Genomic DNA, 144179 nt, shown 5'->3' with positions numbered 1-144179 from the left:
CAAAGACTTAAGTACCCTTTATTGCTATTCTTCTCATAAAGTGATGGTTTGAGAAAATGACAAAAATGCCTTTCATTCAAAAAAGAAAAAACAAATAGTTCAAAAAAAGGACAAACATGTCCTCCATCCAGAAAGTCGAGGATGATGTTGACTCTTCAAAGTCTTCTTCTTTTTCTGTTCAAAAAAAGGACAAACATGTTTTCTTCTTCTTTCTCCGTAAAACACTGTAAAACCCTTTCTCTCTCTAGAGAAGAAATCAAGGGAAACAAAGAGTTCTTCCTGGAGAAGGCCATGAACATCAACCCTCTCACTCTCTCTCCCTTCTCTCTCTACTTCTGTGCACATCCAACAGACGATCCTACATTGCTGCATCGTCATCTTCTTCTTCTTCCTTCTTCGTAAAACACTGTAAAACCCTCTCTCTCTGTAGAGAAGAAATCAAGAGAGGTAAAGGGTTCCTCCTGGAGAAGGCCATGAACACCAACTCTCTCTCCCTTCTCTCTCTACTTGTGTGCCTGATTTAGAGTTTTTGCCCTTACAGGAGGGGGTCCGGGGGCTCCCCCCCCCCCCCCCCGGCGCGGATCCCGCTATAGCGATTTGCGAATCGCTATAGCGATTTGCGGAAGACACTACAAATCGCTATAGTGTTTCACGATTTACGGAAGACACTACAAATGCTACAAATCGTTGTAGGAAAGCCCGATAACACTACAAATCGTTATTGGAAGGCCCAAAAAAATTTTGGTCCGGAGGGCGCTGCCCCCCGAGCCCCCCGCCAGGGGCAGCCCCCCGTGGACCCCCGCCCGCTGACCGCGCAGCGGGATCCGCGCCGGGGGGGAGCCCCCGGACCCCCCTCCTGTAAGGGCAAAAACTCTAAATCAGGCACACAAGTAGAGAGAGAAGGGAGAGAGAGTGAGAGGGTTGGTGTTCATGGCCTTCTCCAGGAGGAACCCTTTACCTCTCTTGATTTCTTCTCTACAGAGAGAGAGGGTTTTACAGTGTTTTACGAAGAAGGAAGAAGAAGAAGATGACGATGCAGCAATGTAGGATCGTCTATTGGATGTGCACAGAAGTAGAGAGAGAAGGGAGAGAGAGTGAGAGGGTTGATGTTCATGGCCTTCTTCAGGAAGAACTCTTTGTTTCCCTTGATTTCTTCTCTAGAGAGAGAAAGGGTTTTACATTGTTTTACGGAGAAAGAAGAAGAAAACATGTTTGTCCTTTTTTTGAACAGAAAAAGAAGAAGACTTTGAAGAGTCAACATCATCTTCGACTTTCTGGATGGAGGACATATTTGTCCTTTTTTTGAACTATTTGTTTTTTCTTTTTTGAATGAAAGGCATTTTTGTCATTTTCTCAAACCATCACTCTTTATGAGAAAAATAGCAATAAAGGTACTTAAGTTTTTGCAACAACACCAGAGTCCGATGCAAAGTTATGTCAACATACACGGGAATACGAGTCTCATGTGCTTGTATACGTGATGCTCATTCAAAGCCCCGAACACAAACGTGGGATTCAGTGAATCATCGGGAGAACATATAACCTGCTTTGTCTTTTGAGTAGAACCCGTCATGCTGACAACAACTGAATCTTACCCTCCCCCATCATCAATCTTTCGTGGCGTCAAGGGCCCTCCACATGGCCTAGGCGGTACGTGTTCGGCAATGCATGTGACACTGAAATACAGTCAAACATTTAATACGTATTACAGCGAAAACTCGCGTAGCGCCAAAAGCTGCAACAGTAAAAATAGAATTTCTCGTGGTCTTAGAGCCAGCCAATTCTCCGATGGAGATGCAGCCGTGAAGGAAAAAAGATACACCGAAATTACTCAGCGCCTACTTTTCCCATCGGTCAACAAGTTTTTTGAGCTATTCCAAATTGATTACGACGACTGCCTCGGAGAAAGATAACCAATGACTTAAGAAATAGTATCATTCAGCGAAAACCACAAAGTTTTTAATGTAATACCTCTTCACAAAGAGGAACAAGAAAAAATAAGTCGCTTTACAACGCCTGCCATTTACACAACGAAATAGAACTGAACCAACAAAAGTTACAACTTTCGATGAACTAATAATATGAACTTTTTTCCCATTTATGAAGAAGACGACGACGATGGATGGCGGCTCAGGGTTACTTTATTCCTTTTTAATAATAAACTCTGATGCTAAAAAGTGTGTGTGTGTGTGGGTGGGTGGGGGGGGGATAGAAGGAGGTGGGTCCACGAGCTAAGCGCAGCAGCGGACCCACTCGTGCTCGTCGGCGACTGGCGCGGCCACGAGGTACGGGGTGGAATGGAAGGAACGCGCGAGGCAGCGCGCCACCCTCTCTTCCTCCTCTTTCTCCCCGTCGGCTCCACGGAAGCGCTCTTCGACCCGCTCCCTGAGCGCCTCGAACATGACGGCGGGCTCGTGCTGCATCTCCCGGAGCACGTCGGCGCACGACTGCCCCGGGACTGCGCCTGTGATGGCGAAGCAGTGCGGGCCGTCAGTCTGCACCACGCGCACCACGTTCGGGTTGCCGAACAGGTTGTGCAAGCCCCCCAGCGCCTCCTGGTAGGCACCTCCCAGGAACATCCCTAGATAGTAATCCTCCCCTCTCCTGCACTCATGCAGCGGCAGGCTCCTCCCCCCGCCGATGAACTTCTCCACCTTCCCGTCGCTGTCGCATGTGAGGTCCGAGAGCACGCCGCGCACCGCCGGCCGCTCGTCCAACCGGTGGATCGGCACGATCGGGAACAGCTGTTCGATGGCCCAGAGGTCCGGCAGCGACTTGAAGACCGAGAGGTTCACGTGGTAGGAGCGGACCTTTTGCGCATCGCCGCCATTCCCATTGTGCGCAACCACCTTCGCGAAGAGCTCGCAGAGCCCGTCGACGGCCGCGAGGTGCTCGAGCCCGAGCGATCCCTCCATGAACTCATCCACGCACCTCTGCTTCAGCTGCTCCGTGTAGGCCAAGCAGGTATCGAAATCACCGCGGACGGTCGCGGCGGTCAGGTTCCGGTAGTCGGACCGGGCATCGTCGGAGAGGCCTTCCATGAGAAATCTGATGTCGTGCTGCCCCGGGGTCTCCCCATCCGGAATCGGCAGGGAGGCCACAGCCTCGAACACGAGAACAGAGTGGTGCGAGACGAGGGCGCGCCCGCTCTCGCTGCAGAGCACCGGGTGCTTGACGAACTTCCGATCGCAGGCGTACTGGACGGCACGAACCACTGTGGCAGCGTACTCCTCGAGGTTGTATCCGACGGACATGTCAGACGTCTTCGACAGCGAGCCGTCGTAGTCGATCCCGAGCCCGCCACCGATGTCCAGCACCTTCATCCCTGCGCCGAGGCGGACGAGCTCGCAGTAGATCTGCGCGGCCTCGCCCACGCCGTCGCTCAGAAGGTCGACCGACGGGATCTGAGACCCGATGTGAAAATGGAGCAGCTGGAGGCAATCGAGCATCTCGGCCCGCTCGAGCCTCCGCATCACCGAGAGGATCTGCAGCGTCGTCAGGCCGAACTTCCCCTTCTCGCCGGAGGTCGACCCGAAGTGGCCGGAATGCTTGGTCCGGAGCTTCGCCCGCAGACCGATCACCGGCCGGACGCCGAGCTTCCGGCTCACATCGATCACCATATCGAGCTCCTCCTCCTGCTCGAGAACAATGACGGTGTTGAGCGCGAGCCTCCGAGCCATCAGGGCAAGCGATATGTACTCCCGATCCTTGTACCCGTTGCAGACGAGGAACGATTCGGGGTTCCCCTTGCAGAGCGCGCTCATCGCGAGGAGGAGTTCCGGCTTCGACCCGGCCTCAAGGCCAAACCGAAACGGCCGGCCGAACTCGACGATGTCCTCGATGATGTAGTGGTCCTGGTTGCACTTTACGGGGTAGACGCCCTGGTAGTGCGACTCGTACCCCTGCGAGCGGATCGCCGATTCGAATGCCGAATGCAGCGACTCGAGCCGGTCACGGAGCACGTCTGGGAAGCGGACGATGAGCGGGGGCTGCAGCCCAAGCCCGCCGAGCGACTTGCGCTCGGTGACCTTCCTGACGACCTTCATGAGATCGATCTCGGCGTAAGGCATCGTCGCAACTCCATGCGGCCGGACTGAGAGGTTCCCGGAGGCATTGACGGAGAAGTAAGGGGCTCCCCAACCGTTGATCTTGTACAGGGAGGCCGACTGGTCAGGAGACCACGCTGCTGAGCTGTGATCGTCGCCGTCGACAACGACGCTGGAGAGGACGAATCTCTCCAGCAAAGCAGCCGGAAAAGAGACCTGCCTGGAGAAACGGCAGCCAGGAGAGGGCGGGGGCGTTGCAGCGTCTGCGCACGTCAGTACAGGCATCTCTTCCCAACTCCCAACTACTTGCTTCTCTTTTCTGTGTGGGCTAAGGCCGTGAAAACGGGGGTTTTAGAAAAACGCCGAGGCCGGAGCCCCGGCTACCCCCCCAAAAGAAGCAGACGGAAACGAGAAACGAGGAATAAAACCCTAGACTGCCTCTGCGACGCCCGCTAATCCCCACGCTGCTCGTCAGAAGAAGATGAACGCCGGATCAACCAAACCACGAGGAAGAAGAAGATCGGGAAGGCGAAGGCCGGAGATTCAAGCAAGAGAGAGCGAAAGAAAGATCCGCAAGAGAGAAATGAGAAAAACGGAGAAGGAAAGGGAACGGAAACCTAACGACGCTGGCGAAAAGATCGATGCCTAGCGAGAAGGAAGCACTCGATGCGAGAATGAGGGAATCGAATTGTTTGGAATGAAACCCCCCCGGAGGCCCATATATATAGTGGCAGCCACCCCATGGGCCCACCCCTTGATTTTTTGCTTTTCACCCAACCCAATAACTATTAAGAAAATAAATATCCCTAACTTTTTCCCAAGAAAATGGTAAAGTTTTTCACCCTTTCTTCTTTTCCCTTTTTTTTCAGTTTCTTTCATTTCCCTTTTCTCCTTAAAAGGCGAATGAGTTTAGAAAACAAGTTCTAGCCGTCCCTTTCTAGCACGTTTAAAGTTATGGAAGACAATGACCCTTTCATATTTTAGTTAGTTGACAAGAACATCTTCAAATTCAATCTAGTGGCACAGCTGTAGGGAGCTTGTTTTTTACATGCTAAAATTTTCTATTGCTGATCCGTAGGGAGGTTAACAACTTAACCCGGCGTCAGTTAGATGTGGTGCCGCTTCCTCTGACCTCACCTTCATGCCAGATTTGACGCCCTCGACGCGTCTCCGCGACGCCCGTCCGGCGACACGTCAGCTTTGCTATGACCGTCGCGGTTAGCAAAGCCGCCTCAAACCGCGACTCACCCGTTCGTTGCCTTGCGCCCTACGCATTGGTAGCAAAATCCTCACTGTTTTTTTCAAAAACAAAATGCTTTACAAAAAAAAAAAATCCTTCAAAAAGCTTAAATATGGATCCAGTTTTATTGGAACTTGAGTTTCGATCGTTTTTAACTTGTTTTATAATGTAAAAACGGTATTATTGAAATTTATAAATTCATTTTTGTGTTTTCTTTTTATCCATTTTTTTTAAACGCATGCATTGAATATTTTAACGAATTTTTCACGTTTCACCCATTGCCTTATCCTACGAAACGGCCCCAAAACACAACGTAATAAGGTTGGTGGTACAACACAAATATGGGAAACGAGCGTTACCATTGCTACGGATAGGGTGTCAACGGGTCTGGTTTATCCGGACCCGACCTGGACCAAACCCTATAAGGTCCCAATAGTGATAAATGATAACACCCGAGTCTAGACCCGAAGATCCAATTAATACATGGATATGGGTATAGTTTGTGAAATTTTATATCAGACCTGGGCCCAACCCGAGTTCTGATTAAGACCCATAATTTTTCAATGTAAAAATTATAAAAAAAAAAATATTATTTTTATCAGGTTTGGTTCATATGGATTTTATGGGGTTTGGGTATGATTTTTTTATAGCAAACCCAATTATTAGACTTGGGTCCAGAACCGATATCATACCCGAAAATCAGGCCCAAGTCTGGTTCTAACTTGGTTGGAACCAAACCCGACCCATTGACACCCTAGGTACGGACAAGATAAAGATCCAGTTTTTTTGAGCAGCCGAAGCGCTTAAACCTTGACTAAGTTCGGCGCTTGACTACACCAACCGCAAGAAACCCTCACCTATCACCCACGAAAATTAATGATATATATATATATATATATAAATAAAAGGATTGGCATTCCACGTTGCTTATTTCTGTATGGATAACAAATCATTTTGACCTAATCTTTCTCTCTCTCAACACACACACAATGGTCATTGCTCTTTACCTAATAGAAGGTATTATACTGACGGATTTGAGAGAGACAAATTGGCTGTCAAAATAAATCTGAACTATGAATGAAAAATATATATGCATATAGATTAATGTTTGGTACTCTTGAAGGCACAAAACTATCGAACTAGAATAGAAACCACAGGTTCAAGTTTTATCAACTCAATCTCATTGTATAGATGTGTTCAAACTTGGTATGTTGGATATATGTTATTTCAATCACATGATTCAAAATTTTAGTGCATCATGAATTATTGATTTTTAAATATCATAAAAATCTTCTTTACATGTCACAATCACATGATTCAAAATTTATCTTGTACTAAATAAACCTTTTAGATCACATTCATAAGGTGCGATCATATAAATAAAAAATAAATGAATAATATGAAAGGAACGTGATTTATTTTATGACGCCCGTCCACATGACCGTGCCTTATAAAAATCAATTGGTAAAAACTACAAATAATTGGAATGATAAACATATTGAAGCCAGACTCGATTCAAGATGGGTTGGATTTAGGTATAAGTTTTAGACTAGATTAAAAAACATGTATATTGAAAACCCTATTGGATACATACTCAAACCTGATAACCTATATGAGTCCACAATTTCCAATTATTTTTGGAGCCAGATGCAAACTTGAATTAAAATGAGTCAGGTTTTGGTTTAACTTTTAAACTCGATTTAGAATTGAGACTAATATGACCTGACTCAAATCGGACCCAGTTATACCCTTAAATTGCTAAATAACCAAAGGCCTTGACAGTTATGCATTGAAATGACTAACCCCATGCATATACTTGATTCTTTTTCTTGCCAATGAGAGAGAGAGAGAGAGTTATTACAAGATAGGAGGGAGAGGCATTTTGGAATGAGTGAGAAAGAAAGGCAGTTTCTTCATAATATGGTAATTAAAGGAGAGAGAAAGAAGTGGAGAGGGAGTGAGAGCGGTTATAAATGATAATTAATTTTTTTTAAATTACAATGTACCGTATAAGTAAGACTTGTTTTTTTTATAAAAACTTTATGCAAGTGCCCTTACAATTTTTTAATTACATTCCTTATTCACATGAATGTTGATTAAAAAAATGTTAGTAACTACGATAAGATTTAGGGTATATATATTGGAAAAATATTTTTTTGGTGCCGTTGAAGACACAAAATTATATGAAACTATTGAGCTGAAAATCATAGGTTTTAGATTTATTTTGCAGATTAAATCCTACTACAAGTTTTGTTTAGTGAGATATGAGTTTTGAACCATATGATTGTTGATTGTGATACATAAACAAGTTTTTTTAATGGCCTTAAAAATTAATGGTACACAATGCACTAAAATTTCATGACTCAAAAAAAATATATTTCTAGATCAAAATAACACGATTCAAGGCTTGATCCTTAGCAAACAAACCATGTTGAACACATCTATGTACTCAGATTGAGTAGATAAAGTTGAAACCTATGATTTTCAGCTCAATAGTTTTCTATAATTTTGTGTATTCAATAGTACCAAATATTAATTATCCATAACATATTAATCATATTGAAGTTACAAAATTATATGGAACTATTGAACTGAAAATCAAAGGTTCCAGCTTTATGGACCTAATGTGACCACATAGATGTGTTCAGGATGGCGTATTTGTTAAGGATCAAGTCTTGGATTGTGTTATTTTAATTTAAAAATATAATTTTGTGAGTCATAAAATTTTAGTGCATTGTAGAGTATTAATTTTTAAGGCCATTTAAAAAACCCACTTATGTGTCACAGTCATATGACTCAAAACTCATTTCTTACTAAATAAAACTTGTAGATCACATCTATATAATTTAATATACAAAATAAACCTAAAACCTTTGATTTTCACTTCAATGGTTTCATATGATTTTGTGCCTTCAATAGCACCAAATATTAATCATATATATATATATATATATATATATATATATATATATATATATATATATATATATATATATATATATATATTTATTTATATAGGAAAATTGGTTCCTCTGCACATTCATACGTAGTGACAATGCTAATTTCTTATGCTTCAAGTCATGTTTCACAAATTTGGCCCCACGGATATATTCAACATGTTTCATTTGCTAGGTTGGATTGTGGTTTTAATAAAAAAAATATGATTTTATGAGCCTTTAGATGTATGAAAATTTTGAATCATTAATTTTTAAGCCTTATAAAAACATGCTCACATGTCATAATCAAATGACCCAGTAGCCTCTTTTTTACTTAATAAACTATATAGAGGGTTGGATTCCAAAAAATAAATTAAAATTTGAAAATTTAGGCTGAACCATTGTATTGTTAGGAGCATATATATATATATATATATATATATATTAACTAGAACATGAGAACAAATGTGTGAACCATAATTTTCATGAAGTTTTTGTTTTTTGCTCTTGAAACTAACCGTACAGATGTGATCTGCATGATTGGTTTTATAAGAACCCACTCTTGAATTGTCTGATTTTCATGCATAAATGAGATTTTTTTAAGGCTTTAAAATCAATGGCTCATAATCTTCATAAATATTCAAGCATTCAAAAATCATATTTTTTCATAAAAAAAACACTATCCAATGGTTGATTCTTAGCAGATTCACCATGCCAAGCACATCCACATTTGGATTTGCACAAGAAAATGTTGAAAATAACCATATTTCTAGTTCACATATTTGAGTTCTTATATTCTAGTGACTATATATGTGTGTGTGTTGGTGGGGGTGGGGGGGATGAAAACTTACCTGCTAAGAAACATTTTATTAGATTTTTTATTTTTTTTTAATTAGTTCTTGGAGAATTTGGTTTGGATACATGGATAAGTTTTATAAGGTTTCAAAAAACAACATCCTATAATTTTTATAAACTTTTGAGGCTCCAAATATCATTTTTTCATCTAAAATACATGATCCAAGTGTCAATTTTTAATAAATCAACCGTGATAAACACATTTGTAAGGTTAGAATTTAAAATATATATATATATATATATATATATATATGAAAAATATGATAAAATGTTTCTTAGTGGGTAGGTTTGATAGGTTTTCTAGTGGGTAGGTTTTTCATCTCTCTCTCTCTCTCTCTCTCCATACACACACATATATATATATATATATATATATATGTGTGTGTGTGTGTGTGTGCGCGCTAGGTAGGTGTCTAATGCTCTTTTGTGCATACCGAGCTATGGAAAGATTGTTTCTTTTTTTTCTAAAATCATGCTTGATTTTGTGAGAATCAACTTTTGAATCTTCCTATTCCAACACCAAGTTAGGTTTTTATAAGATTCAAAAATCAATGGTCTATAATTTTAAAAATATTCAATGCATAAAAAAATCATAAAAACATGATCCAAATATGATTTTGTAGCAAATGGATCATGCAAAACATATCCGTAGGGTCAGATTTTTGAAAAACAACTTGAAAACCCTATCCAAGCACAGTAGAATGGCAGTGGATCGGGGTGGGGTGGGGTGGGGTGGGGCAGTGGCGGGGGACATGGTATCTACCCCCACCCCGTATCAAAATCTTGACCTCTATCCCTGCACGGGTTTGGATTTTAACCTCCATCTCTGTTTCATATCCTCCATCCCCAGTCCAAACAGGGTGAGGCAGTGTGGGCCATTTCCCGTTGGTCCATTGCCATCCCTAAAGAAGGATTGGGAATGGGGGCGGGGCAGGGCAAGGCGGGAGATAGCGTAAGTCTGTCCCTGCACGGGTTTTGATTCTAACCTCCATCCCCGCTTTTATCCCCGTTTCATGTCCTTTATTCTCGATCCAAATGGGGCAAGGCAGGGCGGGGCCTGTTTCTCGGTCCACTGTCATCCCTAAAGCTCGGTAGACAATAGGCACAAAAAGAGTAAAAAACCTATATATATATATATATATATATATATATATATATATATATATATATATATATATATATATATAGAGAGAGAGAGAGAGAGAGAGAGAGAGAGAGAGAGAGAGACCAATCGATGAGTTGCTTGATAAGCTCGGCTGACCTCAACATTTTATTTTATGAGATGCTCTGATGGTATTTTGTCAGAGCACTTTTGGAAGCCGTAGATCTCAAGATGAATGGCATTCAAAACCTGCACTGATGAGAAAGCCCATCAATGTCGTTCGTGGGCTTTGGAAATTGGAATGGTTTTAAACGAATGACGCTTGCTCACTGTTTTGATGGTGTCGTTCATTTTTAAGATGAACGACATCCAAGGCCGCACTGACGGTAACACGTGATTAAGAAGAAACAACCATTATGGTTTGAACGTCTTGTCACTAGGCAAACGGTGTCGTCTGAATCGTGTGGTTGACGATTACTCTCTTGGATGCTGCCAATGTTGAAAAGTATCAGCTCTGCCGGTTTCCACACAACTTTCCTTTGTATACATCAAGGAAACCACACATGGGAGACCCAAATTAAAATATTGGCTGCTCAATATAGACTTAACACCTCTTGAGTAGAGGGGTGTCGACGAGTCAGGCTTGGTTCGGATCCAAGGTAAACCACAACTGGCCTGGATTTTTGGGTATGGTATCGGGTACAAACTTAAGTCTAATTGGATTCATCATAAGAAAAACCATACCCAGATCAGATAATAACTATATGAATCAGAATCGGACCATACTCAGTAAAATAATATTTTTTATCATTTTTACATTGAAAATTTGCTGGTCTTAAGCCGAACTCAGGTCAAGCCCAAGTCTAACATAAAATTTCACAAACTATACCCAGCTTCGTGTATTAATCGGACTTTCAGGTCTAGAATCAGGTCTTATTATTTATCACCATATATACCCGGACCCTATAGGGGTTCAACATACTAGTAAACCCGACCCATTGACACCCCTACTGATGAGCATTATATATATTATAAACCCCAAAAAATCACACAACACAAAGTCCTGATCACACTGGCTCAGCCATACCTACGGTTGTCTTCATGCCTTTATTACAGTACATGATTGGATACAGAAGAATTTTTGTCTATACTGGCACCAATATTAGATTAAGGAGGATTGATAGAAAAAGAAAAGATACGAGCTATGTGTAAGCAGGAAACAAAATAAATTCTATTTTAGTTCTATCATCAGCTATGGGTTCAAATCTAAGAGAAATTCTAGACAATGTTTGCTACCCTGAAATTTTCTTGTTTTTCCCAAACTAGAAGGAGGCGCCCAGAGCCTATGCTGGGCATTATTATATTTATTTCTCCAATGTGGAAGAGAAAGAAGGGTTTAAATTTGGTAAAAGCATAGCCATGTGGGGAAGAGAAAATTTTCAATTCTTTTTAAAATATGGCTATTTTGAGAAAATATCCATAAATAAACATACACATAATAAAAAAAAAACTGCAAAAGACTGATTCTAACATGTCAAGATCGGGCTAGAATCATGTGATTTTCAAAATTGGTGATTTCAAAATTGTTTTTATTGCCTTTAAAAAAACACGTTATCTTCAAAAATATCGGCGATATTTTTTGATATTAGCACGAGTCTGGAGAAGAAAAAACTACATGATAAAGGTGGAACTTAATGTTTATGATAGTTGATGCCATGTTCGAGTGTGTTTATATAGGATCCAGATGGTATTAACAATCTCTAGACAGTTTTTTTTCTTTCTGCGATATATGGTTCCTCACACATAGACAACCAACTTCACGGCTCGTTCAGAGTAGGGGTGTCAACGGGTCTGGTTTACCCAAACCGACCCTAACTAAACCTTATAGCATCCAGATATGGTGATAAATAAGAAGACCCGATTCTGGACCTGAAGATCTGATTAATACATGGATCCCGGTACAGTTTGTGAAATTTTATACCAGACCCCGACCTGACCCTAGTTCCAATTAAGACCCAGAATTTTTCAATGTAAAAATGATAAAAAAAATGGTTTTAAGGGGTATGGTCCAGGTCTGGTTCATGTATTTCTCATCTAGTCAAGGTATGGTTTTTCTTATAGTGGACCCGATTAGACCTGGGTCCAGACTCAATACCATACCCAACAATTTGGTCCACGTCTGCTTTCACCTCGGTCCAAACCCGACCCGTTGACGCCCCTAACGCTGAGGGTATTTGATCTTTTTTATATTTACACAGAGAAACCATCTCCAGGATCAGAGACCTAACCGTGCTAGTTCTGTCAGCCTAACTTGGTCGCTCTAGTGTCATGGTGGCATAAAACTCTGTAGGTTTACCCCTTGCCCTAGGGTATTTGATTCAAACTTGGTTTTTCTTTCTCTTTGTATGACAAGGAACCCACCAAGATTGAGCCCTTAAAGGTGCAAAAATCAGTCTTGCATAAAAAAGAAATACATATATAGCTAAATACATCTGTCATTGTGAATCCCTTGATAATAGGGACGAGAGATAACTAAATACAACTGTGTGTGACACAGGGTCTCTGGACACTATGATTATGTATAATTAAGATAGAAACAAGCCCACAAGTGTTCCGCTCGTCTGGTAGGGGCGACTTGTAAATGTCACCAAGTTGACAGGACGTCATAAGTTCGAAACCCACGGGTGGCATCCCTTGCCGTCGAAGCTGGGTGTACTCTCTGGTGGGCAGGGGGACCTTAAGGGTTTTACCATCCGAGGCCAGCCAAGGTGCGGTCGGTGATGGGGGGGGGGGTTCCCTTGGATTATCAAAAAAAAACTATGATAGAAACAAGTATGTCGCCCACTAAGCTCAGTCCTGACCTTCATCAAATAAGGTATGAGTCCAGCCAGGCCTCTGGTGAGGGTCCCTCGGGAATGTCTGTACCTAGACCTACCAAGACCCAACTCGAGTTGGACCTATGTTCCCCAGCTTGACTCATAACTAAAAATAGTTTTGATTTTTTTTTGTATGTAGAAAATCGTAGAAGTTTGCATGTGGGAAGGAAAAAGCAGTCCATCTTGTTACAAACTTTTGAAAACCAAAGTCCAAATACCACAAAAAGCAAAAGTAAACAATGAGTAGCCGAATTCCTTGACTCCCTATAGTGGAAAAATATGGATGCTAGGGTTTCTTGGGGGGGCCGCATTCTCTTCAAAGTCACGTTTGGATCATGGGTCTCATTTATTTGGGTCTTGGACTTTCATGCCCCACGTTTCACTGTTCTATATGTTTCTAGAAATTAGCTAGTGCTTGATGGAAAATTCTGTTTGTTGTCCACAAAGACCACTTGGGGTCCCCCCACAAAGCTGGTGCTTGTTTAGGCCTTTTAAATGTTGACTAAAATTCTATAACCGTTCCGAGTTTCAAATTTCTAAAAGTTATACAAATTATTTTTAAAAACTTCTAAGATATATCATTTCTTTTGGAAGTTAAAAACAAGAAAAAACGGGTTTCTGTGGCATCTAAGCCACAACCTTCCAAAAGAAATCCACCTTTTTCTTGGTAGATTACTTAGACACCGCCCCCCCCCTCCCCCCACCACCACACACACACCAACGCCACACAACATTGGTCACAAACCAACAATACGACTAGGGCTATAGGGCCAAATATGTGGGCCCCAAAGGGTTGGTCCTGCTGCCCCAGTTCAACCCTTGAAGTGGGACCCATCTCACATATCACGTGACCTCAGCTTGAGGAATCTAGCCTCTAGCTTTAAGCAGACAAATCATTTTTTTTTGCCACGTCAACACCAGACCCATCAACTAGGTGAGAGTAGGGCTTTTGTCCCCTCCCTCTCTCTTCCCCCCCCCCCCCCGCCCCTTTAACATGAAGACCAAACTTAGTGAATTTCCTTGGGCATCAAGAAGACTGCCATACCTTGGCTGTGTTGATTCTCAAAGTGTCTTTGATTGGCTCGGATCTCGTATCTAAGGATCTTTAGTTTGATTTTCCTTCATCGAGCCAAAAGAAAAAAAGTGTTTGGATTTGTATAATTGCTTAAGGGTGTGTTTGAATCGCAATACAAATCTGCACAGAGAACAAAGCTGTCCTGGCAAGCGGTGTGCACCACGTTTGAAACGCAGGAACAAAGCAGTCCTTGCGGGACCAGTTTGTCCTGCAATGTTATTTTCAATGGGCTGAACCACCACATTCTAGACAGAACGCCGCCGCCCAGATGTCAGGGCAGCGACACACCCTAAGCATTAAATTTGGTGTGGATCTCATGGTAGATCTGACCTCGAGCCATGGAATCCTCGTATCTAGGGGACAATACACATTGTATATTCAGCACTCGTATTTCAGTATTAGTTATTAAGTGCATATACGTGGGGAAACTGAAATATGTTTACCAACCAAAGATGTTTGCTGATATGAATTGAGATTTTCATAGTTTTTTTTGTAAATCTAACTCTGCAGATGCATTTAATATGGTCCATTTGCTAGAAATCTATTGTTGGATCATTGTAATCTGATCGAGAAATGTGATTTTTTATGCTTGAATATTTCTGAAAATTCTAAACCATTGATTTTCAACCCATAAAATATTCTTCTTATACATCATAATTTGATGATCCATGAGTCTATTTCTATAAAACCAAGCGTCTAGATCACATCAGGTGAAATTTTTGAAAAAAAGAAAAAAAATATGAAAATCTTGGTTCATGCCAGTAAATATATTTGGTTGGTAAACATATTTCAGTTACCCCATATATGTGTGTCCTAAGTTTGCGCCGGCCATTTTGTTTACCAAGTTTTAACATTTATCATATAATAATTTTGAAATTTAATTCTTTCAGCTGTCATGCTATTCGATCTTCATTATTTTGTAGAACTTTTATAAGTAGGTAAGGAAGGTAGTTATGGAGCCAAATGTCATGCTAATCATTGATGTATGTAGGTAAGGGAAGCACTTATGGACTCACGCTACACGAATCATTGATGTATAGAATAACATGAATCATGCTTTGCAGATATTGGTCCGGCTATAAGTGTTGTCCAGTTGAATTGTTTATTGTTTTAAATATTGTTGCTCATTGTCTAGTTTAGTATGCAATTATTTTTCTAATTCTTCAACGTTGAAGATAAACATCATTAGCTTACTCACAGAAGCTTGGGAAATTGATTATGTTTCTGGAATCTGGTACGCGTCTCTAACTATTGTTGCCTAATAGGATCGCACTCATTTCCTTGAAGATTATATTTCAATAAATAAGATTTCATTCTAAATTTACATGGCTTCATGTGTTTCTAGACCCGGACTCTCTCTCTCTCTCTCTCTCTCTCTCTCTCAAAGAAGGACATGGACGTTCACACACACACACACACACACACACACACACACACATATATATATATATATATATATATATATATATATATATATATATATATATATATATATATATATATATATATAAAACTTGGTGCGACGTTTTTTTGCAAATTTGAAGCAGCAGATGTGTTCAGCATGGTCTGTTTCCTAAGAATTGTGGGACATTGGTTTTTAAAGCTCTAAGAATCCTTCTCACTTGTTTTAATCTGATGATCCAAGAGCTGGTTCCTACAAAAGCTATCTATATAGTCATTTTTTAAAAACTAAAAAAAATGATGAAAATGCCTGTTTGTACTTTGGCATGACTCAATATAAACATACCTCTACATTCTAGTTTTTCATGTTTGCTCTTGTGAAAGCAAAAACTTAAATGACAAATGATAATGTTCGTCTACAATTTGGATTCAAGGGGCCAACAAAATGTTAGCAAGAAGGGTGATTTTGGGGACCAGTTGAACTTAGGGTGAGTTTGAATGCGTTAGACATCTGAAGAGACCCACGGATTTATTTATTTTTGGAGGAAAACGTGAACTTTCAAAAGAAATTCCACGTTTAAAGGCGCTCACCAACTCTGGGTTTTGAATCTTGAACCAACTCTAACACATCCATACATGCTGACCACCAAAACAAACATGATTTTATTTTTAAAATTGGGTAAAGATCTGACGAAGCGGGTAGCCTTAACCGTGTGTGGTAACAGGAAGCCCGAAGGCTGTTTCCGTACCTGTCAGGGGAGATGCCAACCTTCTCTCATATAAAGGAACACAAAATATGTGAAAATTAATGTTGTTAAAGATGGGATCAAGGGGTGAGTCCCATGCCTTGATCTGATCCTCAATCAAATGGTAGATCTCCAATCCAAAGAATAGAAATTCTCACAAGAAGCCAAAACCCCTCGAAATCCAAAGATTTAAAGTCCAATAGAGGGTGGGGTGGGGTATGGTCGGATTAGGGATCCTTGGATCTCTGTCAAGTTCCACATCTTAGGGCGTGTTTGAATCACGGGACACAATCCAAGCAGGGACAGACCGGTCCCACAGGTTCTGTCTCGTGTTTGATATACACAGCCAATTTGTTCATGAAGGTCCAATCTTCCTACATGGCACTGTCACAAATCTCAGTATTGGCAATTTCATGGAAAGGAAAAACCTTGGGATAAAATTTCAGGAAAATACCAGCGTATATAGAATTTAAAATGTATAGAAAATTTTAATCAAATATAAATAAAATACAAATATTAAAAGAACTGTTAATCAATAACAGCTTAATACCATAATCAAAGTATAATGTCTTAAAAATAAGGTGCTATATTAAAAATATCATGATTTTCTCCAAGATTTTACAGGATTTTGAAAATAAACATGATAAATATTCATGCCAGATGCCAGTCAATGGATAAAGCCGAAAAACATTCTTTAATTATAGAAAGAGGGGTTTGATTTGTTTCATTAATTTTGCTGGTGGTCAAACTTTTCAGAACAAAAATACAGTTCAAAAAAAAGGTATATACACTCTTGCTTTAAGATTACTTCTCATGCGGAGACAGCCATTTTCACACGAAAGAAAAAGGTTTTGGACTTCAAAGATTGAAAAAAACATGCTGCAAGTAAATAAAATTCAAAATAGGTTCTTTTGTATCATGTCTCCTTCCAATTTTTTCCCTTAAAAATTGTTTAATTCTTCCGAACTGATACCCATTTTGTAATTTAAAGAGATCCACATCCCTCTGAGAAAAGCATCATAATTCTTTCAAATTACAACCTCGGATAACATGGAAATAAGTCAATAACAAAGAATTAGCCCATGGAAATCCATTGCGTTTGCAGCATTTAGCAGTAAAACTATTACACTAACAGGTGAAAGCAGAACATGTTAAAACGTGTGAGGATGTTCACACGCGTGCACACACACATGCCAGTTTGAACAGCCATTGTAGGGATGCATATGGGTTAAGTTTCAAGCTGCGTTCAAACTAAGTCTAGGTAGAGCCCAGGTTGGACCAAAACAATTGCGGTCAGGTACAGCCCTATAATGGCCAGCAACTCAGAATCAGGAAAAGATTGGTCTGAACAAAAACCAAGGCTGTGTTTGATGCACCAGACAAACGCTGCACGAGCAGGACGTGTGGTGTTTATCTGGTACTGACCAGTCGCACCCACCAGGACGTCCTGTGCTGGCACTTTGTAAGGCATCACAAAGGATGTGCTGCATCATGTTTCCCGATGCTGCGAGCCCTGCTTAGCAAATGCAGCACAGCACCGTGGCAGGGATGTGTCCCACGAGTCAAAACACGCCCTAACCTGACATATTTTGCATTTACTTTACCAATTTTCAGTAGAATCAGTACAGCAAGGTTAGGGCCTGTTTGACTCCATATGTACCGGATGTGAAACTCTATATGATATCACAGTCAGATATGGATTTATAATTGGACCCAGATTTCAAAATTCAATAACAATGCAGATGACCTCTTTGAGAATCATTCTGCAAATTATACATTTTTTTCTCTTATCATATGCAAACTAAAACCATGTGGCACAAAAACAATCGCATGCCTATGTTTTGCTTTCTCAACACTTTAACCTCGTTACCAGAATAAAGTCCAGAAGAATACAGCAGCTTGGCAAAACAAGCTTTATTTCCATCAAAACATTTACTACTCTGACAGACAACATAGAAACTACAGCTAAACATATACGTTCTGGTTTAACATGAAAATTAAAAAGTAAACATGAGGATAACAGAGCTACTGATCTCAGAAAAATTTATGGGTCAGGGAGAACAAACAAACCACAATATGAGCATGAATGTGCTTAATCTGCTCTGGATTGCCCAGCTCGGGATGATAAAATAATGCCCACAATGAGACCATACAGGGCCAGAGCTTCAGCAAAGATAAGGATGAGGATCATCCCAACGAATAGCTTTGGTTGCTGTGCATTAGCTCTGTAAGACATACACGACTGTTTAGTACATGCCTACTAGGATGTTTCACAAGTTCACAAGAGCTAAATACTAGCATTTAATGGAGGCAGTAGTGACTGAATACGAAATAGATTGTAATATACATTACTCATAGCTTGTGAAGCCTAAAAAGTGGAAATGGAATGAAAAAAGTGACGGAAAAAATGCACAGAAGGAAACTTCCTCACGCATCTCCAAAGAAAGAGACTCCCGAGACAAATACATGCGTACAAAAAATCTTCAGCAAACAAAAAGTATACGCAATTAATATTACAACAATATGAGCATCTATAACCAGAAGCAGTTACCTTGACAATGTCTATGAGGTGTACAGAATTCATACCAAGTGTTTAAAACAGCTCATTCCCAGCCCCTTTGAAGAACACTGAAGGCACCATTGCAAGCACCTTCAAGCTGAGAGAATGATTCACTTGAAAATCATTGTCCAATGTCCATGAGAACGGGTGACTCACGAGGTCAGATTTTTTACTCCCTTTCTAAAGGAGATGGGCCAATTCTTTCTCAAATGAGAACTTTCTCATGGCACAATTCTCTCACACAATGCCTTGAGAAAATGGCCCCTCCTAAAGATCATTCTCTCAAAAGCTTGTGAAAATGGTTCTCATAGGGGTGGAAGCAAACATGCACAGCATTTATATCAGAATCATAACAAATGTGGCAGACACAGTCAACCTCATAGAAACAGAGGCAGCGAATAAATCTACAAGAAGATTAATCACTGTATCTTTAACGGGCCAAGTAATTCAAGATGAGTAGCATGTCCATCTCATGGCAGGTGTGTGTGTGTGTGTGCATATATATATATATATATATATATATATATATATATATATATATATATATATATATATATATATAGAGAGAGAGAGAGAGAGAGAGAGAGAGAGAGAGAGAGCAACAACAGCATGCACCCAGAGCACATACTCCCTGTTTTAAGACATATTTTTTACTTAGATCCAAGTTACGTTGTTAAATACTCATTAGTCATTAGCTTTGAAGTAAAACTCATGAAAATCCACAGCAATACTTCTTAAATTTTCTTAATCCTAAAGGGAGACTACTTAACAAAACTTTGAGAATCCTTAGTTTTTTAGATTGATTTAGATCTAATGGCTAAGATAAGGGTGAAGATGTAGCAATAAGGTGTAGTTTACAAAGCCAACAAGCTTCCTCATTTCTTGGCACAGTATTCTCCCTTCTCCAAAGATAGCAAGTAGGGAAGTAGGTGAAGGAAATAGAGGAAGGAAAAGATATGCCAGATGTGGAAACCAAAGTGGGGCGTGTGTCAGAATAGTTTAGTATAAGATGATGGATTGGAAAGAGATAAACTCTGTCAGGACGATTGTGGGAAGAATCAGCAAACAAGAGAGAAAGTTTGGACCTTTTTGAAAGGTTTAATTCTCTCAAAAATAACTATGCCTATTTGTCATCGAGTTTTGAATCTGCCCAAGTCCCTACTCAGAACATTGTAGACTCTATTCACACCATGAATCCAAACCTTATGATAATCAACATTATTCTTGGATTCAATCATTACTCCTGTGTTATTCTTGGGTTTCAAAATGAACCAACCATATGTTTAGGTCTAAAACTCCAAATCAGATTCATAGAAGACAAACCTAGATTTGATATTTAATCCAGGCATGGCCTACACATTGACTATATCTTACACGATGAAAAACAACAAACCATAAATTTTGGCTCAAGTGCATATATGCATGCATGATAGATCCGTCACATGGATACACTCAAAAAGGACAGACGCACTATTTTTTGTGAAGATTTTCACTAAAAATAATATATAAGGGCATGATACAGGGCATAAAGTGAGGTATCTCTGTGACAGTTCAGTAACTGCACATGCACAACTCCCAAAACATTACATGGCAACATATGCTATAACCTAGGTTGTCAAAAGCAGCTCCTAGGCGAAGCCCCACCTCCTGGGCGACTAGGCTTGGGCGGTGGGGCTCTAATTTAGCGCCTAGGCACCATGTAGCTCGCCTAGATGGCGCCTAGGCTGGGACAGATTAGGCGTAAACCTAAACCGGTCCTGTTTTTTTTGGTTGAGCCATATGGGTCATATAAAAGGGAAAAGGGGGGCCTTAATTGCTTCCTTTCCCCCCTCTCTCCTCTCTCTTCTCGGTTTTTGCAAGAAAATTAAGAAGAGGACGACCCAACCAAGGTACGCCCTCTCTCTCTCATTGTCACTCTTCTTTTTTGCCTTTATTTTCCTTTTCCTTTCCTCTTCATTTTTTTTCTTCTTCCTATTTCTCTTTCTCTTCTTTTTTTTTCTTCTTCCTGTTAATTATGTTGTATTTCAGTTTTATATATATATATATATATATATATATATATATATATATATATATATATATGATTAGTTATCATAGGTACTAAGCGGAGCCTAGGTGGTGAGCCCCTAAAAAGGCCTAGGGGACTAGGCGGTACCCTAAATAAATAAAAAAATAAAAAATAAATACAAAATATGTAAACAAACTACTAAAATTAATAAGAAACATGTATATAACATAAAATCAAACAGCACTAAGCAATAGACAAATAATATGTCATCTGTAAAGCAATTATATTACATAACCTGCTTAAACAAATTAAGAATAAATTAACAATTGAAAAAACAAACCATACAACTAAGTTACTAACAATGTGAATGAACAATATGCAAAAAATAAAATCATGTATACAAAAAAATTAACATGTCAACAACAATATACATAATACAAACAATAGACAAATAAGAAGAAGAAATGAACAATTAAATAAACAAACACACATAACAAGGTCCAGAACATACACTAAAGTACCCAAGACTAGTAGTGCAACTACAAGGTCGACTGATGGTAGTTGAAGAAGATTATAGCTGCTTTACATGAGCATGTGCATGCACACACACACACACAAAACAAAATGAACATGTATGCCCATAAAATAAATTTGAAGAGAACAGGTTGAATTAAAACAAGATACAACCGGTGCACCAAAAGTATAGGACAAGCAAATGGTACTAGCTAATATTGATTGGCATGACTATAAATAAATTCACTTGTACAAAAGACAAATCACTTTTTTGAATCATATTTATCCAGTGTTATGTATACTTTCTTAACATAATTTGTTTGTATTTTGCAGACACATTATTGAACCACTCAGTTTCTGAAATGTTGCATATCACATGCCGATACCAACAAGAGTCACAGCAGTGGCAAGTGCCTCAAAAACTCAATCAAGAAGCCATATAAAGCAAAGGGATATCCCACCAAGCAAAGAACAAATGTTTTGAAAGTTATAAAATGGACCCAAGTTTTGTCTCAATCAGAAATTACATCTGTAGTATAAGTAAAAAAAGTGTTTAGCCAATCTCAGTTTAACATGAACAGCAAAGAAGCAACAGTTTTTTAAATCCCAAAACAGTTTTTCTCTTTTCACTCATTTACTGAAATCCAGATCTTCAAACCCACTCAATGAGGTACAAAAATGACAAACGAGAACGAGAGAGAGAGAGAGAGGTACCTGTATTGTAGCTTAGTTGCTGCTGATTCTTTTTCTGCCCTAGCGAGAGAGAGAGAGAGAGGAGACACAAGAGGGGTGAAAAGGGGGAAAAGGGACCTTTTGCCCCTTTTATATGTTGACATAAGTCATAAGTCAACAAAAAAAAGTGGACCGACCTAGGCTTAAGCCTAAGCGGCCCCAGCCTAGGCGGCGCCTAGGCGAGCTAGGTGGTGCCTAGGCAGTAAAATAGGGCCCCACCGCCCAAACCAAGTTGCCTAGGTGGTGGGGTGGCACCTAGATGCCACCTTTGACAACTAAGATTATATGTACTGTATTTCAGCATATACAATATTGTATTTCTGCATATTGTATATTATATATATTATATACTGCATTTATATATAAATATCTATGTCACATGGGTGCGGGTGCGGGGGTGCGGCACTTTCAAAAACCTTGGGTGCGGGGATGCAGCAGGGAAAAAATGTAAAAAATTATATATATATATATATATATATATATATATATATATATATAATTTTGAAGTTTTAACAGTTAATATTGTCATAATTTAACAGTTAACATTGTCATAATAGGGAGTGGCTCGGCCTCTCCCCTGAAATTAGAGGGAGCGGGGTGGGGGGCTCGGCCCCTCCCCTGAAATCAGAGGGAGCAAGGTGGGGGGCTCGCCCCCTCCCCTACCGAAAATAGGGAGGGGCTCGGCCCCTCCCCTGAAATCAGAGGGAGCAGGGCAGGGGGTTTGGCCCCTCCCCTGCCGACCCAACAAGAGAGCGAGAGGGTACTTGTGACGAGGGAGAGGAGGAGGTGTCGTCGGGCTCCCCTGCAAGACGTCAGGAGGAGAGGAGGCGAGAGAGAGCGGAGCTGCGCGGGAGAGGAGAGAAGAAGATTAGGGCAAACTTCTTTCGCAGCCCCTTTTGATCGGGCAACATTTTTTTTAGGTTCAAAAATTGGACGAAAATGATCTTGGGTGCATTGACCGCACCCAGGGTCGTGTTGACCGCACCGGGTGCCGCACCCGCATTGCGTCAACGTGGGTGCGGCACCTGCTTTGTCGAGTCCCTGTGACTTAGATAAATATATATGTGTATGTACTGTAATTTATATATAATCTGTTTGTATTTATTGTTTATATATAATATCGTATCTATGCAATGTAATTTATAATATAAATAATATGTTTACATATAATTTGTTTGATTGTTTCTGAGTTATATGTCTTAGCTAATTTTGTGGTTGACTGGTTAAGATGCTATATTTGTGAGTTATGTTTCTGAGTTATATCTTTGGTTGACTGTTTCGAAGTTATGTTTGTGTGACAAAAAAAGCACAAATATGAAGAGATGGTGGTGCGGCAGTTGGATGCAACAATGCAGATTTTCTGTCCTAATTCCTGACTTTAAAAAAATAGGATCTTTATAGTTTAAACTTTAGAGATGAAGATTAGCAAATAAGACATTGATTACATGTGATGTTTTTAGTTATCATGAACTCTCAATAGTTTAATTATGACTTATATCATTTTAGTATGACTTGGATGTGAGCTTAATAGTGTTAAGGCTTTAATTGTGTTTAAATTATATAGTTGCCTACTTGCCTTTTATTTACATTGAGCAAGTTATCAGTTGTATGGTTTGTTTATTCAAGTGTTCATTTCTCCTTCATATTTGTCTATTGCATATATTATGTCTATTGTAGTTAATTTTTTTGTATATATGATTTTATTTTTTGAATATTTTTTATTCACTTTGTTAGTTGTATGGTTTGGTCATTCAGTTGTTCATTTATTCTTAATTTTTTTGAGCAGATTATCAGTTTCATGGTTTGTTTATTCCATTGTTCATTTTTTCTTCTTATTTGTTTATTGCTTATATTATGTCTATTGTTGACTTGTTAATTTTTTTATATACATGATTTTATTTTTTGTATATTTTTCATTCACATTGTCAGTTGTATGGTTTGTTTATTCAACTGTTTATTTTGAGCAGATTATTTAATATAATTGATTTACAGTGATTGACGACATGTTATGCTTTGTGTATTGCTTATTGTTAGTGATTGACGACATGTTATGCTTTGTGTATTGCTTATTGTTGATTGATTTTATGTTGTATACGTGTTTGTTATTGATTTTAGCAGCTTGTTTACATATTTTGCATGGTTTTTATTTTTAAATTTGGGGTACCGACTAGTCTGCCTAGTCTTTTTAGGGGCTCACCGCCTAGTGCCTTTGGCAGCTAAGGTTAATACACATTCATCATAGGTGCATACATACCATAAGATCTGGTTCTCATACAAGAAAGCATGAACATGAAAGGATTACAGCATTTTACTTATACAAGTGTGATGTAGAGTGCGATACAACCAATGACATACTTAAACTAAACAATCACAAATGAAATTGAATTAACCTCATACACACAAGAGATCTTTTTTTGGCTCTCTTCAGCCCTATGTCTCCCTATCCCTATGGGGTATTCCCCCATTAGCAGGTCTTTTCAGAATACTCTATATTCTAGTGTGCATGGCAGGAAGGCATGTATTTCTTGGTTTCAAACAGGACCCGTTACGAGCATTATTTCAATCTACTATTATCCAAAAAATAATCAAGTTAGTAATAACTGGACGAGACAAAGAAATAACCACTCATTACAAAATTGTAGATCTCCTTTAAGATCAAACAATCCCATCTAATTGGGTATGGTTCTATGTGCAATAGCATCTATTATACCAGCAATATCAATGAACACAATTATTAAAGGACCTGTTTGGATGACAAGGTAAAACCTAGTTTTTAGCTAACTTGGTTTTCAGGTTTTTGGGCACCAAATTAATAAATAAATAAATAAATAACAAGGTCGGACATTTTCTGACCAGCCACTGGCCGGACCGGTGTCTCCCTTGCCAGGTGGCACTGGACTGGCCATTTTTCGGCAGGTGGCTGGGCAGAAAATGGCCGACTACCCAAAAAGAAAAAGAAAGAAAATTAGGGCCAGTAATTTTCTGGCCAACCACCAACCAGGAAATGGCCGGGCCAGTGTCTCCTAATAAGGGTTACACTGGCCCGACCATTTCCCGGATTGTGGCTGGCCAAAAAAGGGCCAAATGAGTACAGAATGACACCCAACTCAAGTACAAGTGGCCGATCCAAATGGAGAGCTCTATGGGGTGTGTAACATACAATGTTGAGGAAAATAAATAGATGGCCACAAGCTTACAAAGAATAAAATACAAGAAAAAGGCTAGGCAGACAAACATAAGAAAATTTGAGCAAGGGGGAAAAGAAGATGTTTCATAATTTATAATCCTATTGAAAATATTAGAACTACAAACTTCCCCAACAAGAAAAATCCAAGGATAAATTCCAATACTTATCTAAAAGTACTTATGATGAAACAGATCTCAATAATTATGATAAGTAGGTCTTAATCAAACAATGTGAATTGAATCCTACCAACAGTCAAAGTGCAATGGAGAAGGTTATTGAAGACACAAACAAGGCAAACAGAAGATGATACAATTGGAAGTTTAGGATCATCAATCCAGCCATAAATATATGATTATGACACATTAAGTTGCATAATAGTAAAAAATACGACATTGAACCCATCTTAATTTTTATTTTCTCATTGCTGAATCTTCTCTATTTCTCCATCTCAAAACTGAAATCCAAAGATTTAGCAACAGAAACATTACAAGGATGCTCCACAGTTTTCAACACTTCAAAAAATGATTTTTCCATATCCTTGGCAGATATTTCCTTCAGAAATGCAATGCTCCTGCAGTCCAAATAGAAATTTCAAAGAAAAAAAAAACTCGCATAATCAACATCTCCTAAAAGCTTGAAGTACAATTTCCAATATCCTAAAGGAGACCTAAATTGCATCAAATTTAATGTGATAGCTGGATCAATACAGTACACTATTTTAACCACGGGGTCTCAGGCTCAAATCCCACAGTGGCCACCCCCCAGTTTGGCCATAAAAGCAAAAAATTGAAACTCTACATATCAAACATGTAGGCATCGATAAGCAGAAATATCCCTCACTATACTAAAACTTCCAGATCCACAACCTCTTCCAAATTGAACCTTCAAGATCAGCCGATCCAATGGTTGAAACTATCAATCTACTCAATCGAAAATCATAACTGAAATTTCCTTCAGCATATTCAGCAAACCCTAATATTTCACCGAAATAAGTTATTAGATCTCATCTAAATCAACAAAAAAGAATGAAACGGTGAATGAAACCAAAAAACCAGAAATCACCAATAACATATCAGATCCAAAACTAACAGAAAAAGGAAGAAATCTTCTCTTCTGCAAAGTATAGAATAAAATAAAAAGCAAAAGAAAAGGACCACGGCGATCTTAACGAGCTATTAATTGAAGAAAACTGAGAAAAGAAGAGGAGGGATCAGAGGACTTACCTAACGCCGGCATCGCCGACGATGCCAATGGCCATACCGGCGGAGAGGCCGGCGAGGCCGCAGGAGAGACCGGAGGAGAGGTGCGCGTATCCGTCGAAGAGGTAGTAGGACTTGGCCTTAGGGTTGATGCCGGTGCTGATGATGACAGCGATGATGAGGCCGTAGATACCGAGGACACCGGCCATGACGACGGGGACGATCGACTTCATGACGAGCTCCGGCCGCATCACGCCCATTGACGCCACGCCCACCCCGCTCTTCGCTGTCCCGTAGGCCGCTCCCATGCCTGACCCCAACCCACACCATCAACATCATCGTCAACAACACAAAGAAGAAGAAAGAGGAGGGAATTACAGGAGAAGACGAGGGCGGACGCGGCGCCCAGGAAGCCGAAGAAGGGGGCGGTCTCGTCGCCGCTGAAGCTCGACATCTTCTTTCTTCTTCTTTTTCCTTTTTTTCCGATTTGGGTGATCGGATCTGAGAAGTCGGGAAAAATCGAGGATTGGTTTCTTCTTCTTCTTCTTCTTCTTCTTCTTCTTTGCCTTTTGGGCTAGTCGCTTGTTGTGATTGCCCTTTACGGAACCCTTTTTGGTGAGGGGAAGAAAGACCCTTTTATTTTTATTTTTTGTTCTAATTTATTATTTATCTTCTTTCTTATTTTGGTTGTTTTATTTATTACTTTATGTGTTTCCACGTGAGGCATGGCGATAAATATCACCCTACCTTTTACGATCTCACAAAAAAACGCGACGCGACATTTTGGTGACAATATCTCGACGGGACCTTTATTTATTCTTTTATGGGAACTTGAGAAGGAATGCTTACTTTAAATTTTCAAGTGCTTTTAAAAATATATATATATATTTTTTCCTAGGACGGATTTTTACATTTTTAAAGTTCTTGTTTTGGTTAAAACTTTCTGTATTTCGATTTTTTCCATTTTCCTTAGACTTTTAGATATTTTTTCGTTTTCCTTAGACTTTTAGATTTTGCTTTTAAATTTTTTTACATTTTTAAAGTACTTGTTTTTAGTTTTTTTTACGTTCTTGTTTTTGCTAAAAAAAATTGTATTTTAATTTTTTAAACTTTTTTTTATTTTAGTTTTCTTAAACTTTTAGATTTTATTTTTAAATTTTTTATATTTTAAAAATACTTTTTTATATTTACAAGGAAAAACTGTCCCCACAAAGACACTAGCCGCACCGCACTGGCTCTGCCTGCCGTGCAGACTGTTACTGGTAGCATAAAACTCCGCTGGCATATCCCTTGCCCAAGAGAAACTTTTAGATTTTTTTAAATTTGGTGTATTTTCCTAAAAAAAATTGAAAACTGAAAAACAAACTATTTTGCTCAAGGCACAAAACCCTAGGCCCCAATTCCCCACCACATAGTTCACCCAGTTTTGAGTTCGTGGTAAAGTTGGGTGCACCCACGGATTTCAAACTCATGAAGTCCACTGAATAAGGTTCACAAGTTGCCCCTACTAAATTAGTTGTGAGATATTTTTCTTATCTTTTCAAACTTGAGAAAAGAAAAACTTTGAAATTCTCACACAAGCTCACAACCAAATAGTGGCAACTTTTAAGCAACCGAAATTGTGATATAAGATAAACAGAAAACATCCAAAAAAAAAAAAAACCCGAAATCTATTCAAACTTGGATTAATATCAGAGATAGGGAAAAGTTTAATCTTGATACCAAGTTTAAATGACAATATTGCTTTGGATGCAAAAACAGTAAAAAGACAAAAGCTTTATTTGAGCCCACCAGAGCTCCACTCTTGTGATAGAAGCGACTTGTGAATACACCAAGTTGACGGGATGTCGGAAGTTTGAAATGACAGTGCGCATACCTTTTGGCAAGGCAAGGAATTGACATCAGGTGAAACGTGATTGCATACTTCTTTAAGGATACGTTTGGAAGCAAGAAAAATTCTCATAGAAAAAGAAAATTTTGCCTATAAAAAGTTTTGATATGATAATTTTTCTAAATAAAAAATTTTCACTTGTTTGTGTAGCACGAGAAAAGCAGAGTAGAAAATTTGAGAAAAATGAGAGAGAGAGGTGGGCTTGACTGCACCCAAGAGAGAGAAAGAGATGAGCATTCAATTTCCATGATTGTGGGTGCCTTGGAGTAGTCTATTTAGGCACCAAGAAGGATATCAGTAGATTACAAAACTATACCTAGCTTTTGTAAAAAAACTATTTACATTTCATAGTACAACCATAAATTTTATTCATGCATAATACCCAGCTACCATGGTATTTCAAGCATTGCTAGGCGCACAGTACTTTGGGAAATATTAGCACACCCACCCACACATTAATTGAGTTGCCCAGGGCAGTGCAAGACCGGCAAGCTTATCACCTGTTGATCATCTTGTTTGCTGTGAGCTCATCTTTCTGCCTTAACCTATCAACCCTGCCTTTTGAGATCAATAAATCTAGTATACATGTGGAAAAATGGCTCGCCGAGATTTTGGGTAGTCATCAAACTTGCGGAGATACCAACGGTGTGTTTCTCCTGCTACAAACACAAGATTTGCAACCTGTGAAGGGGAGATACTTGAGTCAGATGTATAAATTTTAAGAACACTGATGGAAGAGGGCATCCTTGCAAAACCAGTTAATCTCAGGGAGAAGGATGAGAGGACCTACCACAAATCCAAAAAGAAGCCAAATTGTAACATCTGATCCTTCACTAGCTATCAGAATTCCTGCATATATAACCTGCATTGTTGGAGGGTAAATAAGGCATCATACACACCATGAAATTTAGATTGAAATAAATTGACAGAACATGAGTAGGGGCTCACAATTTCTGCAAGATAGTGAGGACATGAAACCAAATCAAACCAGTCACCCTGTGGAATCTTGTATTCTTCTTCTTCACCCATACGCATTCTGAGAGAACCCTGTGAAAAATAAGACAGTACATGATGCTTTGGAAAATAGGTAGTTTAATGTACAGCATGCTATTCTTAAGTAAGGTGACTGCATAAGATCAGGAAAATCCGACAAGTGAAAATAGTCCAATTACATTGAAGAAAAAGTTTGTTATAAGGGAAAAGAGGATCTTTCTACGAAAGACTTTCATCAGCACTCCCAGTCATGATGATGCCATTGAAGAGTGAAGACTGAGGAAGTGAGGATAAATGATACTAACAAATGAAAAGGATAACAGAAAAATGAATTAATAAATGCATGCAGATTTCCCAATTTCTTGGACTTAAAAATGATTTCTCTAGACATGAAATTCTTAAATTAACAATGATATTCATATTACAGAAAAAAATTTGTCTGGGCCTCAGAGAGAGAGAGAGGGAGAGAGAGAGAGAAGATTGCTGGGTGTGGGTATGGAAATGTGCATGCACTCATGCATGTGTGTTTGTGGAGAAACAAATTTTGCAAGAATATATCAGTATATTTGATAGACTATCGCAAAGCCTATTGATCAGTCCATTAAAAAGTGATTGGCTTTTAAATTGAGTTCAATGAACTTTCTGGAAAAGAAAAATCCTATGATTCCAAAAGAGTAATACAAGCCATTATATTCAGATTTTAATCTTTCGTTACTGTGTGTGTGTGTGTTCCTGAGTTCGCTAAACATGAAAACAACTCAATTATATCCTGGATAATGAATAATGTGATCTAAATTATATTTGGCAGAATTGACAAATCTTGCTGCCATATTAAAACATGAACAAATTTTAGATAAAAGCCAGGTCAACAATGTCAGTGATTTCATATAGCAAAAGTTTTGTGATCTCTTCTTTTAGACATGAACGATTTTCCAACACTCCCTTGTATTGGCACTTTTTGTGGATTAAGGACAAAATGATTGATTTAAATCAGAAAAACTACATCAACTTACAAGTGTGGCATGACAACAATACTGATGAACAGCACCCCAAGCAAATAAAGCTGCACCAAACCACTGGAACCAACCAAGGCCTGTAAGAGGTTTCGCAAGTCCCCACCAGTCAAATTTGACATCTGACATATGAGATTTCCCCTTAATGATGAAAGGAGTAGCTATACGGACAAGATGACCAAATATCTCTGGTATGCATGCACTACAAAGTGACAGAGGTGCTGCTGTATAGAAGCTGAACATATAAAATAAATATAGGTCAAAATGAGCAAAATGGCCACAATTTCTTTCAATAAGTGAAGGCCAAAATAGAAGTATTAAACACACATGAGAAGGCAAAATGATGCTAATGATGTACATACATAACCTAATATGTCTAGATTATAAATCAGCAATGTATTGGTAGATGAACCTCAGCAGGAAAATGCTATTTTTACATTAAACAAGTCTGAAGTCCTTGTCACAGTTGTCTATCAAAACTATCCAGATCATCAGTTTTTTTTACCAAAAAGAATTATTTGTGCAAATTTTGCTTCATCAAATGTGGGAGAAGAGATCTGAACTGTTGCAGTGTTAATAACCAATTAAACAAGTGAAACAAGTAAAACGTCCAAGATGTACTGGAAATCTGTAAATAATGATATGTAACACACAAAAGCTTCTTGTAACACTAGTGAATTGGCATGTACTACCAGAAACTAACTAGATCTTGAAAGTAGTATAGAAAAATCATAAAGAACCATTAAAATCAGAAGTCATTGCTCGATTCACATCCTCCACTTTGAAATGTTCAGATTATCATGATCTTCGTGCCATCTGAAGAGTCAATATCAATAATGATGATCATGACATGTCACCATGACCTTCATAGGCTTATATCCCTATAGGAAACATCTGATCTAGTGTTCAAAACTTCAATCTATAGAGTTAACGTTCAGACAGTCCAAAGTTGATGCTAAGATGTTAATGTGTAAAGACCCAGAGACAGCAACCCCTCTGGCAAATTAATTTGTTATGCTCATAAATGAGGCAATCTTTTTAGAGCCTTGCAAGTTTGCAACAATTAACTTACAAGATCTTGTGTAACTTACATTACAAATCAGGTAAGTCTATGCCACATTAATGATTATAGCATTTGAAGAAGTACAAAGAAATAGGTACACCATAAAAAAATGTCAAATAAGTATATCCTTGCAATACTCTTCCCTCTTATCTAGAATTAACAAAATTTTGGGAAGAAACGTATCATCCTGGTGAAACAAAAGGTAAATAATAATTGCTAGGCCAACCTCTAAGGCTGTAACAGCGACATCTGAAATGGCATGAATAAATGCTAGCTGATCAAAGAGTATGCAACAGTCCTCTATGTTAAAAATAAATGTACATATATATATATAACTAAATAGTAACTAGGATTAGATTTTTTAGTTTTTGTTTTCTGGTTTTGAACTAGTCAAAATAAGTTGACTAGTCAACATAGGGAGTCATTGGGCTCCCAACGGCTCTATTTAGAGCTGTTGGGGCCCCAACAACTCTCTATGAGTCTCCTCTTTGTGTATAAATATGGAGTAAAACCCTTCTACAATGTATGCCTTATCACATAGATTTGATCAATAAAATATTATTTTATTCTTTGTGTTTTGCCCTTTAGTTGGTGATTGTGTGTGAGCCCATTTTGTGGCTTGTGTATTCCTTTGGTGCTTTGGTGGAACTCTTTGAGTATCCACTCTTGTTGTTTCGGTGAATATATTTTGGAGGACCTTGTTTCCTTACATGGTATCAGAGCTTGAAGATCAAGATGATTTTTTGGTGCATTGGGAAGTGTGTCACTTAAGATTTCGAAGAGATAAAATCTTTTTGGCAAAATTTATTTAAGTGCTCGGGTGTTCATGTTCCTTATTGGAGGTGCTCTTTTGGTGGTGGAGTGTTTGTGATACTTTTGATTTTTTTCTCTCTTTTTTCCTCGTATCTATCTTCTATTATTTCTCTTAGCCCTTGTAAACATGGATGACAATGATAATGTCATCCTAAAACCCATCAAACTTAACGATACAAACTTTATAACATGGGCTTCAATCATGAAGCACTTAATATGGGAAAAAGGGTTGTGGGGATTAGTGGATAGGTAGGACTTAGAACCCAAACTAATCTTTACTAAGATAGAAAGAGAAAAAGAGGTACCTTTTACGGAGGAAGAAAAGACCAAGGCTATGGCCACGTATGAGAAAAAATGGAAAGAATGAAGAATGGGGCCAAGATTATGTCTTGGCTCATTAGTAGTGTTGATATCAAGAAGTGCTCGAGTCTAGCTAAGTTTGAACATGCAAATAAAACATGAAACTATCTCAAGAGAATGTATTCTGTTAAAGATATCGCCCACATTTGCAACTTACAAGACAAAGTACACACTATGACTTAAGGAAGAAAAAGTATTAGACAATACTTTAGTAAGTTATCCGACCTTTAAAATGAGTTTGCTCTTCTTAAGCCACAGTGGCATTGTCCCGAAGATATAAAACTCCATTAAAGACAAATTGATGCAGAGTATTTCTATCAATTCATCAATGGTCTAAGACCGGAGTTTGAGTCTACCAAATCGACTCTTCTTCGTAAAGGAAAAGTTACTTCTATTAAAGATACTCTTGATGAGCTAAGTATGGAGAAAAATAGACTAAAAAAGAAGACATCTAAAGAAGTTGATGATTTGGTCCTAGCCGTGTCTAGGCTGGAAAACCATGTTCATGCTTACAAATCACCACATTATGGGATACCAAACAATGATAACTATGGCAAACAAGGCAATGAGTTTGAAAAGAAAATAAATTATTTGTTATTATTGTCATGAACCGAGACATGTCAAGACATATAGTCCTAAATTAAAGAGGCCAAGTGAGTTTGAAAAGAAGAATGTAGCATCGGTTGCACAAGAGTCAAGTGAATTCAAAGCTACACATGAATCAAACATTGGGAGGATGTCTTTGACTCAACTTGTAGAAGCTCTCCAACCTCTACTCAAAGGAGCTTCTTCAACCGGAGTCGTGATCCCTTCTGTTGGCATCTCTGACCCTGGTAAGAGTTTTTGGCTTCTCGACTCAGGTGCCTCATTTCATATATACCAAATGGTGATGTCTTATCCAAATGTCATAACTCAAGTGGGTCAAATGTTTTTATTGTTCATGGGACATCCCTTGAGATAAAGAGAATATGAAATCTTAAAAATATTTCAAAAGGTTTTTCTATTCCAAAAATTAGATACATTCATAAGTTAAACCCAAATCTTGTCTATCTCTTAATTATCTGACCATGGGTATAATGTTTCCTTTAAATTCTGTTAATTAAAATCTTGGAAATTGAGAAATCTAACAAATATCTAATTGTGTTAAATAAAATCTAGAAAATTTATTGTTTTTAACCTTTAAATTTAAGCAAAATTCATGCAAAATTTAGTTAAGATAATTGTTAGATCTGTCTCAGAACGTAGATCTCATAGGAGGTCTGTTTTCTCAAAATCGGCTTATGGTTGGCGTGAAAATTGTGTTTTTCAAAAATGACCAGCCTCTATTTTTGAGCTTTTTCTGGTTTAGATCAAATTGAACCCGCTCCATTTAATCCATGTTAATATGGATCTTTACCCAATCTAGGATCCATATTAACTAGGATTCTGTCTAGGTTGGGATCCAATTGGATTGGATATGGATTTGGATCATAGATCCATAATCCATCCATGGCAAATTTAAAACTAACATGAATTTAAAGTTTTAAAAACAACTAATTTAAACTCAACCCCGTATGAACTTCCAGAAGGGGTTGCCCCCCCCCCTCGAATATTTCAAGAGAATATTAAAATAATAAAAATAAAATGTTAAAAATCTAGAGAGATAAGGAAATTAGAGGTAGAGTTCTACACTTAGCAGAACTCTGCCCCTAAAAGAATCTAGAAGGGGGTGTCACCCCTTCTCTAGAAGGATTAAAATATATAAAAGAGGCTAGAAACCTCTCTCCCTCTAGAACTCGTGTTCTAAAGAGAGAGAGAAAGAGAGAAAAAAATCATGTGCTAGAGAAAGGAAAAGAAATGAAAGAAGAAGAAGAAGCCATCCATCAAGTTTTTTTTCTAGCTTTTCGTAACTTCAATTCAAAGTAGGGGTTTCTCTCTTGATTCGCACAAGAAAGAAATATGTATAAATCGATTCGAGCATGGGTTTAGAGGGAAAAAAGGGAAATCTGATTTCAAAGACGTGTATATATATATATATATATATATATATATTTATTTATTTATTTATTTATTTATTTATTTATTTTTATAAGTATCGATTTCATGAATCTAAATAATATATATATATAATTCAGTTCTGTCGATTTCCTTGCTCATGCATCTAAAAATATGCATGTGGTTCAGATTTGCCGATTTTATTGCTCATGCATCTAAAAATAGGAATGTAGTTCATATTTGTTGATTTTATAGTTCATGCATATGAAAATATGCATGTAGTTCAGATTTGTCAAATTTATTGCCCATGCATCTGAAAATATACATGTAATTAAGATTTGTCGATTTCATGCTCATGCATGTGTTTCTGATTTGCCGATTTCTTGCCCATGCTTCTAAAATATACATATGCATTTCAGTTTTGTCGATTACATGATCATGCATCGTAACTATGTATTTTCATGTCTTAGTTGTCGATTTCATGAACATTTGGCCGATCCATGTACATGAATCTGATCATGTACATGAATCTGGCCAGCAGCTGAATATTTAGTGTTAGCTGATCTATGTAGATGAATATGATTATGTACATGAATCTGGCCAGCAACTGAATATTACGTGTTAACCGATCCATGTACATGAATCTGGCCAGCAACTGATTATGTTGGTGTTGGTTGATCCATGTACATGAATCTGGCCAGTAGTTGGTTAATTCTTGATTGGTCGATGCATGTACATGAATCTGACCCGTAGTTAATATTTTCTGCATGATCGATACATGTACATGAATCTGACCAGCAGTTAATATTTTCTGCATGGTCAATACATGTACATGGATCTGATCATGTACATGAATGTGACCTACAGTTAATATTTTATGCATGGTTGATACATGTACATGAATCTGATAATGTACATGAATCTAACCAGCAAATGTTTACTTTCAGACTGTCTGATTCATGTACATGAATCTGACCAGCATATTTAATTTTCTGCATTGCCTATTCATGTACATGAAGTTGATCGGCATATGTAATTTTCTGCTTAGATCATGTACATGAATCTGATCAATATGTATGTTCTTGCTTAGCCAATTCATGTAGATGGAGCTGAATATGTACATGAATCTATTAACACGCATACATGAATCTGATCAGGACGTATGTGCTTATTCCTGCTTAGCTGATTCTTTGTTTGCAATAAGTCGGTCATGTACATGAATTTGATCGAAAAATATATTTTTTTGACTTGGTACATAAATCTGATCCTAAACCGATCAGTTTGCAATTTACATATCATACTCATGAATATGAAAATAATTAAATGCTTGCATGACTGTGATCATATGCATATTTGGTTGATCATATGCAAAAAATTGATCATGAATGGCGTGGTCTGCAAGCTTTCTATTTGTATGTGTATGTGCTTGGCTAAATGTGTATTCTTTTTATGTTTTGAATGTGCATTTTGAACATAAAATTGTGAAACTGTGTGTTTATGTTCACTATAATTTTGCAATTTGTATAAATCACTTTTTGAGATATGTTAATAGTTATGTGTGAACCACTGCAGGCCTATGTAGGCCAGGAGCATGTGTTGCTCCAATGTTAATGACTTGTTTATGCATTGCAAAATAATTTTTAAAAATTTATTGGTTTTTCAAATTTAATTACACTGTTAAATTGTGAGGGTCAGGGCCCGAAGTGGTTATTGCATGTTGATTTTTAAAATGGTTCTTCTGTAAAGAACTTGCAATTGATTTAAATGGTAAAAGGGATCAAAACAGTGTAATTTAACTCTTCTTCAATATCCCTTCCACATTGTGGGAATCTTGGATGGCGGTCATGAGGGACTATAAAGATACTAAAACTCTATGTGCAATTATGCCCCAGAACCCGAAGTGTGGTTCACTTTTCAGTCACGATTTTAGAGAGCTTTCAGCCACTTTGCTGACTCAGCTGTAGTTATTGGCATACCAAGAAAATGGCGTCAGTGGATGTTGATTTTCGTGATGTTTTGGTATTAGGTGTTGATTCCTAATATTCTGATTGATGGTGTTGATTTCTGATATTGATCAAAGAACAAGTGTGAAACCCAGTAATTTAAAATACAAATTGTGTGTTAAGCTATAACTGGAAACCTAACTTGAAGCTCGGGAATTGTGCCTGTTTTGAGCATCTGCGGGTTTAAGAAAAAGTAAAAATTAAACTTGTGTGCATTTAATAGGGACACGCATGCAAAAGTAACTCTAATAAATAACTTAATAAGTTATTCATGCATGTGCATTAAATCATGCATATTTTACTGTTCAGCATTAATTCATGTATTTCTACATATTTGATTTGGCATGTTATTTGATGAATGCTTGAATGGTATGTTAATTATGGTAAGTTAGTGCTTGTAATTTTTCTTTAATTTATGCATGAATTAATTTATGTTGTTTCCTTTACTACTGAATTTTTAGAGGAATTTGTACGAGGACTTTGGTTCTTACATATTTTCTAAAATTGTTTTACAGGCACAAATGCTCAGTGTTGTCTAGGATTGGCTGACTTGAGGATGAGAGACTGTGACTTGGTGTTTGGGTTCTAACCAGGACGCAGGATTATGATAGAATCGATTTTATGTTTTTGGACTTTTCGACTTATTGATTAATTTAATGACGTTCGATTTATTACTTCTAAATGATTCAATGCATAAAATGATTTGTGGTTTGGTTATATTAAATTTGTGATGTACCCCGAGTCTTTGGAAGGTTTTTTGCAAATGTTTAAAAAAAAAATCCACTATTTTTCGAGGGTCAGTTGGGGTCATTACAATCAATGCTACAAATAGAACAAGTGTACAAAACTTGATGCCTCAAAAGACACAATAACTGACAGGAACTATATAAAATGAAGGGGATGAACCTAAAATATCAAGTCATAAATATTCTAAAAGATAAAATGAAATAGGAAATGTGGAATGAAAAGATAAAACTGAAGGCAAGTGCTAAACTTACAATATCCCGGTTAGATAGCCAAATATATGCATTCGAGCAGTAGGACTGTAGTTAAACACATATATGGTCTCGTAGAGACGCCTTAAGGCTTGAATCTCCATCATCAAAAGAAGGAAAACAATCCTCCACAGCTGATTCCTGTGTTCTAAAGGAGTTGATTGGGGTTTTTGAATTGAAAGCATATGTGAACCTCCAACCAAGTGGCTAGCAACTGTAGAATAATGCAGTGACTCAGAAGCCATCGGTACCGTTACGCTATATGCATAAGACCATGTAGAAACGACCAAGAACATCGTCCACACAACAGCCACCAAATAAAAATGCAAGAAGAAACTTTGAGGAATGGTGAACTACACAAAATTCAAACAGCAGAAAGGTAATGACTAATAAGGAATAAAACAAACTGAATCAAGTTAAACTAAACAAGAAACATCCAAGAGAACTTCAATCTTGGAAATGCAAGAAGCAGAAATAAGATATGTAATTGTCAATGAAACTCAATGAGAAAAATTAACAAACAAAATGTCCTCAGCTGTCATAATACTGTTTACCAAAGTAAAACATGCACTTCTACTCTGATGACAACCTAAGAATAGAAGAGAAAAAAAAAGGGAGATAAAGAGCGAGAAAGAATAATACTGACAAGAAGTTTCAATCGGATATTACTGGCATTCTTCTTCTCATTCACCTTAGTGAGTTTTTTTCACTTAATCACCCATTCTGCCTTTTTTTGTCTGTGTGTGCATGTTTATTGTGCCTTTTGTGTTCTTGTAGTGTTCCTTCACTTCTATCAGTTGCCTTTCTTTTTCCTGTTTCTGAATAAAGATTGCAGGATGTGATAACATAAAGAACAACATGTTTTTCTAATCCACTTTCAGAACACACTGATTCTTTGTAATATATTTAGGTCATTATTTTTATTCAGCTGCAGCTTTTCAACTTCACAGCTGTATGGAATTCTTTCTAATATTGTTTTAGGTCATTGTTTTTATTCAATTGCAGCTTTTCAACTCCACAGTTGTATGGGCCTCAATGCTGCATATGACAGTTTCCCCACTTAGGCCAGATGTTGAGGCACTAGTACATCTCAGGAATTGCAGGATGTAGTTGCCAAAGGCAGGGAGGGAGGGTAATGGTATAGGTATGTGAAGGCTTAATATTTCATGAAAGTATTGATATAAGTATTGAAACACATGCCCGTAATGTTTCATAAAAGTATTGATATAAGTTTCTCATAATATTGTTAAAACTTATGAAAAAGTTGGTAGACGAATCTGAAAGATTGAAGCAAGCTATTCAAAATAATAACCTAATATAGAGAATCCAAGTTGTTAGATTGATTTAATTTAATGATCCGGATGATGTCACACATAGATGTTTCTAATAACTGTGACAAACAATCATAGTATTAGAATATTCTCTTGTGAGTTACATGTAGATTCTGAATATGTTCACTTAGATTATGAGTCACAGTCATAAATTACGATTTTGAATGCTTCATATTCCTGGAATATAGTTGCATTGGCACTTGTCATACCTTTGTGTGCTGCTATCAAGTGTACCTGTACTAAGTACTAGTACCAGACTTGTTTCAGAAACCATGTGTAGAGTACCAAACATTGAAGAAACTCATCTCATATAAACTCTGAAACTCACCTTAAGCCTTTGAGAAACTCTTATCATATAAAATCGAAACTCGTTTCATATGCGCCTATTTTTTGAAAAAATGATATACATTTATGCTCTTTGTTTAAAATTTGCAATGATAAATTATTAACATATTATGATACAACAACTGGTAAATGACTTATTACTCTTAAAGATATTACTCTTAATGATAGGATTATAGACTTAAAAATATCAATGTTTAATTAAAATTTGTCAGTGAAACACAAGTTGTGAATTTTAAAAAAGTATGAATATCTTTACATGTTCATAATTGGTGAAAATTTACATAAATAGTTGCAATATTAAGGAGTAGTAAATCAAAGAATAGATAGTAAATGGGCCAGTCTAAAAATCAATTAATTTGCTCAACGTAGAAGGTTTTACTCCCTACCATAAAAGGTTTTACTTGTTGAGCCATTTGAGTCTGTCAAAATTAAATACAAAATAGTTACTTTACTTGTTAATATATTTATACTTTTAAAATTCAAAGCTTCATAAACAATTGTCTACCTATATCATTTATGAATAAACTCATGCATAGCAACTCATTTGTAGGAATATTTATTTGAGTTTGACTTTTAAATTGAAACTAATTCAATGATTTAGATGATGTCACAGATGCAACGTGTACAGTTGTTTGCATCTTCATCCTTGCTTATTCACATCACTGAAATAACAAGTCTAAAGCTTGGCCACTAGGCCATGAATTAAGTTGGCAAGGAAATGTCAAAAGGAAAAAATTAAGACAACCAAAATCAATCAGCTCTTAGAGTCTTCAAAGAGACCTTCTCAAGGAAGACCAGGGTCGCTTGCTGCTGGTGACTAACAAACTGGTTTTGCTATTATACGATTTTTTTTCAATTGCTGAAGAGCCACACCGATGCCTTTTCTGGAGTCTTGAGCATAATTACAGAGTGAGAAGTGAGATGAGGGATTGGGAAGCAATGCACGTTGAAGCGAGAAGCGAACCTTAAGAAATGGCTGGATGAATGAAGCAAGAAGCATCTCGGAAGCATAAAGGGGAAGCAAGTAAGAAACAACAGTAAAAATCAGTAGAAAATCACACAGAATTATAGCCAAAAGTGCTCTTTAACTAAATTTTCATCGCTAGCATTGCTTCTCGCAACAATGCCAGTTTATACAATCAGATGCAATCTAGAAATTTTAAATACCTATCCAAATTCCCCTTTTCTCCTTCCTCCTAAACTCACGTCCATCGTTCGGATTGCACGATCGTAACAAAACTTAATGACTTAACTTTGGGAAATTCTCATAACGTTCATCTCTTACAATCAGTCTCTCTCCAGTCTCTTCGTATTCTCCATTGCTCCTTCCCACAAAAACTCTTGTTTCCCATATGAGGACGGGAAAAGGAAAAAGAAAACGAACGAAATCATAATGATAATCTAATGGACCTGATTATCCAGAAAAAAAAAACTGGGATAAGTTGAGATACCGTTACATAACGCAGTATCGCAACTTGCCATACTTTTCCGGACAATCGGACACATTGAACACTCCACGAAACCCTAAAACCGCATTCAATTTTCCAAAACATTCGTTTTAACACAAACGAAAACCCTCAAATAGGGCACTGATGAGTTCGGAAAAAAAGCGAAAACAGAGAGCATCAGAAAGGAGGAGGAGAAGGAAAAGCCGATGGCTCACTCGATACTGAGAGTTGGTCATGAGTTTGCCGCGCTTGGCGAAGCCCATGAGGGTACCGTGGAGGGGACGGAACGCCGGAAAGGGGATGGAGGCGACGGCCAGGGGCAGGATTCCGGCAAGCCAGGCGGCCCTGAGCAAGAGGGAGAGCCGCAAGTCCATTTGGCTCTTCCGTCGGAAGCCCTAATTCTCCGCCGCCGCGCCTGAACTTAAAGCAGCCGCGGCTAACGCTCCGACGAAAGGCATTGCTTTGAGGAGACGCGATTCCCCACCAAGCTTCACAAATACTCCACGCAACGGTAATTCCCGGGTTTTTGCCTGCACGCTGGCTGACCGTGTGGAACGTGTAAAGGTCAAGGCAGATATCACGCTTCGGCCACCTGTACATGGAGAAATTTATAGAAAAACTGAGTAATAATAATATTAAGAAACCGCAGTGCGAATCAAACTCATAAAATAGCCCGGCAAGCTAAATATAAACAGTAGGTAATCAGTTTGGCTAGACTCATAGCAGCTTGTTATGCAGTAAGAAATAAATTTTAGATGTATTTTACAGGTATTTTTATATAATTTTATTTCTTGTAGCTATAAAACAATGTACTTTTCTATAGACAAGCCGGTTCGAACTTGGCTCGTTTAACTTGGGTTGATTATGAGCTCGAGATCAGCTTGGCTCACCATAAAAATGCGCCAAGCTTGACCGACCATTGTCTACCAACCATGCGTTATCTAGATAAGTAAATTTTCTCTCTCAATATGCTTCTCAAAATATGTGAATATGCTAATTCTTCCCCTATCCAATGAAGATATATTGGGGGGAATGGTTATGTGTAAAAATGCTCCTAATTCTTTAAAGAAATATTCTTCTTAGTTTATCAACAAGATATGAGAAGCACGCTCTCTATCATTTGCTTGAAATGTTGGCTTGGCACATTTTTATTCTAGGAAACTATCCACTTCAATTGCTCTATTTTGACAAAAACAAACACGGGATAAAAAACCAAGTGCTTAATTTGCTAAGGACTCTGTTCGTTTAATTTTCATGGAAGGAAAAGACCTTTTGGCAAGAATGAGCATAAATTCCTATAAAATATTGACAACTAAGCTTTTCCATGAAAATGCATTCATAGGGTGCAAGTTGGATACGATTTGCACATGAAAAGTGATAGGTGGTGGAAAAATACCAATGACTACTTGTGCAAACATGTGGCTTTGATGATTTGATGTTTGTTTCACTCGGGATGGGAAAGGAAAGGAAAGAGACTCTACCTAAGCATTTCTTTTTTATGTAAATTGCATGAAACAAGCATGCCCTTGAGATTTTTAATAATTTGTTCGAACTTAAAATTATATTTTCTGCTTCTTTTTTGATGAAATACCACCCTACTACTTTCAAGTAAACAAGACATAAGTTCTTGTTTAAATGCAATTTTTTATTTTTCTTCAAAAAATGCCTATATGTGTGTGTGCAAGAGTTTCTCAAACATTAATCAAGTTTTATTTCATATAACAAAAACAAAAATTATATTACGAGGATAAAGGGATTTAGCAACGACATTAAGAGCAACCACTTTTTCACTTTTGTGATTATAGTATATCATTTAAAAAAAATATTTATTGCTTACTCAATAGCAACCACTAATGTGGTTGTATTAGATCATCAAGAGTGACTTGAGAAAGTGGTGGAGTGTGGTTGTTATTTTTTACCTAACAACAGTCACTAATGTGGTTATAGTAGATTATCAAAGATTATTTGAGAAAGTAGCTGCTATATATATTAGCCGTCACTAAAAGTGTGACCGTTATTGCTTACTTAATAACGATTAATAATGTAGTTGTAAGAGATTATCAAAGGTCACTTGAGAAAGTGGTTATTAATATAGAGGTATTAGCAACTACTAAAAGTGTGTTTGTTATTGTTTACCCAGTACACAGGTATTAGCAATAACTAAAAGTGTATTGCTTACCCAATAACAACCATTAATGTGATCGTAATAGATTATCAAGTACTATTTGAGAAACTGGTTGCAGTCACTAAAAGTATGGTTATTATTGTTTACCCAATAGCATTTAATAATGTAGATTATCAAAGGTCACTTGAAAAGGGGCTCTTAATACCTGTGTATCAGCAACTATCTTTAATGTCATCGCTATTGTCCACCAAAAAGCAACAATTTTTTTGATAAAATGTCGTTGCTATTGCTACCTCTTCTTATAGTGTTATAATCACTACAAGTGAGCTTCTTATGAAGTGAAAGTGCAAAACAAACACATGGTTTCACACATACGAAGCGAGCTTCCATGACTTTGAAAAACATATTGCAACTAAAAAACATATCATTTACTATATATATATATATATATATATATATATATATATAATCTAACAAAACAATTATACTATTATCTAAATGTGATGTTCAGAGAGTTGTGTTGTATTTAAAGCTAGCAGTCAGTGATACATTACTAATTACCCAAACTCGCCTGCAGCATCTTGGGTGGAACCTGGTTAGTCAATTCATTTTATGTAATAAAGCAGTGAAGTCTATTGATCATCATTTTGTTTATTGTAATGTAGCTAAAGTCATATGGAGGAATGTGGCTTTCCATTTTGGCAGATATGCAATACCTAATAAACCACAAGGTAGTCTTTGAAGTAGTGGGGTAAGAGAGCTTTTAAAGATGAATTACTTAAATGGCCTTGGCTACTTTCCTTTCAGGGGGGAGGTGACATTCATTTTCCTGAGCGTCATATACAAACCATCGTTATTAATGAGGTCAGGGTTTATGTTCTTCCAATTTGGTAACAGCATGAATCACTACATTATCACCACCAAGGTGGCATCCCATGTGGTAAGTGGGGTCATGTGTCAAGCTGAAGGCCCAGGATCGAATCCCTCTGCCACATGGGGCAGCTGTTGTTCTCGTAGGGTCCACCTAACCCCAGCTTGCCTTTCAAAAAAAAAAATGAATCAAAAATTGGGTTTATGCGGGTCGTGGTCTCCTCTTGATTTTTGATGAGGGTTGGTAGCCTAAACCCTACTTGCCAATCTAAAAAAAAATATGTAAACTAATTATTTTGTAATAAGATTGCAAAATTCTTGAGCATATATATATATATATATATATATATATATATATATATATATAATTTTATCACTGAAATAAAAAACATGTAAACACCTCAAATTTTTCTCATACATTCTCAGACACCCCTTTTTCAGCATACGCCAGTCCTCTTATAAGTCTAGCCCTAGGTCGATCCCAGTTTAGGTGTCATTTCACCTCATTCTGTCAACAAATTTATCATTTTACCCCTAGGTCACCTTATATCTCAATCAGTCAGAGTCGATCAAGCCCATTTTTAAGCTCAAAATAGTTAGAATGTCTGTCATTTCTAGCTTCTTTGAGCTCATGATAAGCGAATCATATTCATTTCTGACCATTTTAGCTAAAATTGGTTTATTTTCTCAGAAATAAACTCAATTTCAGCTTGAATTATAGTCAATTGTTCCTGAGTCAGTTAATCTCAGTCGACCCTATTCCTCTGAGTCTAACCTGAGCTCACCAAAAAGTTCAAGTGGCTCGCTTTTAGTTCAATTTCATTTCTCGCAATCTAATAAGCCATTTTGGCTCATTTCAACTAAAACTGAGTTGAGTCCAGTCAGTTGAGTTAGTGTTTGAGCTTTAAAATTAGTTCATCTCAGTATTTCTGACTTTTGTTCCAGCTTAAACTTAGTGTATTTTTGTCACTCACTTCACCCTAGTGGTTATTTTTCACCATTTCTTTGAGAATTATGACATTTGTCAATCATTCAACCTAGAAGTTCAGTTGAGTCAGTGTCATTCTAGTTTACCTGAGTTTGGAAACTCTAGGATTCAGTCAAAACCCGTTTAAACCTCGTTTCTAGTATCACTACATGCCCTAAGGGGCAAAATCATTTCTCGGTCATTTTGTCTGAAACATCATTTTGCCATTCTCCAAGTTGGTACAACTGCTAATATGAGCTCAGGTCAGTTCCTTTCCTGGAAATTTAGATATATCTAAGAGCCATTTCATATTTAGATCGGATTCAGTGTCGGATCTGAATCCGATTATCATTTTTCATCCTTGAACAAGAATGTTCAATTCTTTATTTCTCCCAGGGGTCTGAGACATCAAATCCCTCATCCATAGTTTGCATTTTGGATATCATTTCTTGTCATTTCATGCCACTTCATATCATTTCATGTCATTTTATCACATTGCATGACATTGCATGTCATTCTTCAAATCCAGCACTCTGGTTTTTCAAAATCTTCAATCTAGATTCGAGCTTTAAAACCTTCTTTCAAAATCAATTTCAAAAACCTGAGTTTTAGACCGATATTTGCCATTTGTCAACCCCCAGGGTCTTATATTTCCTTATTTCAAATTATTTTCCTTAAAAAGCGATCTAGATTCATTTTAAAGCCAATTTTTAACTGATCTCAATTCTCGGGTGGGACCCATCTAGGTGGTGTCGCTTCTTGATCACTTCTTTCATTTCTTAAATTTTAGTTATTTCAGAGTTTTAATTGATTTAAGACTCTGTCTTTTTACCTTTTAAATCATTTTCAAAATTTTATTTTGGTTTTAAATCAGAGGTAGCCTTACCTTTTGCCCATTTATTTTATTTTGGCCAAAATTTTAGAGTTTCAGTCGGACTAGGACTCTATTTAGGAGTTTCAGTCGGATTAAGACTCTACCTTTTATTTTTATCTTTACCTATTTTTAAGAAAATCTTTCAAAAAATTTCAAAAGAAATCAAAATTTTAGAGTTTTAGTCGGATTAGGACTCTATTCCAGAGTTTCAGTTGGTTTAGGACTCTAGCCTTAACTTCGTTTTTTGAGAAAATATTTCAAAATTTCTTTATTTATCTCTCAAAAAATAAAATTTCAAAATTCTAGGACTTTATTTTAGAGTTTTGAAATTTTAGGACTCTGACCCAAAGTTCCAGTTGGTTTAGAACTCAAGTCTGATTTCATTTTTTACTTCTACTTTTACTTATTTTTTCGAAAACATACCCAATTCTCAGAGTCCCACGTGATTTAAGACTTTATTTTAGAGTTGCAGTTGATTTAGGACTCTAACCATGATTTCGTTATTTTATTTATTTTCACTAATCTCTGAGAAGATCTTTCAAAACCTCTTCGTTTGTCTTTTAAAAAACCAAATGTCAGAGTTTTAGTCGGTTTAGGACTCTAGTCAAGAGTTTCAGTTGGTTCAGAACTCTAATTTTCTCAAATTTATTCTATGTTTTTATTTTCATCTATTTAAAAAATATCTTTTTAACCTTTATTCTAATCTTTTCAAAAACTCAAATGTGGGGGGCCACACAATTGGTGCCACATCTGAGAGAGCTTCAACTCGTTTAGGATTCTAGTTGATTTAAAACTCTAGTTTTTATCTTTTGTTTCAAACCCCTTTTGAAAACCTTATTTTTAACTCCTTTACTCTCAAACTTTAAAAATCGTTTTCTAAAAAATCAAATGGGGCCCACAGTAGGCGGCACCACATTTGAAAGTGTCTAGGTTAGTTCAAGTTTAGTTAGTGTCCTAATTGAATTACAAATTCAAAAAAATCAAAATTGATTTTAAAACATAACCTTTATTTCCACTTTTTAAAACATTATTTTTAAATCTTAAAATTAGGGATTTTAAAATCAAATGTGGGCCCATAGTAGGTGGCGCCACATTTGGACTTGTTTTAGGCTAACTAGGACTCAATTAAGCTAATTAGGTAGTGTCTTGTTAGGTTCGAACTCCACCAAAAATTGCCCCCCTCATCTGCTCTATCTTAATTAATTAAAGTGTTTCAAAAAAATCCAACTCTTTAATTAAGAGTTGGAAAATTTTATAAAAGGGGGCCATAGGGGGTCGACCCCCTCATTGTCTTCTCTTCTCCTTCTTGCTCCCTCTCTCTCTTCCAGCAGTGCTTTCATTGGAGCAGCCCTCAAGGTGCAATTTTTTCTAAACTTTTTATTATTTTTTATTGCTTTATTTGATATTTTAGCCATTGTCGCCCCCCCCCCGATATGGGATTTTTGCTTTATTTTGGTTCAAGAACCATGAAGAGGGTCCAAGAACATGATCTAATGTTATGTTGAGACTATTTTCACATTTTTAATCCATTAAAATAGCTTAGATCATCATTTTCTATGTTTATGCCAAAGAAAAGACAAGATTTGATCCCTCTATGGATCGAATCCCTCTTTCAAAAAACAAATCAAGTTTTCAATCGTGTATCCCTGATTTTTTTTTATTTCATCATGAGCATGTTTATTTCAGTTATTTAAATATTAAACCATGATCCATGCACTATTCATATGTTTTTTTATGATTTTGCATGTTCAGATTAGGGTATTTCATGCGTTCTAGAGGTAATATGCATATATCGAGTTTGGCCACGCAGGAATGATGTTATTTCATGTATGTTTTTCTATCAATAAAATCTAATTTTTTTTAGGGTTGAATCATGCGTGTGTCAGTGACTTTCAATAAAAAAATTGGATTATTGTGAGTTCTATAACCCTGCTAAAAAAATAAGAAACCGAACTGTAGTTCTTGTATCGTGAAAACGCTATATGGAATCAAGGATGGCTTGTCGAGGTGATATCTTCCTTGTTGAAGATCCGATCGATAATCCGCAATAAGCACTGTGTTAGTCAGAATGTCTAGTATATTCTGTGAAAAATTCAGTTTTTTCTATGCAGTTTGCTATTCTTATTTTATTAGAAATTAGAATATGTTCTTCAAAGATCGTTATGCATTATTTAAGCCTTGGTTCAACTTGCGTGGATCGTATCTCCCTAACCAAAGATCATTTTCCTGATATGTAAAAAGCTATGGATTTAGCAGTAGGTTTAGTTTTGTCTGTGTAATTTTGATAAATTGTAAACTCTGTTTGCTATTTTTATTTAAACCAAAATCAGAATTGCCTTTTTTGGAGTCGTTATGCGTTCACCGGAATCAAACGTATATTGTTGGAATGATATCTCCATAACCAGAGATGTTTTTTATAATCTATAATATAAAAAGGATTATTTGTATTTATATGTCTAGTTTATCTATATGAAATTTTATAATTTTTCATTATTGTTTGATGCTTGATTTGGATCTGACACTATGATAGGTATGTGCCCATGAGCAAAGATCATATTTTTTATGTTTTTATTTAATTTTCATATCAAAGTAATACTATAAGTATCCATGACTATTTTTATAGATTTTGGAATTCATTTGGTACATTATTTGGCTAAATCATGAAAACTGGATGCCCGCGGAGTCCTGATTCAACTGAAATACGGGCAAGATTTGATTTTTTATGAAAAGTTTTGTATTTTTAGGGTTTAATCATGTTTATAATCATATTAGGGTGCCCTCCACCCGATTTTGCGTTGTTTTGAATTCGTTTGATCCCCCGGATTAGATAAATTACCAAAATATTTTCTAAAAAACCTTAATTTCAATCTTGTTTTGCAATATAAAGGTCAATTTTAAGGGTATTTTAGCCATTTTTTTTAACATTCTAAATTTTAAAGTTGCATATTTTTATTTTTTTTTAATTCTGCATCATCATTTATTATGTTTATTTTAGGAAAATATGGAAAAAGGCTTAGATATGGATAAATCCTGAAAAACTGATATTTATCCACTAATAAATTTGCTAGTTTTGCAAGGACACTCAAGATTATGTTTTCATTTATTCTCCATTTCTTTTTTCTTTATTTTAATTCAATTACTGATGTAAATTATAATTTTGGAATAAGAATTTACAGTTTCTTTCTAATAATATTATTTGTGTGATGAATGATGATTCATTCATGTCCAAGCTCACAATGGTCTACACAAATGACATATGCAATCGCTCCTAAGAATTTAATAAACTCGATTGAGTTCATATTTGTGGTCATAGTCAAAATACGAACAATATTCACATTTATCATCTTCTTTTAAGCCACAAATGGCCTACACTCTTAGGCATTTTTAGAAATCATTGCATATTTTTAAAACTTTTCTAAGTATTTTCTCTTTTTAGAACCAAATGAGATATATTTAATATATATTCGTGGTCATAGTCAGAGATATATAGAAAATTTATTTCATCTAACTTCTATAAGGCACAAAAATCCTTTTTATCAATGATTTTCATCAAAATTCTTTAGAAAATATTCTCTCAAACTACATTCATGCATCATATAGGTTAGATAGCATCATGAATAATTTATTTTCCACAGGGTTACATGCCCATTCTTTTGGTCAATTCAAGAGTCCAGGTTTCTTCAGAATTTGATTTTCTCAAAAAGATCTTTTTCTTCATAAATCATTTTTTTTCTTAAAAAATACTTTTCAGATGTGATTCGTGATTTTCAAAGTATCATTTTTCTAAGTATTTTTCAATATTCAAAGCATACATCATGTTTTTAGTCAAAATTTTGCAAAGTTCAAAGCACGTGTCTGATTCTTTGTGCATTTAGAAATAAAACATTGATTTAGATAGTTGAGCAAAGCAAAGTACATGATTGATCCTTGGTTCAATTACCTTTGGTTATGGTGCCAAAAACTGTTGAACCTCGTACCGACAGGCGAGTCTCATTCCTCAGAATTTTTCTGCATTTTAAAATGAAGGAAAGTTATTTTTAAAATATTTTTCAAAGGTCAGTTTGACTTGAAAGCGTAAAATTTTGCAATGATAATAGGTTTGTGACCGTGATGGGACCTGTCTCTGTCTGACGAATCTTGTGCTTTGCTCTATTCAACTTGCAAAATCGTGTTCTACAATGTCAACTTTATTTCATGTAAACCTAGGAGCCTAAAATCAACCCCAACTGACGTAGATTGCATGTAGACTTAGGCGTGGTTTGGTAGGACCGATTGAGGAGGCATTATTAATGCTCACTTAGACTTAGGTCAATTACAATCTTCCTCAATCTAGAGTTTGATTAAAAATAATGTTTGCTTCTCATAAAATTTTCAAAAATCTACTTCTTTAGGTCATTAGAGCCTTTTGTTTTCTTGCATGTTGATCATATTTTAAAAAATAACTCCACCTACTTTTTCCTGGTCACCATGTTGTTGGGCTTGCTTCCAAAACTATAGTTCGAGACAAAGCCTCATAACTGGGCCACCTATTTGGGTTGATCCCCCCTGCCACGTACCGAGGGCCATAGTCCAAAGTATATCGATCAACGCTTAAGGATGTTGGAAAACATGAGCCTAGAACCAGAGAAAATATTTTTATGCCACGTACATCGAGCCTTGGCTCGAGTATATCAGCATAGCATGATTGAACACAAATGATCTGAGCCTTAGAGTTAGGATTAGGGTTCTACGGCTATTTCAAAATTTTGTGCATCTAGAGTTAGCTTTTTAGGGAATGTTATATGCACATACTTGATTGTGCAGGACATAATTGAATGTATTTTTAGTTATTTATCTTTATTCCTTTTATTTTTTTATATTTCCATAATTTTTTTTAAAAATCCTGAAAGATTTTTAAAAATTCTTATTTTCTATGTATTTTCCTATATTTTCTTTTTAGAATGATTTCATAAAACTATGAATGATTTTTGCAAATTCTCTATATTTTTCCTCAAAACTCCAGGCGATTTCTCATCCTTTCATTCACCTGGATCTCGAGTTCCAGCCTTATTCTGATCCTGCCTGCAACTTTCAAAAAATCGTGTGGTTTTTTCAAGTTTTGCCCTTATTCATTTTCTGTTTTTCTAGTCATTCCTGATGGCATCCAGTCAGCTTCATTCAGTCTTTCCTGAAGGTCATATCTCTAATGAGGTACGACGAGGTCTTTTTGATCATCGAATTCTAAACACCGGACCTTTTATTCCTCGATGATACTATTTTTGGCTCAAAAACTTTTCCCGTATGTTCCCAAACTATTTGAGCGACTATAGATTGGAACTGACATCATCAGTAGGAGAGCAGAACATCAACGACAATTTGATTCAAACGTTAGTATAGCCATGAAATCCGCATACTTGTACCTTCTGGTTCCCATGGGGAGAGATGACTCTACTACTGGATGAATTTTCAAAGATTATGGGTCTACCTAAGCCAGCTGGTCAGCTAGAAGATCCATTAGAGCGACAACTTTTTATCAACGTCAAGGGACTCAACCCTCGAGATACTTTAGCACGGATGACTGGACGCAGATCCTAGCCCCTGATAGAGGCATATGAGACTCAGTGTGTCAACTTGTTTGAGCTATACCGACAATATGAAACTTTTGAAGTCAACTCCTTATCCCGAGCAGCGCGAAAAAGGATCCAGCATGCCATGATTCATTGCATAGTAGGACTAGCCTTCTTCCAGGATAGAGACAACTACGTTGACATCAGAACAATGCAACTTTTGCGAAAATGGAGATCTCTCGATCGCCATGACCGCACTTGCCTTCCTATATCATGGATTGACCCGTTTCACGCTCAAAGATTCAATCTTAGTAGAAGGGTGCATCTACGCGTTACAACCCTGGTTCTTTCGACATGTGTCAACTCGAGCAAACTCATTCAGATACAACAACAAAAGGCCACTACCTACTTCTCTGTATAGATTCTTGGTCGAGAACCTCCATAAAGAAGAAATCGTATATAACTACTTCGACCGTTAGGAGTCACCCCATCGATACACTTATGCGTATGGCAAGCGATTCAAGTTACTCAGACCATTCTTCTCTGTCTATTACTAGCCAGAGCGGTGTATCAGGCAGTTCTCACAGAGGCAGAAGCACATTGAGGCTCGATTATTGTCAGGCATTGTGCCAGAGTTCGATCTAACGTTTGTTCAGTGGTCTGAAACATACTATTTTGCCAAGTATAGCTGAGATTCTTTTGTCACCCTCATTGTTTTTCCTGGTCCTCGAGTGTCTTCTGATTACCATGAGTGGTGGCAGATCGTTTGTTTGTTCCCTCTTTGTCAAGTTTATTATTAATAAAATCATCGTCCTTCAAACAATTCTCATTTTATCATAGTTTGACAACCTCGACTAGGTAACAAGGCATATTTTAGTTGTTTATTTTCTTTACGAGAATAGCAATGCAATTGTCGCAATTTCAACGATGATTCAATCTCTGGTAATGGGATATCCTTCAAATGATCAACCTAATCCTCATCAAATATTTTTCCTCTTTGTTTTATCCCAAATAGTTCTTCAGAGTCTAATCATGTCTTATCTTGTAGAGAGCATTTACAATTCTATATGGTTCAGACGAGATCCAACAAGAAAACTACACTCATCCATCATATCAGCTATTCTTTTGCATCCGAACAAGAATTGGCATCTCCGAGATCTATCAGAGACCAAAGTCAACAAATCAACAATGATATTGATCCTCATATGTACTCGTTGTTCCAAAAGATGATGAATAAAATGGTGACTAGGCAGGCAGGGCCTAGTTTAGGTAAGGTTCCCGCTAAGAAGAAGGTCAAGGGTCATATTGTGAAAAAACATTTAAAAATCTTGAAGAAACGGGTTCAGTACGAGGACACCTCTGATGAATCTGAATCAGTGAATGACACCGATAAAGAGTGTGAGGCTCAACAGGCATTTCATAAATCGACTTAGGGGCAAGGGTCAGTCAACTAGCTAAAAGACCAGTCTGTGGATGACCCAGTTCAGGCACAGCTGAAGGAAATGGTCAAGATGGTCAAAGATTTGCAGAGTCGTGATAAAGGCAAGAAGGCCTTTACGAGTGGGGACTTTTACGATGGTTGAAAGGATATGATAGTCTCAAAGACCTTCTCCATAAATTTATCAAGTTCGATGGGACTGACAATCTCAAGGCCCATCTTGCAATGTTCTTCGTTGAGTGCACCAAGTTTTGAAGAGATAACCATGCTCTCTTTTGATGTTTTCTGTGCAGTTTGGAGGGTGCAACTGCCAAATGGTACTCAGAGCACATCAACCCCATCAAGTTGAGGGAATTTGACAAGGTGGTCAATCTATTTATTGAACATTTTTTGTTCAACACTGAAGCATTGCCAACATTAAATCATCTATGCAATCTGAAGCAAAAAGACAATGAGAAAGCCAAAGACTTTATTCGTTGGTGGAGAAGCACCTGCAACAAAATGAGAACCTCTATTTCAGAGGAGCATGCGCTCCAAATTATCTTGAACAACTTTTCATTGCCTCTGAGAAATCTTATTTCTACCTCACCCTCCAAGTCTTTCATTGAGCTCATTGAACGAACCAAATGACTCGAGATGGGGATGAAGAATAGGGTCTATGAGGGCATTACCATTGCAAGAAGTAGTCAAGATGCCAAGAAAAAGACTCACTTCACTGTTCCTGTTAATTTCTCCAACAATAACAAAGGCAACAAGAATAATCGTCATAACAATTCAGATGGATTCAAAGGTCAAAAAGAAAAGTTCTTCAACAATGATAAGTCTCTCCAATCTAGTCCCCAGCATAAAGCGAAAGATCAGGAAAAAACAAAGTGTAAGAACTGAAGTACTGATCGAAAGTTCACCCCTCTGGACCAGACACTCAAGAGTGTTCTGGAACACATGCTCGCGAGAGATATGATCTGTTTGCCTAAAGTCGTTGATCCCCCATCAATTATGGGTAGATTCAAAGAACAATTCTGCAAATTTCATCGGACAGTAGTGCACGACATCAACCACTGTTTTATCTTCAAGAACATTGTTCAAGACTACATTGACAAAAAACTCCTTGTTGAAGATAAAGAATACACCAGTCAGCCGTCCTGATTGAGCTTCTCCTTGAAACTGACAATGCCAATGTTTCCTCCTTCCTTTCATTTTGCTTTTAAAAAAACAATTTAGTATTGTTTCTATCCTCAATTTATCATTCTTTCTTCAAATACATCAATAAAAGTATCGATTTTCCTCACTTTCTCTTTTTTTGCAAAATGTCTTTTTGCGAGGAGTGACCCCTTTCAGAGTGCCTCCTGAATCAATCAAGAAGTCAGTTACCTTCAGAGAGCGCTCTTCAAATATCAATTATTTATCCTTTTGTCCAATATATTACTCCTTAGTTACACTGGGACATCTTTTGAAAATTTATTTTTACCTCCAAATGTCCTGTATGCAGGCAGGATCAAACAAAATCTTTCACCATTCATTTACATTCAGTTGTATTCCTGTGCATTCGGTTGCATTCATTCACATCCATTTGCATCAAATTCACCACCCATTCAGGATAAGGGGATAATCCTGAAAGCAGACCACGCACAACTAACTATGATGGCCTATTCAAATCATGAACCCTCCTCTCGAATTAAGAAGTTTTCATCAAGAATCTTTATTTTCCAAATTCAGCATGCGAGTTGAATCCTTTGCAAAACCAATCTTTCTCAACTCCAATATGTGGATCAAGCTCATTTTATTGAGAACTATTTTCATTAATCATGTTTTAAAACCTAGTCCTATTACCGGCCCATTTTAAAAAATTATCGACCTTAGATCGAACCAATTTTTAAAACCCAATCCTCGTACTGATTTCTTTTCTCAAAATTATTGTTTCAAGCGAATCGATGTTGTTTTTAAATGAACTGATGTTATTCTTAAATGAAACTATGTTGTTTTTAAGTGAAACGATGTTGTTCTCAAGTGAACCGATGTTGTTCCTAGTGAACTTATGTTGTTTCTAATAAGCCGATGTTGTTCTTAAGTGAACCGATGTTGTTCTTAGTTGAACCGATGTTGTTCTTAAGTGAACTGATGTTGTTCTTAAATGAACTTATGTTATTCTTAAGTGAACCAATGTTGTTTCTAGTGAACCGATGTTGTTCTTAAGTAAACTGATGTTGTTCTTAATTGAAATGATGTTGTTCTTAGTTAAACCGATGTTGTTCTTAAGTGAACCGATGTTGTTTTTAAATGAACCTATGTTGTTCTTAAGTAAACCTATGTTGTTCTTAGTCAAATTGATGTTGTTCTTAAGTGAACCGATGTTATTTCTAGTGAACCGATGTTGTTTTTAGTTGAATCGATATCGTTCTTAAGTGAACCTATGTTGTTCTTAATTGAATTGATGTTGTTCTTAAGTGAACCATGTTATTCTTAATTAAACTGATGTTGTTCTTAAGTGGCCCTATGTTGTTCTTAAGTGAACCAATGTTGTTCCTAGTTGAACCAATGTTGTTCCTAGTTGAACCGATGTTGTTCTTACGGAATTGATGTTGTTCCTATAAAACCAATGTAAATCCCCTTTTGAACCATCCTTTATGATCCGATCTTTCATTAAGATCTTGGCTCAAACAATCAATCAAGCCTTCGGGTTACCAATTCTATCAAAGTCATGTATTTTCTGACCCACGGGTCACTTTCGCTAATCATGGTCTTTCAAGATTCGATCTTTATATCGAACTCGACTACCAATTGGTTTAATATCAGTTATCGATCAATTTTCTTGCAAGGGACATTTTTTCCAAGGAGAGTTCGAGGGAGCTTGTTCCTTTCGCATGCAATTATTTTTTGTTCGCTGAACCCCTTTTTAAGGAGAGTTTGAAGGGACTCGCGCTTCGCGAACAATTTGCAAAATATTTTTTTTATTATCACACAAGGAACCCTTCTTCTAGGAAGAGTTTCGACGAAAGCTCGTTCTCCTTGTGACCCCCGAATAATTTTTTTTAGGCCATCCCGTCATCGAGGACCCTTTTTGGGGAAAAGTATGATGGGCTCGCTCTTCTATGATAATTCATTGACCTTATCCAATCGACCACATTTTCATAAGAGAAGCCTAAAGTTAGAGAGTTTGGACAAAAACTTTATTTATCTTTGAAAGCTCGTTTTGCAAACACCTTCTCTTCAGAGAAGAGAGCAGTATTTTTATTACTCGTTCTGGTAAGAGTCAAGCTTGAGTCTCTCCTTTGAGGAAAGAAGAGGAGAATCTAGCCATGGATGTGTCAATTGGATGTCAAGCGCTTCTTTTCACCAAGGATTTTAAGAGTATTTTGTCAATTTATTAAAAAAAAAATAATTGTTGATCTCAAAGCTTCTATAGCACAAAGATTTTTACCTCAAATTACCTTCAGTATTATTTCCAAAAGGACAAAAGCTTTTGCGAAGAAAGAAAAAAATTCAAGTTTTTTTTGTTGGTCAACCAAAAGGATGAAGAAAAATCCTCGATATGACCGGTAAAGGAAAATTCAATTATGTTGAAAATCCATAAGTGAACTGCTATTGATCATAACTATGACACATTTTTAAATATTATTCTTCTGGTAATAAGGCAATGAAAATATCTTGTGCGATAAAAAAATCCGCTTAATTCTAATATCTCTTTAATCATGTTGCAATCAACTATCTGCAAAAGAAATCTCTCAATCATCATCAAGTTGAAGACTGATGGATGAGATAGACCTCCAAGGTCAAAGGAGACTCAGATCATCTCCAAGTTGAAGAAGCATATAACGTATTCTTCTAGGGAAAGTTTAAATCATCGCGAAGTTGGAGGCTGATGCGATGAACCTCCCACCAATCCCTAAAAGATATTTGATCACTGTTATCATAAAAAAGATTTTCAATCCAATGAGACAATTATATCAATTTAATTCTTGGGACTAAAGAAGACTCAGATCATCTCCAAGTTGAAGGAGCATGTGACGTGTCCTCCTAAAAAAAATCAAAACATCACCAAGTTGAAAATTGATATGATGAAATTCTCGCCAAATTTCAAGAAAGCTTATTTTTTATGTCTCAAAAAGAGTGCAAAAGATCATCAAGAGATTTCAATAAAAGAGACATCTTTAATGTAATTCTTGGGACCAAAGAAGACTCAGATCATCCTCAAGTTGAAGAAGTATGTGACGTGTCCCTTCTAGGGAAAATCAGAACATAGCTAAGTTGAAGACTGAAATGATGAAATTCTTGCTAAATCCCAAGAAAACTCAATCCCCATGTCTCAAAAAACTGCAAAAAGATCATCATGGGTAACCCTAGATATCAAACTGCCAAAACTGTCAAGAATTATCTTTATTCATGTGAAATTCTTTTATCAATGTCTTTTTCATAAATTTCTTTCATGATACTGAGAACAAACTCCTCGAGAAAATGGATAACTTCTTTGAAGAAACTCAACAACAATAATTTGATTTTGATTTTGGATTCTACGGAGTTAGCCTAGTTGGAGGTAATACTCTAGGTAGAAGAGGGAATATCTTTCAAACAAAAGTACTTATATTTTAATTATCTTGAATCAACTATAATTTTTATCTGATTGGCAATCTTTTCAAGTTATCTCGACATGGAGCAAAGAGCTTGATGTCTATTTTGACATATCCTGGCGTTGTTATTATCTTTCTTTAGGACTTGATAACAGGAGTTTTCAAGATCCTTCCATTCTGTTTTTAATCTGAGCCCCTAGGCTCTTGGATTCACACACTTCTTTGTGTTCTCCACTGTCCCACCATAGACAATCCATTTTATTTTTGGTTCGAGGTCAAGCCAACATTTATATTTTCCAGCAAAAGGTCATCTCTTAAAAGTTATTTAGTCCCAACAATGAGACACCCAAGATCAATCCTTTTTCAAAGCTTTAGGGAACCCCATTTTCTTCCTTTTTCAAACCCCTCTCGGATTTATCATGCGAAATCCGAAGGTTCCATCATAGTTTATTCTTTCGAGGATTCCATCTTTTTCCCGCTCAGGTTAAGGGTCAAACCTGAACCTCATTCTTCCATGATGTATTTTTTCTATTCAGGTTAAGGGTCAAGCCTGAACCTCGTTCTTCCATGAGGTATTTTTTTTCTTTCAAGATAAGGGTTAAACCTGAATCATTTTTGCAAAAAGGTTATTTTTCAAATACGTTTTAGTCTCAGTCATGAGATGCCCAAGATCAACTTCCATTTCCAAAGCTTTTAGAGAACCCCATTTTCATTGCCTTCTTTGCAGACCCTCATTTTATGAGGTATTTTTCATGATTTTCTCAATCTATTCTCTCGAGAACTCCACTCAAGCCTTCCCATTTAGGTAAGGGTCAAACCTGAGCCTCATTTTGATGAGGTGAATTTTCTTTTTCATTCTTCATGCCATATCTACCACTATCACTCGAGCAATTCTTTTATACCCAGTCAGATTCTTCTAACTGATGCATTTTTATAGCTCAAATTTGGTGTATTTTTTTCCCATTAAGCTCGACTTTCAACTGACTTAACAACAAAGAGGGGCATCTCTAAACACCTTAATTTTTCCTCATCCATTCTCAGACACCCCTTTTCAGCAGACGTCAGTCCTCTTGGAAGTCTAGCCTAGGTCGATCCCAGTTTAGGTATCATTTCACCCCATTTTGTCAAAAAATTTACCATTTTACCCCTATGTCACCTTAGATCTCAGTCAGTCAGAGTCGACCAAGCTTATTTTTAAGTTCAAAATAGTTAAAATGTCTGTCATTTCTAGCTCTCTTGATCTCACGATGAGCGAATCTTGTTCATTTCTGACCATTTCAGCTAAAATTGGTTTATTTTCTCAAAATGTGATCAATTCCAACTCAAATTATAGTCAATTGTTCCCGAGTCAGTTAATCTTAGTCTACCCTATTCTTCTAAGTCTAACCTGAGCTTACCAGGAGTTCAAGTGACTCGCTTTCAGTTCAATTTCATTTTCCGTAATCTAAGAAGCCATTTTGACCCATTTCAGATGAATCTGAGCTGATTCCAGTCAGTTGAGCTAGTGTTTGAGCTTCAAAATTAGTTCAGCTCAGTATTTCTAACTTTTGTTTCAGCTCAAACTCAGTGTATTTCTGTCACTCAGTTCACCCCAATGGTCATTTCTCACCATTTATATGAGAATTATGACATTTTTCAATCATTCAACCTAGAAGTTTAGTTGAGTCAGTGTCATTCTAGTTTACCTGCGTTTAGAAACTCTAGGATTCAGTCTAAACTAGTTGAAACCCGTTCAAACATCATTTTCAGTGTCACTTCATGCCCTAAGGGGCAAAATTATTTCTCGGTCATTTTATCTTAAACATCATTTTGTCATTCTCCAAGCTGGTACAACTGCTAATATGAGCTCATATCAGTTCCTTTCCTAAAAAATTTAGATATATCCAAGATCCATTTCATATTTAGATCAGATTCAGTGTCGGATCTGAATCCGATTATCAATTTTCATCCTCGAACAAGAATGTTTAATTCTTTATTTCTCCCAGAGGTTCGGGACATCAAATCCATCATCCAGAGTTTGCATTTTGGATATCATTTCTTGTCATTTCATGCCACCTCATATTATTTCATGTCATTTTATCGCATTGCATGACATTGCATGCCACTCTTGAAATCCAGCACTTTGGTTTTTCCAAATCTTCAATCCAGATTTGAGTTTTAAAACCCTCTTTCGAAATCAAATTCAAAAACCTGGGTTTTAGATCGATATTTGTCATTTGTCAACCCCCAGGATTTTATATTTTTTTTTAATTCTGAATATTTTTCTTAAAAAGCGATCTAGATTCATTTTAAAGTTAGTTTTTAGATGATCTCAATTCTCGGTTGGGACCCATCTAGGTGGTGTCGCTTCTGGATCACTTCTTTCATTTATCATATTTTAGTTATTTTATAGTTTTAGTTGATTTAGGACTTATTCTTTTTACCGTTTAAACCTTTTTCAAAATTTTATTTTTGTTTTAAATCAGAGGTAGCCTTACCTCTTGTCCATTTCTTTTATTTTGGCTAAAATTTTAGAGTTCCAGTCGGACTAGGACTCTATTTCGGAGTTTCAGTTGGATTAGGACTCTACCTTTTATTTCTATTTTTACCTGTTTTTAATAAAATATTTCAAAAAAAATCAAAATTTTAGAGTTTTAGTCAAATTAGGACTCTGTTCTAGAGTTTCAGTTGGATTAGGACTCTAATCCTAACTTCATTTTTTGAGAAAATCTTTCAAAAATTTCTTTATTTATCTCTCAAAAATCAAATTTCAAAATTCTAGGACTTTTTTTTAGACTTTAAAATTTTTAGAACTGTGCCCTAGAGTTTCAGTTGGTTCAGAACTCTAGTCTGATTTCTATATTTACTTATTTTTTTTCAAAAAACAGACCAAATTCTGAGAGTCACAGGTGATTTAAGACTCTATTTTAGAGTTTTAGTTGATTTAGGACTCTAACCATGATTTCGTCATTTTGTTTATTTTCACTAATCTTTGAGAAGATTTTTCAAAACCTCTTCGTTTGTCTTTCAAAAACCCAAATGTCAGAGTTTTAGTCGGTTTAGGACTCTAGTCAGGAGTTTCAGTTGGTTCACAACTCTAATTTTCTCTAATTTATTCTTTGCTTTTATTTTCATCTATTAAAAAAAAAATCTTTTTAACCTTTTCAAAAACTCAATTGTGGGGCCCCACACAATTGGCATCACATCTGAGAGAGCTTCAGCTCATTTAGGATTCTAGTTGATTTAAAACTCCAGTTTTTATCTTTTGTTTCAAACCCCATTTGAAAACCTTATTTTTAACCCCTTTACTTTCAAAATTTAAAAATCGTTTTCTGAAAAAACAAATGGGACCCACAGTAGGTGGCACCACATTTGAAAGTGTCTAGGTTAGTTCAAGTTTAGTTAGTGTCCTAATTGAATTAGAAGTTCAAAAAAATCAAAATTGATTTTAAAACATAACCTTTATTTCCATTCTTTAAAACATTGTTTTTAAATCTTAAAATTAGGGCTTTTAAAATCAAATGTGGGCCCACAGTAGGTGGTGCCACATTTGGACTTGTTTTAGGCTAACTAGGACTCAATTAAGCTAAATAGGTAGTGTCTTGTTAGGTCGAACTCCACCAAAAATTTCCCCCCTCATCTGCTCTATCTTGATTAATTAAAGTGTTTCAAAAAAATCCAACTCTTTAATTAAGAGTTGAAATTTTTTATAAAAGGGGGACATAGGGGGTCGACCCCCTCATTGTCTTCTCTTCTCCTTCTTGCTCCCTCTCTCTCTCTTCCAGCAGTGCCTCCATTGGAGCAGCTCTCACGATACGATTTTTTCTAAACTTTTTATTATTTTATTGATTTTTATTGCTTTATTTGGTATTTTAGTTGTTGCTCCCTCCCTTGATATGGGATTTTTGCTTTATTTTCGTTCAAGAGCCATGAAAAGTGTCCAAAAACATGACCTAATGCTGTGTTGAGACTATTTTCATGTTTTAATCTGTTGAAATAGCTTAGATTATCATTTTCTATGTTTGTGCCAAAGAAAATATGAGATTAGATCCCTCTATGGATCAAATTTTTTCTCTTTCAAAAACCAAATCAAGTTTTCTATCGTGTATCCCTGTTTTTTTTTATTTCATCATAATCATGTTTATTTCAGTTATTTAAATATTAAACCATGATCCATGCACTATTCATATGTTTTTTTTTATGATTTTGCATGTTTAGATTAGGGTATTTCATGTGTTCTAGCAGTAATATGCATATATCGAGTCTGGCTACGTGGGAACGATGTTATTTCATGTATGTTTTTCTGTCAATAAAATCTATTTTTTTTAGGATTGAACTATGCGTGTGTCAGTAGCATTCAATAAAAAATTTGGATTATTTTGAGTTCTGTAACCCTACTAAAAAAATCAGAAGCCGAACTCTGATTCTTGTACCGTGAAAACGCTATATGGAATCAAGGATGACTTGTCGAGGTGATATCTCCCTCATCGGAGATCCGATAGATTATCCATAATAAGCAGTGTGTTAATAAAGATGTATAGTATATTTTATAAAAAAAATAGAATTTTCTATAGCAGTTTGCTATTTTTATTTTATCAGAAATCAGAAATTGTTCTTCATAGATCGTTATGCATTGTTTAAGCCTTGGCTCAAGTTGTGTCGATTGTATGTCCCTAACCGGAGATCATTTTCCTAATCTGTAAAAAGCCACAAATTCAGCAGTAAGTTTAGTTTTGTCAGTATAATTTTGGTAAATTTTGATCTCTGTTTGCTATTTTTATTTAAACCAAAATCAGTACTGTCTTTTCTGAAGCTGTTATGCATTCGTTTGAATCAAGCGTATATTGCCGGAACAATATCTCCCTAACCAGAGATGATTTTCTGATCTATAAAAAGGATTATTTTTTTTTATATGTCTAGTTTCTCTATGTGAAATTTTACAGTTTTTCATTACTGTTTGATGACTGATTTGGGTCTAACACTGTGACAGGTATGTGCCCGTAGGCAAAAAATTGCATATTTTTATGTTTTTATTCAATTTTTATATCAAAATAATACCAAAAACACAAAATTTTTATTTCATTTTAATTTTAGAGTTATTAGAAGTATCCATGTTGATTTTTACAGATTTTAGAATTCATTTGGTATACTATTTGGCTAAATCATGAAAACAGAATGCCCACGGAGTCTTGATTCAACTAAAATACGAGAAAATTTTGATTTTTTTATACTGTTTCGATTTTTTTATGAAAAGTTTTATATTTTCAGGATTTTATCATGTTTATAATCATATTAGGGTTCCCTTCACTCGATTTTGCAGTGTTTTGAATTCGTTTGATCTCCGAATTTGATAAATTACTAAAATATTTTTTAAAAAACCCTAATTTCAACCTTGTTTTGCAATAAAATTCAATTTTCAAGGGTATTTTAGCCATTTTCCCAAAATTCTGAATTTCAAAGTTGCTTATTTTTATTATTTATTCAATTCTACATCATCCTTTAGTATGTTTATTTAAGAGAAACATGAAAAAAAGCTTATATCTGAATAAATTCCTCAATTTCAAATATTATGGGATAAATCCTCAAAAGCCAACAATTATCCATTAATGAGTTTGCTAGTTTTGTAGAGACACTCAAGATTATGTTTTCGTTTATTCTTTTTTTTTTCTTTATTTCAAATAAATTACTAATGTAAATTATAAATTTGGAATAAGAATTTACTTTTCTGTTTAGATTAGGGCTGCATTGCATATAATTTATTTTTAATAATATTATTCGTGTGATAAATGATGATTCATTCATGTTCAAACTCACAATAGTCTACATGAATGACACGTGCAATCGCTTCTAAGAAGTTAATAAACTCGATTGAGTTCGTATTTATGGCCATAGTCAGAATACAAGCAATATCTAGATTTATTATCTTCTTTTAAGCCATAAATGACCTACACTCTTAGGCATTTTTTGAAATTATTGTATATTTTTAAAACTTTTCCAAGTATTTTATCCTTTTAGAACCAAATGATATATATTCAATATGTATTCGTGGGCATAGTTAAGGATATATAGCGAATTTATTTCATCTAACTTTTATAAGGCACAAAAATCTTTTTTATCAATGATTTTCATCAAAATTCTTCAAAAAATATTTTCTCAAACTGCATTCATGCATTATCTAGGTTAGATAGCATCATGAATAATTTTTTTTCACAGGGTTACACGCCCATCCTTTTGGTCAATTCAAGAGTTCAGAAAAATTGATTTTCTCAAAAATCTCTAAAGTTTCTTCAGAATTCGATTTTCTAAAAAAGTTCTCCTTTTTCTTCAGAAATCGATTTTATTTTCTTAAAAAATACTTCTTTTTTTCCAAATATTTTTCAATATTCAAAGTATACATCATGTTTTCAGTCAAAGATTTCTAAAGTTCATAGCATATGCCTGATTCTTTGTGCATTTAGGAATAGAACATCATTTTACACAGTTGAGCAAAACAAAACACATGATTGATCTTTGGTTCGATTATCCCTGGTTATGGCGTCAGGAACAGTTGAACCTCGTACCGACAAACGAGTCTCATTCCTCAGAATTTTATCGTATTTTAAAATAGAGACGAGTTTTTTTTAAAATCATTTTCAAAAGTCAGTTTCTCTTGCAAGAGTAAAATTTTGCAATGATAACACAACCCTTTTCTTTAATAAAATTCAGACTTTTGTTTAGGAAAAGACCTTGTTAAGGTTACACCCGTTCTGAGGCTTGGCTTGTGAGCTGAGCCTAGCCGAGCCTAAGCTCATTACAACCCAATTAAGAGCTGACTTGTTTTCTTAAAAAGTTACTTTTAAGTATTTTTTAAAGCTTGATAAAATATAAATATGTATAGGATATGAATAATACATGCACAAAACATCCATATTATGCATATAATATATATAACATATGTATACCATATATAATATATAAAAATATATTATGTAAAACGAGCCAATACGAGCCTGTTTGTCACGGTCATTCTCGTCTCATTTACCTGAACAAGCTAGCTTATAGCTTGGCTCTCCGAACTCAATTCTAGAGCCGAGCTCTGGTGGCGTTGCCCAACCCTAACTGTAGGCTAGCAATTATATATCCAAATTAAATAATACTTTCTGTATTTTTCAAATAATAATATGGATATGGCCATCAAATCACTTGGATATATTGTCTGACCCCTATTCTGTTTATCCTGTCTGGGTCGTCAGAGTCCCAACCCATCAATGGATCCAGACACCATATAAAGGTTCATACCACCGCTTGGGCATGTTTGATGGCTTGTTTAAGATTGGACGAAATGAATAAAAAAAATGAAACATCACACGGGTTCTGTTGGTTAAAGTCCAAGTTTTGTTTGGACTGGACTGGTATGTTGTGTTCTAGATATCCTGTTTGATGACTATGTGCGGATAAAATTGGACAGTCATGAATAATGAGTCGGATTACTTGGTTTTGATGGTATGACCTGATTCACCTATTATTTTACATAAAAAATGTTTAAAATCTAAAAATCTAGGATTGGATCTAAAAACTAAAAATATTAAAAAATGTTATTCAAAATCACATTTTATGTTAAAAAACATTAAAATAATTACTGGTAAGATTAGTAATTTTTTTATTTTTCGTAGGTTCTTATTGGCAAAATTTTGGAAAAATAAAAAATACATAATTTATCAACAAAATCTTGAATAAAAAATAAAAAATAAAATTAACTATAAAAACAAGAGAAACAAACACAGTTTTTAACCTTAATTTTAACACCGGATTTAAACCCTAAAATCATTCACGTTCCATTCACAACAATAAAACCCTAATTTTTGTCTTAAAAACAAATCAAGAACATCAAAAAAAATTGAGACATGGGAAAATTGCTATATTTGCTTAGAAATAAGGAAGAAAAAGCAGAGAAAATCCCAAAATTTTACTTCATTGACATCAACTATGTTCTATAATAACGAAGAACAACGAAAACTAACGATCGAATGTTCAAAAACATCCAAAAAGAACAGACAAAAATTCGAACATGAAAACGCCGTCCGCTATATAAAAAAATCCTTCCTTTTTCCTCCGTTCATCCGTTCCGATCATCGCCCATGGCGACCTTTAAAAACCACTAGAAACCACAAGAAGGATGAAGATCGGATAATCCTCACACGAGCTGCCAAAAATCAACTCGATAGCCTCCCTCCGACTCTTCCGGCGCCTCGGAAGCCTTCCTCTGAGCGAGCATCACCGCTGGTGACCCTCCGGCACCGGTGCCGGTGACCCTCCGCCGGCCTCGCCGTCAACCCTCCACTGACCGCTCCTCCGCCCCTTTACCGCTGCACAGAAAGAGAGTGTGTCGGGCGCCCGGTCGAGGCATTTTTTGGTTTTGTTCTCCAACCCTGCTATTTTCGTAACAGGGGAGGAACGAAAATAACGCCTTTTTTTTTACGCGGCAACGGCGTAAAAAAAAAGGCGTTTTCGCGGGACGAACCATCAAACGTGCCCTTATGTTACGCTCTTCTGCAGCTTTCCCGCCGTGCATCTGCTCGTTGAGAGCGAGAGAGGGAGAGACCCATTTGATCTTCTTGGTGGCGATCTCGTATCGAGGATGAGCGCGAGACGCCCTCCTCCGGATCCCGTCGCCATCCTGAGAGGCCATCGCGCCTCTGTTACAGACGTCTGCTTCCATCACTGTAGCCCCATCCTCTTCGCCGGGTACCATCCTTTCCTCCCCCTTTCTTTTCGTTTCTTCTTCTATCACAAAGGAATTGGAGTAATCCATCCGATTGTGGTTTTCTTTTTCGAGGATTGGCCGGAACCGATGCTTATCGATTGATGGATACAGTGCTGCAGATGGCGAATTGCGAATTTGGGATACGGTTCAGCACCGGACGCTGTCGTCCTCCCGGTATGGTTCCGTCAAGTTGCAATTTACCCAATATTTGAATTGGTTCTTTGAATTCATGTGCTAGTTTTCGACCCTGGCTGTACTGGGGCGTTGCAGGGTTCATGGTGGTACTGCAGGGGTCATTTGCGTTGCTACGAGTGCGTCTCTTGGGAACAGAATCTTAAGGTGGTTTCTTAAATTGGTGTTCTTTTTCCTTCATATGAGTGAGCCTTTTTTTTGTATCTTATGGGTTCTCTATTATTCATTGTGCGTGTAGCCAAGGTAGAGATGGAACTGTGAAGCTCTGGGATATTGAAGAAGGTGGTTTGTCAAGGTGTGTGTTTGGAACTCGGATTTTTGGGATTTGATCATGAAAGCTAAGGATTTTTTTTTTCACATATGTTTGATAAGGCCTATTTTTTATTTTGGTAGATTTGGTCGGGGCTAATTGAATGACAGATCGTATGATTCTGTTTCTGAAAGATGAAAAAACCATCTAAATCTTAGTATCTAACAACACTTAAAAAATTGCACGCCACGCGCACGCACACTTGCAGACACACACACACGCACGCAGCCTCACACACATATGTAACACACACTAAGCCTTTTCTTCATGTTAAGTTCATCACATCCTTTCACCCCTAACAAATTCGGATGTACCATTAGTGGTGTCATACAACAATTGTCACCATCAATGTATCTAGGCCATTCTATAAAGGGTAGAGAGATTGTTTACCCAAGACTTTGGAATATAAGGCATGTTTTTGAAGTTTTAACTTTAGCTATAGATTTGTGACATTGAAGTTCTGATCATGATTATAACACATATACTAAGAGAGATTCTTGTCATTGCTTATTTGTTTGTGTCTTCTAGACACATTCATCAGAATATGAAAGGCTTATGAAGGTGTGCGATAAATCTTAGAGGTACCTTGGTCTGGGAATAAATTTGTTTTTTTTTTTTGTTTTAAAGGGACAAAATTTTCCTTTTATTTATTTATTTGTTGGTTAAGTGGGTTACCAAGGCACCTAATTTGCCACAAGGATAGCTCTCTAGTTGTCATTTTTGTATCAAGCTTGTTTGAGTGATTTTAAGTTTTAATATTACAAGGCATATTTTTCTTTCTATAATGAATACTTGATGATTCATTTCCCTATTCATTTATAGATTTCTTGTTTTCCTTACATTCATAATGGAGCAAATTGTTGCTGATTGGTTTATGTTGGCCAGGAAGCCCTTAGTCACATTCACAACAAACTCCTATCATTTTTGCAAGCTTTCGATAGCCAAAGATTGTAGCTCGATGCAACATGGGAAAACTTCATTTTCTGATGAATTCATGGAGCAATCTGTTAAGTCAGGTGTAGAATCAATGGAAAATGAGAACACACTGATAGGAAAGACAGCTGTACTGGATTTAGATGGGAAGAATGCTAAAACTACAAATCTTGTGCCAGAGACTTTGATTCACTTAGAAGGTTTGTATAGCTCATTGTTAGTCTGTTGGCAAAGATACCTAAGATTTATTCACCGGTGCATACATGTGTGTGTGTGTGTGTGTTCATTTTGTATATCTCCATTGTGCATGCGTGCATGTATGGCAAAGGAAAAGAGGATGTATTCCTCAATCTTCATGTTTTTTCAAATATACAAGCTTCTTTCATGATCATATTATTTATTTATTTGTTTATTTTAATCTTGTGAAGCTGAAGTTGTTTATTCAAGTTGTAGGTTTACCTGCATCATTTTTTGAAACATCTTCTTGGTTTCTGTAAATTTCTGACCATCTCGGGGTATTCCTTTGTTGCTAGATATGTGCATAACCATTTTATTTCTAACTTATTCCATTGTCTGGATATTAGGAGTATTGATGATTTTGCTAGATTTTCACACTAATAATAACTTCTGCAAAGTGTTTTGTTTCAATTATTGTCTCGTCTCAACTTTGTTTATGACTGACAATTTTTTGGTGTTACAATTGTTCCTCTCATAGGGATTGTTCACTAGTTTATGAGAAACAAGTTGTGAAATTAGAGATGACCTGAGAATGAACCAAGTTTTTCAAGTTCATGTGTAGATGACTTAGTACCAGTCCAAGAATGAACCAAGTTTCAGACTTAGGACTCACATTACAAAGAGTGTAGAAGTTTATTCATAGAACTTGTCTCATCACAGCTAGATTAGTGATGTTTTGACACAGTGTATTCCTTGTAGAAAGCTAGCCATCACGAAGAATGGTTGTTCTGAGACGTCTTAGCTGGGTTGAAATTTGTTTCTTTCCATGTTTAGACATATGTTAACGTTACTTAAATAATGTCAACTTCACTTATGAAAGGGCAGATTAATAGTGTTTAGATGGGAAGCCAGAAGTGTGAAATAATTACTCTGAAAGATAGTATCAATTGGAAAAGCATTGACATGTTAGGTTGAACTAAACACACAGTCTTGTGTGTTTCTCCAATCATGTAAATCTTCTGTTCTAACTTTCCTAGGAGTTGCGCTATGCCAATCTATCTAGATTCACTAGAAACATTATGGACCAAATCATATCAAACTTGCCCAAATATCCTGTAGCAGTGTAGCCTATTCTTCCCAAGAGCTTTAGTAAACATATCAGCCAAACAAGACTTTGTTCAAATATGGGATCCGCCAACTTATTGAGTATGCACTCATTCCATACTTATAATAACCACACATGTGCATGCAAGTTTGTGAAAGGATAGTGTGCTACATTGTCCTATTGGTTCACCATAAATATTACTGGAGGATTGAATAATATGAGAGTGTTGATAAATTTTGAATGATGCAATAAAAGAATTTTATGCCATGTAGGTCAATGATAGAAGCTGTTTTCTTATTAAGACAACTTATGGAAATATTTAGAGAGAAAGGTAGAAATTTGCATATGGTTTTCATAGATTTGGAGAAAGCATACGATAAGTCCCTAGGAATTTAATTTGGTCAGTGTCAAGGAAGAAACATGTTCCTTATAGATATATTAAAATAATTCAAGATATGTATGCAGGGGCAGTTACAACTATTAGAACTATATGTGGCGAGACATGGTTGTTTCCAATTAGGGTTGGGTTACATCAAGGGGTTTGCTTTAAATGTAATGAAATATGCGGAAAAACTAAGAGTGCATTAAGCACTTACAACATTCACTAATGAACAAACAAAAGGGTTAACACCCAAACCCACAAGAGACAACACAACATAAAAATATAAAAGTCTCTTATTCAAAAAGAGAGAGAGCTCTCAAGTGTGAAGAATACAAGAGGGGTTCACCCCTATATATACACCTATGTCACATGGGCGCGGGTGCGGGTGCGGGTGCGGGAGCGGGTGCGGGTGCGGGTGCGGGTGCGGGTGCGGGGATTCGGCACTTCCAAAAAACCCGGGTGCGGGGGTGCGGCAGGGGCAAAAATGTAAAAAAAAAATTATATATATATATATATATATAATTTTGAAGTTTTAACAGTTTAACATTTAACAGTAAACATTGTCATAAACTCATAATATGATTCATCATGCATGCAATATATCAACCTAAATATCAAATTATCAATCAAATAAGTAAAGCGATTACATAAATCGACCTAAATATCAATCAAATAAGTATGCATAAAAGAACTAAATTACATACCAAAGTATATCCTGATGAAGTAATGGATGCTAATAATTTTCTTCTTCATCATCAAATGCATCATTAGAAGGAATACTGGGCTCAGCTAAATCCATGTTTGTTACGTTGAATTCATGTTCTCCCTCGAAGTCACACTCTTCTGGGTTTACATCCCAAAATTTGGATGTTCCTTGTCTGCATTATAAACCCAATTTGAAAATGATAAATACAATACAAGTATATTTAAATGAAAACTAAGGAATAATCAAATAACTAAGAGAGCAAATTAGTACCTGTATTCATCATTGCTTCGCGAAAGTAATCGAAGATTTGAATGAACATATACTAAATCCTCTGCACGCTTGCTGGTGAGTTTATTTCTCTTCATGTTGTGGATTTGAGAATATGTACTCCAATTTCTTTCACAACAAGATGAACTAGCAGGCTGCGATAGCAATCTTAATGCAAGACGTTGCAGAAGAGGTGTTTCCGATCCAAATGTTGACCACCATGTGATAGGATCTATATTATCTTCTTCTCTCGCGAATAATGCCGGTGCATATAATCTCGAAGATGAAAATTTTCCAAACTCTTGTGTGACTTGATGTAGAAGATGTGCTTCTGGAAAAAGTCTTGTCATACACATATTTCTATGTCTTGATAGCTCTGGGTCTAAATTTGGAGGGACACGACCAATACCACCAGCCCGCCACTTATTTGCATAATATTTTGGATTAAGGGAATGTGCCATGCAATGCAAATGAGTGTTGCTCTTATCCCATCTTCTGACTAAAATTGAATGAATATGATTAAAAAAATCTGAATCATCCAATGCAGGATTTTTTTCTTCATGCATGAAAACTATAGCTTGTATTTTTTCAATCATATTATCCCACATTTCATAAACTCTATGAAGCATGGGCTCATCCTTATCAACTTCTCTTAACATTTCCCAAATAGGTTGCGTAAATTGAAGGAAGTATACCACTCTGTCCCAAAACTCATCATAAAAAATGAATTTCTTAATTTCTTGAGCCTTCATATCATCATCAACACGATAGAATGTCCAATTTTCATCAGTCACCATGTTAATCAAAGCATTCTTCACTCTTTTAATCATCTTCATCATCACAATGATGGACGCAAAACGTGTTTCAGCGACCTTCAACAATTTCAAATCAGAATGCCTATTAAATATAGCATTAGCACGATGGTGGTTAACAACAAAATTCCTAATGCTTTTGACATTTCTTTCTAAATCTTCAATCCATGAACATAAAGCATATGCTTGTGAATTTTCTTCTTCTTTGGGGTTGCATATGCTCTTTAGGGCTAGATTTAAGCTGTGTGCTACACAGGGAGTCCAAAAAATATGAGGGTACTCACTCTCCAAACTCAACGCTGCATTTTTACAAACCGGAGCGTTGTCTGTAATGATTTGTACCACTTTCTGATCACCCACTTCTTTTATCACTTCTATAAACAATCCCTTCAAATACTCTGCATTTTTATATTCCCCAGATGCATCAACTGCTTTCAAGAATATTGGGCCACTAAGCGAACAAGCAATGAAATTGATTAATGAACGCCTTTGAATATCTGTCCATCCATCAGACACAATGGAAACTCCATTTTGCTCCCATGAATATTTTTTAATTTCTAGCAACCTCTCCACGTTTGCCCTCTCTTCTGCAAGAAGTGTGGTTCGTATTTTTTCTGAACTTGGAGGCACATAACCACTCAAATTACAATTTGCCAAGGATGTTACTAAATCCTTCCAATAAGGATTTCTAGCCGCATTAAATGGGAGTGAACCAGAATAAAAGTACCTCCCAACTTTTCTATCCAATTCTTCTCTTCCATATGTATTGAATGCTGCTTGTATCGTTCCTCTACCTCCTAGATTGACTTTTCTTTTTTTTTCAGCATCTTCTTGGTGGCTTGCAAATGGCACACTGAGTGCAGAAGAATCGGCCATTGCCTTTCTCTTCTCATATTCTTCTTGTATTGCCTTCGCATTGCCTCATCAACTTTTCTGCAAGCTGAAATGCCATGTCCTGGTATCTTCAACAAATGAGCATTCACTCTTGTGTAAGACCCAACAAAATCTTTTTCGCAGAGCTTGCATCGAAATCTTTTGTTTCCACCACCTCCTTCTCCAGTTTTTGCAAGTTTATCTACATGTACCCATAGTGGCCCCACATCATCAATCCCACTGCAACTATCAGCAAAACTAGCAGCAGAACTCACATGTTGGGATGAGGATGACGCAAGTCCTTTCCCTTTATCCGTCATTTTTATCCTGAAAACACAAAAAAAATACATTACAATTTTCAAATCAATTCGAAAATACAGGGAGAAGGGGGGGGGGGGCTCAGCCCCTCCCCTGCCAACCCAACAAGAGAGCGAGAGCGAGGGGGGCTCGGCCCCTCCCCTGTCGACCCCCCAAAAAAAAAAAACAGATGGGGGAGGGGCTCGGCCCCTCCCCTGTCGACCCAAAAAAAAAAAGATGGGGGAGGGGCTCAGCCCCTCCCCTGTCGACCCCCCAAAAAAAAAGATGGGGGAGGGGCTCGGCCCCTCCCCTGTCGACCCCCCAAAAAAAAAAAACTGATGGGGGAGGGGCTCGACCCCTCCCCTGCCAACCCAACAAGAGAGCGAGAGCGAGGGGGGCTCGGCCCCTCCCCTGTCGACCTAAAAAAAAAAGATGGGGGAGGGGCTCGGCCCCTCCCCTGTCGACCCAAAAAAAAAAAACTGATGGGGGAGGGGCTCGGCCACTCCCCTGTCGACCCAAAAAAAAAAAAAAAGATGGGGGAGGGGCTCGGCCCCTCCCCTGTCTACCCAAAAAAAAAAAACAGATGGGGGAGGGGCTCGGCCCCTCCCTTGTCGACCAAAAAAAAAAAAACTGATGGGGGAGGGGCTCGACCCCTCCCCTGTCGACCCAAAAAAAAAAAAAGATGGGGGAGGGGCTCGACCCCTCCCCTGTCGACCCCAAAAAAAAAAAAAGATAGGGGAGGGGCTCGGCCCCTCCCCTGTCGACCCAAAAAAAAGAGGTAGATGGGGGAGGGGCTCGGCCCCTCCTGTGCCGAAAAATGAGGGAGCAGGGGAGGCTCAGCCCCTCCCCTGCCGACCCAACAAGAGACCGAGAGAGGGGGGGGGGGGTGCTCGGCCCCTCCCCAGCCGACCCAAGAAGACGAGAGACATACCTGCCATCCGAGAGGAGGAGCCGAGAGGAGGAGTCTGGGAGGCGGCAGAGCTGGTGGCGGCGGCGCTGGGGGCGGCGGCGCTGGGGGCGGCGATGGGAGAGCTCGAGCTCAGGGGGAGAGAGAGGAGAGATTAGGGCAAAAAATTTTTTTTGCCCTAATCCTCCTCCTTTTCATCGGGGGGGGGGGGGATTTTTTTCGCCCAAAAATTTGAACAAAAATGACCCTGGGTGCGTTGACCGCACCCAGGGTCGTGTTGACCGCACGCGATCCCGCGTCGCGTCGCGTCGACGCGGGTGCGGCACCTGTTTTGCCGAGTCCCTGTGACATAGATATACACAAATGAAGGAGAGGGGGGATGGCCATAAGGCCTTAAAAGGAGAGCCACCTAGGGGCTCCCCATGTAGTCGTTGGGAGCCCCCAACGGTCACAAATGTGACCGTTGGGGGCCCCATCGACTTCATGGTGGGGCCCCTTTTGTGTGAGCAAAAAACATAAAAATAAAAAATATAAATTACAAAAATTAAAGGGGAAAATAAATGAAGAATAGCAAGTACCCCTATCGGGTACTTGTGAAATGACTAAAATACCCCTATCGGGTATTTTAGACAATTATATATATATAAACATATATATGAATTACATGTATTTTAACACCCTCCCTCAAGCTTTACGGGGATATAACCGAAAGCTTGTTAAGGAGAAACAAAAAACGAGGAGCAGCAAGGGCCTTAGTGAAGAAGTCCGCCAAATGATACTCAGATGTGACGTAAGGTAGTGCTATGGTTCCTCTTGAAATGAAATGGGGATCTTCGAAACACGAGCTTTGATTAACAAGAGCAAGTGTCAAGAATGACGCTAAAGCATAACCCTTAAAAAGGGTATAACTGGAAACAAAATAAAAATAAAAATGTATTCTTTATTGATATGAAAAACCAATTGCTTAAGAAGCATTGGAGTGAAATACAAGAGGGGCTGCACCCCTTTATATACACAGCTGAAAGAGGACTCAATAGAGCTGTTGGGCACAGTCCAACAGCTCTATTTAGAGCTGTTGGAATGTGTCAGTCCAACAGCTCTATTGCTAGTCAAGTCTGGACAGGACTTGACTAGCAACAGTCATTCTAGTTCAAACTAAACTAGATGACATAAAGACAAAAAATAAAAATAAAGGAAAAAAAATACAGAAAAGAAAGAAATTAAAAATGTATTTATATATATATAATAATATAATATTATTATATATACATATATGTACAGTTTTACATTTTAACACTCCCCCTCAAACTTACGGTACAATGAGCGAAAGTTTGTCTAAGAGAAAGTGAAATCGGGGAGCAGCGAGAGGCTTTGTAAAGAGGTCTGCTAACTGATATTCTGAAGTGACATATGGCAGATCAATTATCCCGTGTAGATATTCCTCTCTGACGTAGTGACAATCCATTTCGATGTGTTTGGTGCGTTCGTGGAATGTTCTGTTACTGGCAATGTAGATCGCACTTTTGTTGTCACAACACATTTGTGAAGCCTTTGTTGCTTCAACTCCCATGTCAGCAAGCAGTCGTCGGAGCCAAACTACTTCCATGGTCGTGGTTGCCATGGCTCTGTATTCAGCTTCGGTGGATGAGAGAGATACCTTCTGCTGCTTTTTACACCTCCACGAGATTAATGATTCCCCTAAAAAGACACAAAAGCCAGTGGTTGAGTGTCTGTTATTGGGATCACCTCCCCAATCAGCATCAGTATATGCAATTAAATCAAGAGAAGAGGAGGAAGATAAGAAAAGTCCTCGTGAAAGAGAGGACTTGATGTATCTGATAATACGCATGACTGCTCCCATATGAACAGAAGTAGGAGCATGTTGAAATTGACTTGCTGTATGAACAACATGTGCTATATCTGGTCTGGTAATGGATAAATAGGAAAGTGCCCCGACAAGCTGTCTGTAAGGAGTAGGGTCTGCAAGAAGTTCTCCATCATCAATCTTCATTTTAACATTAACAACTTCTGGAGTGTCAACTTTCTTATCATCAGTAATACCAGACCTGAAAACAATATCAAAAGCAAATTTAGTCTGAGATAATAAATATCCTCTAGGAGAATAAGCAACTTCAATGCCTAAAAAATATCTCAACAAGCCCAAATCAGTCATTTCAAAATGAGATTTAAGAAGTGTTTTGATTGTTTCAACTCTCTGTTTATCGCTTCCGGTGATGATCATATCATCCACATAGAGAAGAAGCACAATGATCCCTGCATCAGAATTCTTAATAAACAAAGCAGTGTCAGTTAAACAGAATTGAAAACCAATATCAATCATAACACGACTAAACCTATCATACCAAGCTTTTGGTGCTTGTTTAAGTCCATAAAGAGCTTTTTCTAAGCGAAGGACTTTACCCTTAGGAATACTTAGACCAGGAGGGGGTTCCATATATACTTCTTCAACTAGCTTTCAATTTAAAAAAGCATTTTTGACATCCATTTGAAAAATAGACCATTTTTTGATAGAAGCTAAGGCAATTAAGGTTCGGACAGTAGTCATACGAGCCACCGGAGCAAAGGTTTCTTCATAATCAATCCCATATTCTTGGGCATAACCTTTGGCTACTAAACGGGCTTTATATCTTTCAAGAGTACCATCACTCTTGGTTTTAATTTTATAAATCCATCGACATCCTATAGTTTTCTTCCCTGGAGGAAGATCTTGAATATTCCATGTAGAAGCCTTTTCAAGTGCATCTAATTCAACTTTCATGGCTTCTATCCATTTGATATCATTTTTTGCTTGAAAATATGTGGATGGTTCTTCATATGAGTGAATTAATGCAATAACTGCCCTATATGTGGGTGAGAAAGACTCGTATGATACAAACTTTTTTGGAGGCCTCGAGATTCGGGATGATTGTCTAGTTGGAATGTTAGAATATTTCTCAAGTGCACATGGAGTATTAGACTCTTGTCGCCTGGAATATTGAATACTAGTATCTCTATGAACTTCTTCATTTTCAACATTAAGATCAATAATTCTTGGATCATCATCAAAGTTACAATCAAGGTCATATTCATCAGATGTTGATGTTAGATCTAGCAAAAAGGAGTACTCAGTGACGTCTTTTAATTTTCTAAAATCAAAGAAGCTCTCCTTTTCAAGAAAGGAAACATTTCTAGACACATATAGTTTATTATTTTTGAAGTCAAAACATCTATAACCTTTCTGGTTTTCAGCATATCCTAAAAAGGCACAGGGAATCGCACGAGGGGAAAGTTTATCATTTTTGTCAGTAAATATGAAACATTTGCACCCAAATATTCTTAATCTAGAGTAGTCTGGAGAAATGTTCATAAGTTTTTCAATGGGAGTGATATTTTGTAACGAAGAAGATGGCATCCTATTAATGAGATAGGTGGCAGTTAAGGCAGCTTCTGCCCAAAAGTCTTTAGGGACTTGATTTGCTATTAATAAAGTTCTAGTGGTTTCTATAATATGGCGATGTTTTCGTTCTGCCAGTCCATTTTGTTGAGGTGTATAAGGACAAGATCTTTGATGTGTGATGCCATGCAATTTAAGATAATTTTGAAAATCTGTGGATAAAAACTCTCCCCCTGAATCTGTGCGAAAAATAATAATATCATTTTGAAATTTGTTTTTAACCATATTATGAAAAGTTTGAAAGTATGAAAATACTTCAGACTTATGTTTGAGAAAGTACATCCACGTATGTCGGGAGAAATCATCGACAAAAATAACATAGTAAATAAATCCTCCTTTAGAAATTACTGGTGCAGGACCCCAAACATCCGAGTGTATTAATTCAAGTGGTCTTGAAGAGAAAAAGGTTCTGTTCTGAAATGGTAATTTTTTCATTTTGCCGAGAATACAATCTTTACAATCAAATGATTCAGAGTTACAAAATTTCCCTAGATTTGGAAAATGTTGGATTTTGGCTATATGTGGGTGATCAAGTCTCTTATGCCACAGTTCCAACTCTATTTTTTGAATATTATAACAAAAAGCTTTCTTCGGCATTTTCAAAAAATCCATGTAATAGAGTCCTCCTTCTCTATGGCCTTCCCCAATCAGCTTGCCTGACTGGCGATCCTGTACCCAACAACCATGAGAAGAAAAAGAAATATTACACCCATAATCAGAAATTTGAGATACAGATAAAAGATTTAAATTTAATTTGGGAACATGTCTAATTTCTGGAATAAAAAAAAATTTTGTTTTATAAATTTTTTCAAAATCTCCTATTCCTTCTATTTCAAGAGAAGTCCCATCAGCAGTAAAGACCTTTGACACACTTGTTTTATTTTTAACACATTTGGATAGACTTTGATTATTTGGGGTCATATGAAAAGATGCACCAGAGTCAAGAAGCCAAGAAATTTTACCTAAATCAGAAAAAGATGAGGCTGCTGCGCCGGTTGAAGCTTCAGATGAGGAAGAGGCACCTTTGATGAGAGGCTGAAGGATCTCCATTAGTTGGGCCAGGGAAACTGGTGCATCCTGATCTTTAGGCTCCGATCCAGCAATTGCAGCTCTTTTTTCTCTCAGCTCCTTAAGTTTGGGACATTGTGGCCTGTAGTGTCCCGGTTCATGACAGTGATGACAAATAACTTTTTTCTTATCATAGTCACCATTTTGTCGGTTAAAGTGAGGAGGCCTATATGATCGAACATGATTCCCTGGTCTAGACACGGCTAAAACAGAATCATCTTCAATTTTTAAAGAACCTTTTCGGAGACGATTTTCTTCCATTGTTAACTCTTCAATAGTTTCAACAATAGAAGGAATTTTTCCCCGGTGAAGTAGGGCCGATTTAGTGGTTTCAAATTCCGGCCTTAATCCAGTGATAAACTGGTAAAAATGTTCAACATCGAGTTGTTTCTGACGAAGCTCGATGTCTTCGACACAATGCCACTTTGGTTCTAAAAGGGAAAGTTCTTCCCAAAGTTCGGACAACCCATTGTAATATTCACGAATAGTTTTGTCTCGTGTCATCATTCGAACTTTTTCTTGGAGGTTGCACACGTGTGCAATATCTTTAAGGGAATACATATTCTTAAGGTATTCCCATGCCTTATCGGCATGATCAAATTTGGCAAGACTTGAGCATTTTTTAATGTCAACGCTATTGATAAGCAATGACATTATCTTCGCATGAGATATTCTCCATTCTTTCCATTTCTTCTCGTATGAGGCAATAGCCTTGATTTTCTCTTCTTCCGATAGAGGGACGTCTTTATCTCCCTCCTTTTTAGTAAGAGATAGCTTAGGTTCCGAATCGGAACCATCCACAATCCCCCATAAGCCTTTTCCCCATATATGGTGCTTCATGATTGAAGCCCATGTTACATAGTTCGTATCGCTTAGTTTCATAGGCATGATGGTGACTTTATCATTGTCATCCATCGATTACAAGGAGAGAAAGAATAGGGATAGAAGAGAAACAAGAAGGAAAATGAGAAAGAAAGAAAAAAAAAACAATACAACAAGATGTGAAATCTTCTCCAATGAAGTGATAAAACACTTCTCTTCAAGTGGCGAACACTTTTGCAAACGGGCACGGAAACCGAGGCAGCTTTTCCTCAAGATTTAGTACTTCCGCGGCTCTGATACCATGAAATGAAATGGGGATCTTCGAAACACGAGCTTTGATTAACAAGAGCAAGTGTCAAGAATGACACTAAAGCATAACCCTTAAAAAGGGTATAACTGGAAACAAAATAAAAATAAAAATGTATTCTTTATTGATATGAAAAACCAATTGCTTAAGAAGCATTGGAGTGAAATACAAGAGGGGCTGCACCCCTTTATATACACAGCTGAAAGAGGACTCAATAGAGCTGTTGGGCACAGTCCAACAGCTCTATTTAGAGCTGTTGGAATGTGTCAGTCCAACAGCTCTATTAAGAGCTGTTGGACTGTGTCAGTCCAACAGCCCTATTGCTAGTCAAGTCTGGACAGGACTTGACTAGCAACAGTCATTCTAGTTCAAACTAAACTAGATGACATAAAGACAAAAAATAAAAATAAAGGAAAAAAAATACAGAAAAGAAAGAAATTAAAAATGTATTTATATATATATATAATAATATAATATTATTATATATACATATATGTACAGTTTTACATTTTAACACCTCTTAGGTATTCATCACGTACGTAATTGCAGTCCATCTCAATATGTTTAGTACGCTCATGGAAGGTGTGATTGCTTGCAATATAGATTGCGCTTTTGTTGTCACAACATATCTTCGAAGGAGTAGAGATGACGATGCCCATATCACTAAGGAGACTTCTTAGCTATACAAGCTCCATGGTTGTAGTGGCCATAGCACGATATTCCGCTTCCGTTGAGGACAATGATACTTTGTGTTGCTTCTTGCATCTCCAAGAAATCACAGTCACCTAAGAAAACACAAAATCCCGTAGTTGAGACTCGGTCATTGGGATTTCCTCCCTAATCAGCATCAGTATAAGCAATTAAATCAAGTGACGAGGCAGAGGAAAGAAAGACTCTCTTAGTTATGGTGTTTTTGATATATCTGACGATCCTTAAGACCGCACTCATGTGCACGATTATAGGAGCATGTTGAAACTGACTGACAGAGTGGACGACATGAGCTATGTCTGGCCGAGTGATGGATAAGTAGGTTAGAGACCCAACAAGTTGCCGGTAGGGAGTAGGATCCTCGAGAGGTGTTCCATCTTCCAACCTTAATTTTGCATTGATGACTTCTGGGGTTTCTGTCTTCTTATCATCGGAGATACCCGATTTGGAACAGATGTCAGCAGCAAGTTTCATCTGAGAGAGAATGTACCCTCGAGGAGAGTACGCTACTTCAATCCCTAAAAAATATCTTAAGAAACCAAGGTCAGACATGTCAAAATTTTATTTCAAAACCTTCTTAATATCATTAATGCCTTGCTTATCACTTCCCGTGATGATCATATCATCAACATGAAGTAGTAAAATAACTACTGAAGACCCTGCACTTTTCACAAACAAAGCAGTGTCAGTATAACATGAACGAAAATTCAAACTTATCATTACATTACTAAATCTATCATGCCAAGCCTGTGGGGCTTGTTTTAAACCATATAATGCCTTCTTAAGTTTGAGAATTTTATCTTTACCAATACACACTCCTGGAGGAGGATCCATATAAACTTCTTCATTTAATTCGCCATTTAGGAAAACATTCTTAACATCTAGTTGATAGATGGGCCATTTTTTGACTGATGCCACAACGATAAGAGTCCTAACACTGGTCATCCTAGTTACGGGTGCAAAAGTTTCTTCATAATCTATACCGTATTCCTGAGCATATCCTTTTGCTACTAATCGGGCTTTATAGCGTTCTAATGAACCATCACTTTTAGTTTTAATGTTGAAGACCCATCTACATTCAATCGATCTCTTTCCAGTGGGTAATGAAGTTATTTCCCAAGTTTTTGCCTTTTCAAGGGCACTAAGTTCTAAGTTCATGGCTTCAACCCATTGGGGAATGTTTTTGGCTTCATTATAATGTGAAGGTTCATGAAATGAGTGTAATGCAATTAGACATGCTCTATATCTTGGAGTTAGAGACTCATAGGAAACAAACCTATTAGGAGGATTGGAGATTCAGCCAGATCTCCTTAAAGAAGTTTCTTCTATGTTGGACCCTTGAGAGTATTTTTCTAAGGCGCTCATTTGAGCTTGTTGACCACGCCTAACATAGGTTTGGATTGGTCTATCACTTTCATCTTCAATATTGTCAAGAGGAACATCCTCTAGGTCATTCAACGACTCATTAGAGATTTCCTCTTCTTGAGGAGTCTCATCTTCTTGGGAAAGAAGATCAAATAAGAAAGCATATTCACTTTCGTCAATATCTTTAGTTTTCATAAAACCATTTTCATTTTTCAAAAAGGTTACATCTTTGGATACATAGAGTTTGTTATTTTTCAAGTCAAAACATCCAAAACCCTTTTGATTTTCTCCATATCCTAAGAAAACACATTAAATAGCTTTAGGAGATAATTTGTCTCTTTTATGAGTAAGAACAAAACATTTACACCCGAAAATTCTTAATCTATTGAAATCGGGTGTTCTTTCAAATAGTTTTTCATATGGAGATGTATTTTGTAAGGATGAAGATATCATTCTATTTATCAAGTAAGTTGAGGTTAAGGCCGTTTCGGCCCAAAAACTCTTTGGAATTTCTTTGGAAATAAGGAGTGTCCTAGTGGTTTCCATGATGTGTCTATGCTTTCTTTCGGCTAAAACATTTTGTTGAGGAGTCCTAGGACACGATCTTTGATGACAAATTCCATTTATTTCTAAATAATTTTGAAATTCATTTGATAGATATTCTCCACCTGAATCGGATCTAAGAGTAGAGATATTACTTGAAAATTGATTTTTGACTATCATATGATTTTTTTTGAAGAAGTTAAAGACTTCGGATTTTAAATTGAGAAAGTAGATCCACACATATCTAGTGTAGTCATCAATGAAAGTAACGTAATAGGAGTATCCTCCTTTAGACATGACCGGGGAAGGACCCCAAACGTCGGAATGGACTAACTCAAAGGGTCTTTTAGACACAAAGGTTTGATTTGGAAACGGGGTGGGTTTCATTTTGCCAAAAATACAACTCTTGCAAACAAAATGTTTCTCATTACAAAATTTCTTTTCAAATGGAAAGGAGTACATTTTTGAGAAGCTAGGATGTCCAAGTCTTTGATGCCAAATTTCAATATTTTTATCTTGGACATGATTACAAAAAGAGTTGGTGGGAAGTTTCAAGTTGCTCATGTAATAGAGATCTCCCCTCCTATGGCCTTGCTCAATCTGCTTCCCGGACCGGAGATCCTGTATAGAACAATCCGTAGTTGAGAAGGAGATTTCACATCCATGATCACATATTTGAGCAACAGAGAGGAGATTTAGATTAAGTTGAAGTACCACTCTCACGTTTGACACAAAGAAATCTTTAGAAAAAATTAAGGTTCCAAAACTTTTTACTTGTAAAGATGTACCATCGACGGTTGAAACATAGGAGTTTTTAGAGTTATTACACAAATAGGAAAGCTCATTTTCAAGAGGAGTCATATGAAAGGAAGCTCCAGAATCAAGGATCCAAGAAGACATACCTGGAGGAGAGGAATAAGCTATGGCGGCACCCGAGGTTGATGAAATCTTGAGTAGAGTTTGTAGTGCTTCCGATAGTTGGGCAAGAGAAAAAGACTCCTTCCTTTTGATAGTTTCCTTTTTCTTTTGAGTAGCTTCTTCAACGGAGGCAACCTTGTTTTTAGGTGCTTCATTCAACTTAGGGCAATTAGGTCTTATGTGACCCGGTTCTTGGCAATGATGGCAAATGGCTTTTCTATAGTTGCCATTATAATTATTTTGCCTTCCAAAGTGTGGAGGCTTATAGGTTTTTACATGATTGCCGGGTTTAGATACGGCCAAAACATCATCTCCTCCTTTAATCATGCCAAGACGAGTTTCTTCTTGACATATTTCGGCTATGGCATCTTCCAAGGGAAGATGCTTAGATCTATGAAGAAGGGAAAATCTAACTTGTTCATATTCGGGTCTAAGCCCGTGTAGAAATTGGAAAAAGTGTTCTTTTTCCATTTGTTCTCTTCTTAGTTCCACATCCACACTGGAAAACCCACTTTGGTTCTAGTAAAGATAACTCATCCCATAAGGGTCCAAGAGTGCTATAGAAGTCTCTTACACTCATTTCTCCTTGCTTGATAGTCCGGATTTTTTCTTGAAGAAAAAATTGACGAGCAATGTCTTTTTGAGTAAAAATACCTTTTATAAAGAACCATGCTTCATTAGCCATCCGAAACTTAGCAATGTTGGCGCAAATCTTGAGCTCCACATTGTTCATGGACCAAGCAAGAATCTTCGCATGCTTACTTTCCCAATCTTTCACTTTAGATTGGTGATCTTCAATGGCCTTCATGCGAGCATTTCCTTCAAGAGCTTTCTCTTGATCACCATCTATCTTAGTGAGTTGGAGTTGTGGTTCCGGAATGGTGCCCATAACATATCCCCAAAGTTTTTTACCTTTGAGGTTGTTCTCCATGGCGGCGGCCCACTGTTAAAATGTAAACTGCAATATCAATATATATATTATTTAATATTATTATATTTTCTTTTATTATTTTCTTTTTCTATTTTTTTATTTTCTTTTTTAGCATCTAGTTCAATAGAAACTAGATATTTTGATCCAGTCAAGTTCCTGTTGGAACTTGACTGTGCAAGTAGCTGTTGGACTGTAGTCCAACCGCTATAATAAATGCTGTTGGACTATAGTCCAACAGCTATAATAAATGCTGTTGGACTACAGCTATAATAATAAATGCTGTTGGACTGTAGTCCAACAGCTATATTAAGAGATGTTGGAATCCAACGTCTCTTTTTGGAGAGCTCAAAATGAGCTCTCCTCTCTCTCCCATTGTTTTGTATATATAGGGGTGAACCCCTTCAATGTAAATAACCATGCTTCTTAAGCATTTTGTTCATGAATAAAGTATTATTTATTTTTCAAGTGTTCTTCCCTTTATACCCTTTCAAGGGTCATGCTTGTAGTGTCTCCAATAGACACTTGTTTGTGAGTTATTTGTGCATTTGTTGAAGACCACCATTTCATTACATGGTATCAAAGCTACGAAATCCTTAGATCTTGAAGTGCTTCCGCCTCGATTTCCGTGCCACATTTACAAAAGGTGTTTCATCACCTTGTTCTTGGCTCAAGAAGATTTGTTTGAAGAAAGGCGAACTTGTGCTACAAAAAAAATTTGGTTTTGTATCCTCTCTTATTCCTTTGTCTACTCTTTTTCTTTTCTTTTTATTTTTCTCTCTCTCTCTCTCCTCCTATTTATTCCTCTCTTACCCTTGTAAAAGATGGATGACAATGATAAGATCACCATCATTCCTATGAAGCTAAATGATACTAACTATGTAATGTGGGCTTCGATTATGAAGCACCACATTTGGGGAAAAGGTTTATGGGGTATAGTGGATGGTTCCGATTTGGAACCTAAACTATCTCTTACCAAGAAAGAGGGTGATAAAGAGGTTCCTCTAACGGAAGAAGAGAAGAGTAAGGCGTTAGCCACTTATGAAAAGAAATGGAAAGAATGGAGGATAGGACATGCAAAAATTATGTCATGGCTCATCAATAGCATAGACATTAAAAAATGCTCTAGTCTAGCTAAGTTTGAGCATGTCGATAAGGCTTGGGAATACCTCAAAAACATGTATTCCCTTAAAGATATTGCACATGTATGCAATTTACAAGATAAAGTTCGGACAATGACTCAAAAAGATAAAACTATTCGAGAATATTATAATGAGTTGTCCGAACTTTGGGAAGAGTTGGCTCTTCTTGAGCCCAAATGGCATTGTGCCGAAGACATCGAGCTTCGCCAAAAGCAACTCGATATGGAACATTTCTATCAATTTGTTAATGGTCTAAGGCCGGAGTTTGAATCCACCAAATCGGCCCTTTTACATCGTGGAAAAATTCCTTCTATTGTTGATACTATAGAAGAGCTCACTATGGAGGAAAATAGACTTAGAAAAAGTACTCCAAAAGTTGATGATGACTCCGTTTTAGCTGTATCTAGACCGGGGAATCATACTCGTACTTACAAGCCGCCTCATTTTGGAAGGCAAAACGGCGACTTTGATAAAAGAAAAGTTATTTGTCATCATTGTCATGAACCGGGGCACTATAGGCCTCAATGTCCAAAGTTAAAAAGAAGAGAAGAAAAAAGAGTTGCATCTGTTGAATCTGAGTCAAAAGATCAAGATGCACCTGTGTCTATGGCTCAACTGATGGAAATCCTTCAACCTCTTCTCAAAGGGGTATCCTCCTCAACCGAAGCCTCAACTGGAGCGGCAGTTGCATCTTTCTCCGGTCCAGGTAACTTTCCTTGGCTTTTAGATTCTGGTGCTTCTTTTCATATGACCTCAAATGTTAATAGTCTATCCGAATGTCTTAAAAATGACTCAAGTGTGTCAAAGGTTTTTACAGCCGATGGCACATCTCTCGAAGTAAAAGGAATAGGATGTTTTGAAAATCTTCAAAAATCCAAAAGATTTTTTATCCCAGAAGTTAGATATATCCCTAAACTTAATTTGAATCTCTTATCTGTCTCGCAAATATCTGATTATGGATGTAATATCTCCTTCTCTTCTCATGGTTGCTGGGTACAGGATCGCCAGTCAGGGAAGCTGATTGGGGAAGGCCATAGAGAAGGACTTTATTACATGGACTTTTTGGAATTACCCAAGAATGCATTTTGTTATAATATTCAGAAATTAGAATTGGATTTATGGCACAAAAGGCTTGACCATCCTCATATGTCTAAAATTCAATATTTTCCAAGTTTGGAAAAATTTTGTAATTCTGAAAATTTTTCTTGTAAAGACTGCATTCTTGGCAAAATGAAAAGGTTACCATTTCTTAGTAGAACTTTTGTTTCCTCACGACCACTTGAGTTAATACATTTGGATGTTTGGGGCCCCGCACCAGTTATTTCCAAAGGTGGTTATACATATTATGTCATTTTTGTTGATGACTTTTCTAGACATACTTGGATTTATTTTCTTAAACATAAATCTGATGTCTTTGCTAACTTCCAAATATTTCATAAAATGGTTAAAAATAAGTTTCAAAATGATATTTCTGTTTTTCGCACTGATTCAGGGGGAGAATTTATGTCCAACGAATTCAAAGACTATCTCAATTTACATGGTATTACACATCAAAGATCATGTCCACACACTCCACAACAGAATGGCCTAGCCGAACGCAAACATCGGCACATTATAGAAACTACTAGGACATTGCTAATTGCAAATCAAGTTCCAAAAAGTTTTTGGGCTGAAGCGGTCCTAACTGCCACCTACCTCATTAATAGGATGCCATCTTCCTCATTAAATAATACAACTCCAATAGAAAAGCTTGTTAATTTAACTCCAGATTATTCTAGATTAAGAGTCTTTGGATGCAAATGTTTTGTTTTCACCAACAGAAATGATAAACTCTCTCCTCGTGCAATCCCATGTGCCTTTTTAGGATATGCTGATAATCAAAAAGGCTACAGGTGTTTCGATTTTCAAAATGACAAATTATATGTGTCAAGAAATGTATCTTTTTTGGAAAAAGAAAGCTTCTTTGAATTTGAAAAATCCAAGGATGTCACTGAATACTCGTTTTTAATTGATCCAACTTCAAAATCCAATGAATGTGATGTTGGATATGACCTTGACAATGATCAAAGTCCTATTGTTGTTGAAAATGATGATAATGAAGAGCAAATCCATAGGGATGTTAGTCTACAATATTCAAGACGTAGAGAGCAAAATCTTCCATGTGCATTACAAAAATACTCTGAAGTCCCACCTAGAAGAACGTCTAGAATCTCTAAACCTCCAGAAAAATTTGTGTCTTATGAATCTTTTTCACCCACGTATAGGGCCGCCATTACATTAATACAATCATATGTTGAACCATCATCCTATTCTCAAGCAAAAAATCATATAGAATGGATAGAAGCCATGAAAATAGAATTGGATGCACTAGAAAAGGCCAATACTTGGACGATACAAGATATTCCTCCGGGTAAGAAACCTATAGGTTGTAGGTGGGTATATAAAGTCAAAACCAAAAGTGATGGGACACTGGAAAGATATAAGGCCCGTTTAGTAGCAAAAGGATATGCCCAAGAGTATGGCATCGATTATGAAGAAACATTTGCTCCTGTGGCCCGTATGACCACTGTTAGAACTTTAATAGCCTTGGCCTCCATTAAAACATGGCCTATCTTTCAATTAGATGTCAAAAATGCTTTCCTGAATGAGAATCTCGTTGAAGAAGTATACATGGAAGCCCCACCTGGTATTAGTATCCCTAAGGGTAAAGCTCTTCGTCTAGAAAAAGCTCTTTATGGTCTTAAACAGGCTCCAAAAGCCTGATATGACCGATTTAGTCATGTTATGCTTGATATTGGTTTTCAACCTTGTTTAACTGACACTGCTTTGTTTGTTAAGAAATCTGATGCAGGCATCATTATTCTTCTTCTCTATGTGGACGATATGATCATCACCGGAGGCGACAAACAGGGAGTTGCAAATATCAAATCTCTTCTTAAAACTCACTTTGAAATGACTGACTTAGGTTTATTAAGATATTTTTTAGGCATTGAAGTTGCTTATTCCCCTCAGGGGTATTTGATATCTCAATCTAAATTTGCTCTTGATATCGTTTCCAGGTCTGGAATTACAGATGATAAGAAAGTAGACACTCCAGAAGCTGTCAATGTTAAAATGAAAATTGATGATGGAGAACTTCTTGATGATCCTACTCCTTATAGACAACTTGTTGGAGCTCTTTCTTATCTTTCCATTACTAGGCCAGATATAACTCATGCGGTTCATACAGTTAGTCAGTTTCAGCATGCTCCCACCTCCGTGCACATGGGAGCGATTTTGCGTATTATTAGATACTTAAAATCCTCTCTTTCACGAGGACTCTTCTTGTCTGCTTCATCTTCATTAAATTTAATTGCATATACTGATGCTGACTGGGGAGGTGATCCCAATAATAGACACTCAACTACTGGTTTTTGTGTGTTCCTAGGTGAAACCTTAATTTCGTGGAGGTGCAAGAAGCAGCAGAAAGTCTCTATTTCCTCCACCGAAGCTGAATACAGAGCCATGGCAACCACCACTATGGAGGTTGTTTGGCTCAGACGATTGCTAGCAGATATGGGAGCTAAAGCAACGCAAGCTTCAAAGATGTGCTGTGACAACAAAAGTGCGATCTATATTGCAAGCAACCGGACATTCCATGAGCGCACTAAACACATTGAGATGGACTGTCACTATGTCAGAGAGGAATACTTACATGGAACCATTGATCTGCCATATGTTACATCAGAATATCAATTAGCAGACTTCTTCACCAAGCCTCTCGCTGCTCCCAGATTTCACTTCCTCTTAGACAAACTTTCGCTCATTGTACTGTAAGTTTGAAGGGGAGTGTTAAAATGTAAACTGCAATATATATATATATATATATATATATTATTTAATATTATTATATTTTCTTTTATTATTTTCTTTTTCTATTTTTTTATTTTCTTTTTTAGCATCTAGTTCAATAGAAACTAGATATTTTGATCCAGTCAAGTTCCTGTTGGAACTTGACTGTGCAAGTAGCTGTTGGACTGTAGTCCAACCGCTATAATAAATGCTGTTGGACTATAGTCCAACAACTATAATAAATGCTGTTGGACTATAGTCCAACAGCTATAATAATAAATGCTGTTGGACTGTAGTCCAACAGCTATATTAAGAGATGTTGGAATCCAACGTCTCTTTTTGGAGAGCTCAAAATGAGCTCTCCTCTCTCTCCCATTGTTTTGTATATATAGGGGTGAACCCCTTCAATGTAAATAACCATGCTTCTTAAGCATTTTGTTCATGAATAAAGTATTATTTATTTTTCAAGTGTTCTTCCCTTTATACCCTTTCAAGGGTCATGCTTGTAGTGTCTCCAATAGACACTTGTTTGTGAGTTATTTGTGCATTTGTTGAAGACCACCATTTCATTACACCCACATCATGTAGTTGGAGCCATTGAGCTTGAAAGAGAGATCAATCTTTTGTTCCCCTTCCATTTAATCACTCACAAGAGAACAAACAAAGAGAGATACAAAAAACAATAATATTACTATTCAACTAGCTATATTAAGAAGAAGAGCATACACAAGGCTCTGATACCATGTAATGAAATATGCGAAAAAACTAAGAGTGCATTAAGCACTTACAACATTCACTAATGAACAAACAAAAGGGCTAACACCCAAACCCACAAGAGACAACACAACATAAAAATATAAAAGTCTCTTATTCAAAAAGAGAGAGAGCTCTCAAGTGTGAAGAATACAAGAGGGGTTCACCCCTATATATACACAAATGAAGGAGAGGGGGGATGGCCATAAGGCCTTAAAAGGAGAGCCACCTAGGGGCTCCCCATGTAGTCGTTGGGAGCCCCCAACGGTCACAAATGTGACCGTTGGGGGCCCCATTGACTTCATGGTGGGGCCCCTTTTGTGTGAGCAAAAAACATAAAAATAAAAAATATAAATTACAAAAATTAAAGGGGAAAATAAATGAAGAATAACAAGTACCTCTATCGGGTGCTTGTGAAATGACTAAAATACCCCTATCGGGTATTTTAGACAATTACATATATATATATATATGAATTACATGTATTTTAACATTAAACCCATACTTTTTTTCTTTAGTTATGGATGGAATAACGTCTTGTATCCAAGTATAAGTCCTTTGGTATATGCTCTTTGCACATGATATATAATATTGGTTAGTCAAGGTAAAGACGATATACTGAAGCAACCAAAACTTTGGAGGAGCATGCTGGAGAAAAATGGTTTATGAATTAGTAGAACAAAAACTGAATATATTAAGTGCAAGTTTAGTATAAAAGCTAGTGATAATAATGTCATTCAAATACAAGAGATGCCTATTCAACAATGCCATAAGTTTTGTTCTAATATCACTAATATGATCAATGCTGGTTGGGTTAAATTGAGACAGACTAGTGGCATGCTATGTGATAAAAGAATACCTCTACTATTGAAAGGACGTTTCTACAAGACTGCAATAAGACCCATACTATTATATGAAGTTGAATATTGGGTGACTAAAAAATGACAAGACAAAGTGCATATTGCAAAGATGTGTATGTTAAGATGGATGTTCGGGGTTACAAGAAAGGATAAAATTAGAAATGAATATATTAGAATTATCTATGAGTCAGATCAATAAAAAATAAAATAAGTGAATTCTGTTTAAGATAGTTTCAACTTTGGACATGTTGCATGAATACCTCTTGGGGCACCTGGGAGAAAGATTGACTTGGTACAAGTAGGAGTTAGAAAAAAAGGAAGACCAATGAAGACTTGGAAGGAGGCAGTTAGAGGTGACAAAAGATTGTAAAGTGACCGAAGTTTTAGCTCTAGATAGACAGGAATGGAGAAACAAGACTCGTAAAACCAACTTTATGTAGTTGGGATAAGGCTTGAAAGAATTCAAGTTATGTATAAATAGAAAGCCAATGCAATCAAAAGGAATGTATAAATAGAAAGCCAATGCAATCAAAAGGAATGTGGGCACATGCAATCCAGCATGGTGATCCTTGTTGGCAACTTGATCTGCTGTTCTAGCAGTTTCTCACCAGACATTTTCTTCAATTTTTAGACTGTTAGTGAATATTTGTGAAAGATTTTCCTATTTTGTTTGGTCTGCTTTCATTGCATAATTTGGCTTATTCACATTGGTTAAGCAGAACCTTCACATTACACCACCAACCAACATCCAAATCTTCTGGCTTTAGCTGGTGAACATCCTTCTCAGGTGAATATACATCTTCTTTGGGCTTTTGCATCTTAGTTTTGCTCTTATGAGTCTCCTTTGTCATTGATAATATGGTATGAACAGATAGAAATTTGGGATCTTAACACTGCAGAGAAGGTTGCTTGCTTTCCACCTTACTGCAGTGACAGCTCAGCAGAGCTTTCTACAAAACCACGAGGTTTGTATGTGATTATCAAGTCATGACCATGGGATTTCATGTGCTTGTTTTTCATGTAATAACTCTTTAGTAGCTTTTCCATAATTTTGAAGTTATGCTTTAATCTTATGTTCTACTTGCAACAGTGGGTTCAATTTTCAAACAGGCCGGTTGCCTGACCTGATGCCTTCCCCTACTGGAAAGTAATTTTTTTCCTGTATGTACTTTTAATATTTGTTTCTTCTGATGTGGCAGGAATGTGTATGGCTGTTCAGGCATTTTTCCCCTCATCTAATGGATTCCTGAATGTTTTAGCAGGGTTTGTTTATTCTCCTGGCTTGGCAGTTATACAAACTTCCTACCTGTTACTTCTATTTCATATTAAAATGCAAAATTCCAATACGAAATGTTACAGTTAGGATGCACCTGGTCCTTTAGTTTTTATTTTTTCTAGAGTTTGGATTATGAACCATGTAATTCTAGATTATGTCTTTAGCATGATTGATATTTGCACAAGATAATGTGGTGGATACTGGACTGTAGTTATGAAGATGGGAGCTTGGCATGGTGGGACTCACGAAAACCTGAGACTCCAATAGCTTCCGTTAGGTTTCATTCAGATCCAGGTGTGTTATATGGCATTGTGGTTTTGGAGTCTGTCCCCATGAACATGTTATGCTTTTCAATAAGAGCATTCTTATTCATAACTTCTTTTTCCAGTGTTAAGTCTGGCAGTTGACAGAACATGCACCAGCGGAATCTCAGGAGGTGCAGACAACAAAATCATGCTCTTCGCTTTGGACCATCAGATGGTATGAATTCATGGATGGCATCTGTTTCATGAGATGTTCTTGTGCTTGTTACATGCTTGACCTTATGACTTGTAACCTAATTTCCTATTGATGGATATTTAGTAGTTCAGTTGCTTCATGTTGCATATTATTTCGCAACAATTGCCAAAAGACCATATCATTTTGTGGTTGATCCATTGGGATAGGATACTTCTTCTCCTATTCTTATAGCATCAACTTTGATCTGATGATGAAAGATTACTGGCTGGTTTATCAGATATGTTGATGTTCTACTAAGCTTTGTTTCTTCATTTTTTATGATATCTGAATGGAACACTTGCTCTTTTGCTGTGGCTATTTGGCTTCTACTTCAGTCTTGAGGGGTGTTATATTATTAATTACTGTTCTTATTAGATATTGAATTTAAGGGTTTGTCCTTTAGTTCATACAGTTGGATCAATGCTTTTTGAGGTTGTAAATAAGTGGCTTACCCTGATTTTATTCTCTTATACTTCTTCTGGTACAGTGCACTGTGTCTATCAAGAATGAAATCAGCTTGGAACAGCCAGGCATTGCAAGTGTCTCTATACGACTGGACAATAAAATTGCTGCTTCTGCTGGTTGGGATCACAGGTTGTGTTCTTGTATATTCCTCATCAAAGATGTTGTTTGACAGTTTTTGTCATCATCAATTTCTAAGTGGGTTAGAAAACATTAATCAAAAATTGGTTTGATAGGTCAGTTGTCAAGGACCTGATGTAGAAACTGTGCATTCTATTTTAGATAACTGATGTCCCCTTACATAAAGGTGGGTCTTTTGCATATAGTGCATAGTGAGAACGGCCATGTCATACTTCCATTTTGAAGGGCGATAACTCAAATGACCAAAACTATGCACCAAGTTGGGGGGACGAAAAAAAGATGGTTCCCCATGTTTTGAAATTTTGGCTTAGTGATTGTGGCATAAAGTCATCTTTTGTAAACAGTCACATACACGCCTATTATGCTTGTAGAAACTACCATCTGGTCGTCACTTGCAAAAGTAAGCATTCACCAAGGGCATTGCCTGACTAGATTTCTTAGGTGTTGCATCTTAGCAAAGGATGAGGCTTGTGCTGTGACTGTAACGAAGTAAATGGAATTACAAATAACAAAGTGTAGAATACTTACAAGTCCAATAATGGACAAATACAAAGAAAATAAACAAGCATTTGCACACACAAATCTACAAAGGGATAATGCCGAAAGGCAAACAAAAGAAAATATTATTGAAAATGTGAGAGAAGAAATGAGTTACATGTAGGGGATGCACCCCTATTTATATACATAACAAGAGAGGGAGCCATTGGGAGCTCCCCCTTTTCATAGAGACTTTGGGGAGCTCCCAACGGTCATAAATATGACCGTTGGTGCCCCCAACGACTCTATGGAAGGGAGGGGGGGGGGATTTGCAAAAAGTAAAAAACAAAAAGGAAAAGAAAAAGTAAAAAATAAGAAAAGAGAAAAGAGTTTTTTTTAAGAAACAACTATTTAATATATGTAAAAAGACAAAAATGCTCCTATCGGGTAATACATAACAAAACATATATATATATATATATATATTTAATACTCCCTCTCAAACTTTACAAGGAAAGAACCAAAAGTTTGCTAAGGAGAAAGAGAAAACGACGAGCAGGAAGAGCTTTGGTGAAGAAATCGGCCAACTGACATTTCAAGGTAACATACGGTAATGTGATAGTTCTCTTCAGATATTCATCACAAACATAATGACAATCCATCTCAATATGCTTGGTGCGTTCATGAAAAGTGTGATTGCTTAATATAAATCGCACTCTTATTGTCACAACATATCTTCGATGGTGATGAGATGATGATACCCATATCATTGAGTAGACTTTTAAGCCACACTATTTTCATTGTTGTTGTAGCTACAACACGATATTCGACTTTGGTTGAAGATAAATATACATTTTGTTGTTTTTTACACCTCCAAGAAATCAATGAATCTCCTAAAAAAATACAAAAACCAGTAGTTGAGATTCTATCATTAGGATTACCACCCCGATCAGCATCAATATAAGCAATTAAATCAAAAGATGAGGAAGATGATAAGAAAAACCCTTTCGAAATGGTGTTTTTAATGTATCGCATAATCCTTATTACTCCTGCCATGTGCACATTGGTAGGTGCATGTTGAAACTAGTTGGCCGCATGAACATCTTGAGCAATATTAGGTTGGATGATGAACTATGTCACAGAGATTCGGCTAGCAGGGTGCCGCACCCGCGTCGACGCGACTCGACGCGGGTGCGGTCAACCCGATCCTGGGTGCGTTGACCGCACCCAAGATCATTTATGTCCTTTTTTTTGGATTTTTTTTTTAAAAATTGCCCCTGCGATTTTTAAAAAAAAAAAAAAATCTGCTGACAGCAGTTGTCAGCTTCTGTCAGCTCCTAACTTTTCAATGATGGTGATAGCCTTGCTTGTGCTATCGTGCAGCTGTATATAAAAAAAAAATCTGCTGCTGTCAGGAGCTGACAACACTTTTCAATGATGGTGGTAGCCTTGCTTGTGCTATCGTGCAGCTGTATATAAAAAAAACTGACAGCAGCTGTGACAGCTGCTGACTTTTCAATGATGGCGGTAGCTTTGCTTGTGCTATCGTGCAGTTGTATATACAAAAAAAAATCTGCTGACAGCAGCTGTCAGCTCCTGACTTTTCAATGATGGTGGTAGCCTTGCTTGTGTTAAATATGTATATGTAAATGAATATATTTCTGTACTGTATTGTACCACTTGTACAACATACTGTACTGTATTGTACTACTGTACTGTATTGTACAACATATTGTACTGTATTGTACTATTGTACTGTATTGTACTGTATTGTACAACATACTGTACTGTATTGTACTATTGTACTGTATTGTACCACTCGTACAACATATAAATATCAATGGAAAGGGGAGAAGACATCATTGCCGCCCAACATTTTTTTCTCTCTTCCCTCTTACCTCTCTCTCTATCTCTTGCTACGATAGTAAGGTGACTCCCACATCTGATTTCTCACATGGTATCAGAGCCAAGGGCGTGGTAATCACGATCATCTGGAAGGCCCCTAAGGACCTTGACGTGCGTTTTTGGGCGTTCTCAAGGAAAGTGTTTTTTTTTTTCCATCTTTTCTCTGTTGTTTCTCCGTTGAATCACTATATTTCGACGTCGTTTCTTCATTTCCTCATATCGTGCATCTTTTCCTTCTTACATATTCTGTTATCCCCAATTTTATCAACCCTAATTTCTGTTTTCCCCAAATTTGGGAACCCTCATTTCTCAAAAGTGCCCATTTTCTCAAACTTCTTGTGATTTCTTATCTATTTCTTGCAATATAGTTGATAAATCGTACATTCTGCACGATTAACTAAAAAATCGTGATTTCCAAAACTCAAAAATTTCTGTCCGTACAACCTACGAATTTCTGTCGTGCTGTTTGATTCATCTTTGATCTTCTTCCTTATGGATTCTAAAATCAGCCCCGGATTTCTTTCTCAACTTGTTTCTCACAAATTAACTCATGATAACTACTTACTTTGGAAACGCCAAATTCTGCCGTTTATCCGAAGTCATGGTCTTTCCGGGCATCTGGATGGGGGATCACCCGCCCCACCTATGACTATTACGCAAGAGGTAACTGGTAATGATGGGAAGGTGAGTTGCATTGCTATTCCAAATCCTGCGTATGATGTTTGGTTTAAGAAGGACCAATCTGTGGTTGCCTATTTGACTGCCACGTTATCTGATTGTATATTACAAACTATCTCTGACCATTTTACTGCTGCAGAACTATGGAGACATCTTGCTCACTCTTATTCACAGGTTTCTGAATCACGTGCACTTCAACTGAAATGGCAGTTCCAATCTATGCGAAAGGGAACTAAGACCATTACTGAATTTCTAGGGGATATCAAAATTATCATTGATCAGTTGACCGCTATTGGATATCCTGTTTCTGACAGAGATGTTGTTCAGCAGGTATTGGGAAGCCTTGGGCCCCAATATCGTATGTTTTGCACTGCATTACAGGTTGCCTCTACACTTCCATGCTTTAAGGATTTACAGGCCAAACTCCTACAATATGAAGTTAGTTTGACTCAAGATCATCTTATTGATGATCCTCATCCTGTCATGTTTACATCTGGGTCTACCTCATTTCGTCCACCTGCTGCTCATATGGGCCGTGGAGGACTCCTTCCTACTCCTACTGCTCCACCTGCCACTAGAGGTACCCGTGTCCCTACTTGCTTCCATTGCAACAAGCGTGGCCATGTGAAAGCAGATTGTTGGCACAACCCACAGAATCGCAACAAGGCAGGGAGGCCAGGACCAAGAGCTGGACAGATGAATGTTAGACAGTTTCAGGGGCAGCCGCAGGGAAATTTTCGAGCACATCAGGGTACTGATCAGGGACAGAGTGCAGGGTTGCCACATGATGTGCAACAAATTCTGATGACTGCATTTAACAACATGAATTTGCGTCAGAATGATGATGGAGTTTGGTATATTGATTCTGGAGTAGCCGCACATGTTACTTCTGATGCAGGTAAACTTTCCAACATGGTTCCTTATATTGGCACTGGCACTATTGTCACGGGAGATGGTTCCCACCACCCTATTTCTCATACTGGAAATGCATCTCTCTCTTTGTCACAATCTACACTACCATTGAAAAATGTCTTACTCACTCCTGCCATTGAGAAAAACATTTTATCTGTTTCTAAATTGGTTGATGAAACAAATTCATCCATGGAATTTACTCCGTCTTCTGTTTGTCTTAAGGACCTTCGAACCAAGAAGATGCTCGCTAAGGGTGAACGACACGGAAACATGTACGTCTTCGAAGCAGCCCCCGGGACTTTGAAGACGTCATCTACCGTGTCTCCATCTTTTCCTGCTTATTTGAGTCAGTCTTCTTCTGTTATGCAATGTAATAAGCCAGTTTCTTGGCATCGTCGGTTAGGTCATTGTAGTCAAGGGTTCCTTGACAAATTGTCTTCTCAGGGTTTTATTCTCAAAGTCAAATTAGATCATAAGTGTCCTAGTTGTAATGTCTGCAAGAGTCATGTACTTCCCTTTCAAAGTATCAATAAAAGAGCTTCCAAGCCATTTGAAATTATTCACTCTGATGTTTGGGGCCCAGCTCCTGTTTCATCTCTATCTGGCTCTCGTTATTATGTGTTATTTCTTGACTCTTTCACTCGTTACACTTGGATTTACTTTATGAAATCTAAATCTGAAGTGTTCAAACTTTTCAAACAATTCCATGCTCTTGTTCAGAACCTTTTCAATTCAAATATCACTTATTTCCAGTGTGATGGTGGTGGAGAATACATATCTCATGATTTTAGTGAATATTTAAAGGACCATGGCATCACACGTAACTCCTCTTGTCCTTACACTCCACAACAGAATGGAGTAGCAGAACGTAAGCATCGGCATATTGTTGAAACCGCGTTAAGTATGATGCACAATATTGATATTTCTTTCTCTCTTTGGACTGAGGCCTTTCACACTGCAGTGCATATCATTAACAGGTTGCCTATGGAATTATTAGGAGATCAGTCTCCTTATTATTTGCTTCACGGTTCTCACCCTTCTTATGATGATTTGCATGCTTTCGGATGCATTTGTTATGTCCATGTGGATCATTCTTTACGTAACAAGTTTCAGGACAGAGCAGTTCAGTGCAGATTTCTGGGATATGCCGATGGGTATAAAGGATATAGATGTTATGATCCTATTTTGGGTAAGATTAAGGTGTCTAGAAATGTTGTTTTTGATGATGACCATTTCAGCACTTGTGATACTTCTCAGGTATATGAGCAAACTACTTATGATTCATGGCTTTGTGATACTTTGCTATATGACTCTATCAGAGATCCTGTTGTTGATGAACCAATTCAGTTTGAAGCAGACAACTCCATCATCCAGGATGCACCTTCACGGTTTTCAGGTTTGGTTTATGCTCGTCGAGGAGCCCCTTCAACTCCATCTCACGAGGCTCCCCCTCTTCGACGATCCACACGTGAAAGGCATCCTATCCATCGTTGGGTTAGTTACAACAATTTTTCTCTTGACTTTCAGTTGTTTCTAACCAATGTGGCCAAAGAGAAAGAGCCGTCTACTTTCCATCAGGCAGCCCATTCTCGAGCTTGGGTTGAAGCTATGAACGAAGAAATGGCAGCACTTCATGAATGTCATACATGGGATATTGTTCCTCGACCTGTTGATAGAAATGTTGTTGGTTCCAAATGGGTTTACAAGATCAAGCGTAAACCAGATGGTAGCATTGAAAGATATAAAGCTCGCCTTGTTGCACGCGGATTCACACAACAATATGGGCAAGATTATGAGGAAACTTTTAGCCCTGTTGTCAAAATTGGCACCATTCGTGTGATCCTCACTTTGGCACTTCAGCATGGTTGGTCTCTTAGCCAGTTGGATGTCAAGAATGCGTTCCTACATGGGGACTTTGAAGGAAGAGGTGTATATGGAGCAACCTCCTGGATATAGTGAACATGATGCGGCTACATGGGTTTGTAAATTGAGAAGGTCTCTTTATGGTTTAAAACAGGCATCTCGGTCTTGGTTTGAGAGTTTCTCCATGGAAATTCAGCAGCATGGCTTTTCTAAGAGTATACTTGATCATTCTTTATTTATGTATAAGAATGATCATGTTACTACTTGGGTTCTTATATATGTTGATGACATCATTATCACTGGGAGTGATGATGCACATATTGCCTTGGTCAAGTCTTTACTCATGGCCAAATTCAAGATGAAGGACTTAGGCCCATTGCGATACTTCTTGGGAGTTGAAGTCGATAGACAAGATGATCGACTCACTCTAAGTCAACACAAGTATACTCTTGACATTCTTCACACCACTGGTATGATTAATTGTAAACCTCTCAGCACCCCATCTGTCTTAAATCATAAGTTTAGTGCAAAAGAAGGCCAATTATATCATGATTCCACTTTATATCGCCGCATTGTTGGTATGTTGCAATATCTTACATTTACAAGACTTGACATTGCTTATGCTGTAAATCAAGCATCTCAGTTTATGCATGCTCCCACTGATTGTCATATGGAATGTATTAAGCGTATTCTCAGATATCTGAAAGGGACTATTGGAGATGGATTGCTCTATCACAAAGATGAAAGCTTCACTACAGGACACCGTTTACTTACATATTGTGATGCAGATTGGGGTGGGGACCCTGATGAGCGTAGGTCGGTTTCAGGATATTGTGTTTTTATTGGCCCAAATATTGTCACTTGGAGTAGTAAGAAACAAAAGGCCATTGCTAAATCCAGCACTGAGGCAGAGTACAGGGCAATGGCAGCAGGGACAGCTGATGTCACTTGGGTACGGCATCTTCTTCAAGAGTTGAATGAACCTATCTCTTCCTCTCTGCTTTTATGTGATAATCAAAGTGCCATTAATATTTCTTTTAACCCTATTCATCATTGTCGCACGAAGCACATTGAGATTGATCAGCATTTTGTTAGACAAAAGATTGAAACAGAAGAAATTGAGGCTTCGTATGTCAGATCAGAAGACCAAGTAGCAGACATCTTCACCAAAGGATTGGTTAGTCATCAATTTTGGTTACTTAAGGGCAAGTTGAGCATGATTGAAGACCATCCTCAACTTGAGGGAGGCTGTTAAATATGTATATGTAAATGAATATATTACTGTACTGTATTGTACTGTATTGTACAACATACTATACTGTATTGTACTGTATTGTACAGCATACTGTACTGTATTGTACTATTGTACTGTATTGTACTGTATTGTACTGCATACTGTACTGTATTGTACTATTGTACTGTATTATACCACTCGTACAACATATAAATATCAATGGAAAGGGGAGAAGACATTACGCCCAACATTTTTTTCTCTCTTCCCTCTTACCTCTCTCTCTATCTCTTGCTACGATAGTAAGGTGACTCCCACATCTGATTTCTCACAGCTTGTGCTATCGTGTAAAATTTGAAAAAACCCGCCCCCGACCCCTTATATATATTTACATTTTTGCCCCTGCCGCACCCCCGCACCCAGGTTTTTTGGAAGTGCCGAATCCCCGCACCCGCACCCTCGCCCGCGCCTGCACCCGCACCCGCACCCGCGCCCGCACCCGCACCCGCACCCGCACCCGCACCCATGTGACATAGATGATGAAGAGATAAGTGAGAGATCCAATTAATTGACGATATAGAGTAGGATCTTCTAGCAGTACACCATCTTCGAGCCTTAATTTAGCATTTATGACTTCAGGGGTCTCCACCTCCTTTTCATCTGAAACTCCCGACTTAACACATATGTCAACAGTTAATTTCATTTGAGAGAGAATATATCTTCTAGGGGAATAAGCAACTTCAATTCCTAAAAAATATTTCAAGAAACCTAAGTCAAACATATCAAAAGTTTTTTTCTTCAAGATTTTTTAATTTCAATAACTCCTCCTTTGTCGTTTCCTGTGATGATCATATCATCAACATATAGAAAAAGAATCACAATTGTAGTACCTCTTTTCTTGACAAAGAGAGCAATGTCAATATAACAAGAGATAAATCCTAAATTAATCAAAACACTACTAAATTTGTTATACCAAGCCTTAGGATCTTGTTTAAGACCATACAAAGCCTTTTTAAGTTTTAAACCTTTTCATTTAAATTCATCCTTGGAGGAGGTTCCGTGTAGACTTCCTCACCACGGTCTCCATTCAAAAAAGCATTTTTAACATCTAATTAAAAGGTAGATCATTTTTTAATAGACGCAATGGTAATGAGAGTACAAACACTTGTCATTCGTGCTACTGGGGCAAAGGTTTTCTTATAATCTATTCCATATTCTTGAGCGTACCCTTTAGCAACTAACCTTGCTTTATATCTTTCTAATGATTCATCAGTTTTTGTTTTAACTTTAAACACTCATTTACATCCTATAAGTTTCTTTCCTAAGGGTGGATCAACTATTTCTTATGTGTTGGCTTTCTTAAGAGCATTAAGTTCAAATTTCATTTCTTTATTCCAATGAAGGTATTATTATTAATATATATATATATACATTCATATATATATATAATATACATTCGTGTATATATATATATATACGAATGTGTATATATATATAAGTATATATATACATATATTCTTCTCTTTTCTTTATTGTACATTCAAAACCTAATAGGGGTATTTTGGTAATTTTCCTATATCATTTTATTTTTAGGTTTTTCTTTTATTTCTTTTTTTTTCTTTTATTTAAAGTTGTAAAAGGACCACATGGGGCCCCACCCATCTAGTCGTTGGGGCCCCAACGATCATTAATATGACCATTGGAGCTCCCGGAGCCCCATGTGGTCACTCTCTCACTCTTCTTTTCCTTTATAAATTACAGGGCTCTCCCTCTTGTAAGGTATGACTTTTTAAGCCCTCTCTTAATAAAGATTTATATATTTTGCCTCTTTTAAGGCTTCTTGAGTTGTCTCTTAGTGGACTATTTCGATATTCCCCATCGTGGGTTCTTGCTTGTCCATTTTTGAACCGTGTGAATGCATTAAGCATTCTTATTATTCATTTTCACATACTTTCTAACATGGTATCAGAGTAAGGTTGTGATCGAGTTGCTCTTTGGTGCATCAGGAAGCGTGTTATTCAAGAAATTTTAAGAAAAATGGTGAAGTATTCATTTTTCTCTCTTTTTTTCTTAAAGTTATTCGGTATCAGTGTTGTGAAAAGCGTTGATGCGAGGCGAGGTGCTCCACCAAAATCTAAGGCGAGGCGTAAGCCTCGAGGCGCAAAGCGTAAGCCTCAAATTTTTTTAACTTAAAAAAACTATAAAAATTATCTAAAATTATAAATAAATAAGAAATGTTTTATTGATGAAGCACCAACCAACACGAAATAAAAAATCTCAAATAAATACGAAAAAAATATGAAATTAACATGAAAAAGTAACATTAATGCAACAACTTGATCTATGTAAGTATCTAAGAAATAAAATATGAGCATTCATTCAATAAAAAACTAACATTAACAACAAAATGCATATTAGCACTAACAACATCAAGTCATAATTAGAAAATGCATGTTAACATTAACAACCAAATGTTGATGTATTTGTCCAAAACTCTTCAAAATGAGTGTTAACATTCACAATTACAACTGAAAGACCCAAAAAACATATAAATGGCCAATAGCTCTATGATATAAATTAGGGCTTAGGCTCTTGTTGTGTCTCGTCATCATCAATATCTAAGTCTTCAATATCATCATCTGAAGAATCCATATAAATAGGTTCTCCTTCATCTTCATTCTCTGACTCTTCATCATCTACACTTTCTTCATCCACGTCCTCAGATACTTCTTTTGCTTTTCTTTTTCCTTCAATAAAAAATCATGTATTAAATATTTATGTTATGTAATTAAAAAAATACATTTATATTCATAGATAGGTAAAAGGAATATAACTTTACCTCGATCTCTTGAAGACATGTCTTGCCTAAAACCACTTTGTGAAACATGAAGTGAAGTGACTTTTTCAATAGGCACATGCTCAATGACATTTATGTCAAAGTTCGGATCCAACCATGAATCCTCCAACCAATTGGGATCACTTGGCAACACTAGATCTTCCTTCTCCACAATCCACTCATCGTCTGAGTCTACATGATCTAGACATATAGGGTCTTTGGTAGCCCTTCTCTTCATATTTCTCTCTCTTAATTTCTTATTGTACATTACAAAAACCAATGCATTCATCTTCTCTTGTTTAAGTCTATTCCTTCGTTTTGTATGCACCTATAATTTCAAATCATTGATAATCAAATATAAGATAATTAAACTTATAAAAATGTATTTAAAAAATAAAACACAAAGTCACAAACCAATGAGAAAGTACTCCAATTCCTCTCATAGCCCGATGTACTGCATGTCAAACTTAGAATTCGAATTGCAAAATTCATCAACTCAGGATTTTCGTGCCCAAATGAACTCCACCAATCAGTTGTATTCAAATAAAATAATAAAAAAATGATAAAAACATTAAGAATGTCATAATTAACAAAAATATAAAAAAATGTTGACAAATAACAACATAATTGCAAACTTACCAAGACTTTTTAATTTTCTTGTTGTAACAGCCGCCTCTCTGCCAAACAACCCCTTTGCCTTTTTAAATGCATCGATTTGTGTTGTAATTTTCAACCGAATATTTGCATCAGAAACTAATTTTTCAACACAATCATAAAAGCCACTAATAACTTCTCCATCAGGATTGAAGTTGTCAGCATAATAAAAATGTGGATTTAAATAATAGGCAACTGCATGCAAAGGCTTATGAAGTTGTAAGTCCCATCGTTTATCAATGATATCCCAAATAGGTTTATATTTTCTTTCGACATTGTCAAGGTTTGAAGCAATTTCCTCCTTCGCTCTATCCATTGCTTCATACAAAAATCCCATAGCAGGTTCGTCTGCATCAACGAGTCACAACACTTTCACGAGAGGTAGTGTAGCTTTAATTGCATATGATATGGCAACCCAAAACTTATGATCATTAAGAACAATATAAGAAATGTTCTTAGCATCAAATTTCTTATATTAATTAGATGATCTAAAATTTGAAGATAAGAATATCGACTTTAACTCTTTCTTATAACATCCAATACTATGAAGTGTAAGATATGTTGTGGCAAAACGAGTGATGGCTGGACGCAGAAGTTCTTTCTTCTTTGTGAATTTTCTCATTAAATTTAATACCCATGCATGACTATAAATGTATCTTGTAATTTTTTTGCCTTTTCCACTGTATTTTAAAAATTGATATCTTTTCAATATCTTCTAATATAAGATCCAAACAGTGCGCTGCACATGGTGTCCAAAAACATGTTTTTCCTGCTGTTAACATATTCTCAGCTGCCACATAATTTGGTGCATTATCTGTAATGAATTGCACCACATTACTTTCACAAACTTCTTCAAACAACTTACACAAATTTGCACCAGTTTTTTCTATGTCGTTGATGTCAACAAACTTCAAAAATACTGTCCCAGATGAGCTATTCACAAGAAAATTAATTAAATTTATTTTTTTTTCATCTGTCCAACCATCTGTCATAATGCTGCAACTAACCTTTGACCATTCTTTTTTGAACTCTTTTAAAATTTCATGAGTACAATCTACCTCGTCTTTCAAAATCCACGTTCTGATCTCGTGATAAGAAGGCAGTTTGAACCCTTGCCCATAATTTGCATTAGCTTCTACCATTGCACCAAAATATGGACCGTTGCTAAGATTAAATGATAAGGCATTTGCATAAAAAAATCTATCAATGGCACAATATACATTTTTTCTTTCATCGCTTTTGAAAGCAATGTTTATTGTGGTTTGTCGTGCTTTTTTGTTTACAAAAAGGTTCATAGGACCACTTGTACTTGTTTTTGCATCACTACATAATCCACTAGTTTCTTTATTCACATTATCGCCCGTTGATGATCCAAAATAGACACTTCTCCCGATATCTAACTTGTTTTGTTCTAACTCTTCTTTCTTTTGCTTTTGATCCTTTAGATGATTCCGAAAAAATCTTTTCACATCAGGTGGAACCGCTTCGCACATGCTTACACCATGTTTTGTGCCAGCTAAGTGATGTTTTAGCCTATAGATGCCTGCTGTAGTCTCTTTATGACAGTAATTGCAAATTACATATCCTACGAATTTGGGATCTTTAGTAGGATTTGGAACTTTAACTCCATGATCCCATCCTACGTTTTTTGCCATTGTTCAACTGCAAAAATACATATAACAATATATATATATATATATATATATATATATATATATTAACATCATGCATTCTGCTGACCACATTACATGAAAACAAATGCAAAATAGATAAAGGGAACCACAACCAAAAAGACCAAATAAGCCTGTCCATGATTCGACACAATCATTTTATTTAATTATGGTTGCTCCATTACAATCCTGGTGTATAAGTTATATAGGAATCCTAGAAAAAAAACATAATTGAGCAACAAGAACTATGCTGCTCATGTGTGCCAAAGTAATAGAAACAAAACAATGACGTCATACATAACTCTTCTGTAATGTAAGAGACTAATATACAAGATGCTAATTGAAGGCATAGTAGTCAGGAAGTTGTAAATCTATCAAAATATAATGTGAGTTGAAAGGTCCTTTAAGTAATTTATCCATCTTAACTAGGTTTGGTCCATTGCAGGTTTTGTAAACCAAACCCATGATTGTGATATCTTTAGTTCTTTTAGTTTAAAACACATGCCACATTCAAAACTTGTCATGTTTAGTCAGATTTTTAAAGAAATCTAAAAATCAGCATACTGTATTACACTAAAACTTCAACATAAGTATTAATGTAGTGCAATTTTTTTTAACTAGTCTCACTAGTATTAATGTATCTAAAAATGATAATTAATAAATTAACTAAATTCTAATCTAAATACAGGAAATAAAATTTCTGAGATTGAAAATAAACTTAACAAGAAAATGTAACAAGAAAATGATGGTAAATGCAAGCAAAACAGTAAGACACCTGATGCAGAGAACTATTAGTAGTGATGCAAACACATATTAGCAACTAAAAGTAAAGATACAAGTTCAACAATCCACAAGAATGTATTACAATCCTAATCGATTCAAACATTTGCATGAATTTTTTCACAGAACAAAGCACCTTAAAGTAGAGAAAGATATTACATACAAAAAGGATAAAAAGGGAGAAACAGAAGAGAACTGTTAATGAACCAACACCATAATCAAGTAAACTACAAAAATCGTCAACGCACAAACCACAATCAACAGAACTAAAGCAGAACCAACTCCAACCCCCCTGTCGACAAGGCAAATGGCAGGAGGGTTGGAGCCCCCTGCCCGCAAAGCAAGAAGGGCAGAGAGCCCCCTGCCTGACGACAAGGTGAGCGACAGGGGGCGGAGCCCCCTACCGAAAAAGAAAGAGACAGGGGGCTTCGCCCCCCTGTCGGTCGACCCCTCAAAAGAAAGGCAGGGGGTAACCCCCTGCATGACGACAAGGTGAGCGACAGGGGGCGGAGCCCCCTACCGAAAAAGAAAGAGACAGGGGGCTTCGCCTCCCTGTCGGTCGACCAAGAGAGAAAAGCAGGGGGGGGGGGGGGAACCCCCTGCCCACGAAAGGCGACGACAGGGGCTCCGCCCCCCTGTCGGTCGACCAAGAGAGAAAAGCAGAGGGGGGGGGACCCCTTGCCGACGAGAGGCGACGACAGGGGGCTCCGCCCCCTGTTGGTCGACCCCAAAAGAAAGGCAGGGGGTAACCCCCTACCGACGAGAGGCGACGACAGGGGGCTCTGCCCCCTGTCGGTCGACCCCTCACGGAGAAGAAGCAAAGAAAAGGGTTTACCCGTCACTGAAAAACGTAGAGGAAAGGCGGCGTCGGGGATGTTGGTTGAGGTCGCCGGAACGGACGACACTGAGTCGCTGGCGCCCTCGTAACAGAGAAAAGAAGATGGTGGTGGCCGGCGGGTCGCCGACGCCTTCTCAACAGAGGAAAGAAGAAGGTGGAAGAGGTGATGACCGGCGACAACGGTTGCGGGGGATGAGAGGGGACAAAGTGGAGAGAAGGGGCGAGGGCTTTTGCCCCTCGCCTGAGGCGCCTGTGTCTTTTTTAAAGACACAGGTTCTCGATCCTTCGAGAATACGGGCCTGGGTCGGACTCGGGTCCGGGCCATCCGATTTTTAATGCGCGCCTCATGTTGAGGCTCGCCTCGCTTCAAGGCGCATGAGGTGTACGCTTTTATGGTATTGCGCTTTTTGAGTGCGCCTCAAGGCAAAAAGGCCCTCGCCTCGAGGCGAGACATGTTTTTGCGCCTTGAGGCACGTTTTTAACAACACTGTTCGGTATGTATTCTTTTTCCTTAAGTATCATACATTATGAAGAAACATTTACTTCATTGATCATTTATATGTATGTGTTTTCTTTATCGTTATGTTTTTATTAAAAAAAAGGTATTTTGCACATTTAGTGCTTGTGTTATTTGGTTCTTCATTGAACCTTTGCTTTTTCGTATATCACGTTACACTTTTTCGTATGTTTTGAAAATTTTAAATGATAAATTCTTAAACCGGTGAACTTGTTTTTCGAAAAAATAGATATATGATTGCTCAAAACTTGCTTTAATGGGTCGTTAATCGTGTTTTTCTTTCGAGCATAATTTGATGACAATCTCACTTGAACTTGTGTGTTTTTGAATTTATATTTTTTGCTTAACTTTGTTTGTAAGCATGTCTTTCATATGAATGGTATGTCTTTAGAGAAAGTTATGTTGAGATTAAAATTTTTGTGATATATGTAGTGTAAAGCTATTGATCACATACTCTTCTACACTCTCATCATATTTGTTGTTTCGTGTTGAAGGTATGTGCTTATCTACTAAAAAGTCTTATGTTTGGCTTCTTATAATATTGTGTTTTTCGGAAAAATTCTTGACATATATATGTTAAATTATGTATCAATCTTGTAATCTCGTATATATATATATATATATATATATATATATATATATAGAGAGAGAGAGAGAGAGAGAGAGAGAGAGATACATATGTACATGTATCTCTCTCTCTCTCTATATAAATATATATATTTCTTTTTTGTCTCATTGTTCACCTGAAAAGGGTATTTCTGTAAATACTTATTTTATGCATATTCCATTTTGGAATATGATTGTAACTTTTTTTAATTCTTTTATTTTTCTTCTTTTTCTTCCTTTCTTTTTTCTTTTTTGTATTTTGTGCCACATAGGGAGGCTCCCCAAAGAGTCGTGGGGGGCTCCCAATGACTTTCTTGGGAGCCCCCTATGTGGCTCCTTGTTTGGTTATAAATAGGGGCCTCTCCCCTCTTGTATTCTCATGGCTTTGAGTCAAAGCTCAAGCTTCTAATAAAGTTCGAATATTTATTTTTATGCCTTTGGAGCATTTGTGATTTTGTGCACAAGTGTTCTAAGTGTTCTTATTGTGCATGTGTGCACATATTTGTTATCAAGAATATTAAGGTCTTGATCATAGTATCTTGTTGAAGATACTTTCACATGGTATCAAAGCCTCGTTTGAAGAAGAAGGATCGTGCGTTTGTTCATTTTTGAGTGCCTCGAAAAACGTGTCTTCAAGCTATTGGTTTTTTGGAGTGAATCATCTTCTTCGAGCAATATTTTAGAAGCCTCATTTATCAAGAAAGACTTGAGAAACCCTTGATGTACGTATTCTTTTTCATCATCTCTCCTCTCTAATGGGTGAAAAAGACTCCCATTTCTCTCGGGTTCAAACTCAATGGGTTCAACTATCATGTTTGGGCTGGAAATATGAAAGCTCACATCAAAGGAAAAGGGCTTTGGGGCTATGTCCAAGGCTCGATTCCCGAACCGGAACCCAAGATAACCTCGCTAGAAAAAGGAGAGATAAAAATTCTTGAAGGTGATGAAAGGACCAAGGCTCTTGAAGAATATACGAAAAAGCATGAAGAATGAGAAATGAGGAATTTTAAAATCCTCTCTTGGATGTTTTCGTCCGTAGAAACGAGAATTAATGCAAATATCATCAAGTTAAAAAAGGCTTTTCAAGCATGAGAATATCTTGAGAAGATGTACACCTCTAGGGATTTGGCCCATAAGTACTATCTCCAAAAAAGGGCGCTAACGCTTCAACAAGGGGAGATGCCTATAAGAAAGTATTTTGCCGAGCTCTCTTCTATTTGGGACGAGCTTGCTATGCTCGAACCTAAGTGGAGTGGTGAAGCCATAGAGCTCCACCATAAACAATTGGAAGAAGATAACTTTTTGAATGGGCTTAGGCCCGAATTTGAACAAATCTGATCTTCTCTTTTATCCGCTTTCACTTCCCCCTTTCTTGAAGATGTAATTACTAAACTTAGTGGGGAAGAGACTCGAATGGGTATAAGCAAGAGCAACCCAAGTGTTCTTGCTACACCTTCCAACAATGAAGAAAATGAAGGTGTTAATGCCGTCTCAAGATCGGGGAGCAATTTAAGGACCTACAAGCTCCCTCACTTCAAGAATCAAAACTCAAGTGGTCAAGGAGCAAAGAGGGACTATAGCAAGCTTACATGTCATTTTTGTAAAGAGCCGGGGCATATTAAACCTATTTGTCCAAAATGAAAGAAATTGCTTGCAATGACTATGACATCTCAACCGGAGGAACGACCTTCATCGTCAAATGGGTCTCTTTCCCTTCAACAAATTATAGAAGCTTTACAATCCCTTCTCAAATGAGGGATTTCTGGAGCTGCTATGTCTACTTCCTCACCACCCGGTAAGACATCTTGGCTTCTAGATTCCGGTGCATCCTTTCACATGACCCCGAGTGCTTGTTCTCTTTCCGAGTTTTCTAAAAATTCTCTTCCATCTTTTGTCTCAACGGCGGATTGAACACCTCTTGAAATTAAAGAAATAAGTAATTTTGAAAAACAAAATTTCTTTATTCCAAAAATTCGTCTTATGCCAAAACTAAATTTAAAATTACTATCGGTTTCTCAACTCTCGGACCATGGTTGCGATATAAAATTTTCTTCTAACAAATGTTGGATACATGATTGCCAGTCCGGGAGATTGATTGGGGAAGACTCTAGGAGAGGAGCCCTCTATTATGTTGATTTTCTTCAAGTTCCCAAAAATCAATTTTGTAATGTTGCTCAAAACAAAGATATTCATGTATGGCATAAGAGACTGGGATATCCCAACATTGTTCAAACCTCTTATTTGCCTTTTATTAAACATCTTTGTAAAGAGGATTTTGTATGTAATGAATGCATTCTTGGGAAAATAAAAAGTATACATTTCTCACAAAGATCCATGTTTACAACAAAACCCTTTTGAAATTGTTCATTCCGATGTATGGGGTCCGACTCCTGTGATATCTAAAGGAGGATTCTCATACTATGTGATTTTTTTGGACGATTACATTAGATTTTGTTGGATATATTTTCTTAAACATAAACATGAAGTGTTTTCTACTTTTAAAACTTTTCATATGATGGTTTTTAATCAATTCAATGGAAGTTTAAAAATTCTTAGATCTGACTCTGGTGGCGAATACCTTTCAAACGAATTCAAGAGTTATCTTGAAAGCTATGGTATCCTCCATCAAAAATTTTGTCCTAAAACCCCACAACAAAATGGGTTAGCTGAACGAAAGCATAGGCATATCATTGAAACAGCTAGAACCTTGCTCATTTTGCAAAATATTCCAAAAAAACTCTTGGCTGAGGCAACCCTTGCATCTGTCTATCTCATAAATAGACTTCCATCAAAAAATTTGAACAAGATTTCTCCATTTGAAAAATTGTATGAGAAAGAACCTGATTATAGCAGGTTAAGGGTTTTTGGATGTAAATGTTTTGTTCTTACTGATAAAAACGACAAACTTTTTCCAAAGGTCATTCCTTGCACTTTTCTTTGTTATTTCGAAACCCAAAAGGGTTTTCGATATTATGATGTTAAAAATGACAAATTATATGTTTCCAGAAATGTAAGTTTTTTGGAAAATCTTAGTGGTTTCGAAAACCTTGAATCTAATGACGAAAAGGTAGATTATTCTTTTTTATTTGATTTGTTAACTGAAAGTGATGATGAGTCAAATCAGAATGACTCAACTGATAATGAAACCAGGGAAACCAGTTCTGTGTCCTCTCCATTTCCTCAATATGTCGATGAGGAACCTCCTAGGAATCCCATCACCTATACTCATAGAGATAAAAACACCTTCAGAAGTGCCCTTGAAAGATATGATGATGCTAGTAGGACTGTTCCTCAAAGTGAGGAGAACCTTCGTAGGACCGAAAGACATAGAAACACTCCTTCTAGGTTCATCTCATATGAATCCTTCTCACCTAAACATAGAGCCTGTCTAAGCGCCATTCATTCTTACATAGAACCTAAAAACTTCGCGGAAGCACGAAAATGTCCTGAATGGATAGCCGCCATGGATAATGAACTCGGAGCTCTGAGAAGAGCCAAGACATGAGAATTTCAAGACCTTTCTAGAGGTAAGAAAACAATAGGGTGTAGATGGGTATTTAAGGTTAAGACTAAACGTGATGGATCCCTCGAAAGACATAAGGCTCGACTGGTTGCAAAGGGGTATAGTCAAGAATATGTGATTGATTATGAGGAGACCTTTGCTCCAGTAGCTCGTATGGTTACTGTCTGATGTCTTATAACTGTTGCTTTAATCAACAAATGGAACATCTATCAAATGGAAGTTAAGAATGCCTTTCTAAACGGAGATCTAACTGAAGAAGTGTATATGGATGCTCCTCTTGGAATGGAGATTCCTAAAGGAAAGGTGGCTCGCCTTCAAAAAACACTTTATAGTTTGAAACAAACCCCCAAGCCTTGGTATGATAGGTTTAATTACGTAATGATAGAAAATGGTTTTTCATCATGTTTTACTGATACTGCTTTGTTTGATAGAAAATCCAATGCAGGTATTGTCATCTTACTATTGTATGTGGATGACATGCTCATAACTGATATTGATTCTAAAGGGGTTAAGAGCATAAAATCAATGTTGAAAGATAAGTTTGAAATGTCTGATATGAGTTTTCTGACTTATTTCTTGGGTATTGAAGTAGCATACTCTCATAGAGGGTATTTTTTATCTCAAACTAAGGTTGCTTCTGAGATCATTGACAGATCAGGTATTACAGATGAAAAGGTTTGTGAAACTCCTGCTATAGTAGGAGCTAAAATGAAGATTGATGATGATATTCTCTTTTCAGACCCTACTCTCTACAGACAACTTGTTGGTTCATTGATGTATCTGAGTATCACCAGACCATATATCTCTCATGTAGTCCATACTGCAAGCCAGTTTCAGCATGCACAAACTTCCGTTCACATGAGTGCCATCTTGCGAGTCGTAAGATACATAAAGGGTACTCTAAATAAGGGAGTTTTTCTGTCATCTTCTGATTTAAATTTAATTGCTTACACTAACTCTGATTGGGGAGGTGACTCAAATAACCGTCACTCCACCACTGGTTTTTGTGTGTTCTTAGGAGACTCACTGATTTCGTGGAGATGTAAGAAGCAACAAAAAATGTTCTTATCATCAACTGAAGCCGAATATCGTACCATGACAACTACTACCATAAAAATTGTATGGATCTATCAACTGCTTGAAGACATGAAGATCACTATTGAAGGGCCCACTAAGCTATGCTGTGATAACAAGAGTGCAATTTACATTGCCAAAAATCATACTTTCCACGAGCGGACTAAGCACATTGAAATGGACTGTCACTATATTCGTGAAGCCTATTTAAAATGAGTCATTGATCTACCTTATGTTACTTCAGAATATCAGTTGGCAGACTTTTTCACTAAAGCCTTATGTGCACCTCGATTCAACTTTCTTCTTGGCAAACTTTCGGTCATCATGCCCTAAGTTTGAGGGGGGTGTTAAATTATGTATCAACCTTGTAATCTCGTGTGTGTGTGTGTATATATATATATATATATATATATATATATATATATAGAGAGAGAGAGAGAGAGAGAGAGAGAGAGAGAGAGAGAGAGAGATGTACTATGTATATATGTATATGTATCTCTCTCTCTATATATATATTTCTTTTTTGTCTCATTGTTCACCCGAAAAAGGTATTTCTGTAAATACTTATTTTACGCATATTCCATTTTGGAATATGATTGTAGCTTTTTTAATTCTTTTATTTTTCTTTTTTTTCTTTTTCTTTCTTTCTTTTTTATTTTTTGTATTTTGTGCCACATAGGGAGGCACCCCAGAGAGTCGTTGGGGAGCCTCTAACGGTCACATATGTGACCATTGGGGGCTCCCAACGACTCTCTTGGGAGCCCCCTATGTGGCTCCTTGTTTAGTTATAAATAAGGGCCTCTCCCCTCTTGTATTCTCATGGCTTTGAGTAAAAGCCCAAGCTTCTAATAAAGTTCGAATATTTATTTTTATGCCTTTGCTGCATTTGTGAGAGTTTGTGATTTTGTGCTTTTATGCACAAGTGTTCTAAGTGTTCTTATTGTGAATGTATGCACATATTTGTTATCAAGAATATTAAGGTCTTGATCATAGTATCTTATTGAAGATTCTTTCACAATATCATCTATGAAAAATTCCTTATTAGGTTTTAATTCCTTTAACAAGGCTTATCTAATGCGTCATTTCGTATGAGCAATATTTGTTTAGAAAAGTTTTTTTTATGATGCATGTTGAATTAGAATTAGTTTTTATTAAAGGGGTAGTCTTGTATTATTATCATATGAAATATGGTTATTTTTGCATCTTGATGCTCTTAAAGATTCTTCAATTTGATTGTCTTCAAATGTTTGTCTCATTGTAAAATTTATGTTTTTTATTAATGCTTGTTGAATTCTGAGTTGGTTCTAACCTTTTAAGTCATATGTTTTTGATAAGCTTATGAGTTTTGAATTTTTCCTCCTCAACAAATATTTGATTTTCTAGTTTTGTGCCTTAGTGCATTTTTTTGTTGTTGTGCAGTTTTAACAAGTTCATAAATTTATTATCCTCTTGAGTGTGGGTTTCTCCCACTTGAATGAAAATTCTTCTTCTTGTATACTCTTTTTAAGTATTTTTGTTAAACCTTAGTGATTCTTGTGAGTATATGCTCTTTGTGAGCTTTCGTGGTTATTGTGAGAAGATTGTTTGAGAGTATCTTTTGTAGATACATTTGTTGTGAACTTTTGTGGTTCTTTTGAGAGTAGTTGTAAGCATCATTTGAAGTTTCGATTATGGACTTCATTTTCTTTCATGTTTTTTCACATGAGATTTTCAAACTTCGTAATCTTACCACCTTAATTAAGAATGCCTATATTGGCCTAAATTTTTTGCTCATTCAAGATTATTGTCATTCGACATCTTATATTGCATAAAATTGCATCTATTATCATTTGGTGTGCATATAATTGTACTATCATAGTTAAGGCTTGATTTGACTCTTGGATTATTCCAAATCGGTTCTTATACATGACATTGCTTAATATTTCATGTTGTGTTTGTTGCATAATAAGACTTTTTGGTATAAATGACTTCATTTTGAAGAATTAATTATGTTAAGCATGATCCGTGTTTATTTAAAATTGTTGTCATAAGGCATATTGTTGTGCATATGATTGATTATCTACCATTATTGGATCTTTGATTTGATCGGCTCTCTTTATAAAATCACCTATTTGGAAAATGATTTCCATAAGTATTTGTTGCCTTCTTATGACATTTATATTATCCATCATAAACTTTATTTGATGCATCAAATTTTTTGGCCTTGTTATTATTACAGAGATGTTTGTTGGGGTGAGTTATGTGCACCTCGTGTTATGTCACTTTAGATTATCAACTTGTAGTTTGACTCTAAATGACATGTTATGTGATCTCTGATTATGAGTGTGTGACATCACCCGTTTGTTCTTTGGCCATTGACTTAGTTATGAATGTTCTGAATTATGTGTACTTGTGATGAATGTCTAACTTTTTGAAACCATAGTGTTTTTAGATATATTGAAAAATTGATATTTGTTTTTAATTGTATTTTCATTACAAGCTTTCTTGCCTCAAGTGTTTTCTCCTTTTATGCCTCTTATCTAAGTGTCATCATATGTGGACAAAAATTGTTTGTTCACACCTTTGTGTGTGCTTTTAGTCCATTGTTGGCAGTTTGCTCTTGCTCTAGTAGCTGATACACTTGTTTTAAGTGTCATTATATGTAGATAAGAGATGTTTAGTCACACTTTTGTGTGTGCTTTTAGCCCATTATTGGCTTTGTACTCTTGTTCTAGTCGCTGAACATACTTGATTTTGAGTGTCATTATATGTAGACAAAAGATGTTTATTCACACTTTCATGTGTGATTTTTAGCCTATGTTTGACTTTTGTACTCTTGTTCTAGTCACTGATACACTCATTTCAAGTATCATTATATGTAGACAAGATGTATTTATCCACACCTTCGTGTGTGCCTTTGGCCCTTTAGTGGCATTATATTTATATTCTTGTTCTAGTCGTTTATACACTTGATTTGTGGGTTTTGGAGGTCTAATTGAGATGATTGCTTGTAGTAGGATGGACTATTGTTGAGATTTGCAAAATTTCATATTTATAGGAATTCTTAACTTGGTTTTGATTTGCATGTATCATTCCATTTATCATATGGGATTTCTTTCTAAATTTTAATCCTTACTAATTTCTTGCATAGAAAAATATTTATCGATAAAAGTTCATATCATTCATGTGTATATGTGGAAATCACTTTTACCTTTTTGGCATTTACCCTATAATGGATGTGTGTATTTTACACGTTAAGGGATTGTGGTGTTTGACCTTCTATTGGCCTTCTGTTTTTTTCAAATATTTCATCCTTCAATGTGAGAGGTTCTATATTTAAAATAACATTCATTCTTGACTCTTGGGTGGGTGTTTTGGTTTATTCAATCAAGTGTTATACTTGATTGGAGTGTGTTCTTGCAAGTTCATACATGACATTTGTTGGCATTGATTTTTTTTCGTTCTAAGGAGTGTGAGAAATTATTAAAATCATCTTTTGTTGATAAAATTAATTGTCTCTTCATTATTGATTTATGTGTATTAAACATATTTTCTTTCGTGTGCCCTTGTGCACATCCCTTTGTGAGAAATTAGGTCTTGAATGAACATTGTCTCTTTGAAGACATTTCTAATGCATAAAGCTTTTCTTAAAGCTTTTTAGTGTTGATTCAATAAGAAGAGATACTTTTTATGCCTTTGTGTATATTGAACTCATTTGTGAATATTTTTTGTGCCTTTGTGCATATATCTTTCCTTTAGAATGTAGTGAGTTTATCAAAGTGTATTTGAGTTTAATCCTCTTAATGATATTTTCACGTAGTGCTCGATTGAAATACATAGAATATCTTTTGCATCATTGTCTTGATGAATCATATGTTCCTCTTGATCAATGTTATGGTTTCTTGATTCGTCTTGTTTAAAATATTCTACTTGATTGAAATACAAAGATATGTTTTACTTGGAGCTCTTTGGTTTGTTCCATAGGATCTTGAAGATGAGATGAAAGAAGTACCTATGATACATCATGGAAGGTGCTTGAGGATGATCATTAAAGACAATTGAAGGCTGACATTTGCAAAATTCTTTCATATGCTATAAAGATGATGACTTCCATTGAAGACTTGGAATCCTTCCTTTGTATCTTCAAACTTTTTGTTATCCCCACATAAAGTTTGAGGGGGAGTGTTAAAATATATATATATATATATATATATATATAAGTATATATATATATATTCATGTATATATATACATATATTCTTCTCTTTTCTTTATTGTACATCCAAAAACCCGATAGGGGTATTTTGGTAATTTTTCTGTACTATTTTATTTTTAGGCTTTTATTTTATTTTTTATTTCTTTTTATTTTTATTTTTTTCCTTTTATTTAAAGTTGTAAAAGGATCACATGGGGCCCCACCCATCTAGTCGTTGGGGCCCCAACGGTCATTAATATGACCGTTGGGGCTTCCAACGACTAGAAGGGAGCCCCATGTGGTCCCTCTCTCACTCTTCTTTTCCTCTATAAATTAGAGGGCTCTCTCTCTTGTAAGGCATGACTTTTTAAGCCCTCTCTCAATAAATATTTATATATTTTGCCTTTTTGAAGGATTCTTGAGTTGTCCCTTAGTGGACTATTTCGGTATTTCCCGTTGTGGGTTCTTGCTTGTCCATTATTGGACTGTGTGAATGCATCAAGCATTCTTATTATTCATTTCCGCATACTTTCTAACAATTGTTTGGTATCATTCAAATGAGAGGGTTCATAATAAGAGTGAAGAGTTATTAAACATGCTCTAAAATTTGGAGAGAAAGAGTTATATGATAAAAATATACTTGGAGCACTAGAGATACGAGTTGATTTTCTAGGTTGGGATTCTTCTAAAGATATGTTTTCAGAGAACTTGTCAAGGGAACATCGATGATTACCTTCACCCCGTCTAGTATACACGTGTATCATTTGATACATGTTCATTCAAATTCTCATGTTATCATCAAGTGGATGCTCGCTACTAGAGCTATTGTCAAAAGATTTAAATACCTCAATAGAGTTAGACTCATCATTTCTTGGTAATAAATCAAATAAAAATGAATAATCAATGTTTTATCTTGGTTCTTTGTTATCAAACCCATTTTCATTTTCAAGAAAATTAACATCTTTTGAAACATAAAGTTTGTTATTTATTAGATCAAAACATGAACTCCGCCTGTGTAGTTATACACTGCCGGTCCCAAGCCCGGATAAAGGAGGAGGGTTGCGGTAGGCCTGTGACAGCCAGCATAAAAACTTTGTCATATCCTATGAAAATGAACCAATATGAGAATTTCGTTGGGGCGTTCCCTACTGAGCGACGCGCTGTACTCTCTAGGCCCGGAGGCAGTGATAAATGTGCAAGGGTTGCTAGGTCGTCGCCCAGAAGCGACGCGTCACACCGGCGCCCGGGTGTGGTGTCAAATAGGCAAGGGTTCCCTCACTTTGTTGGACGGGTGGGGGTAAAGAAGTTAGTCCAAGACCATAAAATTAGGTTAGCCACTTGGAACATAGGGTCTTTAACTGGTAAGTTGGTAGAGTTAGTAGATGTTATGTGTAGGAGAAAGATTGATATTTTATGTCTTCAAGAGACCAAATGGGTAGGTGAGAAAGCTAAAGTGATAGAACCTTGGGGATATAAGATTTGGTATACAGGAATAAATAGGAATAGGAATGGAGTAGGGATTGTTATGAGTCGTCAGTTTATAGATAATGTAGTTGAGGTCCGTAGGAAGGGTGATAGAATTTTACTTATTAAATTAGTATTAGGTACGGATATTATTAATATTATTAGTGTTTATGCACCTCAAGTAGGTTTAGATGATTCCATTAAGCATCAATTTTGGGAAGATTTAGATGGAGTAGTACAAGAGACATCTTATGGAGAAAAGCTTTTCATCGGCGGTGACCTTAATGGACATGTAGGCATTAGTAGGGATGGATTTGAGAATATCCATGGAGGCTATGGTATAGGAGAAAGAAATGAAAGTGGAGAAAGGATTTTAGATTTTTGTTTGTCCTATGATATGATCTTAGCAAACACTTGGTTTAGGAAGAGGGAGTCTCACCTAGTAACATTTAAAAGTGGGGTTAATACGAGTCAGATAGATTTTTTCCTACTTAGAAAGAGAGATAGGGGTTGTTGCATCGATTGTAAGGTTATACCAGGAGAAAGTGTAGCTACACAACATAGAGTCTTAATTTTAGATCTTAGAATTAGACAATGCCGCAAAAGGGATAGACATAGGATAGATCCTAGAATTAAGTGGTGGGCACTGAAAGGAGCTAAACAAGGAATGTTTGTAGAGCAGGTAGTTAAGGAAGTTGATTGGTGTCTCGAGGAGGATTCAGAATCAATGTGGAATAAGATAGCGGGTGGTATGAGAAAAGTAGCTAAGGAGGTATTGGGTGAGTCTAAAGGCGGTGCACCACTAGGTAAGGATACATCATGGTGGAACGAGGATGTCAAATTAGCTATTAAGGTTAAAAGAGAGTGTTATAGAAATCTAAGTAAGAGTCGTGATAATGAGAATTTGGAGAAGTATATGATAGCAAAGAAGGAAGCTAAAAAAGTTGTTCGAAACGCGAGGGCTAAGGTATATAAGGAGGTTTATGATAAGTTGGATACCAAAGAAGGCGAGAAGGATATTTATAGGCTTGCAAAGATGAGAGATAGGAAATCGAAGGATTTGGGTATGGTTAGATGTATCAAAGATGAAACGCAAAGGGTTTTAGTCAAAGATGAGGAGATTAAGGAGAGATGGAAAGATTATTTTGATAAGCTATTTAATGATAGTCATGCTCAAGATCTTGGAGACTTCTCCATTCCTTTTCATGAGATAAATCGTGACTTCATGCGCAAGATTCAAAAGAAAGAAATTGCAGAGGCTTTGAAGAAAATGAAATCAAGAAGGGCAGTTGGCCCAGATGGTATACCTATCGAGGCTTGGAAATGCTTGGGAGAGAAAGGTTTAGAATGGTTGACAAATCTTTTTAACTTGATTTGGCGAACAAATAAGATGCCTAATGAGTGGAGGAAGAGTACTTTGGTGCCTTTATATAAGAATAAGGGTGATATACAAGATTGCACAAACTATCGTGGTATAAAACTCATGAGTCATACTATGAAACTTTGGGAGAGGGTGATTGAGTCTAGGTTGAGGAAGGTTGTCATGATATCGGAGAATCAATTTGGTTTTATGCCTGGAAGATCAACTATGGAAGCTATACATCTTCTTAGACAACTTATTGAAAGATATAGAGAGAGGAACAAAGATTTGCATATGGTTTTTATTGATTTAGAGAAGGCATACGATAGAGTACCTAGAGACGTTCTCTGGTGGACAATGATGAAGAAAGGTGTTTCTCTCAAGTACATTAGTATAATTAAAGATATGTATGAAGGAGTAGTAACCAATGTCCGCACTTGTGGAGGGGTGACAACCAATTTCCCGATAACGGTTGGGTTACATCAAGGATCTGCTTTAAGCCCTTTCCTATTTGCAATAGTGATGGATGAGCTTACGAGATCAATTCAAGAAAATGTACCGTGGTGTATGTTGTTTGCTGATGATATTGTTTTGATTGATGAGTCTAGAGCTGGGGTTAATGCTAAGTTAGAATTATGGAGACAGACATTGGAAGCTAGAGGTTTTAAGTTGAGTAAGAGTAAGACTGAATATATGGAATGTCGGTTTAGTAAGCAACGAAGTAGTGATGGGAGTGTAGTGAAGCTTGGTGAGCAAGATATACCGGTGAATGATTATTTCAAATATTTGGGATCCATCATTCAAAAGTATGGAGAAATTGATGGAGATGTAAATCATAGGATAAAGGTTGGGTGGATGAAATGGAAAAGTGCTACTGGAGTGCTGTGCGATCGTAGAATGCCATTGCGGTTGAAGGGAAAGTTTTATAGGACGACTATTAGACCCGCTTTACTATATGGTACGGAATGTTGGGCTGCCAAGAGACATCATATTCAAAAAATGAGTGTAGCTGAGATGCGGATGCTTAGATGGATGTGTGGAAATACAATAAAAGATAAGATTCAGAACGAAGAGATACGTAAGAAGGTAGGTGTTGCACCCATTGAAAATAAGATGCGAGAGAATCGTTTACGGTGGTTTGGACATATTCGGCGAAGGCCTAATGATGCTCCAGTTAGAAGGTTGGAGAAATGGGAAAATATATTAGTTAAAAGAGGTCGGGGTAGGCCTAGGAAGACTTGGATGGAGATGATAGGAAAGGATATGAATGCTTTGAACCTCACTGAGGACATGGCGTTGGATAGAAATGATTGGAGGAAAAGGATTCATGTGGAAGACCCAAAATGAATTTCTTTTTTGGTTCATATCGCTGACCCCAATTGTTTTGGGATGAAGGCGTAGTTGTTGTTGTTGTTGTTGTTGTTGTAAAACATCGATATCCTTTCTTATTTTCTTCATAGCCTAGGAAAACACACTCAATGGCTTTTGGAGATAGTTTATCATTTTTATGAGTAAGAACATAACGCCTACAACCCAAGATTCTTAGTCTTTTAAAATCGAGTCATTTTAAAAAGCTTTTCAAATGGAGAAACATTGTTTAATGAGGACCAGTGTTATCAAAAATGCGCCTTGAGGCGCGGCCCTTTGTTTCTCAAGGCGCAAGCTTGAGGTGATTTTTTTTTTACAACAGGACTTCTGAGACATAATAAAAAAGATTTTTGTAGGTTAATCTCATATATTTTCCAGTTATTTCAGTTATGGAATAAGTTTCTTAGTATATTACTATATTTTAACTTTTGTTGGTTAATCTCGTATATTTTTCAGTTATTTCAGTCATGTAATTAGTTTCTTAATATATTTCAACTTTTGTTGGTTAATCTCATATATTTTTCAGTTATGTAATCAGTTTTTTAGTTACTTTTATATGTTAATCTTATATTTTTTAGAATAATCTTATATATTTTAACTTTTGTAGGTTAATCTCATATATTTTTCAGTTATTTCAGTTATGTAATGAGTTTCTTAGTATATTTTAACTTTTGTTGGTTAATCTCATATATTTTCCAGTTATGTAATTAGTTTTTTAGTTACTTTTATATGTTAATCTCATATTTTTTAGAATAATCTCATATTTTAACTTTTGTTGGTTAATCTCATATATTTTTCACATATGTAAACGGTTTCTTAGTATATTTTTTCTTTTATTGGTTAATCTCATATATTTTCCAGTTATTTAATCATTTTTTTAGTTACTTTTATATGTTAATCTCATATTTTTTAGAATAATCTCATACATTTTAACTTTTGTAGGTTAATCTCATATATTTTCCAGTTATTTCAGTTATGTAATAAGTTTCTTAGTATATTTTAACTTTTTTGGTTAATCTCATATATTTTCCAATTATATAATCAGTTTTTAATTACTTTTATATGTTAATCTCATATTTTTTAGTACTTATTTGAGATTTTCTATTTCTTATTGGTTGTTATTTCATCAATAAAGCATTTCTTTATTTATTTGTATTTTTAGATATTTTTTTATACTTTTTTTTAAGTTTTCAAAAAAAAAATTGAGGCTTACGCCTCGCCTCGGTTTTTGGTAGAGCTCCTTGCTACACCTCAACACTTTTCACAACACTGATGAGGACAAAATAGTTCTATTAATTAAGTAAGTTGAGGTTAGAACGGCTTCGGCCCAAATTTTTTTGGGAATGTCCTTAGAAATTAAAAGAGTCCTAGTGGTTTCTACTATATGTCTATGCTTTCTTTCCGCTAACCCATTTTGTTGCAGAGTTCTACGACAAAACCTTTGATGACAAATTCTATTATGTTTTAAGTAATTTTGAAAATCATTAGACATGTATTCTCCTCTCGAATCCGATCTAAGAATAGAAATGTTGCTTAGGAATTGATTTTAATCATTATATGAAATTCTTTAAAAAAAGAGAACACATCAGATTTATGATTTAAAAAATATCTAGTAAAATCATCAACAAAAATAACATAATACGAGTAACCTCTTTTTGAAATCACGTAAAGAAACGACTTTGAATACATTAGGTTCAATAATAAACCAATACACATGCACATGAAGTGTGGATATACCCACTAAAGGGGAAAACACAAGCACATAATGTGCTAACACATAAACCCACAAAAGGGGCAAAAATGCCTATAAGGCATAAGTTAATATTATTGAAGAGAAGAAGGGTGAAACACCCATTACAATGGAGCAAAAGCTTCTCCTTGGAGTAAATGAATTACAAGGGGGAGACCCCTATTTATAACACAAGAGAGGAGCCATATAAGGGGCTCCCAAAGGAGTCGTTGGGAGCCCCCAACGACTCTTTGGGGAGCCTTCCTAGGTGGCGCAAACCACAAAAAAATGAAAAAAGAAAAAAGAAAAAAGAAAAAAGAAAAAGAAAAGTAAAATTACAATCACATTCCAAATGGAATATGCGTAAAAAAGGTGAAATGACTAAACTACTATTAGAAAGTGGCTTTGAATACATTAGGTTCAATAATGAACCCATACACATGCACATGAAGTGCGAATAAACCCATTAAAAGGAACAACACAAGCACATAATGTGCTAACACATAAACTCACACAAGGAGCAAAAATATGACATAAAGTCATAAGTTGAATATTATTGAAGAAGAGGAAGAAGAGGGTAAAAACCCCTTACAATGGAGCAAGAGCTCCTCCAAATCTTAAAGAATACAAAGGGGCAAGTCCCTATTTATAAGCATAAAAGGGACCACCTTGGGAGCTCCCAAGGGAGACGTTGGAGAGCCCCCAACGGTCACATTTGTGACCGTTGGGGGCTCCCAACGTCTCTATTGGGAGGCCCTCAATGTGGTACAAAATACGAAATTTAAGAAAATAAAAAAACAGAAAATTAAGGGAAAAATTACAATGCATATTCCAATTGGAATATGCGTAAAATGTCAAATTACAAGAATACCCTTGAGGGTATTTTAGGAAGATAAAATATATATTTATATATATATATATATAAATAGAGATACGTATACATATATATATATGTATACGTATCTTTATATATATATATATGTACATTTAAGGATTATATTTCAAAATATATGTGTACGAGTACACATATTTTAACACCCCCCCTCAACCTTTGCGGGAAAACGAAAAGATTGAAAAAAGGGGAAGACTCTAAGATACTTCGACAATGATACAATTGAAACTTGAAAATGCCTTCCTCCAATTGTCTTCTAAATGGAACACATTTCCCGAACCATCCAGGGTACTTCTTTTTGTCCTATCTCTAAGATCCTGTGGAATAACAACAAAGAACAAGTAAAAAATATCTTTGCACTTTACTGAAATGGAACATTCCTAACAAGGTGCAAAATTTATGCATAATAGAATAATTACTCTAGAAAAGAAAATTTAGAAAACCAAGGTTTCAAAATCATATATCATGTTAAATAGTGAGCGAAAACGAATTGCAAAAATGCATAATGCATTCATAAGGTCCAACATTGGACAAACACAACCCCATAATGGGGAATTACAAAATGGTCCACTAAGGGACACCACAATAAGCCTACGAAGAGGCATAAGCTACATATGCTTTATTGAAAGAGGGCCCAAAAGGCCATGATGAGCATATGCATATACTATCAAAATGAATTAACGCTTAAGAAATCATCAATGAACATGCTCCAAACATACTTTAGTCAAAATGAACACAAGAGTCCAAAAAGTTTTAAATGAACATGGATACTAATGTCCAAAGGCATGTCGAATAATTTCTTCAATAAGAGAGGCTTTATAAAGGTATATTTAACATGCATAGATCAACAATAAAGTTTTTCACATCTTGAGGAAGAAGATCTATGTCAAACAAATGTCATAAATATGAAGCATGATTTAACTAAATATGTTAAAGCATCCACCCAAGATTCAAAAAAGAATATCATTTGAGACAAAAGACTTATTTTGCATATCAAATACAAAAGTCGTCGAAGAACTGTAAACACTTAATATATAGATTAAATGCTAAAATATCAATTTTAAAAACATATCATAGATATGATTCACTTGTATAAAAAAACACAATAAATTTTGTAATTTTCAAAACTAGTTTATCCATTACAAGCAACTACCTCATTAGTCCTCCAAAACCCGTAAATCAAGTGTATAAGCTACTAGATCAAGAATATAAATATAATGCCATTAAAGGCTAAATGACACACACTAAGGTGTGTAAAAATACCTCTTGTCTATATATAATAATACTTGAAATGAGTGCATTAACGACAAGAACAAGAGAATACACGTCAACATGGACAAAAAACATCTCTTGTCTACGTAAAAATACACTCAAGATCAAGTATGTTCAGCTACTAGAATAAGAGTATTAAGCCAACCATGGGCTAAAAACACAATACATCTCTTGTCTACATAAAATGACACTTGAATTGAGTGAAAGAAGCCAATCATGAGTATATAACTCAGCGACTAGAACAATGACACAAATGCCAACATGGACTAAAGATCACACATCATGGTGTGAATCAACGTGCATTGTCTACATATGATAACACTCAAGACAAGTGTGTTTAGCTACTAGAACAAGAGAATACAAAGCCAACAAAGGGCTATCAACACACAAAGGTGTAATAAAATTCTTGTCTACATATGATGACACTTAGATAAGAGTTATAAAAGGAGAAGACTTTTGAGGTAATGAAACTTTGTAATGACAAACATATATATAAAACCTTGAATCAATAGAACACTATTCTTCAAAAAAAATACCCATAACAATAATATTTTGGAATAAATGTGTGAATATACACACACCAAGAACACTTGTGCACAAAAGCACAAAACACAAATGTGCAAATGCACTCATAAGATTCATAAACAATAAAAGGTTGAGCAACAATCCCAAAAACCTTGATATTAATATACCTTAAAACATTTTAAGGTTTCAAACATCATATATCCATCACATTTATATATAAATAAGAGCATCCATAAGATCAATGGCCAACATCAAACTAGTGACACACTCATATACCAAATCATTCTAGAGTCTCAAGGTGCCCATAACTCACCTCAACCACCATCTATAATATGACAAGTAGACAATCTAAAATGATATAACACAAGGTGCCCATAACTCACCTCAAATATCTCTAATATAACAATAGGGCCATAAAAGAATTTATGCATCATATAACTTGTGATGGATAAGATAAGTACCATAAAAAAAACTTTTTCAAAGAACATAATGACATAAAGAAATCATCTTGGGATAATCAAGAGAAGAAAATCAAGCTTTTAACAAAGAAATCACAAGAACCGTAATGATTCGCAAGGAGAGCTTTAACACAATACCCAAGAAAAGATATTAAAAAATACTTGAAAATTTATAGAATTGGGATTAAATCCCATACAACAAGTTTTAATATTCTTTGATTGAGATATGCGGAAACGTACAAAGTGCTATAAGCACTTACAATGTTTTATAATGATTCAACAAAAGAATCAATATCTAAATTCATTACACTTTCACCAAAAGAAATGTGCACAAAAGCTCCACAATGTAAAAATGTCTACGAAGAGACAATACGCATACAAGCATAAATACTTAAAAAAGAAGTGCACGAAGGCACTCTCACAACACTTGAACACAATACGCAAAAAGCGTATAAATAATAAACATGCAATAATGCATGTATTTCATAAAAAGGAAGCAAGTGCTTGAGACTCTCAAGCTTCAATTATGCAATTTTATGCTTGATAAATGCAATTTAAAAGAAGACCATATTATGGCCAATGTAGGCATACAATCAAGAGGTTTTGAAATCTTATGTGAAAAATACAAACCAACAAGTTTGTAAAGTTGCATAAATAAATTTAATGAAATCTTTTATACCAAAAAGATGTAATAGATACACTATGCATTCTATATAGTGTGAGAAATTCTTTGAAAAGATCTTTTACAACGGTTCGAACAACCTATTTATCACAAACAATTTTTCAAAAAACCTTTAAATAAACCAAAATCATTGAAACATCTTTAGGAGTTTTCATAAATAACTATCATTAACGAGAACTACTTAGGATTCATAACAAGGATTTAGATCTGAGAGATTCTTATACAAGAATTATATCAAGATTTTTCCAAAAAATGCACTAAAATCCATAAACAAGAGAGGAACTCAAAACAAATTAGACTTTATATGAGATTAAAGAGTTTTTAAACAAAGATCATTAATCTAGCAAGAAATCGTATTTAAAAAGTTAACTTACAGTTTAATCACGAAATTCTTATGAAAAATCATAAATCTCACATAATTGAAAAACAATTTTGCAAAACATAAATTACTATTATATGTGATGAGAAATCGATAACTATATAACCAAGAATTATATATTTGAGCAATAAACAAATTTACCAAATTTAAAAGTAGATATTTTAAAATATACGAACACGCGAAATGTGAAAGGAAATGATTCAACTATCAAAAACACTAAATGTGCAAGAAAAATAGTTTCATAATGCATAATATGTTAAGAAAAGAGATACATACCGAAAACTTCTAAAAAAAGAAAGGAACAACGAATACTTCACCATTTCTTGAGCACCACGCTTTCCGTTGCGCCAAGAGACAACCCTATCGTAACCGGGCTCTGATACCTTGTTAGAAAGTGGCTTTGAATACATTAGATTCAATAATGAACCCATACACATGCACATGAAGTGCGAATAAACCCATTAAGGGGAACAACACAAGCACATAATGTGCTAACACATAAACCCACACAAGGGGTAAAAATATGACATAAAGTCATAAGTTGAATATTATTGAAGAAGAGGAAGAAGAGGGTAAAAACCCCTTACAATGGAGCAAGAGCTACTCCAAATCTTAAAGAATACAAAGGGGCAAGCCCCTATTTATAAGCATAAAAGGGACCACCTTGGGGGCTCCCAAGGGAGACGTTGGAGAGCCCCCAACGGTCACATTTGTGACCGTTGGGGGCTCCCAACGTCTCTATTGGGAGGCCCCCAATGTGGTACAAAATACGGAATTTAAGAAAATAAAAAATGGAAAATTAAGGGAAAAATTACAATGCATATTCCAATTGGAATATGCGTAAAATGTCAAATTACAAGAATACCCTTGAGGGTATTTTAGGAAGATAAAATATATATATATTTATATATATGTATAAATAGAGATACATATACATATATATATGTATACGTATCTTTATATATGTATATATAAATATATATATGTACATTTAAGGATTATATTTCAAAATATGTGTACGAGTACACATATTTTAATAACTACCCCTATGCCTAATAATAGAGAAATATATATTTTATATATATAATTAGGAAGATACATATGCATATATACCATATATGTATATGTATCATCCTTTATGTATATAAAATATATATAAGATTACAAAGATTGAATAATACATTTTAACACCTCATACATCAGAATGCACTAATTCAAAAGGCCGTGTAGAAACAAAAGTTCTTTGGGGAAAGGGAATTGTTTTCATTTTTCCAAAAATGCAATATTTACAAGATGTCTTTTTCATTACATGTATTTTTCGAAAAGAAAAAAAAATGACATCTTTGAAAAACTAGGGTGACCAAGTCTCTTATGTTGAATATCAATACTTTTGACATGTACAAAATTACAAAATAACTTGGGTGGAAGAGACAAAAAATTCATAAAATAAAGATCGCCTTTCCTATGGCCTTGCCCAATCAACTTCCTTGACTGGAGATCCTGCACAGTGCAATCTTTAGGTGAGAAAGAAACTTTGCAACCATGATCGGAAATTTGACAAACTAAAAAAATATTTAAATTTAATTTTAGAACCACCTTTATTTTTTGAACCAAAAATTTTTGAGAATGTTTTAAATCAAGTGTTCTAATAATTTCTACTTTTAAAGAAGTTTCATCAGCCGTTGAAATATAAGATGAAGTAAGATTAAAATAAACTTTGGAAAGAACATTCTTGTGGGGTGTCATGTGAAAGGAAGCACCCGAATCAAGAATCCACATACCTGGAGGAGATGAGGGCGATGCAATGGCGGCACCCAGAGTAGAGGATGATTTTAGAAGTTGTTGAAGTGCCTCCGATATTCGATTAAGCATGTTTTTAATATCTCCTTCATTTTTGCTTGCTTCTTCCTTCTTAGGTGTGATTTCACCAAGAGAAGCAATCTTACCTTTAAGCTTAGAATATACCGGTTTAATGTGTTCCGGTTCATTACAATGATGGAAAGTGACACCCTTCATATATCCACTATTATAGTTGGACCCATTACCATAGTTATTTAGTTTTACAAAGTGTGGTGGCTTATAGGTTTTTACATTGGAACTTGGCATAGTAATGGTCAAAACATCATTATTCTTATGGGTCATGCTAAGACGAGTTTCTTCTTTGCATACCTTGGCAAAAGCATCTTCAATAGGCATAGCTTTGGTCCTATGAAGGAGAGAAGCCCTCACATGTTCAAATTCCGGTCTTAGACCATGAAGGAATTGAAAAAAGTGCTCCTCAATTTGCTCTCTTCTCATTTCAATATGTTCGGGAGCCACCCATTTAAGCTCAAGAAGAGCTAATTCATCCCAAAGAAAAGACAAAATGCTAAAGTAATCACGGACACACATGTCTCCTTGCATAGTTGATCTAATTTTATCTTGACAAAAATATTGTCTAGCAAGATCTTTTTGGGTATACATACCCTTAAGAAAGAACCTAGCTTCATTGACTATTCTAAATTTAGTAGTGTTGACACATATTTTAATGTCAACATTGTTTATAAACTATGCCAAAAAATAAACTATGCCAAAATTTTGGCATGGTTACTTTTCCAATCCTCTACTTTTATTTGATGATCATTGATGGCTTTAAGATGATCATCCTCAACGAGAGCTTTTTCAACACCTCTTTCAACTTTGGTGAGCTTCAACGATGGTTCTCAAGAGAGGTTTTCATCACAAAACTCCACAGTTTCTTTCTTCTAAGATGATTTTCCATAGTCGATGTCCACGTCAAGTAGTTTGATCCATTAAGTTTGAAGATGCTCCATGACGAAAAGAAAAAGATTGAGACAAAGAAAGTGATAGCACCTTTGTCACGATCTTTAAACACTACAAGAAATGCTTCCAAGATGAAGAAAACCCAAATGGCTTTGATACCATGTAATGAAGTAAGCGGAATTACAAATAACAAGGTGTAGAACACTTACAAGTCCAATAATGAACAAATACAAAGAAAATAAATAAGCACTTTAAGTGCACACACAAATCCACAAAGAGATAATGCCAAAAGGTAAACAAAAGAAAACATTATTGAAAATGTGAGAGAAGGAATGAGTTAGACGTAGGGGATGCACCCCTATTTATATACACAACGAGAGGGAGCCATTGGTAGCTCCCCCTTTTCATAGAGACGTTGGGGAGCTTCCATAGACTCTATGGAAAGGTGGGGGCCCCAATCTGCAAAAAGTAAAAAAACTAAAAAGAAAATAAAAAGTAAAAAATAAGAAAAGTGAAAATAATTGTATTTAAGAAACAACTATTTAATACATGTAAAAAGACAAAAATGCCCTATCGGGCAATACATAACAAAACATATATATATATATATATATATATATATATATATATATATATATATATATATATATATATAACAGTGACTTGGTGGATTTTCAAGAAGTAAATTTGTAATTTGGCTCCATGGTGCATCGCCAGAGACACAAAACATCTCTCTCTATGTATATATATTAATTTGTGGTTAATTTTAACTTCTTGCTTGATATGATAAATACAAAAATTAATTCTGGAAGTTTCAATTCTCTTTCATTGACAGAGTTCGGATATACAACTACCGAAATGGGAACCCTCTAGCGATATTGAAGTATCATTGTGCTACGGTATGTAGTTGAAAGCATTTTCTGTATTTTCTCCTTTGTTGGTTTTGCTTGCAGTTAACCTGATGCATTTGCATTTCCTCCTGCTGTGCTGGATTTTGCAAAAGGATATGAAATGTTTTGAGTAATATCTTTGAAGTTTGAATTTTATAACTGCTCTCTTGGGTGCCATCCAGATATGCGCTGATTCAATTTTCTGGTAATTGAATTTCAGCACTGTAAGAAAGATCATGCTTATGAAATACTACCAGCATTATTTCAGTGATCATCCCAAGAGACATCTTAACATATTTGTTAATGAATTTGAACCCGTTAGAATGTAAAATGTTCATCTTAGTTAGTTTTTAACCCATTAATATAATCTCTTTTGTACCTAATACTAAACAGCAAATATTGATGCAAATACTACATAAGAACCACTGTCATTTCTCTGACTGGAAAAATCCATGTAAATTGTATACCTCTCTCCCTCACGCACACATGCACACACACACACACACACACACACACACAAGCATACTTAATTTCACAACCACACATGCAGCCTATCTATCTCATTTTCTCATACTGGCTGTCTGACATGCTAATGCACCATCAAGGACCCTGCACAAATGTTGTCATCCAGGCAAGAAGGCGCACTCATCAACACATACCCAAAAGTGGCTGCCATCTAGTTATAGACATAGAGGCAATGCCATGATATTAAAAAAAGTGTGATAAATTTTGGCACTCATTTAAAACAACTGATATATTACAATATTATATTGTAGTTGTACACACGCAGTCACACACAGCCCAAATGCAACCTTGCAGAATTTTTTCCAAAACAGCTGTCTTGTAAGGTACCTATGTCCTATCATGTATCAACACCCATAACTACATGACATAGCTGATAATTTAAAGTGCCATGCATATACCTTGCTTAAAAGTCCAAAACCCTTAAAAGTCTTAAACCATGATAGGCTTCTGAAGATTTTGTTCTCTTCAATTTTCCATACCATTTACATGGAATTTTGCTTACCTTTACAAGCAATTTACTTTCTGCTTGACTTAATTTGTCCAGTGCAATGCAGTATCGTTCTCAGATGACTGTAGGTTGCTGGCTTCGTCCTCAGAAGATGCTACTATCGCACTTTGGGAAATATACCCTCCTCAAAAGTAGATGCATGGGGATTGGATGATATCTAAACCAGTGTACAAAACTGACATTTGGTGGCCTCACGCCAGACTGGGTTTCTCCTAGATCATGATATGATCCCAACATAAACCACTGATGATGTTGGTTAAGTGGTGGTCATTCATCAAGAGTAACATTTTGAAGTAATTCAAGCCATGGAACAGAATGTGCAATTGGCTCGGGGTTCTAACAGCATTGCCTGTTGCTGAAGTTCGAAATCATGGAACTAATGAAGAGCTTGGTCATTCTAGGCATCGTTTGATGCAACTCTGGATCTACTTGTGCAATCTTGTATACATCAGACACTGGTTATTCAACATCTCGTTTGGTATTATTGTCCAACTTGTTAAACAGTTGCATGCTTCAAAGAAACAACACGAAAATGACTGTAGTTGCATGAGGTGCTTCAATCAAGCTTAGAGTCTGTAATCTTCTAGCTTCGTCTTTTACTATTTGTTGTTAAGAGTGGTAGTGGTATGGTAATCTTTGGATGGTTTTGGGGCATTGTCCTTCGCATAATGTATAATTTCATACTTCAGTTCATCAGGGATCTTTTTCTAAGAATGCGTAGGTAACAAGCCAGCATGAAGGATCATGCTGGACCGTCCTCAGCTATGCGGGTCAATCAACCTCTTCGTTGATATGGATGACGTATAGAGGACTATCGACCGAGATGAGAACGGGCGATTCGAATCCTAAAAAAAATAAAAATGTATAGATTCATTTTCTTGTGTAAATTTCCACTGAATGATCCTAAGCATGTTTTATACTTCAAAATAAGTGTGTGTGTGTGTGTGTGTGTGATGTACGTTTTATCTTTGCAAAAAAAAAATGATGCACTTTTCAATTGGTGAAAAAAAATTTATTTGTTTCAATTGCATGCACTCGGCACCATTTTAAAATTTTATAGTTATTTAAACCACAGTTTCGGGCATTTTCACATCTCTGGTCAGATCTGATGATCTTGGCCAGTCTGATCTGGTTTAATGAGGTTTGACCCGGTCTGACCCTATGTGAAAGCTAGACCTGGTTTGGTTTGACCAACAGGACCTGGTTCGGACTGACTGGCAGGGCCTGATCAGTTGAACCAACCATACCCAATGACGCAGCAGGGTGCGCTGCACCTATGCCTGGCGCCACTAAGGTGCACAGAAAAAAAAAAAAGATAACATAAATATATAAGACTCAATAAAATAAAGATGATCGGCTGACTGGCTGAGGCCTCCAGCGTCCAGCCGGCTGCCCATTTCACATGCAAGACAACGTCTGCTGCTTATATATATATATATATATATATATATATATATATATATATATATATATATATATATATATATATATATATATATATATATATATATATATATATATTAAAAAAAGACAATAGTTGCACGTAGTTAGGCTGGGTCTATCGACCCTAGCAGACTGCCAACAGGAAGCTGCTGCACTGCTGGAGACAGCAGCGTCAGGCTGCTGTGTTGAGCAGTGGCAGCAGGTGCTGCACCCTCAGTAGCGCAGCAGGTTGGGTCTGCTAGCCCTGATACAAAGAAAAAAAAATGACATGTAAGTAATGGATAAACACAAATGCTCATTTCATGTAGGTGAGGATTTTAAGTTGGATCCTCAAGATTTGATCGTAATCATTTACACGTTTGTTTGTTCTTTTCTTTGAAACTCAGAAAAAAATGTGGTAACTTTGGTTATCTCATGCTTTTTAGCCATCATGTTATGAGAAAATGTGTACATGAGTATATTTTCGCATGAGTTGCAATTTCTTTATCGTTTATGCATGAAAAGACTGATGTATCTTTTCTAAACTTTGCAAAATACATGGGATGTTAATAGTGTGATATGTTTCACATATGAATGTCATGACCATGGTTCCAAATATGGACTACATATTGTTAAATGTATGTATTGATAATTTGTATGGTTATAAAAATGTGCATGGTTCATAATTGTGCGAAAGCTTGAAAGTTGAGTATAAGGTTCCGTAGAACCTTTGGGGTGCTACACGAGCACTCACAATAATTTGTGTGTATATTGCTCGAAATTGGGTAGATGGTTAAAACAAGACTAATGGGGTACGAAGTGTATGCCCAAATTATTCAATTAAATAACTACATACATACAAACCAAAGCAAATGCCTGACCAATTTAAACATATTGAGGCATTCTTTCAACACTCACTGGTAAATACACCACGTGCAAGCTTGATGGGTGATCCGAATGTACCAAAACCAAATGTAATATTTTTTACTACACCATTGGTGTGGTCTCCATTCTCACATTATATGTTATTATATTGGTACCCTAATGTGGTACTTGGGTTCTCGAAACCCTAATTTGCCTAAGAAAAGCTCATACAATTATCCAAAATGAATTACATTAAAAAGAAAAAACATGGATATCCATTCAACGTCGGGCTACCTTAGAGAGGGTAGATGGTATAAACTTTATTGGGTTGTTGTTGAAACATACAACGTTTGTTATTATGCTACGAGCGACAATGGCTCGATAGTCTTCTGCCCACAGAGTTAGGGGACCCGAATTACTCAAATTTTGCCCTAAACGAGTAGGTCATGTAACTTCTCTAGAAGTCGGATGCATCATGTTTATCTTGACCTTTAGAAGTTTTCTCTTGGTCATTATATCGCTCATTTAGGAATCTGATTCAGATAGTTATTCAGGGTATTAAAACACCTATGCATAATAAACCTTCAGATGGTCTTATTTGTCTCGATGTATTTAAATTGTGCGTACCCTTAGGGGGTTAATCAAGTGAAACATAAGTTTTAATTGTATAACTCTATATTTCTATAATTAGTTGTTTATGCATGTATGTAATTATGTTGATGCACTACTATTGGTTTATATATCCTTTGAGGCATGTTTTATATTCAATTTTCAAGTATTGGTGACTACTCAGTCAATACTTTTATTATATTGCTTAAATGCATTCTTTACTATTACTTCTGACATGTTTCGAGATTAATTGTATTTGTCTTGAATGAATGAGATGCTAAATTCCAATATGCTCTTGTATGCCTGCACTTTACTTGCGTACCTTGAAAAGAGATTCTCTACTAAGACTTGGGAAGTCTAACCCCCAATATCAACAAGTTTATAGATCAGGATGAATGATCAATGAAAGCTGTTACGGGAGGCTTGGCTGGAGTTGCGAAGATCATATCTTTTCTTGCTGATTTAGGATTTTGTTTTGATGGTTCCAAACATTTTTAATTAGTTTTCTTTTAATGGATGTAATAACTCTTTAAATTTCAGTTGAATAGTATTTATATCAGTGCTTTTGTCAAATGCAAATTTATCTGCAATAGCCCAAGATTTTCCAACTTCACTTTCAACTGCTGTGTGTTAAAAAAAATTGAATACATTTTGGGGTGTTACAACTATTGTTTAAAGAGGCATTTTTATTGGTCTCTAGTCGTCGATCGTAGGGGGCTGGACTACCATGTAGCCTAGGTGGTATGTCTGGAATCTCTGCAGAGTAAAAATTGATTTTATGTAGATCATTAGGAGATTCTTTCGATCACAGACCACTCTAGCAGAAAACTCCAAGAGAGTTGGCAGATTATTCTAATCAATGAAGCTAATAGATTACATGGCATAACATACACCCTATTGGATTGGTTGAATCAGAGTTAGGAACCCTAAGTGTGTACCTTTCAAAGTAAAAAAAGAGAAACAAAATATTAAGTACTGAATCACTGGTATTACTACAGCCAATGCATGATTGTAGAGTTTATTATGAATTGTTTATTTACTTTTAAAATTATGCATATTAGGATAATTGTCATGAATATTGACTGTAAACATGATTGGTTGCGAATATGTGAATTGAACTTAGATTGATATGTAGTGTTGCATGTTTTAGTTGTTTATCTGAAGATATATCAATGCTTATCTCTTGTGTTCGGGTTATATTCATACTTATGTATATTGTTTTATCCTAATGGGGTTCTGGATTAATGCCTCTTACTTTAACAATTTTCAGTGAGTGCATGAGTTAGTGTGATGGCGGGTTGCTTGATGGCGTCAGACAGATCATCATCATTATCTTTCTTGGAGAATTAAGCTTTATTTTGGATATTTTTATATTAAGTTCAATTTTGTTGAGACATATAAACTCTGAATTTATTTGAGTACTGGTTTGAATTAATTTCTTTAATTAAGTTATTTAAATCCAGTTGTGTGTGTGTTGATATGTTATTGTAACCTACCTAAAGTTTAAATTGGTTTTAAATCTACTATTTCGCTGTGTTTGCAAAACGATAAGTCAAAAAAAAATTTCTTGCAAATTTTTGATAAAATTTTGAGGCATTACATATTTTGATTTAAAGTTATTTTAAATGGATGTGAAAATGACCTTTCTAAATGAAGATCTGAAAGAGTAAGTACATATGCAACAACCTCCTAGTTTTAGTGTAGATGATTTAAACAATTTAGTTTGCAAATTAAAAAAATTAATCTCTGAACTTAAACAAGTCTCTCGCCAGTGGTATAAAAAGTTCAATCAAGTGATTTTGACTTTTAGATTCACTGAAAACATTGTTGATCAATGCATATACTTTAAGGCTAGTGGGAGTAAATTCATAATTTTAATTTTGTATGTTGATTATATTCTTTTTGCATCTATTGATTTGAGTCTACTACATGAGATAAAAGAATTTCTTTCCTCTCATTTTGATATGAAGAACATGTGTGAGGTCACTTATGTCTTTGAAATTGAGATCCGTCGTGATAGAACTAAGAGTGTACTCGATTCTCTCAAAAATCTTATATCCTTAAAATTCTTAAAAGATATGGGATAGGTAATTGTTCTCTAGGTTCGACACTCATACTAAAAAGGGATAAATTGAACTTAAAAAACTGACCTCAGGATGATAATGAAAAGGTTCAGATGACAAGCATCATATATGCTTTAACAGTTGGAACTTTACAATATGCGTAGACCTACACACGACCTGACGTCACATTTATTGTTGGGATGCTTGGTAGATATCAGTCTAATCCATACATTGCACATAGGAAGGTTGCGAAGAAGGTCATGTGCTATTTACAAGAAATAAAAGACTATATGTTGACCTACAAAAAGATAGTCTACCTAGAGGTCGTTCGGATGCAGATTTAGGAGGATGTTTCGATAGTAGAAAGTCTACTATGAAATACATTTTCTTATTAGCAGGTGATGTTGTCTTATAGAGAAGCGAAAAGTATCCTACAACTGCAGCTCACACTATAAAGGCATAACTTATTGCTCTATACGAGACTTCATCTTAGGTCATATAGATTAAAAACTTCATTTTGGGTCTTGGTATTGTAGGCTCTATTGAGAAACCACTGAAGATCTTTTGTGATAATGAAGTTATTGTGTCTTTCTCTAATAACAATAAGAGCTCCACTTCATGTAGACACATAAAGTTAAAGTACTTTGTTGTTAAATAAAGAACCGAGAATCATCTATTGTGTATTAATAAAATCGGCACAAAACAAATCACTGCGGATCCTCTTACTAAAATGATTGTATTCTCAACATGTAATGAGGATGAGTTTATTTGATCTCTTTTAATGTATGATAATACATTATAGTTTGATGTGATTATATTTTTAAAACTAAATTAATTCTCTATGTTTTGTGCATTGTTGAATTCTGTGTTAAAGTGTCTCATTTTTTAAGAGAGAATAGTACAATAATAATATTAAAAGAACAAAAAAAGGATGAGTTAGAGACTAACCTATTCATAAAGGTACTCTTAATATACTAAAACACTTAAAATGAATGGTATTGTAATATATAAAAATATGACATCTCATATTGAGATGTTCATCTCCATGACTTGTATGATTCATTCTTGTGATTCAGTATAACATGTACACTCACATGAAACTTGAATCGAGATAACGATAAAGAAGAATTTTTTCATGTCAATGAGTCAAGTGAAAAAATATTGGACTTTGGATCAAATCTAACTTGATGTGACTCGTATTGACAATTTGACACAGGCACATCAAAGGAAGGCGTAAGGTTTTTGTAGGTTTTAGTTACAATTACAAGACAATTATGAAAATGTAAAGAGATCACATAATTGTCCATGCATGAGAACCTCCCACTATATAAATCGCCATGAAAGTATGATGAGTTCTACGTGATATTGGTTTCTCTCAATCTCTGGGGTTCAAGGGTCCTACTCACCTTTTGACCTGACAGTTTGGGCTCATCGAAGGCATCGATTGGTTGAGAAGAACGCCGACAACCTACCTCCACCAAAGCATTGTTCGGATTGACAATGGCCACTCCCGATAAGTGGCATTTTCTCGATCTTTTATTTTAACAATCTCAACATCATGGTGGCTGATCATGCATACATTTTACACGTTTATTCAGCTTATTCTATGCATAATCCAGTGAAAAATCGATTTAAAAACCCAATTTTATCGTTAGTTTCAAGAAATCGCATTGAATTAAAAATTATCAGAAAATCATATTTTTCAAAGCTTTCCCTGCATTTTTAGTTTTTAGCTTTAGACTTTATTAGTTGTAGCCTAGTTAGTTTAGGTTGAATTGAATAATTACAATTTATCTAGTTTTGAATTTTGTTGAAACACGTTTTTCATAAAAAAAAGCCGTTTTGGAAATTATCAAAAGTTTTTGGACTTTTTTGTGAAAACAGGGTTTTAACCTAATTAGCTTAGCTTAAATAGGATGTTTCTAGCATAGGGGGGCATCTTTCCCCTCTTGAAAAACATGCCCCCTCCCTTGCCTCTTGCCTCCATCTTTCCTTCTCCCTTTCTTCTTTTTTGATCTTGGCCGATTTCTTCTCTTGATCTATTTCTCCTTCTTCTTCCTCTTCTTAATCTTCATTTCATCAATCTTCTAAACCTGTTCTTCATTGGTCTTTCTTGCCTACATCGTCGGGGAGGAGTTTGGTTTTCAATCGGGAATCACCACACCCACATTATTGGAGCAAACCGTACGGTTTGCTCTTCTCTACCCTCTTTTCTTCTCTTCCCTTCATCATAGTTAGATTGCATTGCATTTCATCACTTTATTTTATAATTTTTTTCATGATTGCATCTGCATCTAGATCTGCATATTACATTAGTTTTATTATCTAAAAATAAAAAAAAGTACCGCGTTTTCTAGATTAGCCAAATTATTTTTACCGTCTTTCTTTCTTCGGGTGAATCATCGGGTTAAGGTAAGTTTGGATTTCGTTCTTGATGTTTGATCAGTCTTAGATTAGATCTATTTTAGAATAGGTTGCATGAGGTTTTGATAATCGTTATTTTGTTTTTGTTCGCGTAGTTAAATTTTGTTTAGCCGGTTAGCAAGTGGAATAATGTCTTCTCATTTTTTAGAATAACCTAGATTTCATTTGGTGTAGTTTTGTTATCAGTCAAGTAATTAATTTATTTTGTTCAGAAATCTTTCTGTCATTAGATTAAACGATAGGTGTAGTATTCCCAGGCTTAGCTGTTTACACTTAGTTCAAATCGTGGATTATGTTTGACTGTTTCCAGCATATAGCATTTTTTTTATTCACTGTATTCTAACTTTTATTTAGTCGGGTCTTCATTCAACATTCGTTTTAATAGATAGGTTCAGTTGTGTTTTTTTGTTTAATGTTTGTGCTAGTTTTTTTGTTATAGTTTTTATTCAACAACGTGTTGTTTAGTTTTAGTTTTTAGAGGATATTTTCTTTTATCATCGTGAATAATTTCTTTTACTAGTAGTCGAGTTAGCGTCTTGTATAATTCTAATTGTTTTTATGGTAACAACTAGATCATAGTTCATTGTTTTGTTTACTATTCAAATCTTCCATTCAACCGTTCTTAATTGTTAGTGTAGTTTTACTTGTTATATGCATTTAGCCGACCCCTCTCTTTTGACGTTCATCCATTTATTGAATAGTTAGAATAGCTAATTGGTTGATTTTCGTATGTGTTAATGCGTTGATGCTGCACAACCTCTTTGTTATTTGTTGTTAGTAGCAGGTTAATTTTAATTCTTAATTCATGGTAGTTAGTTATTTGCTTATTAGTGTCAAGTAGTCTTAATTCTTGAACTAAGTTAGTGTAGTTTCTTATTCTTAGTTGCTACTTGTTGATGTTAAATTAGTTAGTTAAATCCTAGATTCTTGTAATTTCGTTGAGTTCTTGTTTTCTTGTTACTTAGTTTGTTTCACTATTTCGTCTTATAGTGTCTTAGCTAGTTTGATTAGAATTTGTGTAGTTTTTCTTGTTTTTGATGTGTTTTGTTTTTGTGTTTTGCAGGAAAGCGTTGGAACGTGCGGTAGAGCCTTTTTTGTGCCCTTGAAGTACCCTCTGGGGTCCCCTCAAGCCCTCAGAAGGACCCTTAGGGAACCCTTAGAGAGTCCTCAGAAAATCAAAAGTTCAAGAAAACAAGCATTACTTGAAGAGGGAAGACAAAAAAGGGAAGCAAATCAATTCAAGAGGGACAAAAAAAACTAGAGCATTAAAGACATTTTCTCTTTCTTTTAGAATTAGGTTTTATTTTTATTTCAATTATTTGGGTTTGTAATAAGGCCATTAATTATTGTTTAAAGTCCTCCGCCAAGAACTGCACTCTCTCCCTTATTACAATTAATTGATATACTTTTTGGCAATAAAGCGTAGTTTAGATTGTGTGTCGAATACAAAGTATTTTCCATTCCCTGAAATCGACCCAAACTCCACCACTCGTGCAAGCCAGTTTTTATATTTTTGGTGTCTCGCTTTCACTTGATTTTAATTAAAAATATTGTTTTAAAAAACATTTTCATAAAACTCACACCTGTGGCAAAGCTGGCACATGTTGACCAAGCAAACTCCTCGGCTAATTGCCATTGAATGTTGTATGAGAGAATTCCAAAACAAATTTGTCCAATCATTTTGCTTATGTTAAGGAGGAAAAGAAGAGAAGGTATTTTTGTGAAACTGTTTATATCTTGTATTTGTGCACTTTTGTTTTTTTGGTTTTTTGGTTTTGAATCTTTCCCTACAATCCAAAGTTCGCGTTCAACCCTTTGTTGACGGTATAGGAACAAAGTTTTAAGTTTAATGCGTTACTTTCTTCTTACCACCCTTTTCTTTCTGCTCATCTTAAGACACTGATCGAGAGTTTAGTCCATATTAATCCTCATTATCTAACTCATAGTTGTCAGAAATGAGTATGGGTGCTAGTACGCGATAGTGGTACGAGTACTTAGAGGCTTGAAAACTTTCATGCAAGATTTTATTTGAAAAAATATCGATATAAGTTTCTAATATACATTGATACTGTTTCTACAAAGAATTGACACGAGTTTCTCAAAAGTTGATACAAAGTATATATTTTTATAAAGATACAAAAAAATTAATATGGTTAAGCATAATATGTAAACCAATTAATATTATAATGATTTTTCATAATTAAATTATAATATTTATTACTCTTCACAAAAATATTGTCCTTATAAAATGAAATTGTGGTTTTTATGCAAAAATGCTAATAGAAACGAACTTGATACTCATTTATAATATAATAAAAACATGTTTCTCAGGTTGTTGAGATGAGTTTCTTAAACATTTGGTACTTCGAATTATGGTTTCCGAGTACTGATATGGGATACGCTGGGGGTGTATCGAGTACCAATGCAATTATGGTCTAACTAAAAGTATGAGGTCGCACTTTCTAAAACCATTTCCATATCCTTTTCAAATACTAAAACAAAAAAAAGAAGAAAAAAGAACGAAATGTTATTTGTCATTTTTCATTAATCTCCTTTTTATCCTTGTTAATTTACTGCATTATTGTAGCTGAATTAGAGTTTTGGGCTTCAAATTCAGCGAAACCTTCAGAGCCCTAGTATAAAATTGTGGAGAAAATTAAAAGGAACTATAGCTATGCAGCCTTTTTCCAAGCATTTATAGATTTAGTAATAAGAACGGCAACCAATTGATAAGCACTATGAAGAAGGATATCCCATGACATATGACATTGTGAATCATATGTTGATCTTAGCTGTCCAACTGAACGTGTCCTGGCTGCCCACATTCTCATATCCATCCGTAGAAGTGATCCGAGTCTTCTAGATGCATTCGGTTGTATGGCTAGGATATATACATGACACACAACATCATACGTCATATGATATATATGATCCTTTTTCTAACACTATGGTTATCGAACAAAGCTTGTTATAACTAGGGGTGTCAACGGGTTGGTTTGGTTTGGACCCATGTAGAACCAAACCCAGACCTGATTTGAGATGATGGTATTGGTTCCAGACCCAGGTCTAATCGGGTTCACCATAAGAGAAACCATACCCAGTTCCTATAAGAATTCCATAAACCAGATCTGGACCATACCCGGTAAATTAATATTTTTTATATTTTCTACATTGAAAATTAGTGGATCTTAGTCGGAACTCGGGTCGGGCTCGGGTCCAGTATGAAATTTCACAAACCATACCCAACTCCATATATTAATTGGACCCTTCGGATCCGACCCAGATTCTAATCGGAGTTTCTTGTTTATCACCGTACCCTGACCCTATAGGGTATGGTACGGGTCTGGTCTGGGTCAAACCGGACCCGTTGACACCCCTAGTTATAACTAGCTAGCTAGACAACTATTCTCGAATATTTGTCTGTAGGGAACCATACATCTTGCTTCATATAATAAGGGTAAATCCAACGTGGTACTCGCTCGGTTTGGTTCATGCGAAACTTTTTTGGCCTCAGCAAATAGACCCAGTAGCCAAGTCATGAGTAGCTTGTGTAGCATAAATGAACTAAACATGAAGAAAGCTGGACAGCTTGGCTTATCAGCTTGTATTGATCAGGTAAGTATGCATATTACTTATCAGACTCATCACAAGCTCAAGCTCGGCTCGTCTGGCCTAGTTCGAGCAGGTTTTGGAAGTAAATGAACCCAAGCTTGGCTCATTCAGTTCGTTTATCAGCCCTGGTTACTCATAGTTTCCAAACATCTGCAAACCAGTCGTACTAGAAGTTATGAGGCTTACCAAGTAACATGATCCAATCCCACACACGCACGCACACTCACAAAAGCACAAGATGATTTGGAATCTGGACAGTCAGGCGTTCAGTTCATGCTTAACAATAATGGCCGGAGCAAGAATCATCTAAACCATCGATATTAAATCTGACAGACCATAGAGGCTTTTGTGCCTATAGAGAATTGCACACACACACACACACACACACACACACACACACACACGCTCATAGATTCCTTAGTAAGGAAAGGAATATGCGAAGTAGGATACTAACAGACTATTTGGTTCACAGTCAAAGAGCACAACTTATACAGTAAAGCCAACGATAAGCTGAAAATTATAGGTCCACTCACTTTATCCTATATTCCTTGGACACATGCGTGTGTGTGTGTGTGTGTGAGAGAGAGAGAGAGAAAGTCATGCTCCTTGGCTGCATGTCATACCTCGCGCAGAGACAATCCCTACTTATTTACACAAGGAATCCCCAAGTCCCACTAACTCATCCAAAGCTCAAAAAAACAAGACTCATAATACCACATTACTCCTTATGTCAAACCTCACTTCTCAAATCTGCAACACATCAACATCACAACCAGGGCTTAGATTCAGTAATCCTGCATGATCAAGCTCAAACCCTTGCCCCTTGACAGCACCCTCCAACAGAACCAAACCCAGTTCTTTATTCCCATGAATTCCAAATTCACACCCTTCACCTTCACCCACATCATGCCTTTCTTCTTGACTCAACTGTGAGGCCACAAACCTATCCAGTGCCCTCCAATCTGTCAACTTCTCTCTTCTCTTCTTCACCTCCTCATTTCCTCCACCAAAACCAAACTGTGGGAAACCATCACATTCTGTCATGCAAAGAGAGATGGGTGTCTTAAAAAACTGATTAATCTTGGGGCTATCTAGCTGGGGTAGCTGCAGAAATCTCTCAGAAAGACTGTAATTGACGTTTTCAACCTCAAGCTCCTGCTTACATACTAGTGCAGGTCGTTGGCTAGAGAGAAAATCCAAAGAATCCAACACATTGTTAACTCCGCTGTGGTCTTCATAGAAATAGCTCGAGTCCCACGCTTCATTGCTTCTTGTTTGACAGTTGGTTCTTTTCTTGAATGCTCTGCAAACAACCCATCCTTCTTCCTGTAGAATAGAATTCAAAGTAATTTTCTGTGAGATGAGAAAAGAAATATTGGTAGTGTAATTAGGAGCAAGAAAAGTGAGAGAGAAGCGGTATATGTAGTGGTGTGATTGCCTGAGGGGGGCCATTTTCATCTGTTTCAAGCCTGTATTCATGCATGATCCAGTCAGTCTTCTGGCCGTTGGGAGCTCGGCCTTTGTAGAAGACGAGAGTCTTTCGCATGCCGATGAGGCGGAGCTTGTCATAGATGGCCTTGTCACGGCCTGTGGCCTTCCAAAAACCGGCCATGGTTGCCCTGTTAGTCCTAGTCCCCGTTGGGTATTTCTTGTCCTTGTGGCTGAAAAAATACCATTCCGTTTGTTCTTCATTACCAATTCTACATCTTTCTGTTTCACAGCACACAAATAGATTAGTGTGAAACATCGCATACATGCGTTCATGAAAGCATGGTGCTACTGTAATGATATATATATATATATATATATGAAACTGTAGCGGATTCGCATGATACAAGCATGCATGCTCGACAGACACACACACACGAGTTTTAAATCAAAGCAGTGAAGAGCTGTGTGTGTGTGTGATATATAACTTGAATGGTGCACGCAACGCGTGCATAATATTGGAGCAAAATAATGCGTGCACCCACGCATCATTCATGACTCACATGCAGAACTAAAGGACACATAATGCCTAATTTCATCAAGCAAGAGAATATATATAGAGACTTGTGAAGAAAAAGTATAGCGTCCTACGACATATGATGTTGCATATCATATGTCAATCCTAGCCGTTCACATTCTCACCCCGTTTACAAATATGATCCTAGCCATCCAGATGCATTCGGTTGGAGGGCTAGGATCGACATGTGAAGCGCCCCATCATATCTCATGGGATACATGCCACACATACAAACATGACCCACAACTAGAATCATGATCACTGTGTGGCATTAGCTCTCTCTCTCTCTCTCTCTCTCTCTCTCACACACACACACACACACACACACACACCAAAGAAGGCTATGTTTGGCTAATACCTTGAAGATCCCATGGCTCTATCCTATAAAGATCAATGTCCCTTATCACATCAAGATCTATCTTCTGTGATGCAACTTTCTTCTTGAGGTAATAACCAACCAACTCTTCATCCGTGGGGTGAAATCTGAACCCCGGTGGAACACAAGACTCTGTTGTCTCCATCCTCCTGCAACAGCATTCAACACCACTCATCATACCAAAATCATTTCTAGGGCCTCACACCAACCTTCAAAGTGCTAGGCAAGCAAACAACAAGAAACTAACAAATTAGAAACCTCCAAAATCATAAGGACTACATGGTCTTATGACCCACCTCTTGCATCCAACCCAAAAACCCAAGCATGAAACATGGGTATCCAAATAAACACCATAATTTATGTCACAAAAGAAAAACCCTGAAATTAGTGTTTCAGGAGGAA

The 144179-nt window shown here is 36.4% G+C and overlaps 6 protein-coding genes and 1 pseudogene across 7 annotated transcripts in view; 1 reads left to right on the top strand and 6 right to left on the bottom strand.

Annotated features, from left to right (window-relative positions):
• Positions 1-1917: 1917 nt before the first annotated feature.
• On the bottom strand, positions 1918-4734 carry LOC149832554 (arginine decarboxylase-like). The gene has a single exon (XM_090014566.1). The coding sequence runs from the start codon at positions 4329-4331 to the stop codon at positions 2232-2234; it is 2100 nt and encodes a 699-aa protein (XP_089870692.1). The 5' UTR covers positions 4332-4734; the 3' UTR covers positions 1918-2231.
• Positions 4735-16180: 11446 nt separating this feature from the next.
• LOC149832553 (U6atac minor spliceosomal RNA) lies at positions 16181-16322 on the bottom strand (annotated as a pseudogene).
• A 1854-nt stretch (positions 16323-18176) lies between these two features.
• LOC149832552 (V-type proton ATPase 16 kDa proteolipid subunit-like) lies at positions 18177-27092 on the bottom strand. Its single transcript, XM_090014564.1, has 3 exons — positions 26855-27092; positions 26501-26786; positions 18177-18502 (listed from the first exon to the last, which is right to left on the bottom strand). Exons 1-3 carry the CDS (start codon positions 26928-26930, stop codon positions 18370-18372), a joined length of 495 nt encoding a protein of 164 aa, XP_089870690.1. The 5' UTR covers positions 26931-27092; the 3' UTR covers positions 18177-18369.
• Positions 27093-28688: 1596 nt separating this feature from the next.
• Positions 28689-41172, bottom strand: LOC149832551 (3-oxo-5-alpha-steroid 4-dehydrogenase family protein). Its single transcript, XM_090012502.1, has 6 exons — positions 40921-41172; positions 37585-37934; positions 30374-30608; positions 29316-29414; positions 29158-29229; positions 28689-29048 (listed from the first exon to the last, which is right to left on the bottom strand). The coding sequence occupies exons 1-6, from the start codon at positions 41077-41079 to the stop codon at positions 28944-28946; spliced, it is 1020 nt and encodes a 339-aa protein (XP_089868628.1). The 5' UTR covers positions 41080-41172; the 3' UTR covers positions 28689-28943.
• A 24147-nt stretch (positions 41173-65319) lies between these two features.
• EMB2757 (Transducin/WD40 repeat-like superfamily protein) lies at positions 65320-130894 on the top strand. Of its 2 annotated transcripts, XM_090014563.1 has the most exons (14): positions 65320-65461; positions 65605-65793; positions 65924-65986; positions 66083-66151; positions 66243-66299; positions 67200-67447; positions 90192-90259; positions 90344-90437; positions 90672-90735; positions 90960-91042; positions 91137-91228; positions 91734-91840; positions 129315-129378; positions 130449-130894. In XM_090014563.1, the coding sequence occupies exons 2-14, from the start codon at positions 65687-65689 to the stop codon at positions 130554-130556; spliced, it is 1224 nt and encodes a 407-aa protein (XP_089870689.1). In that variant the 5' UTR covers positions 65320-65461; positions 65605-65686; the 3' UTR covers positions 130557-130894. The 2 variants fall into 2 exon arrangements, with proteins under 2 accessions (XP_089870689.1, XP_089870688.1); XM_090014562.1 differs by lacking the exon at positions 65320-65461 and having other exon boundaries at positions 65557-65793; positions 130439-130894.
• Positions 69513-71711, bottom strand: LOC149832550 (uncharacterized). The gene is made up of 2 exons (XM_090014561.1): positions 69888-71711; positions 69513-69789 (listed from the first exon to the last, which is right to left on the bottom strand). Exons 1-2 carry the CDS (start codon positions 71570-71572, stop codon positions 69645-69647), a joined length of 1830 nt encoding a protein of 609 aa, XP_089870687.1. The 5' UTR covers positions 71573-71711; the 3' UTR covers positions 69513-69644.
• Positions 130895-142101: 11207 nt separating the features above from the next.
• The window catches only part of LOC149832548 (NAC domain-containing protein 37-like), a 9167-nt gene continuing 7089 nt past the window's right edge, over positions 142102-144179 (bottom strand). The window contains exons 2-4 of the mRNA XM_090012501.1: positions 143760-143923; positions 142835-143106; positions 142102-142722 (exon numbers count right to left, since the gene is read on the bottom strand). Coding sequence (XP_089868627.1) covers positions 142141-142722; positions 142835-143106; positions 143760-143923 — 1018 coding nt within the window. The 3' untranslated portion in view covers positions 142102-142140. The remainder of the gene's footprint in view (positions 142723-142834; positions 143107-143759; positions 143924-144179) is intronic.

The sequence above is a fragment of the Nuphar pumila genome, chromosome 7, assembly GCF_984573655.1.
Source record: "Nuphar pumila chromosome 7, dmNupPumi1.hap1.1, whole genome shotgun sequence".
NCBI classification, from domain to species: Eukaryota; Viridiplantae; Streptophyta; class Magnoliopsida; order Nymphaeales; family Nymphaeaceae; genus Nuphar; species Nuphar pumila.
Note: the sequence above shows the minus strand (reverse complement) of the source record. Positions and strands in the feature narration are given on the sequence as shown.

Excerpts from the sequence above, each read along its gene's own strand:
- LOC149832554 (XM_090014566.1), bottom strand. The coding sequence starts at position 4,331 with ATGCCTGTACTGACGTGCGCAGACGCTGCAACGCCCCCGCCCTCTCCT.
- LOC149832552 (XM_090014564.1), bottom strand. The coding sequence starts at position 26,930 with ATGTCGAGCTTCAGCGGCGACGAGACCGCCCCCTTCTTCGGCTTCCTG. Across the intron at positions 26,787-26,854 it reads GTCCGCCCTCGTCTTCTCCT|GCATGGGAGCGGCCTACGGG; the intron begins GTAATTCCCTCC and ends GGTTGGGGTCAG. Across the intron at positions 18,503-26,500 it reads GTCGGCGATGCCGGCGTTAG|AGCTAATGCACAGCAACCAA; the intron begins GTAAGTCCTCTG and ends TATGTCTTACAG.
- LOC149832551 (XM_090012502.1), bottom strand. The coding sequence starts at position 41,079 with ATGGACTTGCGGCTCTCCCTCTTGCTCAGGGCCGCCTGGCTTGCCGGA. Across the intron at positions 30,609-37,584 it reads GGCTATCTAACCGGGATATT|CTTCTATACAGCAGCACCTC; the intron begins GTAAGTTTAGCA and ends TTATATGTTCAG. Across the intron at positions 29,230-29,315 it reads CTCACTATCTTGCAGAAATT|GTTATATATGCAGGAATTCT; the intron begins GTGAGCCCCTAC and ends CCAACAATGCAG.
- EMB2757 (XM_090014563.1), top strand. The coding sequence starts at position 65,687 with ATGAGCGCGAGACGCCCTCCTCCGGATCCCGTCGCCATCCTGAGAGGC. Across the intron at positions 90,736-90,959 it reads TTCCTGAATGTTTTAGCAGG|TTATGAAGATGGGAGCTTGG; the intron begins GTTTGTTTATTC and ends ACTGGACTGTAG. Across the intron at positions 129,379-130,448 it reads TGAAGTATCATTGTGCTACG|TATCGTTCTCAGATGACTGT; the intron begins GTATGTAGTTGA and ends AGTGCAATGCAG.
- LOC149832550 (XM_090014561.1), bottom strand. The coding sequence starts at position 71,572 with ATGGCCGATTCTTCTGCACTCAGTGTGCCATTTGCAAGCCACCAAGAA. Across the intron at positions 69,790-69,887 it reads CGAAGCAATGATGAATACAG|ACAAGGAACATCCAAATTTT; the intron begins GTACTAATTTGC and ends TTTATAATGCAG.